Raw genomic sequence first — 144,179 nt, 5'->3', positions numbered from 1 at the left:
AGCCGCTGTCTATTCTATCCCAAAAGTCTCAAAGGTGAACTTGACAAGCAAGTTTTTAGCAGTTACCAGCGCGCAGGGAGGCTCGTCAAAGCCCCTTGCTCATGGGAGTGCATTTGTGCAAGCGGAGCAAAAATGCTCTGTTGCGAGGAGGCTTCTCTGCTCACTCTGTGAGCTTGTATCACATGCATGTGCCTGGTTTATATGTGCGCAGGATGAGACTAATTAAACGGCATACACGTGTACACGGTGGTGCACGGAAAGTGTATGTAGCGGCTTAAAACTTTACAAAACAATCCATTTAGCAGTTACTGTGCTCCAAAAATGAAGCTGTCTACAGCTGAATATTTTAAAAAGCTAAATGAGGAGAGAGAGGAGGAGGCTGGTGGGGAGGGAGAGACAACGTGAGGTTCAGACTCAAGTGACTGAGCCAGTGTCATTGATTAACACCAGTGGTGAAAGAAGAACTACAATCTTTTACTTGAGTTATAGTACTAATACCACTTTTTTTGTTAGAAGTAAAAGTCCTGTATTCAAAATCTTCCTCAAGATAAAGTATATAATAAAGAAAATGACTGTGCAGCCCAATGGGCTCGTTAGTTTTTACATTACTAGATCATTATTATTGATGCAGTTTAATGTTGAAGCTGGCTGCAATAAACTAGTTTTATTTATTCTCAATACAGGTGGGTGGTGTAATTCACTGTTTAAGAATGCATTGTATTTCATATACTCATAAATATATTTAGTGAAGTAAAAAGTACAATATTTCCCTCTGAAATGTAGCAGAGAGCAAAAAATAGCATCAAAATTGTCCTTAAGTGAAGTACTTGAGTAGATGTAGTTATTTTTCTTTCCATTACAAACTAATATCATGTTGTACCAAATCATGTGCTTGTGCGACAAACTGAGAAAGTTTGTAGCGCCGGTGCCAACGGAGGAAAGTTAGTCTGGAGCCCTGAAAGCAGTTGTGAATCTTTTCATTCTATAGCTTTGAACTGCAGGCCAGGTGGGAGTCGCTGGAATTCACAGTTGAACGAGTGGGAACAGCCTTTGAGAACAGACTGAGCCTTTCTTAGGAATGGAGATCTGTAAAGTGTCAGTAAGCCAAGTAGACTGTAACTGAAGTGAATGTGTTTCTTGATGTGTTTCAGATACATAGTTTTGTCCTTTCTTGCTGCACTACTGTGGGCTGGGAGGAACGGCATCTCCTTTCTCTATATGTATGTACATGTATGTATAAGTACATGACAAAATGACAAATTAAATCTGGAATCTAAAGGCTCTTCTGATCTGATTTAAAGCATTTCTAGTTTTGATGGGCAAGTTTCCAATCCATAAAGCGAGTGTCACGACTAGGCTTTGCCTCTGTGTTCTGTGTGTCTTTGTGTTACTCCACTCTACCTGTCAGTCACTCCCTCAGCCTAATTCCCTTCACCTGCCTCTGATCATTAATCAAGCACTTCCCCCTCATCAGCACAACTCTCTCTCACCTGTTCTTCCCTCTACATAAGCTCCTGCCCCTCAGTCACTCGTTGCCAGATCCTTGTAATGTCTACCTGCCCGGTCGGCTTGTCCTGTTCCCGGGTTTCCAGTCTGCCTTCCCTGTCTCATTCCTGCTGGATTTCCCCCCCTCGTCTCTTGTCTGTTCTGTGGATCCCCTGCCGAGTCCTGTAAAGTCTGCTGTTGGATTATTGTTCATTAAATGACCTTCTTCACGCTACTCTGCCTGGTCTGCGTTTGAGTCCTCCGTCATGCCCCGTGACAGCGAGAGGGGAAAAAAAACATCTCAGTTGCTCTGCTTGCTCCCTTTTTCTCCCCAAAGCTTTCCTCTAGCTTTGAATCCCAAGATGCTCCATGACCCCTCTAACATGTCACGGGTTTACCTCCCAGTATTCCACCAAATGGGCGTCCTCGCCAAGTATCTCCCCATCTCCACCGTTTCCTGTCGATGCACAGAAGTAGCTTGTTTTAGATAATAGTTCAGAATCAATGAGCTGCTTCACAGAGAGCGACTTCCACCGCCCTGAGGACAGTGTTGTGATCCTTACACATACCGCTACGTTTCACCAGCAGTCAGTCATCCCAGCTCAGTCATTCAGCGACACACATGACCAATCCATGACCCTTTCTGGAGACAATGCTGACCCTGCACTGAGCTCACAAAGTTTTCATTGTAAAACTTGAACAACAACTTCCTGAGATTCCCACAGCTTATCATAGTGGATGAGCTCTCCATATTGTCTGAAATAAAGCTAATACCTAACTAAAGCCTCTGCTAATATCAGAGGAAATTACTACAGGCTGTTTTTTAACCTGCTGTCTGGTCCTGTCTGTCTCTGGAACTCTGTGCAGGGATATCACAATATGAGATTATGATGTGACACAAAATATTGTTGTTTCACAGGCATGATTATTAATTAGGGAATTTATTATTAATCAATATATTTCTAATATAGCTAATGAACTAAATTATGTATTATTATTATCAACTGTATCCAGTTAGTTTTCATGATCTCAGTACCACTTAACAGGAATTTCTTGAAATTTGCCATAAACGTCCACCTGGACTCAAGGATGAACTGATACGACTTTGGTGTTCAATGGTCAAAGTTCACTGTGACCTCACAAAACAGGTCATATCTCAATTATTCATATGCTAATTTTGGCGATTTGACACAGATGTTCAGTAGGATATAATAAAGTGATGAAAGCTTGGAATGACATGGATGTAAACGGCAACGTGACTGGTTGGCAGAGGCATACAACCGCAAGGCGGTAAAAGTTTTACCTTAACTTGGGCATAAAGGGGTGGATGGTCATCTTGAAGATACTGGAACATGTTAATATTCCGAATTCTCTCATGTGGTACCTTAAGGTACAAATGTGCAGAAAATGGTACTACAATGTGCAAGGGTGTGTGCCTGAAGGATGCAGCCCTATAGTGGCAAACATTGCGCTCAAAAAGACACAATTTCACTCTCACCATGCACTTCACATCCACCACTACATCACCCGCTGGGATGTCCATACTTGTTTTTATTGTTATATGCTCAACTGATGCTTTGTGGCAGAGCAATCCTTCTATTGAGCTGTCATTTCTCAATACATGTCAGTTAGGCTGGCTTTAATTATGCAATATATTGTTAATAAACTACATTTCCCTAAAGCATGAACATGCAATTTGTTTGTCATGTAAGCCAGGAGCATGTTGATCAGTGTATGTGTGTGTGTGTGTGTGTGTGTGTGTGTGTGTGTGTGTGTGTGTGTGTGTGTGTGTGTGTGTGTGTGTGTGTGTGTGTGTGTGTGTGTGTGTGTGTGTGTGTGTGCTTCATTCTCTGTTCAGGTAGACATTACTCCACTATGTCTTCACATACACTATATTGCTTCCATATATTGCACCTTTAAGAAGTCCTTTAGTTGTGCGCTTGTGCAAAAATTAAATAGATTAGAAAAAATGACAATGATGACACAGTCAAAGAGGCACTTATAATGCTCTTTATCTTGCTCCTTTAACCCTTCTTATCAATATAACAGTATGTGAGCAGGAAAAATGAGGTTGAAACAGAAAAGAAAAAAGGCATTAAAAGAGATTTTGGAACTACAACTGTGTTTCTACTGTACCTCAGGGGAAACAATGACTTTGTTTTCAATCAGGAGAAAGCACCACATTGTCCTGCCTGGACTTCCTGTCCTTATGCCTCTCTATTCCTCTTGGTCACACACACACACACACAGAAGGAATAGTCTGTTTCTGGAGGGCAAGAAATCCTATTACTTTTGAAACTACCTCGGTGGCACCAAATGATAGTCCAGCTGGGTGCCTGATTGCTCTGACAACTGACACTGATATTGAGGCAGCTAGTCATTCTACTGTATGTGCTGTTGAAACTTTCCTTTGGGACTGAAGAGCGTGTTACTGCACGACCTCATGCAGTTTCTATCATGAGTTTGTTTTCTTTTCAAATTACTGATATTCAAAATTTGCCTTCCACGAAGCGGGATTTGGGGACATATCAAGCGCTAGCATTTGCAATCTATACACAAAGCAAGTCTGATTCAAACATTTATAATACAAACTACAACATGAATATGCATTGTGACAATATGTGACTGCTGTTACTCTCATAGATTAGATACATTTTTTGTTGGATCTCTTATTATATCACGTAAAACACATTTGTTTTCATTCAATTTCTCTAATGGATAGCAATATCTCAACAATAATAATTTAGACAGATTAATGCCCTCAGTTTAACAGCTAAAATAAAAATAACAAAATGTCTGAGCAGAACTTGAGTAGGCTTGTCACTTAAGGCTGAATAGCTCATTACCAATGTCCCCTAACACTGATATCCATTTCTCTCCTCCTTCCACTTTTCTATCCCTGTCTCCCTCCCTTTTCACCTTATTTCATTCTTTGTTCTGCCCTTGCTTTCCTGTCAGAACAATATTGTGGAGGTCCAGCTCAGCCATACTGAAGGCCAGGGGACTGTGTGGCCCCCTTGACAAAGTGCCTCTGTCCACTTCCTAATGAGTCCTCTGCCACTGGGAGACTCAAAGGGGGGAAAAGATGAGAAGGGAAGAGGAAGTGGAGAGGAAGCACCTGTAAGTTTGTTACACTGGACAGCGGATTCGGAAAAGAGTATGTAGTTGTTTCTTCCAAAGTCAATACGGGTAATCTGGCAAAGTATTGAAAAACTGAAGAGAGTCTCATTATTGAATCTGATACTGTTAGATAATGTAACATTTTCTGTCCTTTTCAGGCGCTTCTGTACTGGATTTCTCTCCCAATTTCTTTATATAGAAGCATCCGAGGACAGTAAAGTATGTAACTAGCACTATTCAATAGAATTTCCCCATTTGTGCTTTTACCTCCACAGTTTATTACTCAATGCCCATATAAATATGGGACAGAGATGTGAAACCTACACCTTCTCATGAAATGAGGCAATTCGGAAGCTTCAGGCGGCATCCTATTCATTCCATCCCATATAATAGCATTGATCGAGAATTAAGATCACCCCTAAGGAAGCCTTTCCCGCTCAATAGCATATGTACTTCCATCCCCAGTCTCCCCCAACATTTTGTCAATACTTCTCCAGTTCCTGCACTTTGTGAGAAGCTCCTTCTGCAGGCAATCTCCATGAGGATCAATTAGGGGTCAGCACACAGAATGGCAACTGTCACATGCAGTGAATTCTGACAGGTCTGTTACAGAGGCTGTGTGGTTGGTGGTCTTATCATGATGGAGCCTAGTAACAAGCCATGTCCATTCATTTCCCCTTGGCTGGTTTTAATTATTTAGGTGCCTCGTACTGAATACTGTCAATGCACATACACACTCACACACTGCCTGCAAATCCACAGCAGCTGGAAAATGATTTTCCCAATTAAACAGTTGTTTGCTGAGTAAACACATCCCAGTGCACCAAAGCCAAAGAGTTCCTCCTCGGCCTTGTTTGATATGCAAACTGGCCACCAATCTCCAATTTGCTACCACTGTAATTGTAAACATTAGCTGAGAGGAGTTTACATATGGTAAAACTCCTCCTTCCAGCTGCCATATGTCTCGTCGGGCAGATATTAAATCCATCCCTTTACTTGGTTGTCTATAACTTGGTTGCCTGAAATACTTTTCAATGACGCACCTTTGTCTCTCGCTTGGTCTAGGTTTGTATCATTTGATCATGACTGGGAGTATTCTCTCTTTGACTGCCTTTGTAAAAAGCACACTTTCTAATCCTAGTACCCGTTTCATTCAACAAATGGTACCCTAGGATACCCACCTCACACACAGGTTTCCACACTATTACACATAGGTTGTACAGGGGCTCAGTAAGTTCCCTCATCATCAAAGAGATAGTGTCTCTGCAGAGATCTGCAGGCATTAGGCCCCTGATCAAGGTGAGGTGTCCTGCTTCTCTATCTTTGTCTCGTTCCTGTCGACAAACTTTGATTTCTATTTTAAATTATTCACTTCAGTGCAGCTGATGAGCTGCACCTTACAGACATGGATCAAAGAGGAACACACAGCTGAAGCAGGAAGACTTTATTCACAACTGAGGATGAATCAGTTCAGCGGTCCTACTTGCGTGTTTTGCAAGGTGACTGTAAAGACAGTATATTTCTTTAATAAAAGGTACTTGGGCTGCCACTAACAACTAATTGTCGATTGAATAATCTATGGACTATTTGACCAACTCGTCAATTAATTCAAATGATTTATTTTCTTCCAAAAGAAATCAAATAAACCTTTTCAATGAACTAATTAATTGTATTGTGATAAACTGTGGGCTGTATCATTGTATAATGCAGCACAAAACAAAATGTAAACAAAGGTTTACATATTAAAGTGCAAAACTGGAGGAAGACATGTGCTCCCTATATTCCTATAGTAGGCAATACATGGAGTGAGTAGTGTGTAACAGAAAACGCTTCCTTATTGGGAGCATTATTTGATAGGGGATATTATTGAATATATTAGATATCAAAATATGCTACATCTGAAATCTTAAAAGATATTTTAATACAGTATAAAAATCTGCACGTACGTGTTTTTAATCAAAATATATAGACTGTAGCATTTGTTCGACAAATTGCCAGAACACCACAGCTGTGTCACTGCAGCATGGGCAGTAGCATACATGCAGATAAACAGCACCCTGCATCCCTCTATGCTGCAGCACAGAGCGCCCCCCCCCCCCCTCTCACAACACATGCCGGCTGTCACCTTTGCCGGTGTGTTGGCCTCAACATCAGCTTAGCTTGGACATTTCCGGGTGTAGGTTTACTGGTCTTGAGTAACGCTTTTTAATCAACCAAAATGGCTTTCCAGAGTGTTGCAGGAGAATTACATTGTCAAGTCAAACTGAGCTTATATGAGACACCACTGAGGAAATGCAACAAAATAAGGCAATAGCTGAGGCTGCTGCTTTCAGTCAGCAACAATGTTTGCCAGCTTAGACAAAAAAGCACTGAGCCACTGAAGAGCAGTATGGAAGTAGGTCAAAATTACCAAAATGACTCGTTGGTGTTTTGTTGGATTCAAAGCACTGTGCAGAGTGTCGGGCGGTCACGATAAGAAATTGTGACATCATGATTGTTGTCAGAAGAAATATCAGTTTCACGATTATTAATCATACATTTTCTGATAAGCCTATAGCCTAAAGCTAATGAACTAAAATATTTACTATAATCGTCACCTTTATAAGCTACTTGGAGTTAGCATCGGGAAGTTGAACAGGTCGTAATTCCATCTCTAATATATATTTGATGTTGCGGTAAAATCATCTCCTTCAAACAACTAGCTTCTAACATCTATTCACGATTTCTGTGCAACAACACACCCACACACACACACACACAGCCTACTCACAACTAATTTTAATTTAAGATATTAGAAAAATCTGATTTGGCAGGATAGACTTTTAAAAGATCAGAATTGGTCAAGAAACATGTATGTATCTCTTTTAGTTATTCCTTATGCTAACCTGAAACTGTTAAAAGAGAAAGTATTGTAAACACTCGCATTTTTGCAAAAACATCATGTATCACCAGATGCAGGGCAACATCTTTCAAAAAAGACTATATCAATCAGACTGGTACCCCTGTGGATCTGAAGGTTTGTTTTATTGTTTTAGCCGAATCATTTTTCAAACGTACCTGTCCACTACGCTCTGAAACAGCAAAAGCCATTGTTGGTAGTTGACAGAGATAATGTATCGAGTCTTTTTTCGCTCAAAAAGAAAGTGATGAGCCTGAGCTTCGTTCAGGGTGCCTTAGGGACCCCTTCAACGCAAGACAAGGGGTGTCAGTCATCTTAATGGGGCTCAGGTTTGCGAAAAGTATGAATAATGGGACAAAAGATGAGGAACTACAGAGAGGTCAGGGCGGACCATATATCATATGTCATCTAATTAACCTTAGCTGTCTGATTGTAGTTGTACAAGCATTTCAATCACGGGTCAGCACAAGGTCTGACTTCGAGGATACAGCCCTTCTCCAGAAAAACAAGTTTGGACTACATGTTTGATGTGTGGATTTTACTGTGTGCCATCTTTACATGCATATAAAATGATATATAACACAGGAGCTGTTCATTTCTCCCTCTTACTGTGAGTGTCACACTGCCGCACTAGTACTGAGATAAAGCTTTGTTCACACGCAGCAGCTGGATCAGGGTCTTCCGCCACACACTGGGGGAGTGAGTTATTGTTCTCCTGGGAAATAAAGTCTAATTGATAATTACAAAGAGAGCAGACAGGACTCGGAATCGGCCCACACATTCTTTCAAAGGAAATGTGCACAGCATGCTAAATACTTTAGCAATATTCATGCATATTGCAAAGGAAACGTCTGGTGGTGTATGCACCCAAATTACACTTCAATCCGTGGCAGATGGAAAACAATATTGGCAACATTTGCAAAACTATTATTGTGAGAGCCCTTGAAGAAATGAATGCTGCACGGTAATAAGGAGTTATTGTACTGTGTACTAAGAATAATGGGCTTCACACAGGGGGTTGATGGAGTTTTCAGGTTCACAGGTTTTTTTCCCCTCATGAAGTGGCCAGGCAGTTCCTTGTGGCTCTCTGCGGCCACATCTTTTCACTGATTGTTTGCCAGCGACCAGCTGCTTCACTGAAATGTGGCTCGCAGACTGCAGTGGTGGCACTCAAAGCCATTCAAGTAACAAGAGTATTATCAGGATCTATGCCAAACATTCAACTACTGCACACACACACACACACACACACACACACACACACACACACACACACACACACACACACACACACCACTGAGGTGCAATGTTTCTAAAAGACAACGTTGCTTCAAAACCTCCAAAAGCAGCTTCAACAAAGGGAGTGCTTATCAAACCAGCTGCTCGATAGTTTCTGAGAAATGACTGTGAATGGTAATACGAATAATATCTAACAATGATGTATGCTCTATAATCTCCCACACAAGAGATGGCACTAAATAAGTGACCTCGTAAAGATAACTCCCTTGGACGATGGTGCCAATTATGGATTTTTTTCCGAACAACATCAGTTTTCTATTTGGGCAAAAAAGGTGCGATAACAGTATGAAGGACAATTCTAAGAGTCAAGTATTTCTTTCTTTGCCTGATATTATGAGGGGCACTTCTAAGTATAACATTTGTAGAAACAAGACATGTCTTTATGTATGACATATAACACAAAGCGTAGGAACGGACAGAGAAAGACAAATAACTATCACTCATTCTCCAACATTATTCTCTCCAGCAACCAACTTGTTTACTTGGCTCTATTCCTACACAAGGTAATATATGTTATATGAGTATATTATAAATGAGTTTATTGGCAACAGTCCCCGATTTTATGTTAATGTAAATCGTACCTGGTTCCTATCAGCATCATCGAGCATGAACAGTCTCTACACAAACATCTCTCTCTCTCTCTCTCTCTCTCTCTCTCTCTGGAGTCGTCCGGTTTGTTCACATTTTAACCAGTAAAACATTACAATAACACAACATTACAGTAATACCCTGCACTTGTGGTTCGCTCGTCTCAAAGTCAATGGGTTTTTTTAATGTCTTTTTTGTTAGATGCCTGAAATAAGGTCTGTGGATAACACAGGCTTAAGAGATTTGAATGTGGTTAAATGAGACTATAAAACGCCATCACGCCTTTATCTTAGTGGTGGTGACGTGAAGTCATGCGACCAAAGGTGTTTATTAATGTTAGCTTTTTACTTTTGCTGATTGCATATACGGTTAGAAAACCATAAAAGTGGTCTTTATTTGTCAAGATTATCCCGCTGAACAAAGAGTGTAAGTATCATAAATGTTTGTTTGCCACAGAGCATATTTTCGGCAATAATACAAAAGCCAATGAAAGAATCCCATTTGCTTTTTTTCCTGTGGAACCAGCACGATGGGTTAATCAACCAAAATATGCATCCCTGCAGCAATTTACTGCAGGTGGTGTAACTATTCACATTCTCCGGGCTACTTTGTACTCTAGCCGTGCACTGGGACTGCAGTATGAACAACTTACCGACAGATGGTCAATACAGTTCGAAGCAGTGAAAGACTGGTCCCACTTAGGGCCTTTGCAGGGAGTCTGCAGCCATCAAATTAATTGTACTATTTGTTTTTCTGAGTAATAATTGTGTTGTTTGCATTTAGTGCACTACTTTGTTGGGTGAAACATACTCGTTCCTTGATAATAATAATTTATAGACAACGTGGCAGATTGGAAGCAGTGAGGGGAGTGTGTACAACACTGAAAAACTCTGGATATTAACTCAAGGTTGAAAATAAATGCAATGAAATTATCCAAGTCAAGTATGAGTCCTTCAAAACTGTGCTTAAATCAGGGGTGGCCAAACCTTTTTGATTGTAGGCCGTATACAGAAAGATATAAGCGGTCACAGGCTAAACAATAGTAAATGCATAGTTTCCAACCAGTTAAACTGCAAGAACATCTGTGTTTCTAGACCAGAAAAGCACATATGCCATATAAAATAAATCTATCAAATGATCTACGCAACAGTCCAAAACAATTTAACACTGGACATTACAGGGGTTTAGTGGTGTGCCCACATGTAACAACAAGTATTTCTGTATCTGCTGCTCTTACATTTAAATTAATTCTATACTTTTAAACTCTAAAAGCCTAAGTGCCCACCTAAAATGTTATGATGTTGTGTGTAAATCTGTTAAGTTAAAACAGGGAGAAATTCGCCAAATATTGGCCTAAGGGCCCACCTACAGATGTACATATGTAGGTCTGAAAGTATAATATTAAGATGTAACAAACAGAACAGGCAGGAATGGTTAAATATTGGTTTTTGTGCCAAGAAGTTAAGACGGACATCATTTCACTAAAATTGCATCTAATGTTTGAACTAGGATGTGCAATGTACATACACTGCAATTTATTAGAAATATGCTCAAGCCATATTCTACTTTATTTTGTTTTTTAAAATCACCATGGGCCAATTAAAAAACAGCAGCAGGCCGCAGTTGGCCAACGGGCCATAGTTTAGCCACACCAGACTTAAGTAAAGGACATCAGTAAATATATGTTTGTTTCTAGATCAAGACAAATGGAGACAGAATGTGAACGAGACAATAACCGGCAAAGTATTGTGCAGTAAATGCAGTCTTCTTTTCGACTCAAATATCTAAAAAACAACAATAGAACACCTCAGATGTCTTTGTTTTTGTTAATTCTAACATTAACAAAGATCATAATTAATGATGAAAACTAATGTAACAGAATAAATACCGTGATTTTGTACTTGAATAAATGTACAATTTAATGCTGAAAGGGAGGAAATAATCCTCACGCAGCTCATCTTGGTGGTTCCTTTCAAGCCTGGGTGGTCAGTATAGTTTTGGTTGAACCCTGAAGAACTCTCCAACTTTCTGCTTTGAAGGCGACAGCTCTGTGTGTTTCAAACCTTCGCTCTCCTTTGCTCTCTGACTGACTCACTGTGACACTGACAGGAGAATTTCTCATGAAAGAAAATGACTTAATCTCTAAGGGCTGTTGCAGCCCTTGAAGAGTAATTTCCACTGAGTTAGACATGTCAGTGCTGCAGACCACCTAGTGAGTTGAAAAGGAGGGTAAAAGCCCATTGGGTGCCATGCATCAAGGTGAGGACAGGGATAGGGATGTAGTGAGGCAACTGCAACAAACTATCCGACATTCCTCTGGAACCAGGACTCTTAACGTATGTGCCTGGGGCTGCTGTGGGAAACAGGGACTCAACATAGGGACTTACAAAAGGCCCCATGAAGGCTCCGCTGTGGCCAGGAGGAGAGTGGGGAGGAGGCCTGGAGCAGTCTCCAGGTACAAAATTAATTAATCCCTGCTGGGGAAGTATAACGTCGGAGCTGCTATGGAAGAAAACACTTTTTTTAAATGCCTGACAGGTGGGCAAGTCAGAGAGTGCCATTAAGAAAGAAAGAGAGAGAGACAAAGTAATGTAAGGTGGAACTCTATTATTAATCTATTAATGTAGCACTACTTGACTACATTAAAAATAACAATACCCCAATATCAAGGGTGCATTTGTACTTTTGACCCAAGTCTGAAATGTCTACACAGAATGGAGGTCCAATTAGAGGAGGACCTGTATACTAAACCTTCTAAAATACTCAAATCTGCGGTGGATGGATTCATTTTCACACTTTTTTATTTTATTTAGGGCCAGAGAGGGCCCTTCAGACATTCTAAATAAAACCAATCCAAAACGTGGTCAGCGCGCACGGTCCTAAATAGAGACAGAACATCAATGCTGACAGCTGCATAATGCAAAACCAGCTAATGGGAATCCACGGTCGAAAAGAGCAGTAATAAATGTAATTTTTCTCTGCACTTCACAGTTCCAAACCCTTATTTTACGTTAAGAAAAACATTTTTCAGTATTGACAGTGAGTCAGTTTGGACCAACTGGGGTATTAGAGACATTGACAAATAGACCCCAAGACCCGCAGTAATATCTCGGGACCCTCCCCTCCCCGATTAGACTGAATGTGATTTGGAACTGGCCCTACACAAGTCCTGGGTCAGGTCTCAATTATCAGGATCCAGCTCCAAAAAAGACCTCCCCACCAGACTCAACACATTAGAACAAAACATATGCTATGATGTGGCTATCCATCACATTTCTGGTGAATTTTAGGTATTTTTTGGAATAAAGTAATAACAGCAAACTCACATTTTGGTCCTGCCATTTATGCAGATTAACTCAGAGCACATTCGGGAACCATCTATTTCCATTTAATTTGATAAATTTCATCAAAACAGACTTGATCAAACTGGTCTAAACCCCAACTAGAAACCGGCATAGTATTTCCCACTCTCTTACTGTTCTCTACACTGTAAGTCTGGTGCATTGCCACATTTCATTTCACAGACTCGACTTAAGCTACCAATGCTAAAATTCTCTGCCTCAAGTTTTTTTTTTTTCACGGTAAGGCCATTGTCAGCCCCAGATTGATGTTGTGTGGGTGGCAACTGCAATGTACGTCTCTGATGGCCTGTAGTTCTCTTTCACACTTCAAGGGCCCGCATCAACACAAGCGTCCCTTGGGAGACTATCAAGGGCAACAGACACTGAAATATATTGCCCAGAGCACAAAAAGCCAGCTGTACGATGTTCTGTTGAAGTTTCAAATGACTTTTTTTGAAATAAACAAATATTTCTTTTAAATTCAACCACTTTATTTACAGTTGACCATTTCATTCTGCCCTCAGTTTTTCTTGAAACCTTGCATAAAACAAAGATCTTCTCATTCGCTTTTTGTAAATTTGCTAGGTAGTTTTCAGGTTATAAAAGCAAAGCTTTCTCATTGCTTTTAATACCCTCATTTAAAAAGCCCCATAAAAGTTTTTGATCTGCACTTTTAGTACATGGAGCCAAGGCTGCAGCTAAAAAAAAAACCTCTTCATTTGCAAATGCACAAAGTAGGATGCTTATTGACAGTACATTCAGAGGCATCTTGTACACTGTGAGAACAAGTGTGTTCTGTGCGTCTCATGCGTGTCTGTAAAAGCTCCACACATCATGTGTGGCAGGTGAAGTGGCAGATACTGAATGGAATCATTTTATAGCACTCTAACTTAGCACATGAGATCCCATCACGGCACAGACATGCGATGGTTTAGTCTTTCATGTCAAGACTATCTCAGAGCTAGAGTGATTCTCTTCAGAGGCTTTTATCTAGCTTCGGGGCACAACCGTTTCAGAGATATTACAGAAAGATGAAGAACCACGAAGCCACCGGTGGCATCAATAGCAAATAATACAAGTTTGGGACATGGCATGTAGAAATAAGAACAGGCTCCCAGATTGCAGGTATTTGGTGACACTACTGTACATCACAACCAGTACAAAACACATCAAACACTTGTCTGTGCATGTCAAGTTCATGGCTCATTTCCAGCACAACAGCAACATGGCAGAGCTGGGCAAATATGCCTAAAAACAATATCTCGATACATAAGTCTTGATGAAAACTCTTTCCTGAACTCTAACCCTTTTCTCATAGAAACAATAATTAAAGACAAGATAAGATAACAGTATCCTTTATTAGTCCCACTGCTGGGACATTTGCAGATTAGACTAACAAGTCTTTAATAAATGTCTTTTAGATTCACACCAACCTGCACAAACATTCTGTCATTTACCATTAAGCATTTCAAATTGTAATTATTTTGCCAAAAGATGATTAATATCAGATTGTAGAATCTATGCATTAAGGTTACTGGTAATCAGATCTTGACGCACCTTTTCTCACAGTCAGTGTAGTTCCTATTATGTTGTGTGTCTCACCCTGCTCCGTTTCTCTCATTCCTGTTATTAAACCGCTGCCACACGAGTGAAGTCGTTCTATTATACACCGACTCCTCCACAGCAGAGCCAGCAGCAACGTTACAATCACTCTCAGCAATGTGTGTTGCTGCTGTACCAGTATTATCATGAGTAATATGATACGATACATTCCTAGGCCTGCATGTACACTGAAGTCATTATAAAGGTTAATATCAAATCTAGCTTCTATATCATCAGAGCACTGCACGTCAGATTTACTATCAGCAGCCTTGACGTAGCAGAAATGGAGGTTGTAAAAAGGAAACCCTTTAAAAAAAACATAATTCTCTTGCAAGTAGGAGAGTACATTTGAAGTAACTCAGCCTGTGAGCTCATTTACATATAATTGCAATTAATAAGAACGCAGACTATAGTCTAACCAGGTTTAGTTAACCCTGTGGCGTTATTTTTAAGTCTTCTTGGGAGAAGACAGCAATGTGTCCACCTTTTTCAAGGACCTACAGTCTTCTATATCTGAGACATTGTACAATCATACAGTTAACACACAATTCTCTCTCCTTCATGAGCTTGATACATTATCTCAATCTCCTTGTGGTGCTGCACTATATTTTAAGGATTTTTGGAGCATTCAAAAACAATGAAGCAGCTGCTTGGGAGCAAGCTGTGAATCACAATAAACAGCTGAAAAGTCATTTGTAATTGCAGTAATTTCAAAGACGTCCTCGACAGACTGTGTTCTGTGTCTCTATGCTTGTTTTTTTCTTTACAGTATATATTGTCGATGCACAATGAGAGTAGTTCCAATGCTTTAAATCTTTACTTTTATTGATAATAGTAACAACAAATGTAAACAAATGTAAAAAAAGGAAGTTGGACGTGTCTATCAGTCTGCCCATCCGGCCAACACTTAAAGGTGGGGTCGGCAGTACATTCTTTGGCATTATTGAGCACAAATTCCATAATAACCTTTAGAATATTGTCATGCATGTGGTTTAAGGGAAAACTAGACTTCTGCACCTCCTCTTGGCGCTGTATTGAAGGTTTAGAAAATCCAACTCTTGGACGGGAGACGTTGGTCACTCACAGGTCATTTCAGACAGGAGGCATTCCTATTGGCTGTGATTTCTCCAGTGATATAAGTCTGTTAGTTCATACAAGGTTACACAATAACCATAGTATTTCTCTAAATGCTCATTACGGGACAAAATGTCCTAAAAATAAATGTAGATTTGAAACCAAATGTGAGGAGTAAAATGCATCGTAGTGCTCCATTCCTCCACCACGTTTGATAAAGTGAGCTAAAAAAAAAGAGTTGACGTTTTATTTTCAGCCTAACACTCCAATCTTTAAGTCTTGTTTCTGTGCAATACCACGTCATTACAAAGATGAGCCACGCCTCCATTACTGTGCCTTGCATTTAAAAGTCAGTGAGAAAAGCTCAAAATGTAAATAGTATCATTTGAATTTATTTTAGGAAGGCAGTCTCAGGCCGTGTTGTTACCTAAATCAAAAATAAAAGTATTCTCTATACAGTGGACATTTTAATACATCTCAGACTCAGTATGTAAGGCTGAGCTCCTGCATATCTTATTATATTACATTTTGTAAGTTTAATGGTGGATATACCACAACATTAAGTGTTGTTGTTTGCTGATTGCTGGTATTTACTATGTAGAAGATCATTTCAAATCATCCTCATATAGCTACCTGCAATTGACTTGAAGGACATAGATTTCTTAAACTACTTTATTTCCTGAAAGTTGTATTTAGTGAATCTAGTATTACCCCTTCCATTGCTACAAACCATGATGTATTTTTGTTCTTGTAATGGTTATTTTTTCCCAATTACAGCTCTCATTACACCCTTCACCACTCCTGAAGTCTCTTCTATTTTTCCCGTGATGTGTCCTCAAGTTTTTGTGATTTTTTTTGTCGTTGATATAAATCTGTTGTTTTTTTATGCTCTCGAAACATCTCTGCATGTCTATTTATTTTCGATGCGAAGTCGTACTAGTTGAGCTCTTTCATGCTATTTCTTCCCCCGGCTACCTGCGACACTTTTTAACACATCAGCTCATTTTGCCAGGGTTTTCTTTTTGCATTGTGTATGTTTTTCTGTCTCTATTGTCTCTTCTCTTTCAGCACATTTCGATTGTCACATCTGCATTCCCCCTTCCGCGTGCGTTTTGATATTTGCAGCGACTCTGGATTTGTCGGCCCTTTCCTAACTGTCTGTGCCACTACGCTCTCTGCGTTTTGATAATTGCAGAGTTTATGCATTTGGAGTGCATTTCCCAGAATATTTGTTTGTTCTTGAATCGTGGTTGTCCTTGGGGGCCATTATAAGATGGTGACAGGCTGCTGGCTGTCAGCTCGATTGAAAGCATTAGTTCATCATGTTTGCACACAGGCTAGGTTGGTTTAGTGGCGCAGAGTATTTCCCAGTGAATAAATGCTTTGATTAAAATGCAGCTGATCACACTGTATATACAGTATCTTCATCTGATAGCACTCGGAAAACAAGCTCATCAATCCACTGGGCTTCAAACTGTAGCATGATTGTCGCTGTATTTTTAGGCGCATTCATTGGTGTATTTTCTTTATATCTAAATCCTGCTTCATCATCTTGTTTATCTTCATCTAGAAGGGGGGTGTACAGCCAACAGGCTTGATACTTGCTGGCTAAATATTTAGATCACGAGGATACGTTTATTTCTTCACTTAAGCCGTGTTGTGATTAGCTCCATTGTTTTCTGTCTGGATTTGCTTGATTTTTAATCTGGACTCGAGCAAAGATCATTTTTTTTATCATTTTGAAGATGTTTTTGTATTCCTCACGGAATGTTTTCCATGCTTTATTGATGTATTTGGAGAGCATCCTCAAGAATCATTCATCTGCCAAATTCTACAACCATTTCTTGTTGTAAATTAAACAAAAATATGCATCAAATTAAGATTTATAGGTTTCCATTCAAAACTGAAAATCTATGATATGATGTTGGGATCATCTAGATTCAAGTGTAGAATTTTAGTCACCCTAGAAATACGGCTCTAGCGATGGAAATGACTTGTTTGTGGGTCGGTTAGTCGGCCCACCACTTATAGCGGATAGATTGTCGTAACATTTGGTACAAACATTCATGGTCCCCAGATAATGAAGCCTCCCGACTTTGGTGATCCACTGACTTTTACTCTAGTGCCACCAGAAGGTTGAGATTTCTTGGAATATATTGAGAACTACAAGATCGATTGGCATGAAATTTGGAACCGATATTCATGGTGCTCAGAGGATGAATCCCTCATGACTGTCTTGTTTGATGGGAAAATATTTTAGAGAGTATGCAACATAGTGTTGTATTGCATACTGCTTGATGTCTTAACATAGACCTCCGTAAAAGTCTAAAACATTTTCCTTTTAAGAATTGTGAAACTGACACTATGGTCACCGTTTACTGCTTAAACTGTCTCTCAAGCGACAAATCACTGCAGGGCAAAATGACAGCAGCCCTCCTCTAAGCACTGTAAAAACAGATGTTTTAATCACTCCTGCTTAAAGGGAGTTTATAAAGATGATGTTCCCCACAAGGCTAATGTGTCTCATTTAGCAGAATGGCATTTTTATGGGAGCCTGAGAATATTGTGGTGAAAGGAGAGATCTGCCGCTCCAAAACAAACAGTCGCTGTGGGTGGACCAGTGGTGTGTGATCTCAGACGACTGCAGCCCAAAAGCTCCCAGTCTTGATTGTTTTGTACCCTCATTTCCATCAAAACCCAACTCAAACTCACACACAAATGTTCACACAACATGTTTTTATTTGTTTCCGGGCTTGTCACCACCTAAAAGAGAAGGTGCCTTTCTCATACAGAACAGTCGCCGCAAATAGTTGTATCAATCTCAGTCACATGAGTTCTGCAAAACGGTGTCAGATGATTGATTTACTTATTGGAGGCGATGATGAAAAATAGAAAGGGCCTTTAACTTTACAGCAGATGAGATTTGGCCACAGTAATGTTGGCTATTTCTTTCTCTTTTGCTCTGTGTCTTTCTGACCAGCCCTTCATATTACAGCCTATAAGGAGGTTACTCAGCTGAGCTTTTCCACACTGATTAGGATTTATTTGTGACAAAGGCTAAACGTGTTTCATACCAATTAGGCAATTAGGCATTATTTTTGGCATTTTATGGACTAAATTATTTGACAATTAATAGAAAGATGCAACAGATAAATCAATCAAAAATATATGGTTTGTTTCAGCCCCATAAGTACACAATAAGTACACTAATGTAGTGGTGTATTTACACAGGTGTGTCAAATGCCACGTGTAGGGTTTACAATCGTACGGCTCCTACATTACATACTGTCTTCTTGACCCATCTATTGTATATGATTCACCCTGTGGCTCAGTTGTGATTAAGAGCTAGGTACATTGAAAACGTCATGTTATGGTCCTATGACCACATGAAGGCCATCTGAACATTAGGGGCGGGGCAAAAAACATTGATTCTTAGATGCATCGTGATTCTCTCTTGAAAGATTGTGACTCGATGCAGAAAGCTCAATAATCGGAAACTTAATACTTAATTCTTAATGTCATGATCATCTGTAACAAGTGATGCCGGGCTGTCCATTCCTTACCTCTGCCCCTGAACGCAACACGTGCATCTGGTTTACGTTCTATAGGCTAAATGCTAGCAGAGTTTCGGTGAGGGCGGCTAAATAATACAGCCGAATATGGACACAATCCGATCGGCACCCCCTGGCTGTGTATGGAATGTATGGAAGCATTTCTGCACACTTTATCACTGTATGTGTAGTTTTACCACATGTTCCAGAAAGTGTAATTTTTGTTCGAGACATGGCACTGAATGTTCATTGCCTATAACAGGAGGATCTGTTTGAAGATGAGTATATATTGTTTATTTGTGAATAAGGGCTTTTTATGTCAAATGATTCGGAACATGCTGAATTCTGTGTTTTTACTACGAGGATGCTGCTACAGGCCAAATTGTATTTCTTTTCTTGTTGGTAACGTAATACAAGTAAATTCATCTGTTTTTAGTTATGAATCCTAACAAATAGACAGTGTTATAAAATAGCAAATAGTCACAGTGAGAGAGAAAAAAAACATGTATAAAAGAATTTGAATGCATCAAGATGAATCGATAATTGTTTTATAATCGCATCGAAGCCCTCCGAATCGGAATAGTGGAGATTCCCACCACTACTGAGCATTAAATGCAAATTACAATGAGATTGCAGATACAGTTAAATATCCACTTTCTGCCAATGCTGACTGTGACTGGGTGGATTCAATTGTTGCCAATGCCAGTTATCAATACTGGGACAGAAAACAAAAACGAATACTCCAGAGATATTAAATAGCCCAAAGGAACTTACTGCTATTTACTATACCATTTATAATGTACAGTAGCTATGTATTATTTATAGTCATCTATAAGAACCCAATGACAAAGTAATTTAAATGCATCAATTATTAATGCGACTGAGAGCATGGTGGCATTGAGCTCTTGAGGGTGTGGACAGAAACTTTTTGAACAACAGATGTATTAACAGTTACAATGATATACGACAAAAGCATCTTTTTTTACATTTGAGGGACTGGATCCAGCGAACGTTTACCATTTTTTTTCTTGATAAATATTATGATATATTATAACATAGTATAATGAATTATCCAAATGTCAATGTTCTACTGTTTGACTAATTAATTAATTGACTGATCATCTATACTACAGACCAGTAATTTAAGCATCTAAAGTTAGAAACGTTTGGCCAGGTTGTAACTCAAAATGTATTTATTTTCAGTAGTTTCACTTTTACGATATATGAAGCCAAGATTTGTAAGAATGCAAGACCATATTTTTGCAGTATTAAACTTCAAGGAGACACAGCATTTCCTATTCTGACAATGCATTTCTTGTGCATGATTTGCAAACAAAGCCTAGGAGAGGGGTTGAAATCCCCCCCTTTAACCTCAAACTTCACGTGGTAGTTGGGAAGGCTGAGTGTAAGCTAATCAAACCATCTTCATTTGAAGAGCATCCTGACTTGCAAAGCTTTAATCCATGACGGCTTGCTCTGAACATTATCTAATAATTGGCACATTCCCCTGGTGAGAATGGGCCTGCAATCTCTTTCCCCACCATGACAGTGTAATGGATTGCTGTGCACATTTCACGTGGCTTTGAACTTATCTTCATTCCGCCCGTCCCTCCCAACTAAATTCTTAGTTGCCTCCCACCTCTCTCTGTACAGAAATGCGGTACAGCACATTATTTATCCCCCATTGCTTATTGCTTCGGGGTATGTACAATAAAGTTAAAGATTAATTTCATGGTCTAGTATTTACATGATGTTTACCCTAAAATAACACAGTAAAAAAGGGATCATTATAATATAAATTGTAGCATAAGTCTCACTAAGTACTTTTAATGCTAATTCATCTCTGTTGTGTTTCACTCATTATGCTGCACGTTTTGCTTTCATGAGCCTCATGGCAAATGATCAGACATTTTCCCAGTGACCTATAGCGCACACACTCAGGATACACACAACCTTAGCTTGCAGGCGGTGTGAGGAAATACATGCGCTCCTTGATCTCCTAATCTCACATACTGGGCTGCACTACAGCAGACCAGCAGATGGGCAATTCTGCACACTTTTTCAGGTCAGTGGGGAAACAGTAGACACAGCAGGTTACACAGAGCAGTGTTTGGGGCGTTAGGAGGTAAACATCAGCCTTTTTCCCTGCTTAGTAAACTAACAGCTCCAAGCATCAACAGTGCCTCAATAGCCTATGTTTGAGACCTGCTGATTGCAGGCACCACCACCGGCTCTCTTTAACAGATATTTTTTTCTACTTAATCATTTTTGCTTTTAGGCTTTGATGGTTTTTAAGCATTACACACTGTAAATAAAATCCTAGATTTCGAAATCCACTCTAAAATGTAATTATATTATTGTGAAAAGATATAAAAGCTTCAAAAAATTTTGCACATTTACAACTATTTTGCATTCTCTTAAAGCTAGGGTTGGTCATTTTTAGAAACTAGTAATATGTGTGCTAGATTTTAAAAATATCAAACTGAAAAACCCAGCCCAGTGTTGCAAACTCTTTTCAAAGGAAAGTAGATAGCAGCACTAACTCCAAAAGTTTCTAAATTTAGCAAAAAAGTCACAAAGTTGGCAACACTGACAGCCCGTCCCTTAACAGGCACCCTCCCAAAATTATAATGTTGAATGTAAACAACAATCAAAGCTGTTGAAACTCACAGATGTTAAGCTAGCAGCTTGTGGGAGACTCAGGTGACGATCAATGAGTGCACAGGCAGAATACGTGCAGGCAGGCAGGCAGCCCGTCCAATCATTACATTTGGGCTGAATGAAATGATTGAACGGACTTATTACAGTCCTGCGACAGCCACTAATACTGCATTTCTTTCTCTTGGTTTGTCAGAGCATTTGATTTAATGATTGCTGTCAGAATGTAACGAAAATTTAAACAAAATATATACATATCAAAAATGTTTTGAAGAAGATTACCAACCCTGCCTTTAACAATGGAGACGATTATTATGTGTAATGTGAAAGACATCATGGTGATGAACCCAGAGGGCATTCTCACAAGACTCAGCTGTACAGTATTAATATCTTTTGGCTCATTGTTTTAGTTTTGCAAAAAAAAACTTTATTGTTTTGGCTCACTCTAATCTCTCTCATTAGCATAATTTCCAGACACAGTGGGACATTTTTTTTGCGCGTTTCAGCAAAAAAAAAATGTATAGCTCCTATCTAGCACCAGATAGGAACAGAAAAAAAATCGAATAAACTGGTGAACACAGTGGAGCATTTAGCAGCTAAAACGTTCCCTTAAAAGTTGACAACTAAAAAGTGAATACTGAATGTGCTATTGTGAGGTTGATCCAAAACAGTACTTTAAATGAATGCTAATGTTGCTCCATTTATTTGTTAGGGTAAATAAGCATATCTACTTTCTAAAGGTAATATACTATAAAAGCCAATGAGGCGTTTACAGGTTGTTTCTGCAGCCACGAAGTAGCAATAAACAGAAAATACTTGATGTAGCTTTAAAAGACATCAGCAAACATGTTGGCAAACAAAAACAAACATATCTTAAGGTTTAAAAAAAGGTATTAATGCTAACATAAAAGCTTGTTATTGTGAATGCTTAATGTGACGCTTGAATAAAATGTAGCCATTGTCAAAAGGTATTAATGAAACTTGTGCTTTTCCTACTATCATGAGTCAAAATGTCTGCTATGAAAAAGACCCATCATCAATGTCTCTACGACATAAAGTGCCACTAAATCATCATAACCATCCACCAGCAAGAACAACCCCCTCATCTCATCAGGCCTCTTGGTTTAACTCTCACCGTTAATCTAACCAGCCAGATCTGGTACATCTTAATAAGTCATTTGAGGATATAATCGATCCGAGTGTCACCAGTACAGCTTTGTTTCACTCATCCAGGATTGGCCGGCTAATCCCCCTGGCGTGTACCACTCGTGATAAAGAGAAGTCCAAATCAGACCGAGGGAGTCAAGGAGCCCAGAAGACATCGGTTAGCCTGAGATAAGGCTTCTCCTCACTGTGCCCACTTTTAGCATTCCCACCTCCCTATGGGCACATACCCTCGTCTTGCCTCTAAATCAAACAGTGAGGCCTTTTATTAATAGCCTGTCAGCAGAGTTAACATTTATTTCATGTGTATTCATCTGAACAGGTTTTTACAAATGGCACGGTGCTTGTGAACCTGCTCTTGAAAAATTAGCCTTGTTTTTTCCCCCCTCTCCTCATGAATTTCAATGACTTAGTGAATGCATGGCTAAGGGTCTGCCTAGATGCTGTTCTCTGCCTTGGGATAAAAAAAAATAAAAAAAGACAAACCGCTATATTTAGAGTGCTCAGAAATATAACAGCATGTGCAGTTTGTTAAAAATGAGAGAAAATACCATGGGGTGCTGAGGCTGTTGCGACTGCTGAGAAGGAAATACTGAACCCCGGGTAAAACTGCAGATTATCAAAGAACCTCCAACAGTAACTATGACATATATGAAGAAACTATGCTTGAAATAGTTGCATTGTGTCTGAATTGATAATGCTATGTACAGCTGTTACCCACTGCCAGTTGTTTACTGTTGATGGACCACCAGAGACATGGAGGTTTGAAACAGAGGAATAAGAGGAGGGACGTCACACAGGAGCGTTGGCGCTACTATAGAAGATGCTATCAAGCGTTATCTAGTGGTGATCTCCCTAAACATAAGTGAAACAGACAGAGCCTCCCTACAGAATTTATGGTGGCCCATTATTTCATTTTGTGAATACCAAGAGTTCTCCCAGCATTGGCACTTCCAGAGAGAAACCTGGTGTGCTGACACAAATTGATTACGGGAGCAAGGAGACAATCTATTTCTTCCTCTAAACTGATAGCAAAGAACGACAGGATGAGAAAAGTGGGATGTACACGCACACTCACACACACACACACACACACACACACACACACACACACACACAGAGAGAAATAATGGGATGGTGAAAAGAAGTGGGAGAAGAAGTGGGAGAAAGGACGATGTGCAAAGTTATACAACAACTTCCCATTTTCAAAGACAAATATGCCAATGAAAGTGTTTTGCATTGCAGATCCATTCAGTGATAGTGCCGTCCTTGACAGAATTTCAATCATGAATACATCCCCACACACTTCTTTTTCTGGAACTGCTGGCATCCAAAAACAAAGCTGAGTTTATTAACTTAATTTTTTTAAACGTATATGTTCTCATTCTTACTATTAATGCTGTGACACAGTTACAGTTCATTTTCATTAGTGTGAAGAAGAATCCATATTCAACACCACATAAACGAATGCATCACGTTTGTATTATTGTGTCATGCGTACACCTACTTTACACCCATCCTGCGCTGGCTAACAAGACACTATAGATGAGTAAGAGCCAGATCCAGAATGCCACACATACATTTTCAAAAGAAAAAGATCTTCAAAGATTTTTCCGACCTTCATGTTGACAACAAAATTCATAAAACACTGAAAATATAATGTGCAACGAGAATACTGGAGAAATCTGAAGAAGCGGCAGTCCATCTTTGACTTCTCTTCCAGGCTTTTTAGCAAGCTTGACATAAAAATTGAAAACCACTCAAATATTTGAGGGAGAATATTTTCAGGGCTGTGTCAAGCCATTTCATGAAACATTGACCCACTTAAATCACTCATAGCAGTGTTCCCTACAAGAGTTTGTGAGACTTTGGTGGGGGGGGGGGGGGGGAATCTCGGACCCACTAGGGGAGTCCTGGGTCATGCACCCCCGGAAGAACATTTTGTACATTTCAAAGTTAAATGCATCTATCTGGTGCACTTTGTCAGCAAAATGAAGAGGCTACATCTATGAAGAACGCTGTGCCCTTGTACACTATTCTGCACAAAGGACCCCTCGACCTCCCTGAAAGTGTGTGTGTGTGTGTGTGTGTGTGTGTGTGTGTGTGTGTGTGTGTGTGTGTGTGTGTGTGTGTGTGTGTGTGTGTGTGTGAGAGAGAGAGAGAGAACAGAGGCGGCATTCAAAACCCTCTGCAGACTTGTTGCTCTCACTACCAGTATTAACGTCTCTGTTCCAACAACGGTAGACTTAAGAAAAGGTACATGCAGGCTGAAATTCAACTGTGGCGTTCTGTCGGGATATGCAATGACTTAAACGTAAGAGTAGAATAACTCTGTGCAGTAATTTATGCAGTGTAAAATGCCATAGGCTTAAGCTGATAGTAGCGACTCTGACCTATAAACTTTCGGTGCTCCAAAAAACTTTCATTTAGAGACTGAACTGAGTGTTTACGCAGGGATCAAAGCTCCGACCAGCAAGATACCGTTGACATCATCATCAAATACACTTAATTAATTTAGGTCACAAGACGTATACAAATGTCTTCACTGCATCACTGCCCTGGTTTCAGCGCCAACTGTCTTTTGGAGAGCACTAATCTCCGATCTCCATTTTTTATTCATATGACAGCACAGGTAAAGCTGCAGAGCCAATACATTTGTCCTTCAGTACATGACATCTTAGCCTTACTAATGAGCCATTTAACAGCACTGTGAAGGGAACAGCAGCTAAACGAAAAGGTCCCTAGTGGATTTGGTGGGAGTGTGTCAAGACTGGAAGAGACAGTAATACTTCACATTGACAGGAGGAAGAATGAATAATGAGTGGTTTCGCGGCCGTTTCAACATAAGGCTAATCTCTCAACGTTTTCCCATGTCCCATCTCTTCCTGGAGGGGTAGTGCTACTTGCACATCATGCTGCAAACTCAAATAATAGTTTCGTCCACCAGGACTCCGAAATATGCTTCACATTCTCTAAACTTACTGTTAAATGAATCCTGAATCTTGGCATCTATCGTTTGAATCGCTGAAAAACCAACAGTTTGTCAGACACAACCGACACATCATGCGGTCTCTAAAGAGTTTTTTGTGACGATAATAGACATTAATTGACACTCAATATTTAAATACACCCTAAAGCACATCTCTGCTTCCTACCCAAGCTATTTTTAACCGTTCCTCCAAGAAACACCTGGAGGTTTCTGAATCAGGGAACCCGTTTTGTGGTTTACTGCATTACCGCTTATGAGTATTCATGAGCAGGAGTAGGCAGTACTTCTCCAACGGGACTTAAGTCTGTGATCAACAAAAACTGTCTGTCAGTCATTGTCAATGAGAGCTGAGAGCTCAAGGGACATCGTTAGGTTCCCATTACAACACAAGACTTGCATTCAAGACTCCAACGACTCATCTCATAAGAGCCAAAGCATATGGAGAACTAACGGAAAAGCTCCCATTGCAATAGCACAGATGGCTGTCACAGATGTTGAAAGTCAGTTTGTCATTTCATCTCTGACAAATTCATGTGGCATCTTCTGTTTTCAAGTTTGAGATGGGGGGAGAAAGAAAAATCTAATTCCATCATAAATATTTCCCTCTGTCTCCAAAACTTATCAGTGACATAGGCTGCTCCATTTACCACAGAAACTGAACGCATGGAAAGTTGGAAAATAAAATACAACATTTAGCTGCTGGTTCTATTTAAATAGATTGTTGAAACAGGATTGATATTTTGTATCGTCAAATTGGATTTAACAATGTTCTCTGAAAGACCTCGTTTCAATAGTCTGTTTGCCGCTGAACTACAGCACAACAGAACCAGAGTTCAGCAAAGATTCATCCTTTTTAGCAAACACACTTCTGTATGCCCTCTTTTTATTATTCTTTCTTGTTTGGGCTTTCATCCTGATAATTCATTTGTATTTTATAAATTGATAAAGGGAACTACATAGGTACAGTCAGTCACATTAAGCTGGACACCAAATACCAGCATGTGTTCAGTTTCAATCGTGGTTTGAGAGTCACCATTTCAAAAGCAACATAATGTGCCATAAATAAACAAGCCAGAAATCACTGCCTGTACTGTTGGTGTGCATTAGGCATTATAGGCATTCTAAAAGTTGATGTTAAAAACACACACACAACAGCCTCAAAAACAGAGTTGAATCAATACATTTGAAAATCTCCACAAAGACCACACACTATGAGTTTCATCAATTACTTCGTTTGAAGTTTTGTCCACTAGCTGTGTGTTTGTAGATGTGCAGCAACACAGAGTTCAGCTTGGCTGTGAGATAAAAAAAACAACCTTTAAACATGCTGGGATATATGTGATTAAGAAAAGAGAAAAATAAGAATACAGAACAACATCAAAAACACAAGAGGGGCATAAAAAGAGAGTTAAGATACAAACTGAAAATGTTTTGTTGTATTTGCAAATCGTCACATTTTTTGGATTCCTGTTGTTTTATTTACACATTGCATTCATCATCTTGTAAATGTATTTCTGCTGTAATTTGAAATGTATTATGTGTTATCCATCTGTTTGTACGTAACTCACAGTGTTTCAGGATTTTGGGAGAATATGATGGTCGGACCTCGGGGGAGAAAATGTTCTACGTGTTTAATAAGTTAAATGCATCAATCTGGTGCTTTTTGAGAGCAAAATTAAGAGGCCAAATAAATGAAGCGCTCTGTGCTCTTGTAAATAATGTTATGTTCTAGCAGTGGTGGAATGCAATTAAGTACATTTAGGGTATTCAAGTGTTGTACTTCAGTACAATTTTGAGGTACTTTACTTCAGTATTTGCATTTTAAATAACATTATATTTCTATTCGTCTACATCTTAGAGGAAAATATTGTACTTTTAACTTCACCCCATCTATTTGACAATATTAGTTACTAGAAAGGCTACTTTGCAGATTATATACAATCTAAATCAACTAATAAACTATGATGTATTATCAAATAGTATATAGACTAATCATTCCGTACATAAAGTAGTTAAAAGCAGCTCCACCTTTACCAGATGCATTAATGCATCAATAATTATAATCCAATGAAATAAGCCTATACCGTAAATATGTTCAGGGGCTAAGTCACTCCCCCGCAAGGAGAGAGGGCACAGCAAGAACCAAGATCACGGCTCCGAGAAGCAGCGGGGGTCCAGGCGTGGGAGCAGCAAAGCTGACTGCCGGAGCAGTGAGCCACTTTCATTTTCTGAGCTGAACTGGAGCTTATTTGTCGCTCACTGCCTATATTATCATGAAGTACATGCTATTTATCTATCAGCCTCAAATTTAAAAGTGATAATACATACTGTATATTCAATTCAGAAATTATTAATATAATAAATCCTATCTCCAGTAATTAGGCCTCATCATGATGAAAAACGTTGATGTATAGCACATGCTATATGTTTAGTTTTATTAGCATGGGCTACTTGTCCCGTGACAGCAGTCCCATTTAAAGCGGAAAAATATAGGGACCACAGTCAGTCAACTGTAAATAATGCATATGGCACTCCCTAACTACTAGTAATTTATGTTGTACTCCCTGAGAGCCAAACATCAGGAAAATGTAGAAAGAAAGACGGCCTAAAATCAAATTAAGGAAGGAGAAGGCCTGGCAGTGTTGAAACTGACAGCCCGGCATGCAAATGAGCACATCTATCTTACTAGGGAACACTGAGTCTGCTTTATCTCATCTAGAAGGAGCAGTCCATCTTAGCTAGACAGCCGTTTGGATGCACTGCACTTAAAGAGCAAGGGCTCTAAATTGGATCTCAATTGTGCGACTGTACAAATGCTCACCTGAAATGGTCTCCTCTGCACTTATGAGCATGTGTGTCAGTGGTGTCCTGAACCTGAGCAGCACCGCTATGCTAGCTTCAGTTCATGTCACATGAAACCATTTACTTGAACAGACTGTATTTTAAAAGAACATGTAACTGTGTGTGTGTGTGTGTGCGGGTGGGTGAGTGGAACTTGTATTGTGGCGTAACAACGACTAAAATAATAACTATGGCGCTCTATTCTTCCCGAGTGCTTTTGGATGTTCAGTGGAAAGCAGGTTGGCAGTGAACATATTGGCTGAAAATGCTGAAACTAATTACACTCATCCGTTTGTAAAGGGCAGCAGATTGCATCAAATATGCTTCAAATGCACAGCCTTTGTTTGTGATTAGCCAAGAAACTATCCTTAAGCTCATCTGTTATATACTCACAAGGATTATATACCTACATATGCACAGATGGACGCGTGCATGTGTACAAATACACTGTACATGCTTACAGTAGGCAAACAGAAGAGGATCAGTCCATGCAGTCAATTTTCAACTTCACTCGACTTGTAGCTCTGTTTTTTTCTACTGTGAGGGAACCTCTTCATCGATTTCTTTCAAAACTTCTTCTGAATGTTTCACACACTCACTCTTTTTTTTTTTTTAGATAAAATACATCAACGCAATTTACTAATATTCCAACAATAGCACATGCATTATGTGGCTTTTTACGAAGCTTTTGATTTCTTACAGTGTAAGAAAAACTGATCATCAGCCATCTGTATATCAACTTATGTGCCTATTAAATAGCCGGCGGTCACATCCATAGTATTCAACTACTCACTGATGAAATATGAAACACCTCTCTAAAGTGACACTAGTTTAAATGTATTTGCTTGCACGCACACATTTTTAGATATGTTTGCAAATGATAAATGTGGCACGAACAGAATAGACAGAAACTACACTCAACTAATTCATCATAATTCTCAGCACAGCGTCTTACGCGTTATAAAAGAAAACCTAAGTCCCTTCTGTAAGCATCCCTGTCCATCCTCCGCATTCGTCTGTACACATACGGAAAGAGAACAGACGTATGGAGACAGCAGCAGCACAGCACAGCCAATAATGGTTGTGGAAAAGCTTCTGTGCAGCCTCTCTGTTTTGTTTACTGGAGCTTCATCAAGAGATGCAGCCATAGGCAGCTGTGTGAAGGTGGTGCATTAAATGGTTGCCTGGGAAGGTCCCAGGAGGGCAGTTTGGGGTCCAGACAGCACTAACAATGTGCTAATGCTGCAGCATAAAAAATTCAACGTAAAACATATGACAAAGTACTAAATAAGGAAGCATGACTGTGGCCATCAACTATAAACTGAACTAAAAATAAGAAATGTAATAGGATCTGGACAGCTCACCACCGCTAACCAATTTCCTGAGGGAAAACCCGGGCTTTACATTGAATAAAACAAAACCTCCCCTTGTAAACAAACTTGACATGAGCATGTACTCATTCCTTCACAAAACTGTGTACTATTTGCCAGAATGTCTTTCAAACAGATTTTGAAATCACACTGCGAGTTAAGAGATGCTAATGCGAGACTGCTGCAATGACTTACAGATGTTTGGCACGCAATGTAAAGATAGTTTCAGTGAAGCACTGTCAGCATAATTATGTTGCATTATAATGATGTGACTTTACTGCTGTTCTAATTTATACTTCTTATACTGTTTTCACTGTTTCCACTTTAGAGACATAGCGCAATAAACCTGTCCCGCCAGATGGTTTCTCACACAGCACCGTCTTCAGTGCCGTTCTTTCAATGAAGAAATACTTTCCAGTTCTGATACAAACGATGCTGTTGCAGCATCTACGTTAACCCGGCGCCACCCTCTTCAGGAGCCGCCATTGTTGTTTGTTCGTCTCGCACACACCTGAGCGCCGCTCGTGGCTCACTGGTTGTCTGCAGCGCTCTAAACATCATCTAAAAACATCAGATTTCAGCATGTCCAAGGATAATATTAGCACCCTCTGTCTACCAGGGGTGCATTTGATAACTAAAATGATGATGGGATAGGCCAAGTTAGCTGTACGCGAGCTAATGTTAGCTATGTGTGCGTAAGCTACTGTAGTTAGCAAAGGCACTTGCGAACATAATAGCCTACTGCAAAGCTTTCTGATGGGTCCACAATCCACTATAACACAAGTTGCATACTTTCAAAATCATTTTGCTTAACTTGCAGAAATATAGTTAGCCTAAACTGACATTTGGACAAAATGCTTGCTGCACACGTAGCGTTAGGCATACTGAGTGTCAGGATCCCACAGTTTCCCCATTCTTCCCGCTATTGCCTCTCAGTTTTTCCCTTTATAAAAACAATGTTCTTGGTTCTTTACCACTTTGATAGTGCATCCTATAATATGCCAGCTGTTATGTGACAAGGAGGCACCTTCACGCAATACAAAGTAAATGGAATTAATGGTATTAAAACATTTAGTGCGAAAAACCCAGCAAAGGAGTTTAATTTTGTCCTTAATTAATTCTTTTGCAAACAAATATAGTTGGAACTAATTAATTCATGAAAAACACATTTAAGAAAAACAGCATGAATGCACTTCTGCTGAGACATCACTAAGGAGTAAACTGCATTTCAATGCTAATTGGTGCCTTTTATTTTATTGCTGAAATACTACAAAACTCCATTTGCCCAAGGTGAATACTGCAGATTAACAGCCATAAAAGAAACCTTTGGATTGAGAAGAATACTGCATCAAATCGCTCACTTCTCTCAAATCGACTTTATTCTTGCATTTCTATTACTCCTCTCTGTGCCATACTGCTAAACGTAAACCGTATCAGATCAGCTGTTTGTGAAAAGCTGCATGATTCTTCATTAAAAACCCACAGACTGTTACATTATTAGTAGAGCATGTGGACAAAAGTGTCATGTTACCCACTCTGCATTAGCGCAGATGCAGCTGTGCTTCAGGCCCATGTCAACAAAGAAAACTGAACACCTAAGCACCATTTTCCAAATGGAAAGCTTTCGAGGTAAACATAGCATCAGTCCCGCTTCTCTTCCCTCTGTTCCTAAAAATCAGCATCATTGTCACCGACAACTGGAGAGTGTCCAATTCTAAAAAAAGGCATTTCCCCATGCCAAGCGAAGAATACAGAAAAGGTATCCCTACGCATATTCCTGCTTTGATGTTTCACTGCTTTTCGTTTTGGCCAAGTGTTAAACTGCTTTTGTTGTGGGAGCCTATAACTTGAAGATGTATATTGTTATTTGCACACTATAAAGTAATGTAGCCCTTTCCTTCATCCCCCTCTCTCTTATTCTGCCAACATGAAATGGCTGGATATTAAATAGAAGCCTGAATGAAATGTTCATGTGAATGGATTTGCATGCACGCACAGATACACTCATATACATAGAAGCCTTCACTGAGAACGTGCTGTGTAAAATACCATGTAAAACAACAACATGCACATATTATGCATGAATTTCAGGACCGATAACTACAACCAATTCTGTTTGTTGGTCGACATGATAACCAATAATATTACTCTTGCAATTACAAAAATACGAAGAAAAGAACATTTACCAGTTCATTTCCCAAATGTCAACACAGTGTTTGTTAGCAAATGAGTTGTTGTCAAAAATAAAATTAAACAGCAACTACGACAATAACTGATAAATAATTTCAGTCATTGTTGATGCTTTTTTTTTAACATACGACAGTAAATACATACATGAAGAAATCAAATATCTGCTGCAGTCCCTCGCTGTTTTTATTGCTAATTTAATCCGTGTTCAGATGTGATATTATTCACTGTCAACTTCTATTTGGCTCTTCATATAATATTGAATCATTTCCTTCATTAGGCAACAGTTCTCCAAGGATACGACAAAAGAGCTCCTCCTCCACTCTGAGTTAACTTCATTCAAAGTGCCATATCTTCACTTGTTTTGAATTTAGCACCTTAGCACAAGGAAATCAGTTTCCTCTGAGCAGATGTTTTTACAGCTGCATCACAAAGTAGCTGGAGCGCCGCTTGCTAACACCACCTGCGAGAATCACATTGCTAATTTGCAGTTGTGAGCAAAGATATAAATCAATGGTTAATGTATGTGGCTCATGATTTTTAAATGATTTTTGTTTGTTTTTAGGCTCCTTGATCTAATCATTGATCAAACGGCGTCTATAGACAAAAATGTGATTCTGATGCACTTAACTGATGGCTGATAATAGAATCCCACTTTTTCTCTTGATTAGAGCTGCCAATAATGATTATTAGCATCATCAATTAATCTGCCAATTATTTTCTTGATTCATTAATCATTCATTAGCAGACAAATATTGAGAAATACCAATTATAACATCCACAAGCCAAAGGTGAGATCTTCAAATTGTTTGTTTTTTCTGACCACATATTCATTCAACTATCAAATAAGACAAAGAAAAGCTGAAAATCATCACACACTCAATACTTGAAACAAAGAATGCTCGGCATTGTTGCTTAAGAAATGACTTAAACGACTAATGAATTATCTAAACAGTTGCCAAACAACTAATTGATCAATCAACAAATTGTTTCAAATCAACTCCGGTTCCCAATTCTGATACCTAAACTCATGGCAGTGGCCCATACAGAGTATCAATAGGCATTTTTAAATCAGTTGTGTTATTTATAACTTCAACGATGGCTCCAATTATTCAAGTAAGCCGCTAAATGGAATTTGGCCATCTTTAATTTTAATATTATTCACACCTAATAATCCGACAGACACATGTCAAAATGTCTTCTGCGAAAAAGCCCATCAGACACTAGTGTCTCTAGTAACACTGATATTTTTGTGAGGCAGCATTTGGGTACATATTTTTTGATTTATAGTGTCAACATGGAGCATATCCAGCCAGCATAGAGACTTAACATAAGGTTTAGGGTCACAGCCCATTTATCACATGCAACAAGATCTGTACAAAGTTCAAAGACAGTTTGAAGTCAGTTTATCAGCCCCTACCACATTTCGTGACAATGAACTCTAATATCTAATCTAACCCCGTTCTGACCTGCACTCTGCAACTCTGAACACAAAATGTAATAAAGTGCACGGCAGGAGGTCAAACGCAGTTGTTATACGAGGCCTTTTTTTTCCTCGTCAGTGTGCCATAGTGATGAGTAAAACTAATCTCCAAATGGGAGTCCAATGCTTAATCTGTATTGGAAAAAACTGAAAAGAAGAAATCTGATGCACAAAGTCCAGTGAAGGCGAAGATATTCTATATAGCTTAAATACAATGGGCACACAATTGTTCATTTGTATATACTTTTTCAAGGCTAGAAAAATCAATACTGCTATATCTTTGTGTCCACTTCGTGCCTGTCCGTTGACTGCAGTCTAGAGCTAGACAAAGTAGTGTCTTTCATTTTGACCTGGGCTATTCCTCTTGTACATTCGTGGTGGGGGTGGAAGGTATAAAAGGTGTAGAAAGTACCCCGGTAGGAATTTGCCCTACGGTAGTAATTTTGACTATACTGTGCTGACCGGTACTAGCGATGCACCTATTGATCAGCTGTCGATCGAAATGGATGGTTTGCAGCTGATTTGCCATCACCGGTCGATCACTTTCAGATTTCAGGTTTTTTGCCAGTTGCATTTACACGCGTGTGCAACTCACCGACAACATGTGTCGGTGAGTGACGAAGAAATAAAGTTCACAATTTGTCAGAACTTCAAGTCTAAAATAAGCCGTGGAGGAACAATCTTAAAACCATCTGAAACAACCAACTTAATCAGACACTAATTAAAGTGTAATACATTTCCCTGCATGCTGCTCAGAGTAATCACAGTGACCGGCTCGTCTTCGCTCAAATGTAATCTTGTAAAATGTAGTTTTGGCCGAGAAACTTGAATAAATACAGTTGTTTAAAGTTTTTCACAGCAGAATAAAATAGACATTAGGGAGGGAGATATGTCTAACTTCCTAACACTAATACTTCAAATGATATCAGTTACAGCCATGTCTGATATAACTAATACTGCAAGACATAGCATGAAATTCTGTGAATGTCCTGGCAGCTCAGCTGTGAACAAGATTAATATCTGAACTCAAAAAGGCGGATAATTACTCCTATGGGAGGCAAAACGATGTCAAGAAACTGTTGATTGTGAAACTATTCAAGAAGACAGCAAATTCCATAGATTAATTTGATTTTAAGCAGAGGAACGCTATAATAAAGTCAGCACTGCATTCATCTCTTATTTGTGCGAATCAAATATGGCATTGAGGAAGAAGAACGTGCGGCGCAGATAGTCTTGACAATGGAAACCGATTGAAAAGGGGACAAAACTGTCAAGCTATCACTATGCATCAAAACCTGCTCGCTGCCTCGATGGGCTCTTATAGCTTATCAGAGCCCCTTTCGATGGCAAACGTAGCCTAGTCTCAGAGTGAATTGTTGATTCTCGGTAAACTTTTGACAAGGCCTATTACACAGATGGATAGCTGTTTTCACTGGGAAAACACAGACCAGCCAAACTGAGCTGTGTTTTCTGTCAAGTGCCCCTCAACAGCAAGCCAGTTAAAAACACTTCAGGCAACTCATTCCTGATGAGGTGTTTTGCTTTTTCAACAGCCACTGCCATCTCGCAAAGTGCTGTTACCTAATCACGGCTCCAATGATCTACAATACATAACTATTGTGGTTTGGAGTTGCAGTGAAATACAGCTTCAAAACTCATTATAGACAGCATCTTACAAGACGAGCAGTTCTAAGGCTGTGCTCAACATACGTACAGCTTATTCAGAGTAGAGGTCGACCGATAATGGATTCTTAAAGGCCAATATAATAATAATAATTTGAAGCAGGAATAAGGTGATAGCCAATTAAATCGGTCGATAACCCCATCACGGGGATAAGGAAACAATCAACCGAAGTGAACAATTTTTGACTCTATTACAGACTGTACACACTGGATAACTGCTGAACTGAACATCTAAGTAAAAAAATATGGATTAATGGACATTAAACTCAAAGTAATAAATACCTAAATAAATAGCCTATATACAGAAACTGATACATCTGGAAGTGAACATCAAGCTCATAGGAATAAAAAGTAGGGATGGTCACAAAAGTCCCATTTATGCAACTATTGTCTTGTTTTAAAAATATGATATCACTGTTGCAAGCGCAGCCTAGTAGTAACGTTACAACTGTGTGTGTGTGTGTGTGTGTGTGTGTGTGTGTGTGTGTGTGTGTGTGTGCACCCCCTAGTTTCAGCTGAGAAATGTGTTCAAGCGGCAGAGCATTGTAAAACACACTTCATTCAAACTCAACAGAAATAAAATAAAACTCACCAAAAACTTTCCACCATTGGGTCAAAATAAACCCTTAATTCATCAGAGTGGAAAATGTGCGGCTCTACGCACATTCTCCCTCTCTCTCCCCACGGAGCTTCTGTTGCGCATCCCGTTACATTGTTGAATGCTACTCTGACAAACGATTGTGCGTTTGTTCTTATTCCTGAGGGAAAGAGGATCCTAAAGTGTGCGATTTACCACGAATGGCTGGATTATTTGGAAGAGAGAATGCCAAATTGGTAGGTAAGTTAAAGTAACAGCATTATTTCTGTTCTTCCCCGTCTGCCTTTTGTGTATCGTGAACAAAGAGCTGATAGTGTTGCGTTTATATATTTGAGAGAAAACTTTTGTGGAAATAAACTGAAAACGAGTCAGATGTGACATGAATACCTCAAAAACCAGCTGTTCACCTGACCCGTAAAAGGTGTAGCCCACATGTTCTAACCCTAACGCCAGAAAGAAAAGAGAGGTTGTAGGTTTTTGGAGTTTTTCTATATTGGAGAATTGCTTTCTGAAAAAAATATTTCTGATGTAGAAAAATGCAATTCAAAGTCTGTCAAGCATTTATGACATTTATGGATGAGTCACATACATTTTTCCTTCACTATGTTGAAGTTAAGTTTCTTGGGTACTTATATTCAACAAGTCTTACGAACAAGGATTTTTAAAAACATATACACATATACATGTATATATATATATATATATATTAATATATATATATATATATTCCCTGATTTAAGATTGTTCCTGACAATAGTGTGACACAATCCCCGCTGACACTCTGTCAGACTACCAAGCTCCAAGCTGCTGTGTAAGACAACCAGCTCCACAGATGAAGAGCTGACACACCACAAAGCAAAAAGTGAAGACAGAGGCAGAACACATATCCAGATACATCCAAGAGCAGACTCAAGGAGCCAATCTATATTTGAGTCAAGGGACTCCTACAGCGTGCACTCTGGAGGCAGAATGTGCCATGCCGTCTTTAGGCAGCTGCAAAATCAATGATTGATATCTCCGTATGCACAACTGATATCCACTTCTCCCCGGCAATTAATACTGCACTAACATTAACTTCTCATCTAGGCGGGAGATCTCTGCGTCATCTTTAAGAAGCAGATAATCTACAATGCTGACTGACTAATCCTATTCATAAATCACTTAACTGTTGGGCAACATTATGTCCTTTAGTGCATGGAAAGATTGATGTTATCCGAAGCATAATAGTGCTCTATCAGCAGGGGTAAACTTTGTATTATCTTCAGGCAAATTCTTTAAGCTATTAAAAATGAATAGAGCCTCGTTACATAGTATAAATATAGTATCTGGAGCAATAGAGTTGTGCTTTTATATCCTAGGTAATATAATAATCATCAGCTTAGTTAATGGACCTGTGCAAATGTGTAATAAATGCAGTGAAACTGTGGAGTGGAAAAATGACGCAAATCATAAGCTGAATTACAAGTCCCCCTAGAATGCTGCTTTTCTAAATACGATAACCACTTTTTTTCAATACAGTAATGGTTTCACTGCTCCAAACCTCAGCTGATGACATTGCAGTCACACACAAAAACTCAATCCTCGAGCCCTCGCGAAATCTGATTAGTGCCAGCTTTGGTGACAGTGAGGAAGCGGGAGAGAGGGTTTGGAAATCACTCACTTTTTTTTCCTCCTCTGGACCGTTGCCAGGATGTAGGATCCACAGTGTAATGTCAAAGACGGGGCAAACGCAGGCAGGTGAGGCCAAGCTATCGCTGAGTGGTAGCGACTCGCCGCGGGAGAGGAGTTGCTTTGATCTAGAAATATACAGAAAACACAACAATAGAAAACTTGCTTTTTTTTCCCCCTCATGTACAATGAAAGGATGGACAACTGAGTATGCAGATGTACACAGCCCTCTACTTTACAAGTTTCACAAAGAGTCATGCACAAAAAAAAATATCCATCTTTCTCTCTACTTTATTCTGTTTAACCACAGGTGTTTTTTCATAATGTCTACCTCGATCGATTTTACAACTGTGCTTTGGGAAAGTAAGTGTCGAGAGGACATTGCTGTACATCCAACTTAAGAGCGGGACAAGGAGGAGAAATTGATTTTGTCAGGATACAGAACAAAAAAGAAAAATGGTGTATCTGGACTCACTGAGCGCTGATGCTTTGTTGTGAGTCCTTTTAAGATTCAGTCCAGCATTGGCTCTGCCTTAATGTGATTAGAGGTTTGAAAGAGAGGAAGGAGGAAAAGCTGGAGAGGTAGTGAGAGGAGGAAAAGTGGACGGATAGATGGCATGCCGGCGAGATGAGAGGTTGACTGGGCGGGTTGAGGCTTAAGAGAATGACAGACTGGCTGCCAGAATTGGAAGATGAGGAAGGGCGACAGATGCGGTAAACAGAACTAAAGATGACTCAATACAGGGCTACCAGGAAGTACTGTAATGAGATGCATTTGATCAGAAGTACATCCAAGATGCAGAATGTTCATTCAGATGGAAAGAAGGTAAGTAGAGTGGAGTACAGTCAAACTGAAATATTGCCAGAATAAAAAAGAGAACTAAATATGTACTGGCCAACTGTGTAACATCCGCCAAATTAAACAAGACCGGCAGAAAGAACCCGCCAAAAAGATAAGGTTAAATATTGGAAAATATTATTTCTAGGATAACGGTTACGTGGTCTAGTCTTGCGGGGGCTGAGATGATCTCACTTTGTGATGAAAATACACACCAGGAAACAACCAGATGCTAACACACCAATAAATTGCACAACCTGCCCCTAAACTAGGGCTGCACAACCAATTAACATTTTATCAAAATCCCAATATGGCCTACTGAAATTTTCACATTGCAGGAGGAACAACATTTGTTACGGGCAAAATGTGTCTAATATCTAATGTGTTTAAATAAAATATTGTCGTGCTGCTAAGATGCCAAAATATTCGCAATTAGATATATTTTTAAATCGTTATAACCCGAATAACCCTTAAGCAACAACTTGCCTCCATCAATTCTTCACAAGCCAAAATGTATCCACATGCGATGTATTAATGCAACTAAGGCTGAGATTAACGGCTGGTTTTGGCTTATCACAGATATATTGGTATCAGTGTATACACTCCCTAGTTATTAGGTACACCACGATAAAAATAAAGTAATCTAATATGACAGCCACCTAATACATCCTGCATTAAGTAATGTTAAGCTTTAGTTGAAACTGTTTTAGTTGTGGTGGTGGTACTGTTGAATTGTACTGCTTTTCGTTAGTGTTTCTAATATGTAGTCCACCCTCATTGACGTTAATGGGGCGGACAAAATATAAATAATACTTCTCAGAGTAGCCGAATGCATTATAATTCATAAGCAACACAAGCTGCAGCCTTCAGACTAAAGATACATTTGAATGAACACAAAATAAGCAAAAACTGAACATTATAGCCTCTGTGAAGGTAAGATTTTATTGCAGGGCCGTAATTAGTTTTAGCTAGGTGTACCTAATAAACTGGCAACTACATGTAGTAGTGCTGCAACAGCATAATCAAATCAAGTCAAAACATTTTCTTGCTTTCTTTAGTCTTCCACAAATGTCAAACTAGCATCTCATTGGGCTTTAGACTGTTTGGTCACATAAAACAAGACATCTGAAGACGTCACCTTGGGCTTTCCTGAATTGCGATGAGCATTTTTTTTTTATCATTTGACAATTTATAGACCAAACCATTAATCAAGCAAGTAGTTGACAGAATAATCAACATTAAACTGTTTTAGCCCTAAATAAGTGTTTGTCAGCCAAAAGGTAAGACGGAATTGCAGTGCAGATATCCCAAAGATATGTCTGAGGTCATTTACAAACTGTCATGTTGCAATTACATTCCCCCCGTTTCCTCACACAGTACAAATACCTTAAGCACAATTCTTTAATTGTCATGCTTATCAAAAAATGTGTCGTTATATGTGATCAAATTAATACCGTTTAATCTATCATTATCACAGTTTTTAAAACTCTCAAATATCGATATTGGTATCGGTTGCACTCTAGTTGGTGCAACCAGCAGGGGACACATGCAGCTGCCTCAACCCCATCAATTAACCGCTCTGCCAGCCCAAGGATGCCTCTACTAAAGGCGAACATGTCTCTTGAGGAATGTTCCTTTTTCACACTTGTGTTGTGTTCCCCATTAATATGACACGCATCTGCATAATTCACTGAAGTCTATAGCGCTGACTTTTCACTCACACTAATGAAGTTAATTAACCAGGCATGTTGTTAGCCGGATTCTGTTGACAAGAGCACATTGCATGTTGTTCAAATCACCTCGACCACACTTTCCACATTTGGAAATGTTGTATGTGGTTAACTATGTCGTAGTTCTCACACACATTTAGGCCAAAAACACACCACATTTGTCCCTTAATGTGTTGCTGTGTAACTGGCCCCACAGGACCGCACACCAGGCCACCTGACACACAGCTCCCATCAGTCCAGGCAGAGGTCCAGGCTAGGCCCAATACAGCTCACAAGCTCCCCGCTGCGCTGGAAACAGCCTCTCAGATTGCCTCATAATTATTCTGTTGGTCCTGTTAAGAGACTCTCTCCCTGCTCCATTACTCGCACACTGCCAAAGACACTGCAAAGAGGCTCCCCCAGGCTGCACCACTACACAGCTGCGACTGTGTAGGCAGAGGCCCGCGTGTAAACAAACAGAGCCGACTCAAGGTGTGCTTTAACTTCAAACATTGCCTCATTACGGCACACAGACAGTGATTAAGATGCGTTTCTCACAACACCTTAAAGCTTTTAACCGGTGGAAGGATAAAATGATTCATGTGCTGTAAAGCATTTGCATAATGCTTAACAATATCTAAATACAAAGGATGAACCGTTTGTATCTTGTCCATTTTGATCAAATATGAAAAAGTGAGCCGAGAACGTGTTTAACGATGGCTAAGAAACAGTTTAGCTTTATACACGCAGCCTTGAAAACAAGTTCACAGATGAGGATATGTTCTTCAGGTCCCCAAGGTCAAACATGATTAAAAAAAAAAATAACACCGGCATAACCTTAGATGATGACATTACCAGTAATCTAGTTCTCACACATCAAACGTGCAAGCCAGCAACTCTCATGAGCACTGAAGAAGTAGCAAATTAAAAAGGAAAATGAGCTCAAACCTGCCATGTGTTAACCTGTCATCCCATCAGCCATGCCTGACAGCAACATGAAAACCTTCTAAATTCCATTTCAACAAAGGATGAAGCCACCTGATGGCAACAGTTTACAATCTGCTGGATGTCATGGTAGCAAACATAATCCGAGAGGCTGGGCGATAAAAGGTTACGCACAGCCAGTGCAATGAAAGGCAAACTTATGCAGGATGAGGTATATGCTATCTCATGATGTGGAGTCCGACAAATTTATGGGATTAAATGTGACTGTGAAGCCAGCCAGCCCATATGTTGCATTTGATTAAACTAGAGGCCTGTACTGAATCCATAAATATATGATAATTAGCTGGCTGAGCTATTTAGATCAGTGGACATACATCATCAAAAGGTAAAATGGGGCCGACCTTGTACAGAATACAACGCTACAATAAGACTGTGCACACATGCATGCGCATGCAAACCTGTAAAGGTCCTTGGACATTTCCATGCTGTACAACCTCAAGAGATGCAAAGGGCTTCTTTGTGATCCATTATACAAATTATTGTTGATTTAGTCTTTTTTTTTAATACAGTTGCTGCTCTCAAAACCCCTATTTATCTCTCAACAAAGAGAACAATATGGGACATTTAGTGGGAAAAACTGTATCTGAAGGACTGCAGCACATTGTGTCACAAAATGTGTGCTGAAATGTAGTGCTTTATAACGCACCATTAGTGGATTTGTGGGCCTTCATAAAAAATAAATGTGTACAAATCGGAAGGTAATACAATCTTGAAACACTAAATAATAACCTGGTGGTGGCCCCTTGAAGAAACTCTGTAAGCATGCTTCCAGTGTACAGACCTTGGTCTTACACTCTGTATGCTAGCAAAACACTATTGAATTAACTAAGATCACTGTACATACTGCATTGAAAACTGAGCAAAAAAAACACGCACACATCTTAACATGAAACTACAAACCTGTGGATTTCAAAGGGCCTTTGTGGTCATTGCAGTAACCCAAGGAGAACAGCACCTTGGCCTGTGAAGCACATGGTGAAGAAATTGTAAATGTGATTTAGTCTGCCACAACGCTGCAGAGCCTCAGACGGGAGGACGTCAAGAGAAGTGACTGCACTGAAAGGGGTGTGTGCAAAGGAGAGCCATAATATAGTTCATCAAACAACAGCTCCATCTAGTGGGCAGCTCAGTAAAGCTGGAAATTGGAAATGACAGTGATTTGGGTTTCTGTGCAAGGTGACCCATGCTTTAAATTGCTATTCTGGCCTTAGGACGCTGCGGCAAGAGACGCTTGCTACAAGCAAATTCTCCTTTTGAGCAGATTTAATACAACTTGGATGAAAAGTTCTTTTGACACTAAAGCAGTAGCTACATATTTAACATTGGATGGACACTGACAACATTACACCTGCACAGTTTACTATAAACACAGCTTTCTAGATAAAGTTGATGTTTTGTTGTAATGTCACCTCTCACTGTGGTGGGATTTAGGATGTTAGGTCTCTAACCTTCCCAAAAGAATTGTCCTTCCATTGTGCTTTCCTAACATTGTAAATGAATAAGTCATTTGAAAAATGACCGAACGAGACTCCAATGATGGCGATTCAGTTACTGTCTCTTGTTTTACATTAGAGACTTCAATATTAACGTTGGCTAACTTACGTTTTGAGTCAAGTAGTGAGTTACCACGACTTACCTCTGTTATGAAGACATTTCATGAAGTTTCAGTGCAAGAAGAAACACAAAAATAATCCCATCGCTGATTTAAGTAACTCAACTGTAAAGAGTATAATTAAACACGCTTTGGAAATTAGGAGTTGGCCCCTTTTCCTTTTAGTGAAAAAAGATAAAGATAGCAACCGAAGGTGACATAAAAACGCCTTGTACTCTACGATCTTGTAACGTATTTAAAATGAATTACTAAATCTACCTGAATTAAGTTTACAAAGTACTATATTTAGCAAATTTGCCTTCATTTTATATTTCCATATCATATCTAAAACCTATTTGGCTTGCCTTGTGCAAAAGGATTATGGATCACTTCCATGCTGACATCAAAAACGTAACTTGCAAATAAAATACGTATTTCTCAGTTGTCAGAGTACTTTGTTTGGTTCAAGCTGGATATACATTTTTACGGAAACTAGAAATGCACAAATTGAAGATTTATTAGGTGATTGAACAAATAAGAATTTTGATGATATGGTCATAGTTGCAGGCTGTAATTTCTCAGAATGTCTAGGAAATTGTCTCTATATACTTTTCAATTCGTAGCGATGTAGTTACAAGCTTGTGAACATGTGGAGCGGTATTATTGATTTTGCAACATGAATGTGATTGAAAAGACACCCAAACTAAATGAACACTCACCATGCACAGGACATTAACGTTGGATTTCTATTTCTTCAAATTCTCTTTTCCATTTTGACTTTCTCATCATCGTGGAAATCATACCGAAGAAAGACAACAGATGCATAAGAGGTTGGATTTTATTTAGTCCACTTTCAAAATTTACATTTTCTGTCGAGATTCATTAAAAAAGTTAAAGCATCATCAGCTTTGCAGCCCGTATCACAAAAAGACTGCAATAAGGAAAGAGTGAAGTAGAATGAAGATGACTTAGTAGGCACATTTTTCAAATGATACATGTTAATCTAATTCATGGCAAAATATGTACAGCAATGATTTTATCTTGTGGTAGCACATGCTTGGGACTTCTGAGTCAGAGTTCACAGGTTAGTAAAGCACAGATTTATAAAAGATGTCTCAAGTTGACTACATGAGGCAGTCGATTTCCCAAAACTGTATGCCAGTTCAATTTGAAATAAATTAAACCTTAGATAAGAGAGGAATGAGGAATATCAATGAACTTGTGAAACTAATTGACCGGCGCTTGTCAAACTAAGCATTTTAACAGACTTTAGCAAATGAATCAAGAATACTGAGCTAAAAGTGGACACGACATCCACCTGATGAAATAACTTGAGAAATAAATTAGAAATGGTTAGTTGTATTTATAAGTACCTGATTTTCTCTCTCGCTCTCTCTCTCTAGCCTAAGTTTGATACCTTTGCATAACTTATAGAAAACCTGTCACTTTCTTTTAAAAACTCACAGTAATTCATTCATTTATCACAAGTCCTGATACCACCTAAGACCGGCACAGGATTCTACCCTGCAGAATCCACATACCCTCGAGTTAAACACGCTGGATATTCCATACAAATAAAGGACACTTTTTCCTGTTTATATACATAACACTTTTGTACAGTCTTTGCACTTCCATTATAACAGATTGAAGCATCTCCACGTACAAAGTAAATGGAAAATCAAATCATGTTCAGTGGATAAAACCTTGAGTGAATCCAAAGCTTAAATTGAGCACTTGGTTACATGTAAAATGAACGAGTTCAACTGCCTTTGCATTAAAAGAAAAAAAAAAAAGAAAAGAAAAAGTAATAAAACGATGAAATTCTGTCGTACTGGGTTATCTTGGGGATCCGGTTTGAAGTTTGCCATAAACACAGTTCAGGGTGAGTTTCAGTCATCCACACGAACTTGGTAAAAAAAAATAATAATTTGTGAAACTGACCCGTGACCAGTGCCCATGGAAACTTCACTCCACTCAAAACAGGAGAAACTGAAAAATCAACTCTGTTAACCAGCTATGCTAAGTAGTAGAGTGTTGCATTGATAACGTATTTTGATCAGGTTATCAAGTGATTCAACTTTTTCTTCAAAACATTAAACAGCATTATAATATAAAGGAAATGTTAACTGTGGATCCGCCCACCAGCCATCGAAAGGTGAACAGAACCAAAAAAAAAACTCCAATCCAATATAGGAGGCAGTGAATGTTCAAAGTTTGTGGGTCTGCTTAAGTCAAACCCTGAAGACAAGTCCAGTCATTCCACCTGCTTTCATACCGCATACAGCTTATTCCTGGCTCATACCACTTCCTACGACTGTACACACACACACAGTGCTGTCCTAGGCCTAACAGCAGCGTAAACTAAACAGTTGAGTGGCTATGAAGCTCCACGACACATTAAGGATCTTGCTGAGGTGGAGGGTGACGGCTGGACCGTCCCAAAGCACACACCAGAGCCTACACTAGTGTAAAAGGCCCAGCAGTTTGGGGGTTTGGAGGGTGGGTTGGCGGTTGGGACAACAGGGTCACTTGGGTCCCTTGGAAGGGGTGTCTGTCTCCGTGGATTGGCGGCCGTCGTTCCAGGCCTCCCGTGTGCTCTTAAGGGCCTGCGTCCGTTGCTGGTCCACAACCACGTAGTCAACGCGCTCATCTGAAACTGCCATTCCCGTTCCATTGCTTTTAACCTGAGTAAAGAAAAAAACACAAAAAAAGGTCGGTCTTGAAGTTCCTTTAAAATGACTTGTGAACACACGGCTCGGGACGAGAGGGCTGATTCATTCCTACCTTCCTAGGTGGGGTAGACTTGCCGGAGTCAAGATCCAAATCCAGGTACTCCACCTGTTTGTCTCCCTTCTGAATCATCATAGGGCTGCTCCCACCATCCGCAGTCATGGGGGCACCAAGCTTCATGAACTACATAAGCCAGAAAAGGACGCTTTTATTGACTGAATAGGAACACTGAGTCAGTGTCAGTGAAGCAAACTCATACTTCAGCACAATCTGGCATTGTCACAATACCCAATATTGGTTTGCTAAGATTGCAAGAGATTGACTGATTTGATTTCCCAAAAAAGTTGGTACTTTCACAAAGCATGTCCTGCGAGCCCAAACTACATTCAAGCCCAACTTGATGGTTTGTGGACTGGAACATTTAAAAAAAAAGGATGAAAAGATGGACATCAATATACAATTACCCCAAAATGTGTCTGTAAAATTAGTCAATATAATCAGTCCATGTACTAATTGTCAAAATTGGAGCAGTGAATAGCAGCACTACATCTATGAAGTTGATCGTTGTTTCAGTCTAAGAATAGATTTGTTTAATCAGTGAACATCTTTTCATCTCGCTGGTCCGATCAAACAGGCACCAGACCGTCAAAGTGTGTCCGCTGAAGCGCGGACACATCGTTCCGCTGATACAGCCAACAAATGGGCAGCAGACCGACATGCCAAAACTCCAGTTGCTTCAAAGCTGTCCAATGAAATACAAATGACTGAGCAAAGCATCTCAGAATTTAACATTTGAACTTCAATTCTGCAAAAGGCGTTGCACTTTGTTCAGACTGCAGAGTTTACGTTGTCCTTTAGTTCATTATGTTTTCCCTATTTTACATTGAATAAAGTAGTGGTGGGTCAGTGACATCACTTTGTGTTTACAGCTAATTCCAGAAAAGGAGAAAGCGCTTTAGTGTCCGTTATGGTATTGTGACAACACTAAGATACACGTTGGACCTATAGGTAAGTGTTAATTTCTAACTACAAGTTGGGGTGGTGTTATTAGAACTAAGATGGTGACAAAGCTAGTGCATTCCAAGTGTAATGAAAGTGATGGTATTTCACATCTATAAATCACTGCACTGCAAACTGTGTATCCAAGCCACAGCTCCTGGCTGGTGTTGGGGAGTGATGACAGCACAGCAAAGTATGCACTATGAACTTGCTGAACGTCTGATCAAATGATGACACCGTAAACTGGTAAACCCCCTGGTGTTCTGACAGAGCAGGCCATGCACGTCTAACCTGGCAACCCTGCTCACCTCCTCTATGATGTCAAGTTCCTCCACCTCCCTCTTTACAGGGGTGATGGGGACTGTGCAGTAGAAGGACTCCTCTCTACACAGAGTGAGAAGGAAGCAGCGACAAAGGAAAAAAGAAACAGCAGATGGTCAAGAACAAAATGCGGGGGAAAAAGAAAATGAATGAAGCCAGAGCCTGGTGAAGCCAAAGAAATGAAGAACTAGGGAGAAAGAAATGAACATGAGTGATGAAAGAACAGGAAGTCAGCAGACAATATCAAAGCAAATGTTGGAAAAAGTTAAATTGTTACAGCAAGAAAAACAGGAAGATTATTCACCTAATACCCAAACTGTAAGAGAAAGAAACCCCAATGACGGAAATGTCATCCTATCAATGTATGGCTAATGTGCCCCGATATTAGTATGGCTACCTAAGCCAAGCCGTTTCCGCAGAAAAGACATCTCGTTTTGATGCCATTAAAGCACATGCCCAGGGAACAAAAAGCGATCTCTTAATTCAAGAACACAATACCTGAAAAGCAGAAGAACAAAATAGAGAATAAAGAAAGCTGAGCTGCAGAACAAGAAGAAATTGCAAAGAAAAGAGTTGAAGTGTCGAGGAGTCCATCTGCAGCAACCAGTTATTTGTCCGCACTAATGTATTCCTTAGAGGAGCGAGAACTGGAAATGGGCTTTCTCATATCGTCTGTGCAACAATCACAGCTTAAAATTCTAGGTTGCTCAACCCTGACAACTTTGCCTGCCTCATACATACTCTCTGCTGTATTCGTGGCGCAGCTGTAGTGAAAACTGTCTTTGTAAATTTCATATAGAACAATTAATTCAAATAGCTTCAACAAACCACAGAAACACATATCACAATATAAATCAAATAAGACATTTAGCACATTTTTCTATAGCTGTGATTATCTGCGATTTGAGATTAGAAAACAATAAATCATGCAACTTCTTATATCAGAGGATAGTTGTGTGTTACATACTGGTTCATCTGTGGACTTATTAGAGACCATGGCTACATAATTCTCATCACAGTCTTCGGAGTCAGTGCTGGAGGCCGTACTATGCACTGACGCGGGTCTCGTTGGCATTGGAAACCTAGAAAGACTGAGCAGCATTCACAATGTTTACACACCGACTTCCAGACAAGTGAAGTCTCTGGTGAGCACAGAATATAACACAGACATAACAGCCACAGCCATAACCCACTGCAGCCAGAGGAGTCCCTGCAGCACAAAGCAACAGGAATAGACCTAATACAGGACAATAAACTGCATTCAGTGTAATGTAGCTCTGAGGCTAAATCCCAGACCAGTGTGCATGAGCAGTGCTACTTTGGTCACAAGGTGACGACAGTAATGCATGAAGTGTTAGTGTCTACTCATTTAGTTAATTGTATCCACTACAAAAAGGGAATGTTCACGCCAAATAAAATTTTTACTTAAAAAAATAACTGTATTTTGTGTTGGTAATGTAAAAACAGTCAATGCACACTGTTTCCGTCACATCGGCTGCTTAAGTTCAGTCCCTTGGTGGAGAAGCGCAGCAATATATTTTTATTCACCCTAGATTTTTTATTTTTTTTTAAAGCACGACTGATAAGAAGGGAAGCTTTATTTGTATTTTTTTAAACGGGCTAAGGAAACAGTGGTGTGAACATGCCCTTAGTTAGCAAAATGCAGAACTATGAAAAATGCTGCAGATCATTTTAGATACTTACTCCCGAGCGAATGAGCGTGTGACGGGCGAGCGGACGGGCGTAGAGGGCTCCTCCCACTCTGGCAGTGGTTTGATCTCAAGTGGAGCTGGTCTTCCTGAAGCAAAGTACACACAACAGTCAGCTTCTGCTTAAGAAACATACTTTAAACTACACTTATGTACGGCTGAGAAAGGTCAACGACTGGAATGTTGTAAATACTGTGAAATAAAGCAACCGGTGTGTTCCTAGTTATACATTTTAATAGTTTTAAAACATGAAATTCAGAACAATTACAAACAGCTAAAAATCTGATTTAAAAAACAACCAAAAATGTAAAAAAATTGGGATGAAAATCTAAATGTATGCAATTTAAATAGCAATTCTCTCTGGTATAATTTATTGCTCTACAAATTACAAATAAATAAATAAATTCTATTCAGCAGCATTTCCCGCCCATTTATTCCTTAAATCCCTATCACCCAAAGTTCTCATCACAAGTGGATCATGTCTGCTACAAACTGTGGTGAAACCTTTGTAACAAGAAAACAACAATTGTTGCAAGTGTGAGGACATCAAATGTGTGAAACATAGTTAGAACCAATTTCCTCCCTTTAAGAAGGTGAAAAACAAGACAAACTGAAAACAATTGAGCAATTGTACAATGCAAAATCGTGTGCAATGTTGTGTGCAAGGAGTCGGACTATAAACATTGTAAACTACATACTTGCTAGTACAAGCTGCATGTACACAAGCAGAAGAGATCGTCTATCCGAGTCTCTCTTTTATTAGATGATATCATCGTTTCATTTCCTCTTGAAGAGCCTTCGACTACTTTCCAGAGCCACGTGACTGTTCTTGTGACAATAATCTGAATGTGTGCTTTGGAAGGACAATATATTAAATAAAAGACACAAAAATAAATGTTTTGTAAGAGAATTGTTAGTCGGTCGTTTGTCTGACTGCATGCAAGTAGTCACATCAGAGGGAGAAGATAGTCAGTGTACGGTGGTAGTAACAGTGTATTCTGAGAGGCATGCTGTGACTCCAATCCACCGTGTATGAAGTGCACACTCAGTCCCTTCCTGCTGGGATTTAAAATAAGACTGGATTAGTGCAACAGCTCTGACACCCGTGTTTTATTCTTAAACCTATTTGGGCAGCTCTGGATGGATGTGCTCATCGCAGCCAGCAAATATTAAAAAAGGTACGGTTTAATCGAGTCTGGTTTGCACACAGTTTCTTACAAGAGACATCCAACAGAACACGACATGCAAAAGAGTCGGGATGGAGTAGAGTGTGAGAGAGGTCAAGGAATGGAAAGTTTTCACATACACAATGGCAGTTCAGTGTGGAGTACCTACCCTTGCGTCGTCCCCTCGGGAATTCACCTACGGTTTGAGAGTCGGTTCGCTCTAAACCGACACCTTTTGCTCTTATTATTTTAGGACTCTGACCTGATTGGTGAAAGAAGACTTTGCTGATTATAAAATCTTTGGTGATTACAACAGTTAAGCCCTACTGTAACAAGCGTCCCGGCATGCAAAGCAAAAGACGAGACTTTTGCCGAACAACAAAACGACACCCTCGCATACATTTTAAAATCACTTTTTTTTTTTTTTTTTGTGCAGCACAGTTTTCAAGAGGATGATTGTCATGACAACAGCGGGACCCATACGGCCCAACATGCACCTCTCACTCCATGCACCACGGCTTCCCACACAAAGACTGACATCACAGCTGTGCATGCACTGACGAGCTGTGTACAAGCACGGGGAAATGATGTCACGGTAAGAAGACACATACTGGAGCTCCTTTTACATTAGCACACTCATCACAACATCGCTCTGCAGTGCTGACAAGAGCAAACGAAAAAAAAAAAAAAAACGTGCCACAATCTCAAAGTGAGACAATTCATTTTAGTTGAACATATCATACATAGTGTTAATAAAGTAAAAGCCGTATTGCTGGTCTTGACCACAGATGTCAAAGCCCTCGCAACATACGGCTGAGACAAACCGAAGCAGAGAGAGAAGCGCACACAAGATGAACATGGCTGCTGGTGAGTTGAGTTAGTCCACAGTACAGAGGAATGTCGTACGGCTCACGGTAAATAAAGACATGAATAATATCAAAAGGTCAAATGTTTTTACTCTCTACTTTAAACACAGAGTTTAGAGAATAGATATCTAAATAGTGGTGTTACTCACTATGGTTTACTTTTCTTCAGTTTCAGTCTGAATGTCACACTTTAAATACTCAAAAAAACATCTGGCAAATAGATTTGTGTACATTGAATGATCCGTGCTGAATTCTCGTCCATGTGCCGTTTCTAAAACGAAACACAGCTGCGAGCCGATCCAAGTTTCCTAAATCCGAGATCCACAGAGCCGAACATTTTGTACTGGGAGCGGTTGGGACTGGGGGTTACATCTAAACCGTAATAAAAATCTTGTTTCGTAACTTACAAATGATCAACTGCAAAGTGCTTTCCATAAAAAAATGGTAATATGAGGGTTCTAAGAGGGTTTTTGAGATGTTTTTAACACTGAACAAAAAATAGCAGGAGATACACTTCTGTCTCTTAGCTCTCCTAATAACACCCAAAAAACCATGGTGGAGTCAGTCAAATAAGATGAATAGTGGTAGAAGCACATTTAATTGTCAACAAAGAAAAAGGAAAAATCTTGGTTGCTTGACAATAGCAATGAGAGGAAGTGATGGACACCTTTCTGGAAATTATGGATCAACTACAGGCCTAAATATGAATTATACTGATATCCCCCAGAATTCTGTACCAACAGTTAAACATTTCTAAAGACTGAATGTAATATGTGAGTCGATTGAGCAAAATGTCCCTCCGCTAACTAGAGTTTACACACTCTGCATAACTAGTGCCAAAACCATCACAAATTAACAATGTAGTATTACTGTTTGGCAACGTTTATCCATGTTTCATGAGCACTGAAGATTTACAGTTGTGATTCGGAGAAATTAAAATATTTGTATAACTTTTAGTCATGGTAGTCCAGCAATGATGCGTGCCAAATTTGGAGCCGCCTGATTCAGAGGTCAGAGGAAAAAGGATTCCCCACTGGGGAACTGTAAACCTCGACAACGCGTCCTATTCGTCTTCAGCGACATTGACAGCCATGGCTTTTGGTTTGCCTACGTGATGACTCCCCGTCTCCCTGACGTCCCTCTGTTCCCTTTCTCTCTTTGCCCATTACTCTGCCTTTCAATCTGCCCAGATTGTAAGTCCCCTTGCTATTAGGTCTTTCATCAAAGAGCTCCATTCAGATGAAGGGAACAAAGGGGATTGAGGTGACCACTCCGGGCTTCGGTCACTCCATGGCACAGGGACCGACCCCCCCCCCCCCCCTCCCCCTCCAAAACGGTCTACAGGCCTCTTGAGCTCCGGACAAAAGTGCTTTTGACAAGGAGCTTACTGTGTTGGATGCAAGAGGATGTAGCAGGCACTAAACTAATTTATCAAGAGGTGAAATAAGCTGGTCAAGGACAGGCACAGAAGAAGACGATGGTATTTAACACACCAGCCAAACAGAGAGAGACTAAATTAATAGACAAATTTGTCCACAATGGCAACTGAAGTACGATGAACAAAGACATCGTGTTGAGGACGGTTGGAAATGATAAAATGCTGTGCAGATGGCTCTATGAGCGTGAGCCAGCACCGTGACAATAGCAGCAGAGTGCGAGACATGGTCAGTTGTTGCATTAGTGAATACTGAACATACTGAAGCAACAATACACTCCTGCACACAGCAACCCCCTCAGCAAGAATTTCTACACAAAAAAACCAGCTACACGTGCATGCACACCCGTTGTCCTCTCACCTTTGCGATCAGGTTTGAGATTTCGGTCCACAGGCGGGGGCTGGCAGTCGCTGAGCATTGGCCTGCGCGGCGGGGTCTTGGGACTGGAGCGGAAGCCCATGTGGGCGGGCGGGGGGACCTGTTTTCCCAGGGAGGAGAACTCCATGGTGCTCGGGGTCATGGGCACATAGTTCGGTTCGTGCATCGGCTCCGACAAACTGCCCGAGTGATGGTGTGACGGCGAGTTGGCACTCATGGGGACGTAGTTCTGGTCGACCTCTTCTGTGGACTGGCTGCCCACTGGCATCATTCCTTTATTTTTCTGAGGGGGACAAGGCACACAAACGTGTTCACAAACAAAAGGAGGCGCATACCAGCTATGATGCTGGTATGCGCCTCTAAACAGTAATGATATTCAACTTTATTTTTAGACAAAACCCTGAGCAGTCATCTGTACACACACATACTCAAACTAGTTTTATTTCAGACAAAAGCAATCTGGGATCAACTCAAAGAAATACTAAAACCATACAGGTTGGTGTTTTTTTCTTTATACTAGTCAGCATACTTTACATTACACCACCAAGATATAGAGAAATGAATGCAGCAGCAGGTAACACCGGCTCTATCATGAAGCAAGACCGCTTGCGGGATTGCTAAAGACTTACCATCAGCTAAGTCACAACAGAAAGAGAAATAATGAACAAACGTCAATACACACATGGTCAGTGTTGTCGACTGCTATTATGTTAAATTCAATGAACGTCTTTGTAGAACATTAGCAGTCTAATTAGAAACTGCTACAGTACGTCTGGTATCTCTTTTACACGTTATGTTACTTCAATCCTTGATAAAGTGATTAAAAACATCACAGCTGGGACTAACGGAGCCAATTAATCACTTAATTATTTTGATTATTCTCCATCACACCAGACTGGAGCCATTGTTTCACCTCCATACAATAATGTATGAATGCCAAAAAAAAGAAAAGTTAGCAGTGACTTATGAACTGCCTTTAGCAGGCTTGCTTATGAAGTAGGGCAGCATCCTATTGGGCAGCAATGAAGGAAAACACAAAACCGTCATGTCGACAGCTTCCTTTAACACATTAGGACTAATCTCTGCCCCACAATGCAGAATAGCATCATGGGAGCAGAGATAGGAATGCAGCATTTGGAGTATGAACGGCTGAGAGAAGTCCAAACTTTATTGTGAGCAGAAAAGTTGCATTTTCTCACGTCTACGTCTCTAATAACAATTACGATGAAGATTGTAAAAACAGCCAAATTCATAACTCAAAAACGTATCTTTAAGTTGGCAACCGCTACTTGAAAGCACACGTTTGTGAGTTGATGAACCGGTGAACCTTGGAACAACACTTACAAAGTAGCTGTTGAAGCTTTCATTGAAGTCAAACGAACAGCTTTTCTCAGAGGGGAATGATCGAGGAATGTCGTAGCAGTCCTGGGATCCAAAATCTGAAAAAAAACAAATAAAATGACCAAATATATACACGCCCATTCAATATACTGTAACTACATCAAATTCGATATTTAACCGTCAATGGTTTTATCAGTACATGAAGAGCACTGCGCATGTTTCCCCATATCAAAGCCAAATGCTGAATTTCAAGCCCTTTTATGCTAGAGCATAATCCCAACGCCACACACAGCAGAGGCCTTATTAAAATACAGAACGTGTTTCCACTGGAAAGACTGTTTTGTTCAGCGGGACAGAGCTCAGTAGCTATACAGTATGTAATGACTCTACTGTGTAGCACAGAATTATTGCTTTTTGCATTCTCATTAGGCGCTAATGCAGAGTCGCTAATGCATTTCACTTACGGCCACAAGAACCGCAGCAGTGCTAGGAACAGCTTGTGAGGCAAATGTCAGTTTAGTGTGTGTGTGTGTGTGTGTGTGTGTGTGTGTGTGTGTGTGTGTGGGGTGGGGGGGGGATGTTACAATGACAAATGTCATTTCTTTGAAATATTGTAATTGCCCCCAAATAAGAAAAATGTAAAGTTACAAATTGGTCAGATGAAATCCTGTTTACAATATAAATAATTCAACGACTCAATGGTCCTTCACAGTGTATTTGCACCCTGGCCTGTGTATTTGTCATCAGGATGCAGAGCAGAATTAAACCCTTCAGCCCAGTCTCGTGTTGGGGTGAAATATTCTCAACAGCCTCAACTCCATTCAACGTGAACTCACACAACACCTCCTCTGATGAGCCTGGGATGTCCACAGCTTTTACAAGCGATTCGCGCAGGTTAGGCTGATAACAGAGTTTCACCAAAGAAACAGCGTCTCTTGGGTTTTTGTAAACAATTATTTTGCCACTAATACTTCTGTAATGACACGTGTCACCACAAGAGGGAGGAGTGAGTGGAAGGATATATTATGTTGTGTCCATACTTCATAAGTTTCTCTCTTCTTGTCAGACACTTGTGTTCTATCTATTTTAAGCCTTTCTACAAAGGATGCTGTGCTATAAATGTAACATTTTATTGTTAGATTTGCTTTTTTTTTCTAAACATACTCAACTTTCATTATAAAATGCATCTATTGTCTACACAGAATATCTCATTTGTCTGATTTTAGTAGAATCTTCTCTTGATTTGATACACAGTGGAAGTGATGATGGCGCAACAAAAATTGCTGTTTCAGTGATGCAACAGAGGCATATGAAGATAATTCCTAATGTACATTGCCTGCATTTTAATGTTTGAGCTGAGTATCATAACCAATATATATATATATATATTTTCTGCACAAACCAAGGTCTTTAATCGTCACGACATCTGCAGAAAGCTCTCTGCTCTGTGTTCAGGTCTGATAAGCTCTTGATAATTTGAATGCATTGTGAACAGAGGAGTGAGGGCCAAAATAGGGATTGAAGGTAGAAGAAAACCTGCCAAGAGCTCCGGTGGTGTCATCCATCAACAGAACGTAAAAAGAATACCAAATGCCCACATAAAGGTTGGGCAAAAGCCATATACGGTTGATACAACTGATCACTGCACTAAAAGGTCAAGAAGTTATGGAGGAAAGTGGCTTTGTCAATGTGTGTGTCCTATCGAACAGACCATTTAATTTAAGTATTTTAAGACCATAAAGCATTATTTCTACTTTCATAGTGGTTTTCCAAAAGCATGGGAAATCTCTCCCCGACACAAACCTTTGCGGAGGCGCGAACAGTCCACAGTGCCAATAGTGTTGCTGCGTAAAGCCTTATTCCCAGCGCTAGTAGGCACACAGTAGTTTCCGTCCGTCTCGGACGCTGAGCGAGGCACGAAATAGGTGTCCGTAGGTGAGCGCTCAGCTGGGGGTGGCGGGGGTCCTGAGGTGGAACTGAGCGAAGGCTTGGGTGGTCTGGGAGGGGGTACTGCATCTCCCCCGCCCTCTGAACCTCCCACACCTGTCGACGCTGACAAAGTGCGGGGCACCTGGTAGGTACAGTTTGCGCCAGGTGTAGGTGGAATATCGTAACTGATGGAAAGGTTGCGTATCTGCGACTCCATCGAGGGCTTCCGTGACGGCGTGTTGAAGACGTACAGCTCGGAGGCATCCCCGCCGTCCGGGTGGGCCACGGGGGAGGAGGCGGACTTTGGGAGCAGCACAGTGTCCTGGGAGTAGCTGCGAGGGAGGTGGTACAGGCCCGCGTCTGTCGACAGAGAGGCACAACGGGATGGAGGCGAGTCGTAGATGGAAGAGGCGGAGGCGGGGGCCGGGTGCTGTGGGAAGAAGCCGTTGTGCGAGGTGTGTTTAGCTGAGGAGGTGGAGGAGGTGGGCGTGCGGTGAGAGGGGAGGTTGTCATTCAGGTCCGTCTCTGAAGAGGTCGACTTGGAACACTCAGCATGAGCTCTAAAGGAGACAATATACAAATACACCAGAGAATTAAATACCCACTATTGATTTTGGCAAGCAAAGAAATCCACTCAGTCAAGGTAAGCCTTCACGGCACTGTCTGCAAGCCACGGTTAGTAACACAACGTTATAAACAGACATCTAGTCACTAATCTCAGCACCTCCAGCTACATTAGCATCTCGTTTCTCAGAAGATGTCGGGTGAATGCTGTTTTCAACATGCAGACAACGAAAAGTGTTAGGTGGAGGACAACTCTCAGTCTGTTCTGATCTACAAGGATCAGACAAATCCAGCTCTAACATTCATCTACAGAAGCCATGTAAATCTACAGCTATGACGTTTTTTGGAGTGTCGCTGTTGATCCGTCTTGTTTTAATACACGTGTAGCACTCCACACACAAGCAGGCAGTTCCAGCTGGATGGCTGGCCACTCACAGACAAGCCTGAAGAGGAAGAGTCTTGCTCTCACACTCCTCCAGGAGCAAATACTGCTGGTCTCCCTCCAATGGAGAGTGACGCTGCACTGAGCTACACGCCACACAGCAGAGACAAGGACGAGAGTGGCAGTGGGTTGGAAAGATATACAGCGAGAAGCTTATGCCACAGTGGAGCACTCCGGCAAAGTGAATACGGAGACTCGTATACGTACGATAAGCGCACGTTGAGGCAAAACAAACTCACCTGTTGGGTTCGGGCTTTTTGCTCTCGCAGTTGACGAGCCACAGGTAGTCCTGGGGCTCCTCTGAACTGGACTGAGAGTCCAGGTGTCGCACGCTGACCGGCTGGTATGGAGGGGGCACACTGGTCAGCATCGCTGGTGGACCGGCGATATGTGCCGGGTGTGGTGGCGTGTCCACCACCAGGCCTCCGATGGCTGACTGGTGAGCAGCTTTTGCTGCCTCTGCAGGAAAAAAACAAGAAGGCTGTTTACGTATTATCTTCTTTAGTACAGCAAATACACCGTTTTTTTTGACAGATGACTATAGAGGAGGTCGGGCCACTGCCACTGAATTAACGATCACGTGCACTAAAAACAGAAGAACTTAATACACTTGAATGAAATGAAGCCTTGACCTACAGGGGTGCTATTTTGTACAACAAAGGCCACTAATTAATGAATTGGACCGTAATCAAGTGATTACATTGATGCCAAAAGATGAGATGCCATCCAGATCTGTCTATGAATGGCTGTTTAGGCTTACATGTTGTTCAGTGGCTTTGCGGTTTTTAATGAGGGCAGCACACGGCACACATTAGAATATCACATTCATTTGAAGTCTGAAGGATCCATCAGTTCTTTTATTTACTTTAGCTGGACTTTCTTTGGATGTATTTCAATAAATCCAGCGGTCATATTGGACTCATTTCAGTGGGCTGATATATTTCACAGACATCCAATACCGAATTTACTACATTTGTATTGATCGTATTATAAGCATAATGCTGGATAATAAGCACATTGTTGCATTTTTTGTGAACCTATGGCTCCAACTGAACCCTCAGTCGTCCATGAAGCCGGGCCCAGCTCCTACTGCGGATCTGTAAAGCCCACTGAGTCGGTGCGGGCGATGTTGACGACTGATGATATTAAGCAGAGAGTAAACAGTAAGCTGTGTTTGCCGATGTCAACCGGCTGAGTAAACTTGGACCCAAGCTGTTTCCTAGCAACCCAATTCCACACCGACACCACATCAACTTTACACCTCTATAACATCTGAACCTGAGCGGCCGATGTGTGGAGACTCAACAACTCGAGGACAGATCTCAGATAGCTCTTTAGAATAGCTCAACCGAAAATCAATAAGCCAAGAGAATCCAAAAACCTCACTTCAAGCAATCAAACCTTTTCAAAATAAAGCGCGCTGTCCAACTTTAGAGGGACATGATATAGATGTGACATGCGTGATATTTGTGTGAGAAGATTCCCTAAATAACACCGTCACTGACCGCTAACGTCAAGTTAAAGCACACTCCAGTCACCGCTGGGAATGTACGTAAAAAACCCATCATGAATTAGTATTTTCATCCTTCTTTTCACGTCCCGACACACACATATACGCATGAAACCCACTTAGAAGCACCACTTGTCCGCGAACAGCCTGAATACGGTGTTTGCCTTCAGAATCCCACACACTCCTTCTCAGACAGCATTTCCTCAAGGTCTCTGCTTTGTCACACAAATACCAGAGTCCTTTTCAAACCCTTCTGCTCGAGCTGATTGTTGCACTGCACGGAGAGCCAAGATGGCTGATGCGTATGCTCGGCGAAATAGTATATCTGTATTCATTCCGCATCTTTCTACTCTTTTCACAGTTCTCCTCCCACTCTCTTCTATAACCGACATGTTTTCTCTTACACAAGGAAGGTCCCCCCTTTCTCTTCTTTAAAAAGTTTACTTCTCTCATCAAAGTGCATCATTTGCTCCTCCGCTGTCTCTCCCCTCCCCCATGTTTGTTTGTTGAAGCTGTAAAGTGCTGATTCATACAGGAAAAGGGGAAAATCCCCTCTGCTCATACTCATCTTTACCTCCTCCACGGTCTCTCAGAGCACTCCTAATGTTCCCTCCTCTAATATCAGGCCGGCCATGAAGCACTCTAGCGTGGCCACACACACGACAGAACGCCAAGTCGGGTCTCACACGCAGAGGAGTGAGAGCCAGCGCCAAAGGGAGAGCCAAGGACATTCTTTTGTAACAAGAACTGTGAGGAGGGCTATCTGCGAGGAGTTTTGTCTTTAGACCCGCTTTCTCCTTGAATGGGCTCACTGTTTGTTTGCACATTAGGGTTTCAATAACTGCCAGTTTCAATAACTGTGTTGAAGAGTGTTGTCGGGCTCGCCCTGCGACACTAGCCGTGGAACAGACGTGGGGGCATAGTCGCAACGCTTGTGGAGAAGATGACCTCGGAGGAGCATAATCAGTGACTCGGTTGCCAGGTTTGAAATCCCAGGTGGCGTGATATGTCAGACAGAGAATTAGTTCTCGTCACATTCAAATGCTGATATGTTTAGTTGAGGAGGAAAAGGGGGGGGGGGGGGGGGGGGGGGGGGGGGGCAAAGCTTGCAACTAGGCTCAAAGACAGAGGACAGAGAGGGAAACAAGAGAACGCAAAACGAGAGACAATGAGAACCAGATAAGAGGGAGCGAACCAAAGAGGGGCAGTGAGACCGAGAGGCACACAATGATTTGATTATACAGTATTGGGGACGAGGGTAACGTGAGATTCAACACAACACATGGATCAACACATGGATCATTAGACCTCTGCTGAGAACTATGCTGAATAGAGGCCTTCTGGCACATTCAGCTAGTTCGCCTAACTCCTTCAGAGAGAGAGAGAGAGAGAGAGAGAGAGAGAGAGAGAGAGAGAGAGAGAGAGAGAGAGAGAGAGAGAGAGAGAGAGAGGGGCAGATATTTAAGAGGTAAATCAGTGGCATGAAATAAGAGAGACCAATCAAATGTACAGTAATTGACTGGTGAGCTCATATGGTTTTGTTCAAGTCTAGAAATATACTTGCTGACTGCTGGTGATGAAGCTGCTACACAGCAATTCAGCTTTTCCTCTATTTATGCAGATACATTATACACAGTGTTAATGCATGAGAAGAGCAATACTGTATTAAAAACACACAATCCTTACTGTGGAGTGAGGTCAATAATATAACTTTTAAGTTTAAGTTGTTGTTTTTTCCCATATGGTAATATCATAGTGCTGGTTACTGTCATCGTGACATCATCAGGTGGTTATACGTTTGACGGATTGCTCTGAGGATCTCAGAGGATGGACGTTTACCGGTTTCCTTTCATCATTTTAGCAATAAATTAGTCAACAACAAAATGAACTATCTAATGCCAATGCTTACCCTCATCGGTGGGGTTAAAACCACAGATGTCGCAGATGCAGCGAACCCACTTATTCATCTCTTCTTCGGTGTCAGCCACCAGGTAGAAGACACGGTCGATGGTCTTGATGTCGAATATGAAGCTGTTCTCCAGGTCCTTCTTGTTGAACGTCAGCCCAGCGTCCACCTGGAGCGGTAACAAACAAGTCGTAGTTTAATATGACATCAGTCAGGATCAAACATATGAACAGATATATAAGTAATGATTTACAGCCAATGAAACATGTATAGATAAATATTAGAGCTGGAATAAATAGCCCTTCCAAACTCAGTGTAAACCGTCAAATATTCAAAATGTTAGTATTTTACATTGTTATTGACATATTTACCAGTTATTTTCATAAAAACAAATGATTCAAATTAGGAAATAAATGATTGTATTTTTATTTAAATACATGGGAAGTTAAACAGGTCATAATTCCCTCTCAAATATCTATTTTATATTGCTGTGAAAACATCTGATTAAGTTGGGTGTTTTAAATATTTGTAAGGTTTTTATTCACGCCGTATTTTAGACCTGCAGTTGTGACTAATTGTGAGCTTTATGAAATATGAGGCTGACCGGCACAGTCACCGGTCATGGCCGAACTGCTGAAAACCGTCCGGTTGAAAAATGTTTTAAAAATTCACCAGTCCCTCCCTATGACGTAAAGTAAAACCGCCTAACGTCACGATGACATGACGGGCATAAACTGTGGTCAAAATTGGACTACATTTAAGTAAAGAATGAATCATACACTCAGACTTTGGAGACTGCAGGCTGACAGTATAGAGGAACCATACCTGCTCACACAAGTTGAGATCAATCACGCGGATGGGCTTCTTGGCATGGTCATTCTTGTAGTACTCCAATACGTCTGGGTCGCCCGTCAGACGGCCACTGCGAAGAACAAACCACCGCTTCTTCCATGCCTGCAGAGAGAGAAACGAGGCCAGAGGTTATATGTGTGTTCTCACAATGACTGCTCCATTCTTGCCCGACCGCTAGCAAAATGCTTTTTCCAGTTTAGCCAGTGTGTCCGAGCATAGCTTGTGTCTCTGTGTGCATTCTCCACCAGCTGCACTGCCCTCGCTGGAGAACTCTCAAGGCCAGAGGAAAGAGGCCCGCAACCAGAAATATGTGTCTGGGATGACCAGAACAAAAGACACATAGTTTGGCCTCGCACCATGATTGGGGTGAATAGCCAAAACAGAAACAGGCTATTGGGTATTTTCTTTCAAATGGGATTTGCTGTCTGTGAGGAAAAAGACACCACAAAGCAGGAAAAGAGAGTTGAAATTCAGGCAAAGCAATCAGGTGAGATCTATGATTTAATTTTGGGTACATAAATAAAGGACAGTTTAATAATAAAATCCTTATCCTAAAGTGCATTAAAGAGACAGACAATAAGACCCTTCTTATCTGGGACAATTTATTAAATCAGTGATTCATTACTGAATCATTTTTGAAATTCAAAATACAGAGCTAATTCAATCATGACAGAAAAAACAAACCATAAAGCTTGAGAACTTGTTTACATCTCACACATAGCAGTCATGTCATGTGTTGTTGTTGTTGTTGTTGTTGTTGTTGTTGTTTAAAAGATGTAGGTCAGTGAGAGTGAGAAGCCTCTTCAGCCCTTCGAAAGCAAATACGACGTCACATTGTTCTGTTTCTAGATTGTGTTTTCCACCTCATGGTGCTTGTAGTTATATTTAGAAAACATACCCAGCAGTGATTCATATAAATGCAGACTCAAGAGGGTCATGAACTCTCGATTTTGCCGAGTCATTGTAGTCAGGCTGCATGTTTTGTTTTTACGGCTCAAAACGATGCTCTCCACAAAATACTGGCAAAAGTTGTCTGAGCATATTTGCTGGATTTTATCATAAGATAAGCAAGTCATCCAAAAATGATTCACTCCCCTTTGTTGCTTAAGCTAGGGGAAGTATGTATGGACACTTTGTCTAACCGAATACTGCAATATTCCACCAGGAATCAAATAACTGATCGAATACCAGAAACTTTTCCAGTGCCGTTTGAAATGTTAGTAAATGATAGACAAAGAACACAAACAAGCAGCACAGAGATCAGACAGATCAGGAAGCAGTCCAACCGAGTGTGAGGAATGCGAACTCAAGCTTTTCTGTTATTGTTTTGGGGTACGATTTTGTCCGTATTAACAATGCCGTGCATGTGGGGTTTTTTTTCATCCCGTAGCTGTTTTTCCAACCACAGGGTGTCCTTTGTTAGAGGGCCAAGCCCCTGACTGAGACAGCATGATGAGCATCAGACTGTTCCCTCCACAAACAGGATGAAGAAACAACTTGAGGATCTGAAAAAGAGCCTGGCTTTTAAACTGCAGGCACACGGATATACAGGAATCACAGGGACAAAAACATGAAACGCACGCGCACACACACAAAAAGAAAACACAACTCACATCCCACACTGACATATTGCACACACACACACGTGCAGCACATGTTTCAGACAGTGTAGTTCAAAAGGACAGCGTTATATAATCGCAAACACACCCACATAGTCCGAATGAGGCTTAAACCTATTAACCTGCACGCTTTGAGGCAGGCCTCCTTAAATACCAAATTTAACCGTAAAAGCTGAAGTGAACGTGCTAAAACAACAGTGATGTGTCTGCGTTGGGTTGGTCGCACAAAGGCGGTGGGTGTGGAGAGGGAACCTCTCTCTCTCTGGCACATGACAAAGCAATCTTGGGTCAAGTTACCCTGTGGGGAACAGAAGGACTGAGAGCTTGGGTTACAGCGAGGCCGGGCCCGCCCAGGGTGAGAAGTTTGACAACTGGGGAAGTTATGCTGAAGACAAGAGGCAAGTGAGACCTGTTTAATCAGACTGCCTCGCAGTCATCGAGGAGGAGTTCCTTGTAAAATTCATGAGAAAACAACCAGTTACTTACAGCTAAGCGACATGAACCAAACAGAGGCCGACATAAGATACACACACTGTGCTGATACCTCCCAGTACATTTAATATTTAGATATCTGAGAAATGCTGAATGTATTGCTTGGTCTGCTCTTTGACATTGACTTGGTGGCTGCAGTTTCTGCACAACAAAAACTGAAACGGCTTTAAGAACAGCACTTGACAATACTGATCGATCATAAAAATGTGCAACTATAAAAAAAAAAGGAGGGGGGGGGGAGCTATAACAGGAAGAATATCGAATGAAAAACATCAAAACATTTCATCACGTACAACAAAGAAGAGATTAATATAGCAAGACAAAAGATAAATATACCAAATTAATAATTAAGTATAAAAGATGTAATGGGCCAAAAATAGTACAGCCAGGAAATAATCAAAGAAGATGTGTCTACAGCCGTTCACTGCTGGGGCAAGACAGTCAAAATGCATTAATCTCAAAATAAATGAGATTAAGTTATAATGTAAAATAAAGAAAAGAATGTAACTAAAATGTTATAAGCAGCGGTCTTCGATTCAAAGAAGAGAAGAGAATCTGCAGCCACTGTTTCTGAAGTGCCACATTAGCGCGGTTACAGAGACGAGTGGTTCTGGGATGACAAGCTGTGTGCTAGCTTGAGCATCTCTCCTCCATCTGTGGACTTTCACACAGCTCTGCTCGTGCACAATTATGCACACTTGCACCACTTGATTTGTACCACCCATTCAGCACCAGAAAACATGCATTAAAAACAAAAACGTATGTAATGATGCAAAAAATGAATAACGTATCCCAGAGTCAGAAACATCCATACTTGACATGCATATGGACACGGGGCTTCATTTATATGCAGGAAAGTGGAAGAAATCAGGTTAAGACAGGAAGTCAGACAACACATTTACATGCAGTGCAATAACTCAGTTACTGTAAAATCCACATTTGCGTGCAGCTGGTCAGTAATTTGATTTCTCCTCTGCCGTCCACCATGTTTTTGAACCAATGCGGGCAGATTTTAAGTGCGTTAGTGATATGCACTGCAGCCTGAAGTGTTCTTTTTCTCTTTTTTTCTTTTTTTACTAAAAGCGTTTGGGCTGAGAGCGCAGTGGGAGATCAAGCACTTGTAGTGAGACAACACACAGGTTTTTTTCCCCTCATGTGCGAATGTGTCTGCATTTAAATAAGACAGTTCAGCTGAGGAAACTTAAAAAAAACAGTAATTTATCTTAGAATTTGTTTCACTTGTAGTTGGACTTTATTTATATAAGATGCAAGGATGCACCACTACGAGTAACCATCTTGCCTTTCATCCCTATGATTTGTCATGCATGCACACTCTTGTGGCAGACTTGTTGAAAACCTGCTCGTGTGGTCAAAACTCTTTCCCTTGTTTCTCACGACTAGATTTAGTCAATTTGACGCAGAATCCCGACAATAAATGAGCCGATAGAAAGACATCGACTGCGCCAATTTCCACCACAAGTGTCTTATTTTTGCTGTCAACAAAAATGCCAACAGAATAATTTGACGTATGATATAATTACATAGAAAGTCACATCTCTTCGTGTGTGTGTGGGTGTAAACACACTGAATATCAACATGACCACACTAGAGTACTTTGAACCCAATGCCACAAACAAACAGTGAAATAGTGTCAACACATACTGAGTAGTTGTCCACCATTACATACCTCCTGTCAAGGCTCGTGAAGAGCACGATGAGGCATCTAGTCCTGCTTTTCTTTTGTGTATTCCATTGTGTCCGGTGTAAAATTAATGGCTAAATCCCACCTGGTCCGAGCCAGGGTCAAGTTAATGACTGACGGAAACATACACATCCATTAGAGTCTTCCTTAATCCACCGAAATGATTGTGAACCGTTCGGCTCACTCAACAATCGCAGAGCCCACTTCGGCTCGTAGGAGTCTAGTGTTCACGGGCCCCAGGGTTGGGAATGGGACGGCATGGGACGATACCGGACTGGGATGGTGGGGGCTTCCCTAGCATGGCAGCTGTCCCCGCCAACCCCTCTCTACCCCCCACCTCCCCCCTCGTTTCTCCAAGCGTTCCTACTGTCTTTTGATAGGGTGAGACACAGGAAGACACCCTCTATTCGCCCACCCAGGACCTACAGCCTATGGGGCCAGACAGAGAGGGCATTGAGGGTCTGACTAAGAAGATGACCGGGGAAGGAAGGGTGGGAGGGTTGAGGGGAGATGCCAACTGAGTGGAGTCATGCTGCCGTCAGAGGCCTTCTGACCCGACATCACTGGAGCATGACAGAGGCAAAGATGGAGAGAGAAGTAGGTTAAGTGCGTAAGCAGGGAGAAAATACGCACAAATAGAAGATTTAATATAGCATTATGAGCTTATTTGCTTACTTAATGAGCAGTTGATATCCCCCTCATGGGGCACTGGCTGGCATCAATAGAGACATTATCGCCAAAGCCATGTGACTATTCTTAGAAATGTCTTAACTATTGCAGCTCCATAGCTGTAACGTGTTCAGCGTCTTCTCCCCGTTGCCGGACGTAAAAGAATGAAATGAGCCATAGCATTCCCACATCAGACTGTCCTACTTGGTAACACGCCATGCCAAAATCCAAACCAGGAGAAGCAAAGACATGAATGAGACAATATGGCAGCGCTGCATGTTGATTAAAGACTTGGCAAGACTCCTAAGTGCAGTAAGATGTGAACAAAAAGACAGTGGAACTGAGCTCTTATGTTTTAGCCTGCAGCTGCTAAAAATAAGTGTGTGGCCAAATACAAGAGTTTGATCTGATCTATTAGTCTAAATGTAAGAAACTAGTTTCTGGTGAACCATCCTGCAAACACCACTCAAGCTCCACCAACTCCGCTTTTACTGCGCTTAAAAGGCTAATTGTGCTTCATGGTTTCGATAGATTAATGCGGCCTAAAAAGCCTTTAAGTGCACTAATTGCTAATGTGAATGTACTGTCATCACAGGCTGTTAAACTACACACTTAAACTCATCCTCCATATCTCTAATGGTACTGAGACAGGCCTGTGGGTTACTGCGTTTCTGCAGTAGCAGCAGTTGGGACATTAGACTGCGTCTTCAGGATGTGGACAGGTCTCCCCTGACACTGCTGTTGGGACAATAAGTCACAATGACAACGGCGTCATTTGTGTTTCAACTGATTCATGTGTGCCAGTCAGCGTTTAATGCAGGCAAACACGTGCCCGCTTTGCACATTACATTCAATGAACCAAAGACGATTGTAGGGCATTTAAAAAAAGGACACTTAATAGATTGCCAACACTAAATCTTAAGCTTTGCACTCCCACATGTACTCTCACTGTGAAACAGTGACGCTTTTATGTTTACTGCAGAGGCAAGTTTACAAGCTAGCCTGGGTAACCTATGACTTCATAGATTGAAATGTTTCTGGTATATGTGCTGCTGCAGCTGCAGCATGTGCACTCACTCAACACAACTGCACAGACAACATCCAAACACGCCTCCAATCTACGGACGTTTTTTTTGGAATAGGAGGTTAACGGAGAACACAGAACACATTCTAGTCCTAGAAAGCATACAACCAAATAAACATGGCTAAGGGAAGTGCGCAGCAAATATGCCACATCAGAAATCCTAATATATAGGCACTCAGGGTTCCATGCTTCTTTTAAAAAAGGCCAGCATCCATGTCTCAGTATTCAGTTGAGATACACGGTCCTTGCACCGATAGAGAAAACAAAACGGCAAGATAAAAAATGTGTGTTATGATATAAATCAAAAGCGTTGTCTCACTCTGGGAGGAGAATCTGTGCGTGGTTGTCCTATAGTGCCGTCAGAATTGCATCTGAGGGGGGGGGGGGGGGTCATCACAGCCAATAAAAGGTGCTAAATTTGAAATTCATGACATATCTAGTACAATACAATACAACACAATACAAAGGAATTTGTATTATTTGTATAGTCTCTGCTGATTTCACTTGGGAATGCACTTAGTGTCATTATTGTGCGTTCCCGAGTGAAATCAGCAGCACAAGCCACTCAAAAGAAAAAAGGCCCTGGTGCATGATTCATCTCTATCTACAGTAAATCAGTGGTTTGAGAGCATTATCTGAGCCTTCTCCAGTTCTCACCCAGGATGATGTGTTAGCATTAGCTTAGCTCACAGAATCTGGGTGCAGAGTTAGCACTTAGCAGCATGCGAGCGGCCGGGCCATCTGTCCCGTCTGAGTGGGCTGTGGGTAAATGACCTGCACCCCAGCTGCACTGACTCATCCCGACTGGGACAGCTTCTCCGTTTGTCCCTCAGAAAAACACAAGAGGAAGGGACGGAGCGAGGGAGAGACGGGGCGCAGATAAGAGCGCAGGGTGAAGACGAGGGAAGGAGGGTCAAGATTTTGGTTGATAGCCGAACAAATTAGTACGTGGTATTGTTTAATCTGCCAGAAATCACAACCAGACCACATTTTATGGCCACGCAGAAAACAAGACCACCTATTTACGGTCAGTTTTGTCACTGGCTCACTTATGCTCACACAGTCTCTCTATCTCTCTCTCTCTCTCTCTCTCTCTCTCGCAGGAAATTAAACATACAACAGTGTGTCAATATCTGTGTACTCTTCGGGGAAGTCCAATTAGAAGGAATGAGGACGCTTAGAGCGAGCTGAGAAAATGGGATGGAAACATCAGGTGCTGTGATCTTTCTCAGCGTTCAAGTGGGGGAAAAATATAAACATGACATTCATTACTTATCGCTATATCAGAAAGCAATTCATTTTATTTCCTTTGTCTTCAAGAGTCAATATGTTTAAAGGAAATGTTTCATAATTAAGGAGGAGTCCGTGAAATGTTACACAAATCAAGGACTGGCTTTCAGAGAGTGCGTGTGACATTTTCAATAATCTTATAGCAGACACCTGGATATTCAATCACCGCATTTGCTGGTGAAGAAAAGTAACAGAACTACAAAATATTTCCATGACACTGCAATCTGACCCAAATGCAATAAACAAATACGCAATCTTGTAGACCGCAGTGCTTCCCTTAGCCTCACTATCGGGACCGTAGGACTGTGCTGAACAAAGGCTGTTTCTAAGAGAGGAGTGTCAAGAGCGTCAGAGGTTTTGGCGCTCACAGTGTTGGTGACGAGGTCTGGAGCAGGAGAAGGAGGAGGAGGGGGGGGGGGACAAAAGCTCCTCTATGCTTAGTGCCGCAACTTGTATAAATCAGTCTTTGTTCGCGAGACGTGACTGGGATTCTTGCTAAACAGCTATTTTTACATCCTTGAGCACCAGAGAGGGCAGTTAACGTACAAGTAAGAGTGCACGGCCTTTTGGCTCAGTGAGGCCGCTCAGGTCCAACGTCATCGGCCCTCCGCCTGCTGGAAGGAGAGGGGACTTCCATGAAACATGTACTTGCCTGAGCAGTGGGCGGTTAACAGTCAGCCGACCAGCCAGCTTCTGACACTCCTGATGGAGACTTGTTAGATAAACCCAACGGGCACTGCTCGACCTGACATGAACAACATCCACAGCAGGTGGGAAGCTCAGTATCTGATTCACAACAGATGAAGTGAAGAACCGTCTGGCAAACACCACCTTAACCAATCCCCCCCCATATGCATCCAAACCGTGTTCTCGATCACTCATCTATACACCAATAAAGATTAGGATCCAGCATGTAAATGTTAAGCTTAGACAGGCTATAGATATCTCTGAAGGTTTTGACAACTCCATACTTAATTATCTCCATTTAGTCCATTTCAGGCATCAAGCACTGTGTGCTATTTTTGAACGCATGCGGTTAGTTCACATTTAAAGTCAAAGTAAACTAAACCCAAGCAGTCACAATTGAACCGGTAACACTGGCTATTTATAGATATAATGCTCTGCTTTGTTTTGTGTTTAAAAAAAAAAAAACAATTGTGTAACTGGATCCAAAATAGAATGGAAATTGATAACACACGCTCTAAACAATCTTTGGTGAACTAATAAGCACTTTGTCCTGATCCCACAGCATCGGTACCAACCGTCATGTCCAAACACTAACCGCCATCACCAAGACTGAGCGCCACAAAAATAGAAAAAAAAGACTTCAATATTCCCATAAATGTTGAGACTCCTGTTGAAGAACGTGAGTGAATAACAGTGACCCTACCTTGCGAGCTGTATGTCCATGGGAGCTGTTTACTTCTGAGTCTCGTTTCTGTTACTGAAAGTGAGTGGAAGCGATTGCTGCGTGTTGTTTGTTGTTGTTGTTTTTGCGCCTTCTGACTTTATCATGTGCAGCCGTGTGTGTGTGAGGGTCTAGTGTTCAAGACCTCTCCCTCCTCTGAACTTCCTGTTCTATGTAATCAGGTTGTCCCAGACCCTCTTAACTGCCACTGCTCTATCAGAGGGGGGGGGGGGGGGGGGGAGGAGACCAAAGAGCGTGCGCTAAGTTGACAAAAATGAGGTGAGAGTGCACCCCAATAAATAACAGTGAAATGTTTCATTTTAACAATGAAGTTACAATTTGGCTCTTCTTTTCTTATAATTCTGGCCACCCAATGCAGGTTTTTAACAAGTCCAGTTTCACCAAAGTACACACTAAATGAGCGTTAAGTCTGTACGGCACACGACGCCCTCTACTCTCAGACCTGCGATTATTGCGGCACGGTAAACAGCCAGAGACTACCTGGACTGTCCAACTGCCTTTGTCTCCCTAAATGACATTGATTTAGAATGATCTTTCACTGTGTTATGCCATTCCTGACATCCTGCTTCAAGAGGAAACGCATCACATTAAGGAAGTAAAGACAGCGTTTCATGGGGGCTTTAAAGCCCGTCTCCTCTTACCACTCGTGTTGCATGTCTTAATGGTTCTAATGCATCCCCGTCCCCAGATAAAACATTCCTTTCTTCATTCCCTTTGCTAATCAAAAAGGTCTATGCAGCTCAGAGCTATTGACAAATCACTTTCCTTGTTTTTCTCTTCCCAGTGTTGCATCTGAAGGCTCCATCCTCGTCTCTGGATCGGAGCCTTCCTCTGCTTCCTGTAGAGACTTTATGATTCTGTTCCCCATCTGCACTCTCAATGAAAAAAAGGTCAGAGATGCCACAGCATGGACAGCTTCCTCTACATGCCTGCTTCACAAAAGCTCTCCCCTGGCAGCCGGGGACACTTCTACTAATGCTGCAAAGACAGCTAGTCAGTGACTGGAGGTCTTTTTAAAGTGAGGAGATAACAAGGGCTTACAGAGCGCAGGGAAATGTAAGAAAGCTCTCACCCAGATTTCCGTCCAATATGAAAGTCACTGATTTGCGATCCTGTCCTCTGCCTTTGTGTTCTCTCGCAGTGCGCATGTTTGATGGCCGCTTTTTTCACCATTTCAGTGGCAATAATGTGCTTTTTATTATGTTGTTCTAACACAGTGCAGCACAAAAACAAGTGATGTTGCCGGGCAGCCTGAAGGAAGCTAAGTCATGCATGAAAGCCTTGCAGACTGCACCTTTCTGCATAAACAGAAGTACTTTTAACCCTAAACATAGCAGCCTTAAGCCCTCAACAACAGAGGTGTAGAATTAGTATTATTACTCAGCCATGATTTGAATATTTCCACATTGAATTTCAATTGAATATTGAATAACACTAACAAACTATTGTAAAAGTAGTCCTGTATAGATAAAATGGAAACAATTGACAAAAATTGATAAATAGGAAATATTAAAGTCTCTTTTCCTTGCACCCATAGTAGGATTGAGGCCGAAGACAGCAGAGGAAATACACAAAGAGAAATAGAGTGAGGACAAGCTAAAGATAGGACCACCCAGGCAAACAGCAACACTAGCTTAGGTGTGACTGTGTGTGTCCGACTGAACCCGCACATGTCCATCTGACAAACACCCACAGAGGCAAAATTGTAACTCCCCACTGTATCTGAACTTATCAATTATCATGCGTATCCACCCCATAGCGCTGCTCCCATGTGAGAGTCAACCTCTTCATTTCTCTCTCTCTCTCCAAGAGAAAACAAGAACAAATCTTTGTTAAACTGAAACATCACATCCTCGCTTTGTGTGCAAGCGCCCCATCTTCCCACACAGGTCAGAGACACAACAGTGAGAATCTCAAGTCTCGATTCTTCCAGAAGAACCGAAGCTCAAGATCCAGGGTTCCTAAGAAACGAGACATCCATTTTGAATGGACTGCAAAATGACTAACCTCGCATAACACAAGGCCGTATACGCTGTAGGTGCTCCTAATTATCCGTGTTCTAGTTTTGCCTTAATCGTCACAAGAGAGACGATCGAGAGTGGACGAAATGACGAGTGACAAGAAACACAAATGTAGCTACGGATGTTAAAAGGACCGTAAGAATCAATGATTTACAACGACTTTGATACTTCCTCATTCTGTGGCTGCACATTAAGTCAGCACACAGCTGGGAGATGTAAATGTAAACTAAAATGGTTTATGATCCATCTGGTTGACCAACATGGACAAAATGAATCGAGCAATTTCTTTGTTTCTTCTTGCTGTGCTTGAAATCTTGTGGAAATATTCCACTTGTTATCATGCATTTAGACAACAGTTGTGAATCACAAGCATTTCCTCCAAAAATGCGATTATATGAAACAACTATGAATAATACTATTGAATTATTCCATAACCAGATAGCAAGTTAATGGGCTTCTTTACAAACACCGCTGCAGCGGGCTACAAGGCCAAACAAGTTAGCTCCATACCATAAAACAGAGCAGTCGTTTTATGCAGCTGGGCTGTGAAGGTAACGCTGGTCTTGCTAAAAAACTGACATCTGCCATGTAAAGTAAAGACGGTGTTCATATGTTTTTATGTGTGATAATGTTATTACCGAATGCTTCAAAGTCAGAACGTGAGATATACTTTTCCTAACACCAACTTTGAGCAGCTGTGTCTACAAAAGCAGCTCCTCACTGAGAGTGTAGGTTACATCAGCATGCTGGCATGCTTATATGCAGGCTCATCAACCGCGTATTGATCCATAAAGGAGCACCCCATGATCAAAACGTGTCGGTTTTCTCTCCCTTCTCCGTCAACACAACCCCCTTGCTCTCTCTCCCTCGATTTGCCATCCCACAGTCGCTCTCTTTCATCTGCAGCTGTGAAATTCTCACCCAGTCAGGCGCCATCTGACCCCAGCCCCAACGATCTACGGTAACCGTCCAAAGAACACAGACCGTGGTAGTCATACTGCTATCTCTGCAAACAGCGCACACAAAGACCAACATTTTCATGAAAGACTGTCTGAAAGGCGAACAGGTGTTCCTAATTTATGGGCTTTTCACATGTGACCCGATAACAAGTCGATGTCGAGGTTTTTCCAAAACTATCTTACAAGAAAAAAAACTATTACTACCCACAAGTACTCAGACTGAGACCCTGTCTTTACAAAGAGGCCCATTGTGGAATCATTTAACAAGGTTTAAACCGTGATCAAACTTTGGCTCTTTCCACAAAACGTTTGACAAAAACTATCTGCAGAGGAAATAGAGACACTTACCAAAGTTGTCAACAGCAGGTATTCTATTCTCTGCTTTGTTGGAAAGGTATCTCACCGGCTAATTCTATGGTCTTTTGCACCTTTTCCATACATCCCAGGACCACCGTGCCGCTGTTACTCCAGTGTGTTGGATAGGCAAATGTGTAATCGCTGTCGTTGCCGTACACTTTCTCCTAGGGCGGGACAGGATCTCTCAGTCAAGTAATAATTCCGTATCATTCATTAGAGTATCCACAGACTGGGGGAGGGATGGACCAAGAGAGAGGGTGAGTGAGCGGCAGAAGGTGGGGAAGACGTAGCAGAGGAGAGCGCGACGAAACGAGGGACTGATCGGTAGTCTTGTGCTGTGGCGGGTCTCGTTCTCCTTCGGGATGATTCAATCAATTTTCTACCAACCGCATTTGACATCTGCCACCTCCCAATAACAATAAGCCCCACCCCCCCCCCACCCCCCTCCCCCCCCGACAAACACAGCTACCCCCTGGCCTCTCTACGCAGCTTTCAGACAGGTTAGGTTCAGACTTAAACCCTGCAGGCGGGGTGAAGCATTAACTCAGTGGAGAGCAGGTTTAAACATTAACACAACCTCACACCATGTATGACTGGGGGAGCGTAGAAGCGTCGGTAATCACATATAATGAAGGAAACTGTTCAGCAGTCACGGTGTTAGCCTTCTTCTTCAAAACTAAACCAGCTACCGCTCACTGTGTTTTCCAGGAAACGTGGGGCTTTGTGAAACACAGAAGTGGAGAAAAAAAGAAGAAAAAAAAAAAACACACACAAGGCAAAATAACATCCCTTGGTGGAAGTTTCCACTTTGTTAGCGCTTTTTATCTTCCTGGTCATCTGTTCTCGACACACACACACTCTGGACAAAAAAGATTTCCGGTTTTGCCTCCTTTTGTCACTGTGGTTGTGTTTGGGGGGTCGGTCGGGAGCTAACTTTAGAACCTCTTCTATATTAACATTTATCTAATGCTGCAACAGCTCATGTCTCGTATGTTCAAATACTGTTGCTATATAAGCAGAGAGCAAATCACATCTGTACTGTGAAAACCTCAATAACCAGATTTGATGATTTGCTCACATTAGACGGCAGGTTTCTTTTCTTACAAAATGTCTGACCTGTGTTGGAGGAAGTGGTACGGAAATGTGACGTTAGTTGTGAGTGAGATGATCCTCTTTATTCTAAAATGACACTGAGCAACTAACTGCATACGGTGTACGTGCTGCAGCATTACTCTACCTCCACTAAAAACAACAATCAAACATATATGTGTATGTTTATACATTTCACAGATGGACAAAGGTACTGATGAAATATTTGCTTGACTTCATGCGATGCCTGTCTGTGAACATCCCGTACAAATTGGTGACATTCTGATCATTTCCAGAAAGACATGTGATAAAAGGCAGAAGCCTACAATTTCATCATTTTCAGTTTTGAAAATAAGCAGTTTTGGGGAGGATCCACTCATCAACCAAGAAACACATTTTGCAGCAACATATTTGTATTCCAACCATACTTTGTTGTACCTCAAAAAACTAAAGCCTTTTGGGGGATTTGCTCCTCTACTGATGTCCTGGTTTGTAGCTGTTACCCTCTATAAGAAGAGTCAAAGGAGAAGGATATAAATAGAGCAATCAACCTATTTTATAACTAAAGACACGTACCTCGCGGGGCCACAATTTCTGGCTACCCACGTGCACATACACTGCAAATCGTGTTAATTGGAAAGACTGACCGAGCCATAGATACCACTGCACGGGTCTACAGTGAGGGGCCCTGCCATCACAATATGTATTTATACATTGCACAGCCCACCCTCGTGCTTACCTGCAGGTCATAAAACTCACGTAGGAATCCGTGTCTAATTTTGTAATATTCATGTTGTTGTTTTTAACGTTAATGTTAAAGTGCAACAGAGTGGAGCAAATTATGTGGCACTCAAATGGCTGTTTAAGAGCCGTTGACATGCCGGTAAAGGGCTTTGAATGTCTTGACAAGAAATAATGAATATCTCCACACTGTCAGGTGTTGGGAATGTTACAATAATCAATCAAATACATTGGCACAACAACACAGCACTGAGCCTGCCAGTAACCATAAAAAACCAAGTGTCACCTGATTGCGGAACAAAGGCTTGGAGAGAAGACGAAGTAATCACAGAATGAACTTTGCTCATTCTTTCAGGTCGCTGAGGCCTTAAGACTTTTTTTTTTTAAATGCAATGTTGCAAACATTTCAACGTTCTCACGCCAGAGCTGTCACCGCACTCGCACTCATGGCCATGCATGGGCAAGGCTCTCACTTATCTTTATAGGATTTATTATACATATTTATTATTATTATTAACACTAAGGGTCACTCATACACTGCATTGTAACCATTTGGTTTAATGCCGATTGCATTTCTCTATGATTCCCTTCAGGATTCATCTGTTCAGCTGTAACATCGGATCAATGCTTTTGACAGCTCGATGCCCCCAAACACAGCATTACGGTGGTATTGAGGTTCTGCGTCATCAAATTTCCGCCCACTTCCTGTCTTCCATATTTTCGCCCCAAACACTCCACGCTGATGTTAAAGAAGAATCGGTTTGACAGTTAAGTCCGTATCTAACCTTCAGCTGAGAGAAACGAGCTAACGTTTGTAAAACCCCGACAGCGACAGTTTTCAAATGAAGATTCTAAAACGACAAGCTTGCCAATTATCGAAATGCAATTCGTGGCTCTTTTACCTGGTTCTGAAGAGTCCAAGCTTTGCACGGATAAAAACGAGGAACATTGCGATAGAAGCAAGGTAAGCAAGCTGCTGACCGGCCACTGTTGTCGAGTGAGTATGGCCACTTTCCTGCCTACCCTGCTGACTTCCCTTCCCTCCTCTTTACTCCGTCAAGTCTGCAACACCCTGCTCCAATAACCCCTGACCTGCAGGAAATAGACACAATGGACTGAAAATAACACACACACACACACACACACACACACCACCTCCCCTGGCAACAACTGCCCACCCCTACCCCCTACTACACACCACTTCTCCACTACAGCACACCGGCCCAGCATAGGTGGGTAGAACCAAAAATACCAGTCACCACTCAACGAGCTGTGCCCACAAGCTAAAAAAAAGAAAAAAAAGAAAAGAAAGGTGCACCATCCCACGTTGAATTCGCGTAGTGGCTTTTGATTCACTCCTGCACATGCACAAGTCAGGTCCATCCATATTATTATAAATAGGTTCCTTCTGAGATATTTTAACATCAAATGCTTCAATACGAGCCTGCAGCTCTCGGTGAAGCAGAAGGTTTCACACTACAGCCGGTTGTGGGTTGAGCGCAGACTCATGATGGTTCCCACTGCTTCCTGTAGGGGAACACACTGCAAAGGTGAGATGGATGACTTCTCCGCGGTCGGGCATGAAAAGCATCTGTGGGTGAGTGTGTGGATTTACGTGTGTTTATGTGTGAGTGTTTGGATTATATCTTTAATGAGGATGTGTTCAAATCAATTTTCTTAGCATGCATTACACGGCAATTAAGCAACAGAAAGTGTGGTTTGTATATTCTAAGGCTTTCTGATTGATTACAATTCAATAAGATTTTTTTAAAAAGCTTAGTAGTTGGTATACCTTGTTAATATTGTGTTAGTCCACTCTGTGTGTGTGTGTGTGTGTGTCTAACCCAATCGTTATCCATGCAGGGAGCAGCAGCAGTCTAATCCAATCAGTCCAATGAAAATTATTCCAAATTGCATTTAGTGGCCAGTGAGAGGTTGCCTTAGACATGATCTAATTAGCCCCTCTCCGGCTACAGTCTATCCACTAGGAAATGGACTGAGATGCCATAGGAGAGATAAGGAAATGGACTCTGATACGCACTTCTGTGTTGCATTCAAAGAAGTGGCCCCTGGTTACTCAGCAAAACAGGAGATGAAACAGTACACTTTAGGTTATTCCATCCAATGAAAATTGGAAATGATCTAATTAACAGGGAAATGAGTGAATTTCATTAATTCAGGTGCTGCTTTAAATGATATTTGACTATTTTGTTTTAAATGTATGATCAGAAACACAACACGCTTCTTCTTAGTACTTTCCTTTGACCGAGTTTGGTGTCCTGTTCTACGAGCTGAGCTGCTGAGCATGCCGAGGCTTGTTGAGTCAAAGAAGACACACCTCCGTTTTCCGGCAGTCCCCAGAAACCGGTACACACCTCCACTCTCTGTTGTCGCATTCAGATGATACCGCTTCACTTTCAGCTGAAAGTGAATGTGCGTGGTGAGAGCACATACCTCAGAGGCTGTGCGCTGCATGTGTGTTCATGTGATTCCCGCACAGTGATTCACATTCAGGGAAGAATGTGTGGAATCCCTCGTGCACATTCACTTTAAGCCAGCAAGGGTAACGATGCAAAATATTTTTCCAACTAAGTCATTACGCAAACGGACCAAAAACGATGTCAGCATTTTAAAAACATTTTCCCTCTTCTTTTTTTTTAGCTGTGGGTTGGCTTCTGTGGGTGTGTGCCTGCATGTTTGGAGGTTTGTTCTAACAGCTTGCACTCACCATCTCTCATTGTATCAAAAGGTTTCATTTTCTAACCTTTTCAGTGTCTGAACTATTGTGTTACTCAACCAATTCAGCAATGTTTAATGAACACATTTATACATTTGTGCATTTTACGTTTGATGGATAATGCATGCTATGTTGCCAACAGAGAGGCCGGTTTTGGAACCACTGTTGACACAATATCCATAAACCATAAACTGCTTTTAAGGATGTATCTACTTTAAATGAAACAACCTACAAGACCAAACACAAATCCCAAACTAACGAGCCTTCACCACAGCATTCCTCAAAAAGCTCAAGAGCACACAAAAAACGAGCCACCAAAGACGGAGTGATATGTGAACCTAAAGCTGCAATATTCAACTTCAAATGTTCAATGATGCAAGGAAAGACTACATAATCGATAATCTGCTGAACAAACTATTAAAAAAAAGGTCCATTACGTTACAGTCCATTTTCAAAACTCATACATGTTAATCCTATGGTCTAAGAGAGTTCAAATATATTAGTAAACTTGAACAATTGTCTACCAAATCCAAAAACTAGAATGCTAAAACTCATGTGATGTCATCACAAATAAAGTCTGGAGCTGCTCCATAGATAATGAACGGGAGACTGACAGATATGTTGTTCCTTTATACCCAAATGAACATTTCATTGTCGTGTTCTCAGTTCTGAAACAGAAAATGTACCGGTATACTTTACTACATATATAGTATACATATACTCACAACATTCATCTGGGTGCTCTTAGTACCAATTCATTGTCTATGGAGCAGTTCCACACTTTATACTTGATGACATAACAAATTTGAGCTTTAACACTCTAGTTTTTGACTTTTGAGATATACTTCTCTGGTTTCTGGCTTTGAGAGATAGTAGCTCATATTCACAAACACTGATTGAACTTTCTCGGGCCAATTAAATAACATATTCGACTTCTAAGGTGGTGTTCCCCTTTAAAGTGCAGCTCTCGAAGACTTTCATTTAAACAAATGTCTGTTAAGTCACTATCTATTGGTGAAATATATTTGAAGGAAACTTTTCTCCATTTAACACACACACACACCAAAAATGGACCTGTGCACCCAATCCTGAAAAGTAATGTGATAGAAATGTTTGATGCAGCCCAGGACTCTGAGCTCAAAAGGAGTGTCACTTTAAGTGTTTGTATGACCTCCTTCACACTAAAAGATATGTTTCCAAATGGTCCAGTATATTCCCACCAAGTTACATGACGTATTCTAAAGCTTTTAATCCGATTATTGGGGGAATAAAAGACGGTATAAACCCTGCTAGTGATAAGGATTGCAATTATACAGCAATACAATACAAATCAGATTCTAATAAGTCTTCATGACGAGCATACAAATGCAGTCCGCACACAAGAAAGATCACCCAAAGCACAAATCGTGGCGAGGCAACATTTGCTCCATATCCCTTAAGTATCTTTCTCACTTTCTTGTAATTCATAGTTATTGCTCCTCCGGCATGGTGAGAATGCACTCACACTGGCTTGTGGTGGCAAGGGTAAAATCCAGGTCACCAATCAATACCTATTACCCTGCAGAGTCGGAAACAGCATTAAGCTAAAGACGTGGAGACATGGAGGGTGAGCATTCATTATGCACATTGTGCTTAAACCACCAGGCACAGCTTTTGTTCATTTTGTAAAAACACAGATAAAAGTCAAAACATAAACAAAAGCATTTCTCTTTCAACTCTGTAAAGACAGTTTTCTTGCCTACTTCACGGAAGGATCAGATGACAGTCTCGTCACACCGATGCATGAAAATGACAAAATAACTGATCCTTTTGATTTCTTGGTCAAATGACACCAGCTGCTCGTGACTGTGTGTACATTTAACTCCTCTAACAAAGAAATGCCCAGACAGAAACTCAAGTGTTACTCCCTGACTAATGCGTTAACGCCAACATTGCCTCGACTCCTTTATAGAAGAAGAAGCTTTGCTGAAAATGTCCCAGACTGGATGCAGCGCCCGATTCAATCTGCATACTCAGAGGACAGCCCGCTCTCAGCCATGAGAACCAAAGCTGGACGAGAGATAAAGACTCTAAAGCCTCATCCGACTCTCCCCAAAACACAACTTTATCACATTCCCACAGAATCTCCTTGTCGTTTTTTCAGTTTTAATATTGTTTCTTTTTTCCCCCCAGATAAGCAGGAGGTCAAAATGTTGCAGGCGTTGCTCCTCCACAACCTTGACACTTTCATCCATTGCGTTCTTTCTTGCGGTTACCTGCGCTCTCTCTCTCTCTCTCTCGCGCTCTCTCTCTCTCTCTCTGCCCTATCGGCTTCTCCTGCCCTCGCCAATCTGAGCTCTTGCTCTTGAGTCACATGCTCTTGTCAAAGCAGCATCATTAGAATTCAACACATTCCTTTGGAATGGCAGACTTGGTTCACATGATCACGCTGTTCCTTGACCGCTGACGAGAGGGGGCTCAAACAATTCTCCTTTCAGCCCCTGTATACGCGGGCAAACAGTGCAGTCCAGACAAATGTGTACACAATAGTTCAGAAGTAAGCAGTCACAGTAGAACGTAGACTGTGGCACATAATCAGATGCAAAAACAAAAAAAAAGGTTCTGATTTAAGATGTGGTCTGGGACTTAAAATATTTAATACACAAGCAAGAGCAACAACACCACTACTGAGCAGCTAGTGCAACTTGTGTTATTCAGCAAGTTTTAGGCTAAATGTAACACATGCTGCAAAAGCTATAATTCCTGAAGTTGTCCCTTGAATCTTTGCTACACTAAATGTGTCTGTTACACTGAACACTGACCACCTGTGACTAATCCTGCTGATCATAAAAGGGTTATGCTGGAAGTTCCCTTTACAACTTCATTCAGTGTTGGGCAGGACTTCACAACACAGAAGGATTTCATTTGCAGACTGTCATGTTTTCTACAATTGTGAATTTAGAAATTCATATTTCCTCGTATTTACCAATACGACCTGTATTCCTACCTCAAAAAAAACAATTGGTATATTATAATATTGCCAAATTGTGATTCAAAGTCAAGTCAAAACAAATTACCAACCTTGAGTTCTGCTTGGATTCCAAACAGCTCGTAGTTGATTATCCGAATGCCATATGGGCACGAGCTGAGACAAAGATGGTCGAGGTATTCCACAGGTTTTTTAGACACACCAGCAAGAAGTGTAAAGAGAAGAGCAGAGTGCCAGGGAAAGTTCAGACAACAGCCAGGAAAGGACGTGGACAAGTGGAGGAGGTCCTCCACACTCTGAGCTTCCAATCGGACTAGAAACGAATACTCTCTGAGAGCGGGGGTCTGCTGCATCTGTGTCTCTCTCATAGTCTGTGTGTGTGTGTGTACATGTTTAACCACGTCCTCTGGCTTGAGGCCAGGCCGAAGATATCGGACAGCACCATAGTAACTGTAATGTAATCAGGGATGGTGGCCAGAACAGGACCGATGGTGAGCAGCAGAGAGCCCTCCGTCTTTCTCGGAATATTTATTTATTCTGAGGACGCTGAAGCTGATTTGTAAAAATGTTATTAGATGATTGAATTCCAAATAAAAATGATAATTAATTACAATTAGACAAGTACAGCTTTTTTTCTTGTTTTATTGAAGGCCTGTCTGAGTCACAGTAACTTGGGAAATTACACAGGTCAGTAGCAATATTTCACATCTAGTCTCCAGGCAGACACCCCCCCCCCCCCCCGCACTAACTCAGCCGGTTCCTCATGCCGGGACAAACATGCGCACGTATTGGTGCACCGCACCGCACGGAGCCAAAGGACGAGGGGCAAAAACTACCATGACAGCAGTGGGCTATATTAAGGGGCTGCAGACACAGCGGCTGGGGTCAGATCACACAGCACCACATGACTAGAGTGCCAGCTGCGTGTGTGTGTGTGTGTGTGTGTGTGTGTGTGTGTGTGTGTGTGTGTGTGTGTGTGTGTGTGTGTGTGTGTGTGTGTGTGTGTGTGTGTGTGTGTGTGTGTGTGTGGGAAATGACAGGTGAGCCTTTGGAGTTAAATGTGAACAGATAGTGTCGCACATATTTCTACCTTCAAAGGCTTCCCTCAAACGTGATCGCTCTGATCGTCCAACATTCTGGAGAACTGCACTTCTCCAAAGAAAACAACAGCAGTTCCCTAAGACAGACTCGTAAAAATTATATCATCTGTACAACCTTTTGGGAAGCATTTGATGCCCTGCCTCTTCAATTAGTCGTATTGACACAGTGGAACTTTTCTCTTTTGACAAACAAAATGAATCCCAGCTAACAAGTAGATTACCCCACAAACAGGACGTTTCTTTAAAGAAACTAGGTCACAAGACATCTGAGAGAAATGTCTTCTCTTTGTCAGACTAACTTCGGATCATAAACATCACATTCCTCAATCATTTTCCAAGTGTACACTGATTACATCATTCAAAATGTAACTTGTGATGTCAAGTGTCACTGCTGTTCAATTCAATAAAGCTTTACCGATGCATGTCATTTTAGAGCTGAAGCCAGTACTCAACTATTGTAATTCCTTGTTTTCTTACTTGTGATAGTACACTTAATATATCTTAAATTTAAATAAAATATAATAATGTACAATATCTTTTTACAATCTTCTAACAGAGATCAGACAATTCATGGATAAATAAAGAATAAAAGCTTAATTAGTAGCTCGGATTTAATGAGGCAACAGTAGCAAATAATTGCCCTTTTTTTTTTCACCTCAAAGCCAAACTTCACCTCAAAGTGTTCTTCCGAGATAAGATGATTAAATGCGGATCTTACGGGACAAAGATGCAATTCCATATTAGGATGCAATATATCTAATGTCTCTTTAAAACTAGTTGAGGGAGAGCACAAACAGGTCAACCTCCAAACGAGGCAATTAGAGCTAATTGTTAAGTCATTCGTGACCATGTATGCACCCTCGAGACTCCGCTGAGGAGGTGATAGTGGTCTCTGAGTTTAGAGGGCCTCCTGTTGGTGAGAAGCAGGCTTTCAGAGATGACACAACTGGCCACCGAGCTCAGTGCTCATGACTTCTTTGCTGAAGCCCATCGAGCACCACATGCAGCCCTCAGCTCCTGCGCAACAGGTGCACACTTCTGTGGTGATTGCAGCCACAGCGACGATAAAGCTTAATGTTAAAATGTTACACTTAAAGAGTGTATGCGTCACAAATGGGCTTTTAAAGTATACAATTCTCCAGTGAGTCACCGATCATAAAGTGAGTCATCGTTTAGTGTCTGTAAGGGTATGTAACACCGAGAGAAACGGTACTTAGTATGTAGCCTGGAGGCCGGCAAACATCAGGTTCACCATCACTCTCCCTTTCATCCTCATTCATTCAGAGAACAGTTAGCTGCTGCAGCAAAAAGCGGGGAGAGAAAGATAAAGATGAGGTGAAGAAGAAACAACAGTAGAGGATACAAGCACAGAAAAGAACAATACAAAGGAAGGAAGGATAAAAGGAGAGAAGGCAGGAGTACAGGACCCCCTCCTCCTCCTCTCTTCACCCGCCATCTGGTAGCCATCAGCGCCTTACACAGGAAGGGGCGGCCATGCCTTGCTGGGGCGCCAGGGAGCGGCTCCTCTTCCCTCCCGTTGCTGCAGAATCAACAATCGGCCAGTGCATTGCATTGCATTGCAGTGCAGTCAAACCCATGCTCGCCCGAGTTGAACGACCAGCAGCCCGGGACCAGGCGCTCACAGCCCAGCGAGACCGGCAGAGAGGAGCAACAGAGCAGCCTCACATTCCTGCCGTCTGCGGCTGCCAAGAAGCTCTGGGAACGGAAAGAAAGAGGGAGAGAACAGAGCGCGGCTGCACCGAGAAGGCACTGCGGTCGTCCTCATCCCGCTTGCTTTCTCCTCACCGTCCACAACAGTGACGGCGAGGTCATCGACTGCCATTGTGCTACACGTCACAGCCTGCATGTCCCTGCATACATATCTATAGGCATGCAACAGTAGTCCTGAAGAAGTTTCCCCCTGCTTTCCAAGAATTCGGGGAATGCACATTATCATAATTCTGTTTGTCCTTTTTCTCAAATCGACACGCATGCACACACACACACACACACACACACAAATCTGATGGGAACAGAGATCCCTGCAGCCTCTCTGTCTGGTTAGTGTAGACCATCTTTGGCCATCTGTGTTCTCCTACCAGCCCTGTTTTATGTCCAGAACAGACTACAACTCTACTCTGGAAATAGAAAGCAGCCTTATGACACACTATTTTTAACTGCCTGGTGTCATTAGCTGTAACAGTTGAAACATGAGACAATGTAAAGCAAGTATGTGAGACATTTGATTAAAGAAAATACACTCTTTAAATTGAATCTGTTTCACATCAATGTGTATGAAAACCGTCCTGATCAATCACAAATTGAAAACCCCCCCCAAAAAAAACACATGATCATGTGTACAATTAACCTCGCCAAATAGTTGATAGCTTTCCGTCATTTGCATTTAATAATAGCCGCGCTTCAAACTGTTCGACTTGGCACGGCGACAAGCGGCACAAAGGGATCATTTTACAACTCAGCAGAATCATATTCCAACAGAAACAAGTCGGTTCCCAAGATTCAAACAGGAAAAACAGAGTCTGCATGAGAACCAGTTCTCTGCAGCCACACCACGAGCTGCCGGCGCACAGCAGAGTAAACAGCTGCACCCGGCAAAGAGAGACGCATCTGTTTACAAAATGCTCCATATCGGCTCTGGCCTACCGAGTCCATCCAACAATCTCAGAGCGCCACTAAGGAGACAACCTAAGTGTAAAGAAGGATACGATAACAACAACAACGTAATTCAAACGTCGTTTATGGAATTGTGCATAATCTGCTCATAGCACCTGAAACCCTTTGTTATGATGTACCAGTACAGATGCAAATGTGTTTCAACCAATAACATACTTATGATACGATAGAAGTATCCAAGTATCTAGTTTACATGACAAACAAGTGACGATCTGCTGTGAAAGGAACCGTACACGTGAGTGAAAGTGACCAAACTACCTGCATTGTTCTGATGCAGATGCTAATTACAACTGGTGATCATGTGGCAAAGGAGACAACAGGGAGACAAAACACCACAGGATTGATGCATAAAACAATAAAAGCTGTGCGTGCGCCTAATTCTGTTTCATACAGCTCGATCATTTGTGCGCGTGCATGAGCCCTATTTCCACTCCCACGGGCGGCCAGTAATTGACGTAGAAACGCCCTGAGTCACTTGTGTGTCACGGGGGAAAGAGTGGCACCAAAGTAAATATGAAGAATGATAAGAACGCACCACTCTTAAAGTTATCTAAAATGAAGCTTGTAAATGTTGCAGATTTCTGTGACGCAATCAGGGAAATTGGCAAAGAAACGAACACGTTTTACTACAAGACTACGTCTCTCACCTTGGTGTCTCTTTATCGCCGAGCTCCTCTTATCATTTCACGCCTGGTCTGAAGTATGCGAGGAGCGCACATTCTCACCACAGACGATTCTTTTATAAATAACTGCGTTTGTGGGAATTAGCGAACGCATGGTATTTGCGCATATGCATCCTTTTATACATAGATTTGTGGGACTCGGAAACAACGCTGCAAGGACCACAGAGAGACAATGAGCTATCCAAAATACACACATATGGTCGCTCATTCTTTACTTGATTGGAGTGACGTGTGTGATTCATGTTTTCAAGACTCTCACAACTGCTGTCACATAAAGATGGATGACACACACATATAATAATGAAAACTGTGTAAAATAAAAGACACAATCGAACATAATCTCACTAATGTGAAGCTGCAAAACACTGGTGACATGTTGATCATGCGCCAACTGTCAGAGGGCTTTGCTCTCACTGGCTGTGTTGTTTTTGTGGCCGCGTTGCTCTTTGTGATGCAACAACATGATTTCAGGCTCACCGCCCTCTATAAATATCCAGAAGAAGACGGAGACATAATCATTTTCACTTCTATTGTGTTTGGAAACAAAGACCTAAACACCAGTTTGGTTCATAAAAGCTTTTCAACTGAAAAGAAAACGTACCCGGTGGGTTCAATCAAAGCTCGGCCGGATTACAATGAGACTCGAAACGGCTTTCACCTCGTTTGTGAGTCCTTACAGCGTAACTTTTAAGCTATTCGGCTACGTTGCAACTGATACGCCTACGTCGAACACAATGGTGATAGTCTGTGTCTGGGACAAAAGTGGGGCCGGTAAGGATAACTATTGTAGTAGCACAGATATGAATATTTAATGGATATTTGTTTGTAATGGACATTAAATAATTAATGGCACATGCAATCCATTTTCAAGCTGTGGCAGATCACACAACAGCAGTGCAGAGCCGAGTCGCTGTGGCAGCCAGGACACAGTCCAGTCATTTTTCAGTGTTTAGCCTGAGAGGCTAATGCTGCACAAGTAGCCCTCTGTTGCATCCTGTTCCACTTGCTTGTTTTGTTTGTTTCTTCAAGCATGTGGGGAGGGGGGGGGGGGGTAAGAGAAAGTGAGTGTTTGTTCTCGGTTCCACTTGCTAAGCAGATTTAATGAATCCTCTACTTAATCAAAGAGCTATGCCTCCGTTTTAATTTGCCTGCCCCGTCACATTAGTTGCATAAACATTTCTCTTCACTTTGCAAGTGACAATTGCGTCCAATCAGACAGACGGATGTGAAGGCTCATGGCCACAAGTATTGTATGCTGTGAATGCATTTTCCCCTCAGCCGACCGAGAGGGTTCATCCTCAATCTCCCTTTACAGCCATCAGATGAGGACCTCCAGGGTTCAATATTTTCCTTCTTCCGGTCTACGCAGCAGCCGTGTACCGCAGCGCTGAGGCCCTATTAAGGGCTGGACGAATACAACATAATCCTTATCTGCTTCTAGTGGGTGCATGCCAATGGACTGCAGGGATTAGAGTGGTCCATCCATATAGCCATGTGCAACGGGAGGAAAGAACCGAGGAGCTGCCCAGCAAAATTAGGGATAGGAAATATAATTTGACATCTTCATCGCAGTTGTGATGAACTGAAAATATATATACAGGGTTCCCACATTTTACAGGACTTTTCCAGGACATTTTCAGTGATGATCTAGCTGGTATGACAGACAGGTATCGTGGCATACACTAATATGTTCCCCTCTGTGGCAGTCTGATTCAAAAGACATGTGGGAACCCTGATATATATACAGTATATATATATACAGTATATATATATATATATATGAATGGATAGATGGACGGATAGACAGATATATTTGTCTTTATATAATCTTACCATGTGGCGATGGACTGTCACACTTAACAGAGTGATGCTGACAACAACCTTGGAACGTCCTCTCTGACACCAGCCTCTAAGCTGCTCTTTTGACGGGTTGTTTTTGACAAATGGACACGGGCAAAAAAATAATTCACAGATCGAAAGGTACGAGAAATGAAAGAGGAACCGGAGAACCAGATGGAAAATGCAGTGTCAATGAAATGGAGAACCGCAACGGACAGTTATGACAAACTCTGGCTGGGAAAAGTCCTACAAAAGCTATTTTTTGGTTAGATACCATCATGCCATGCTGTCCCCGAATGAGACATTAATGGACAGGAAGTGTCGACTCTTTCCCAGACAACTTGGACCGAAACAACAAATTAATCAATTTCCAAGGCTGTGTCGTACATGCTGCATACATGACTTAGTTGTTTCAGAGACGGAAGAAAAACATGCGATTTCAATCCTCTTCAATAAAACCTCACCCGATTGGTCAACATCAGGTTAAAGTGACGTTTAAGAGGTTTTAAATATTGCCTCCTCTCACCTACTAGATCGGTTACAAATAGAGAGGCAGCATTTTCTAGCTTGTGTTGAGCCCCAGATGGTTGAGGCTGCTCAGACACAGGCAGGCCTGCTGAACTGCTTTCACCTTTGAGCTCCACCAATCAGCAGCAGAGCCTCGGGGGCAAACTTTGCCCTGAGTGGTAAATCAGGTAAGCAGGGGCCCCCCAGCTTCTAGTCTACTGCTGCTCAGTCTGGAGACTTATGAAAGAGAGCTGAAAGGGGTTCATCAGGTTGAAAACAGTTGACCGACTGCAATCCGATTACCAGGAAAGGATTATTCAGCTTGTCAATCAAATTCTTCATCAATTAATTCATCGGCATCTCTGTGAGAAACAAGTGCATAAAACGTTGACTGCACAATTAGAGGCATTTGGTTGGCAATGTAGATTCTGCAGTAACTGATCATCATTTCAAACCGGTCTGATATGTGTAGGAAGTGTAATGAGCACTGAATATGTGTTGGGTGACAAATCAAGTAGAGCAAACATCTGGAATGGAGATCAACGACTTACATTCAAATACCGAAAACAGTTCCTAGATTCCGCCCTACAGGTAGAGCCCACTGATCCTTTCCAGCCTGAAATCACAGCGCTTCACTGCCGGCTGCATGACTTCTAGTTTAGAAAAGAATAAACTTCTCCGTGTATTTTGGGCATCGACTCAAAACAGCTGGTGGCTACATAGGTAACGTTTGAGCCCTTTGTCATACGCCAAAAAAAGAATCGTCAGCACTTCTGTGGATTACACAGCCTCATGTGACAAACCAGTACGACCGTTCACAGGATGGGGAACCTGGTCCCAACACCCATGGTTTGGTTAATCAGTATTTTTAGATTTAATTCTATTCTAGGCCGCTCGTCGGATTGCCAAAATAAGGACTTTTGAAATTTGAATATTCGTTTGTGAATTCACTTCTGCTTTACAAGGTACTAAAGGCAACAAATAATGTACATGTTCACCATGTGTGAAATATTATACTACTAAATACAATGATACAACGGCCAGTATTCATTTCCCTTACACAACCCATAACATAACTCTAAAAAGAAATGGTTCCCTTGAATTGTTTTTTTTTTTAAACAATTGTGACCAATAGATTTACTGGGAGGACATATCTGCAATGAGATAATATGGGCCGATATATGGACCGGTGCAGCCAACTCTTTCTTAATATGTGTGTCACTACCGGTTATGATAAACCTAATAACAAACGGGAAGGAGCTGAGGTATCTAAAACCCCCAACAAGTAGAAAGTGGTGTCCCGTGTTTTAACGTATTTGTCATTATAGATATCGCACGGTTTTCAGAGATTTTCTCAAGTGATGCAGAAGTTCTCATCCTGAACAGCAATGTCACCGCTGACACAAAACAAATGGAAGAAAGAAATAAAGAAAGAATCAGCTGTGTGGGATAACCACCGATAAAAGGCATACACTAAAACTAGAAGGATGCACACAATTAGTACGTGAACCAGGATTTGGACTTCCTCCTCATCTAATCAGACTTTAAGCTGTTATAAATGCGAGAAAACCCTGAGAAAATCCTGCCTTACGGGCTAGATTTCAGCTTTACTACTTTCAGAAAAAAACGACTGCATTTGGACCTGTGGTTTCTGCAGAAACATCCCTCCGCTCAAGTTGCGGGCCTTGTAATTGAAATATCAATAACAGAGATATCCACTGATCTACAGGGAGAGCATGTAGACTCGACAGCTAACGTGTGGTACTGAAGCTATAACATTTCCCCCCCCCCCCAAAGTGCACAACAAGAGAGCAGAAAGAATCCCACTCTAAACAGCGGTAACCCACTGCCAGCGTGGAAAATTAATGTCAGAGAAAGAGACGCGTTTTGTCCCCAGTAATTATGTATTACTTACTATTACTACTCATTCAGTGTCACTGCAAGCTGTTAACACTGAATGTGTGTGAAAGTGTATGAAGGGTCAGTCAGTTCTGGGACAGTAAACATACATAATGATTATATAAGCGCTGACAAACAACTTCACTATGCATGTGACAACTTTTCACAAACACTGTTTGAAAGAAAGAGCTCATTGGAAGTATCCGCAGTTGTTTTGTAAATCATTTACTCCTTGGTGTGACCGTGTACCACAGACTTACGGCCCGCGGGCATTAGGGTGCCGGGTGGCCCGCCAAACACTTTCTAATCCAACAAGGAAACTGATCTGATTCACAATGCAATCTTCTGAGTGCAGACAATGCATCAAAATAAACTAATAGAACTTGTTTATACTTAAGACATGCCAGGGGGAGGATCTGGTCCGGGCTGTGTCTTGAGTGATTGCATGATGGAAGAAGTTCCATCTGCGCTTGACGTGACATAAAGTCTTTCGAATGTAACCAAAGCATTTACGACTAAATTGCAGTCGCAGCTGTTAAAATGCAGTAAAATATCTAATGTATCCTTCATATAGGCCGAGTGTCAATCCTTGAGTTAATTGAGTCAGTTAAATTGAAAAGAAAAGAAAAGAAAGATTGGTTGGTTCTGGACCTCTGATGAATACTGTTTGTTTACTAACCTGGCCATTAGTCAGTATCCCTGGTCTCCCACCTCTGACACAGGAAGTACTGACTGTGTGGGCACAAGCACTGCTTCACCAAGTTAATCTGTGAATAGTGTTATTGGGCCAAGAAAAATCTAATCCTCAGAGGTAATGCTGTGAGATTGGAGCGCTGTGTGGTAGCATGAACTAGCTAATAAAGAGAAAAGGCCTCGGGTTTGACCCTAAACAACAACAATAGCGATAGTACGTTGTAATGGTAAAGCCGCACTGATTGTCAAGGGAAAAACATGGAAAACTGTGTTTGGAGAAGTCACGACCCCCTTTCAGGTTCAGAAAATACCCAAACTTTTTTTGTTAAAATGCACACAAGACGAGGCCTACACACGTCCGTCACAGCCGTGCACGCGAAAAGCGTCCAGGGGAAGAGCTGGCACGTTTCGTGTGATAAAAGGTTATTCTGCCACAATGTAACAAATAGGATATAAAGCGCACTTACGTAACGTCTCAACTTTTTTTCAGGAGGAGACTTTCTCAGCCACCCCGAACACACCACATCTCCCCCACTCATATCGGCTCCCTTCAGATTGCCGTTTGGCTTCGTTTGTTCCTGGGAGTGTCTTCTTGTACCTGGAAGAAGAAGAAGAAAAAACACGTTGGCACAAAGCTCAAACGGTGAAAATTAATATATAAAAAGTTCCGAGTGAAGTATTTTTGTGGGGGGTTTTTTTTTGGGGGGGGGGCGATAAATACCGTCACTCCTTCGAAAGTCGACTCGCCGACCAGGCAGTTCTCTGAAATGCACAGACCAGATTTTCCACGAGTTGGGAGTCAAAAACACGGGTATATCCAGGGCTCGGGTTTAATATAAACCTCCGCGGCACCGCCTTTTGAACAAATATCAACGGTGACTTGTGTATTTTGTTCAAACTGGAACGCTGTGAGGGCAGAGAGAGAAAAAAAAGAAGGCACGAGCAACTGGAAGTCGCTAAGTTTGTTGTTGTTATATGTAACGTCTCATGCTAATTCCCGTCAAAGTGGAGCGATTCCCAGTTGGCGAGATCAGATGTGAATGTCCCACAGTGTACCGGTGCATAGTGGTCGTTTCTGCGCAAATGAAAACAATCTTCACCGTAAACACTGTGGTTCCGCCGAGCTTCCTCACCAGTTTACTCCCATGGTTCCTTAATTGTGATTGACAGTGTAGCTCCGTCTTTCCCTAAACTCACCCTCCTCTGAAACATGGCAGTGTCAAGCTCACGGGCCTAACGGCAACAGAGCGGGTGTTCATGGATTCCTTCAAAATAAATGTTTTGTCTTGTCCAGAACGTTAGTTTGAAGGGCTCCATCGTACCGATGTTAACTTACTAAACTGAGATTTTACATGTACATTTTCCATGTTGTCTTTGTTAATTGATATTTGGCTGTCACAGTTATATATGCTCATTTGTCTAAACTTTCAGCGTCGTGGCTAGTTATTATATTTGGTAAAAGCAGCAGTTTAAATGAGACCAAATTAATTTTCACGCGTGGATCATGATCTTCATTCAAGGTAATGTCCATATTTAGAAAGCAAAACCACGCAAATCACATTCCTTCAACGTCGTCCCTCAACGTTGGGAGATTTGTTTTGAAAGTTACTACCGGATGTCACATTTTTGTAGCTCTGCTCGCTTAATTACTGTAGAGGACGAAATGGGGAGGCGGTGGCGTGCAATGAAAACTATAAACCTTCAAACATGGGACATGTAGTTCAACAATCGTTTGTGTTCCGTCCCAAAACACAACAAATGACTGTAGGGCGGTTTGAAAGATGCAACATGGTGTAACAGAGCCACGTGCACCTCTGGGTGATTACAAAAAGTGGACTCAGACAATTGCAGAGAAGACAAAGAAAGGACCCACCTGCAGTCTGAACCGAAATGTCCCAAGGAATCATTGCACGTCTAAACTACATTATCCATAATGCGTGAAAAACTCCTCATCATGTAATGTTAGTAGGATAGAAGGAAGGAAGACAGTGCACTCAAGGTGTCATATTATGGCATTTATCTTCTGTGGTATGAAGTCTCATTGTTGTACATAGAGTACAACAGTTTACATATCAGATATTTAGTCTTTTTTTACTTATTAACAATGCCTTGAAGCTACAACTTATATCAGAGATATCTTTTGTCAGCATGTGATTAGTTTTTGAACTGAATTCTAAGATAGATAGATCAGTTGTTTTATAAACTACTGTCAAACACCACAATGGTAGATAAAGGTATTGTAAAGTGTAATATTGATCTGGTTTACCATATCTGATCAACATACCGGACACAGCACTCACAACTCGTCTACTTCACAACAGCAAAGCCGTGGTCCCTGTAGACTCACAATGGTATCCGAGGAATCGTATTGGAATGCCATTGTAATGGTGAACACTTCCCCCCAAAGGATGTTTCTTCTTAGTCTATGATTAATGACTTTGCCATTGCACATTACCTCTTTCAACAGCTGTGGTATTGATGCAGAAATAGGGAGCAATTACAGGATGTTGACACAATACACCAATTCCTGAATTATTTTTCATGACAGCCCACCATATATTTAGCACTATACAGTCGTTGGTACAACATTAATTAGCGTGTGTGCAACATTCTGTCTAGAAGGCTGTGCATTTGTGTCTGTGAAGCTGTCTTTAATATTGCGTCTTGTTGCTTTACAGGTGCATAAATCTTCAGTGTTTTTGTGTGCAGTGCAAAACTGATTTGTAATGACACCAGATAAACAGACCGGGCTTGCTGTCAGTACATGCCAAATGAATACGCGTACTGTATGCAATGTATGACACTACAAAACCTATAACAAATTTAAAAATGATAAAATCCTAATATGACATTAAATTGAACAGAAGATAGATCATCGCATGAATGGTTTTCAGCAAATGTGAGGTGAAACGTGTAATGCTTTGGTTGATTAATAGTTGAGAATCAGTGATTTCTTTCTCCACATGCCCGTAGAGACTTTGTGCTACTATACAGTTGTTTCCCATATCAATTAGTAGTAAATGGCACCTATGTAAATCCTTTGCTGTTGCTTCATTACAATTGTCGTTTGTTATAAGCTCATGGGAACAGTGTGATTGATTACCCAGTTCCTTTTTCAGACACTGCTTTGTATACTCACTTCCGTTTATGCAAAAAGATTTTGCAGTCGAAGCAAAAAGATGATACATGTGATTGTTTTGATGAATTATGCAACAATGTACACTCCTGGTTTTTTAAATCAACAAAGTAGCTTGCACCATAAAAAGCTGCATGCTTTGGAGTGGGATTATTGAGGTTAGTAGTGTCAATAACATACTGAATTTAACATTTAACCTTTTCTATTTTGAAGCATCGATTTAATAAAAATGTATTATTTGAAAATCCATCTTGTCACACTTGGATCTAGAAGAAAGGCATTAGGCATTAGTGTTGAAAAGTCTGTACATACTTTAAGAAAGAATATAAATGATGTACAGTGGGTGATCATCCCATAAAAAACAAGATGTAGTACTAGAGATGGCTCCTTGTGGTTAATATATTATATGCAGTGGAAATTGTGGTCATGCAGACATTGAGATATGCTTGAGCATAACACTCATCATTTTGGTGTTTTTCTTCACATTTCCAGATAAATTAGTCATGTCAGCTCAATTGAGTATTTAATAATTGCCTTTCATCTTCATAATTAATTTTTAACATGTCTATTGTCATGTTAGCCATTACATTTATAGTTAAATCCCCAACATCTTTAAATAACTTTACCTTAAATAACCCGCCTGGTTAAGTAAGACAATACAACTTTAACGGGTTTGTTTTTACTGTAGGGACAGGTGAAGCCAATATGAATATTAACACAGTACAGCTGAGGTGTACGTCAGTATTCTGACAAATTCCTCTTAAAAAATCTGCATTAAATATATCAAAAAGGCACATAAAATCAGCATGAACACCAAAGTCTCCCTGAATGATCAACTCAAGAGGAACACATTAAAATATGCCGTCAAACAGTTAACTGTTGTCAAATATGTTCAAAACACCACCCATTAGTCAGCATTAAATATTCATGTTGAAAACGCCTTTATCGGGCAGATTACCCAAATGTAGTATTCAATTGTCCACACACAGTTTTGTATTCCATGACTATGATATTTTTCAGTCATATGTACATTTATTGCATGGGATATGAAACCTGTAAAACACAGCAAAGCACACATCAAAAAAGATCCAACTATCATGAAAATCAGAAAACAGCTCGTGAAGAAAAGCTGCATGCAAATCAGAAAAATACACAAAGTTTGTGAGCTGTATGATCAGAACTATGACAAATCAAAAAAAAGTCTGTTTATCTTACAGTTTTCTTCTGTACTGTGCACTGCACATGCATGTATTTGCATACATTTGTGTGTGTGCGCGTGTGTGTGAGGTAATATAAACACCGCAACAAGCCAGATAACATGAGCATGTTCTAGACTCAACCAGTATCACATATTCATCAATGTATGCTATCGATTATTATTACCGTCATTGTTTAATATAAGGGAGAGAACACATTTGCACCAATAAAGTATCATCTATCTCATGTTTTGAAATTTGGAAGTTTAATGAAAGATTACAATGTTGAGATCACAAAAAAAAACCAATCTAAATAAATAAAATACAATCAAATAATAAGAGTGAAACAGTGGTGTAGAAAATATTTTAGTAAGAACAAAAACAACTGTACTATCAGAATCAGCACAGACGCTGTGTGTGTGTGTGTGTGTTAGATTTCAGTGCTCTTTTCAGGGGGTTATATGCACATCTATGGTATGATCAGTTCTCGACTCTTTCAGTGCCAGTTCGTCTGGTTTCCTGCAGCAGATTTTCCTTCAGAAGACCAGTCGACTAATGGTATTGAAGCCCCCTCCCCCTCCTCCTCCACCAGATGGGCCGCAGCTCCCTGGTGGGTTATTGTCATCTGAACCGTTGGGCCTGAATGAGCAGGAGGATGACGGCGCCTGGAGAGCCTGGGTCCGAGCACTGAGCTCCTGCTCCTATTGACAGAGGAAAAAGAAAAGTGGTCAAATACATATGTATAATACGTATGCCAAAGAGCTAATTTGGCACCGCTGTAGTTCAATTTGACAGCACTGTCACTTAACATTATTACAGCACCCTCTAGAGGTGATTTACTTTACTCACTTATACGAGTGCACTAGAAAGTCAACTCTACACAACACAGTTCAATGACTCGTGAAATTGCACCTCATGTCTTGTAACGGGACAGTTCAGAATGGGCTTCAAGTTCAGTCCAAAAACAATCCGATACTCTCTTAGTCTTCTGTAAAAGTAGGGTCTGTTTTCACTCAGCCTCTCTCTCCACCTGAGAGAGTCTTGTACAGCCCTCGACTTTCATAACAACGTCACGCTTCGAGGGGTTAGTGGTAATGATGTTACGCGTCAAACGCAGGCGAAGCATGATAAATATGCACAGTGGTTTCACCCAAAATATCCAATGAACCTCTTAGCAGCAGATTAAATACTTGCTCTAATGCTAATCACGTCACACTTGGCTAGCATTAATTGGTATAATTCATAGGGAGCGACACAATGCCTGTATGTGGGAGAAGTATGGTTTGTTTTTTTGTTGGTTCACCCCCACATACCTGTAAATACAGCTTGTTGTCCTTGATTATAGCGTCCAGTAGTTCTTTCTGCAGGGGAGGCTCAACGCTCAATCTCATTCCATTTGCCATCAGTCCCCCATTTATGTTCTGCCCCGGTAGCTCCTGCTTCCTGTACATGAGCACATACGCCGTGTCCTTGGGGAAGCGATTTGTAATGTTCTGCACCGACTGGAACGACGTGAATGTCACTCTGCTGTCGTTGAACAGCAGCCAATCCCTTGCCTCCTGGCCACTATTAGGCAGCGCGGCTCCTTGTTCAGGTGGAATTGAGAGAGCGGAGCAAGTGGAGAGGCTACACTCAGGGTCGTCATTCCCCAAATCCTCCTTGAGGGCAAAGTGGCTGGCTGGATGCTGTGCTCCATCTGCTCCATTAATGTTGTGACCGTAAGAGTAGTAGTGGCCACTCTCAGACGATATCCCAGAATGCATCACCACCGAGCTGAGGACATAGGGCACCGACTGGAGTGACATCTCGCCACCTCTATTTATTATCTGCTCTGCTCCAGCTATTCTCTCCGTCTCCTCTTCCTCCTCGTCCCTTTGAGACGGTTTGAGCTTCTTTGCCAGATTCTCACTGCTCTCGGGCGAATCCACTTGCAGAGGAGAAGAGGTACAAGAGGAACATTGTGTAGGCATTAAAGGGGCGTGTACAGGAAGTCTCATGAGTGGCGGGATGGTGACGTTGTCCAATATCTTCCTCCGGACGTGGCATTTGGCATCATACGAGAATCGCAGCAGGGTGAGGATCAAGTATTCAGGTGCTGACACCACTTTCATGGTCCTCTCTGCCCGCTGGAGGGAGCTACACTTCTCACAGAAATAGGCATTCTCTTCGTCCAGGATCTCTGGAGCCAAGAAATAGTTCACCAAGTCAGGCACGGACAGGGGAGGCTCATTAGTCACGGGCACAAAATGGACATTGCTAGCTGGTGCTTTGGCCGAGCCCGGCTCAGGAACTTCACTGCCGCCATTGACGGATCCCTGACAGAGAACCTTGGGTTCCTCAGAGGGCCCCTCGGGCTGAGGGCCGCCCTGAGAGGCAGAAGGACAGAAGGCCAAAGAGAGGTCTGTGAAAGGCTCTTCTTTCTCGGAGATGCCGTTGCACTGCATGCAGCGAATACCTGTGATCAGCTTCCCCCCAAACGCCCGTTCTATCAAAGTCCTCCCGTCATCCTCGGGTTTGATTTCCGCTGGAGCCAAAGATGACTCGTCGCCGTTCTCTGGAGAAGTCGGACCCGCTGGGTCTTTGCTGCTCGTGTCAACGGGGGGGGCAACCTTTGGCTTGACCGATTCCAGGACTTGAAGTGTTTTCTCCTCTTCGTGCAACCTTGGGATCAGGAGACAAGGGGGCGCTCAACATTAGAGGAGGAAATACAACTGCAATATTAATTTTAATGTGTGCCACTGCTCATGTCCATTAGTTCTAAAGAAAACCATCAGAAAACCACAGTCATGCTCACTCAACACTCTAAACCCTTTATGCGTTCTTAATAGCAAAAGCTTTTTTCCAGTTTGCATTTAGTGACTCAAAAATATTGCACTAACGTTGCACAGTTTTGCCTCGTGTCATTCATCAAGGGGAACGATAAAGGAAAAAGACATTTTGTACACACACTAACTTGACATAATCCAAACTATGATTCACCTAATGTGCTTGGAGAGCGACCGTACCTGTCCAGAAGAAACCGGAGGTACTCGGAACAGTCCTGCTGAGAGCCAGCATTGAACCAGGGAGGCCGAGATACTTCCAAGAAGTTTTTGGGAGCGTATGCTGCCCTCTGCAGGAAACAGACAGGCACCACAGAGTTCGTTGTGTCATCAACCGTTGTTGTCATTAATAATAAAAACTCTCTCTCTCTATATATATATATTACACAGGACAACACTAACCTGAGTGTGTGCAAGGAAAGCAAAGAGCAGCTGGAGCTTTTTCATTAGCGTGTTGGAACCATTTAGATGTAATGATAAAACATGCCGCCTGAAACTGTGAAAAAAAACAAAAAGGTTAACTACACTCAGACTGTCCGTAATGTATGTTTCAATATACAAATATAAAAATGCAACAAGTGTGCGTGTGTTTCTTTGCACAGACACAACTCACTCTGTGGCCATGAAGAGGGTCTGGATGATGCTGTTCAGGAAGCAGGTGTTCCCTAGGTTGACCAGGCCAGTCTTGCCGGTCTCAGACTTTCCAAGTTGCCTCAGAGGACCTGAGGCGAATGAGTTGGATTGGGACGTCCAGGCACTTTGATTCAACACCAGCTTGATCTTCTCCTCTCCGGGTTTTGGGAGATCCTGAGAAGAGACATTTAAAATATTAGATTGAGAGCACACTTAAGAAGTTGACAATTAAACTCTTAAAAGCTTTTGATTATTCATTATTTATGCAATGTAACAAATCACCTTCTAAGTTAACTGGTTAGCAGTTTTTACCTTGATGGCCTCTAGTATGTGGTCATAGAGGTCAGGGAAGCCAGAGTACTGGTACATCATGCAGTGTATGAGCTCGGTGAACTGCAGCAAGAACGCTTTGCTGGTGGTGAGACCATCTGTCCTCAGAGACTGGACCAGATGCACCACATGTGGAACAACCTGGGACAAAGGATAAAGATAAGACACAAAACGTTGAGGACACCGCGGTGCTGGAAAGTGCCGCTAATATTAATCACAGAAACATGCAGCACGGTCAGCCAGAGGGTAGTTGCCCATCGGGAACCCCACAGAGGGTTCAGCCTCATTTGCTGAGTATTTTGGAGAATATATAAGTTTTTAGATACTAATGAAATTGTCCAGCTCAAGGGCCATTGCCTGACGTTTAAGTGCTTCACACATCATTAGGGGGGGGGGGGGGGGGAGAGCGCTGCAGAGTCTGGGGTTCTGGGAAAAGAAGTCTATGCGGCTTTGAAGTCATTTAAGCCAGAAGAGAAGAAAATGAGAAAACCAATCGAGTGGCCGTATGAGAGGGAAATGGGCTGTGATGAGGCAGGGGATCCCGTACCAAATGGAAGGCTTCAGGAGAGTGCTGGAAACTCAGCAGCATGTGGGAGAGCACAGCCAGCGCTCCCTGCCGCACAATGGGGTACCACAGACGACTGAATACCTATGGGTTCAAAAAAAAAATGATGTCATTAATACATTTATACAGCCCTGGGAAATATATCTTATTATAATTATTACTGCAGTTTAACATCTGCGTAGCTTTTTTTTTTTTTTGCAATTTATGACTGGCTTCTTCCAGACGTCCATAACAAATCAAAATGACGAGTTCCCACTACAAACCAGCTCGATTTTAAGCAGAGTGACGTCTATGAGGATAGTGAACTTCTGAACTGCAGCCAGTCCCTTCAGTAGAGCGATGACCCAGGTATCAACATGTTGGGCCAGAGGCCAAGAAAGCCAGTCAATCATCCTGTAGATAGAGAGAAGCACACGGAGTGAGAACAATGTGCGCAAACACGCGGTTAAGTTATGGCGACGTCGATCTCGGATGATTAAATGCGAGAGGTAACCTGCAGAGTGCTTTCGTCATGCTTGCGTCTTTGACATTGTGGTCCGTGGTGAGACTCTTGATGAGCACGGTGATCATCTGGACGGGGATGTGCTGCACCAGGCTGGCCAGAGCAATGGAAGGGTCAAAGGAGGGGTCTGCAGGAGATCAATCACAGTAGAGGTGGTACATCACTACACAGCATCTGTTATTTTTGCAACACCACCACAAACGAAGGCCTTATATTTAAGCTCTTCCTGTTGTTTTGTCCATCTCCTGTGACTTGGGATGAAATCAAGTTTTTAGCCCCCCCCAGAACTCCAAGTTTTTTAATATTGGGTACTTTGTACATAATTCAGCTGCACAGAGCACACTTAAACTAAAGTAGGCCTGAATAAAATATCTAAATTGCTCTGCAGGTGAATAGCTCTGCATTAACAAAATATATCTTGCATCACAGCTTTCCTTTGATGGTTTCCTGTAGTATTTGGATATAGTTCCACAGTGTTTGTGTAACATCTGGGAAGAGGAGTGTGGATCTGTTGATTTGTTAGTGGGACAGGATTTTGACACCAGCATTTTGGAAGCACAGCTCGCCTGAAAAATGGAACTGAAAACGAGGCGGTGGCTTTTTAACCCAAAGCGGCTCTGCTTGCATCGCTCACTGAAGCAGGCCGCCTGCTGTTTGTTATCTTGTGCTGCTCACTATATTAGTATTCTGAACTCCACCACAACTTCACAGCTACTGCTTCAATATTTGACCGTGACGAAAATGCCCACCTTGTGGATTTGAAGGTGTATTTTTTTTTTTGCTCCAGGGATTGCTGCAAGCAAGTGTAAAGTGAGGCCATTACCTCGAAAATGAAAATAATCAGCGCGGCAATAATACTGAGTGGCTGAACATCAGCCAACCTATTCAAATGAGAGAACTAAAGGATCAAAGTCAGCTTTTGGCAGGGCCCTGAAAAAAAAACTAAATCAAACAAGGTAACTGTTCCTTCCTAGGTGTTCCATCATGTGCTAACAACCCTGGTATTACTGCCAAGATTTATGGAGGGAGAGTCATAAGTCGTGGTCCCATGCTGCCAAATGCAAAGACAGACATTTATAAATCTATGAATAAATCCATAAGCCTCTTTAGAACATCTGTACCTAATTCCAGGTGTCCCTAAACTTACCCAAGAGAAAAGTAATGGCTGTTTTTGCTCTATGTATTATAGACATTTTGGAAGGAAGAAAGAAAAAGGAAGGAAGGACAGAAGGAGTCTTACCTGTGGAAGAGATAATAGCAAAGACTTCCTGCAGTGAGGGAAGCAGCGTGGCTGGATCAGCCTTCCAGATGTTTTGCAGCAGGGTGCTAACCTTCGTCACCTGGCCTACATACTCTCTCAGCTCCCGTTCTTGGCTGGCGAAGCAGTGGAAGTAACTGATGGTCCTCACCAGCTGCTGGCAGAACAAAACGCCCGACTTATCCCTCGGGATGCACTGCACGAAGTCGGACAGCAAAGTGCTCAGGTGGGCGCAAAGAGCTGGCTGGGGACGCTCACACACCATCCTCAAAACCTCCACCTGAACCACGGTGAAGATGTCAAGCACAGAGGGGCAGCTGATGAGCAGCCGCAGGCAGCAGTGAATGTAGTCTATTATGGCTGGGTCTTTGCGGTCCAGCTGGACATAGCCCTGCTGGAGGAGACCGAGGACAAAGTCTTTACTGAAGAAACGCTCAAACTCTGGGCGGTGGTAGCGCGCGTAGGCTTCCAAAACCTGGAAGCCGATCTGCCTCTGAAAGGCATCTTCACCGAGCAAGATGAGGCGGGTGGTGAGGGTAAACAACGCCTGACACTGCTCCTCCGTCACCTCTTTCTCTGCCGCTTCCACTACCTTCTTCACAATGGCCCTCTTCACCGGAACGGAGTGATCGGAGCTCACGAGGCCCTCCAAAATCTTGTCCATGATGACGGTCTGCAGAAGGCAAATGAGGAAATAATTAGCTGACACTTGAAAAGATCACATTAATTATATTAATTAATATCACAGTTTGCACTGTCATTCTAATGACTTCACATTCCCCCATAGGTCCTTTTTCACAGAGGATATTTTAACACGTCACACGGCTGAATTCCATTTAGCTGCTTCAGTTTCAGAGTCCTGGTATTGTAGATGCAGGCTCACTGTCACGGCTTACAGGGGTATTAGATTGGTATTATTATGTAAGTGCATAGGGTCCTTTCTACCAGTCTGGAGTCCACACATTGTCCGCATTCATTGAGTGCACAGACTGTGAGCATTGAAAAGGTAGACAATGTGTAGTCAGCGTTAATGTGCTGCAACTGAAATGTAGAGCCAGTAGACTTTACTGGGATGTGACTATTGAGGCGAAAAATGTTGTTTTATATCATGTGACACGATTTTAAAGTATCACACAATGTAATTACAGGTGTTTGCGCACAGCTATGCTGCAACTAATTTGGACTACTACATTTAAGCAAATAATAAGAAACTAAAAGATTATTTTCATTTTGTTTTCAAATCAATTTTACACACACAAAAAAATAGAAGGAAATGGTCAACATAGTATTCCAAGTAATAGTGTGTAGTGTTTTTTATTTATCCATCACACACACAATACAATAAATATAGCCAATATACAATATGACTGACATATATATATATATATGCCTATTTTACATTCTTATCAATTAAGCTACCCTCAAGAATATAAAATATAAAAAAATTGAAATAAATATATTTTATTCACACTTGTAACCCTCAAAAATAGCGTGATAAACAATCGTTTTGAAAAACAAAAATGAGTTACACATTCTTACATTATGTTAATTTAACCCCAACAATAGAAAAACAACTCCTTTTAATCCCTATTTAGCTTTGTGTACAGTAAAATTATAAACATCTCTCAAATCATATTTACACTTATCGTATTGAATAAAACATTTGTACACAGTCTGGCAGTGACTTTCTTTTAGCTCTGAACATTGTTTGCTTTGTTTTATAATATACCAAATCATTACATTTTATAACATGAGATTTTACAAACAATGGATTTGTGTGATCATAGTAACTAGCCCTATTCATAATACGTATAGCTTGTTTTTGTAACGAGAGGGTTGACCCCCATACCTCCACACACTAATGTGAAAGATTAACGTAATAACGTTAGTTTCCTCTAACTAACAGTCCACAACCTAAATAGAATGACTCTACAATCATAGAAAATCCTTACAACTGAGAAGCCAGAGACAGAAAATGTTCAACAGGTTTGCTTGAAAAATTACTTTGACAATTAACTGATTTTAGAAATTGTTCATTTTGTCTTGTCATCACACATTTTTTTCAAATGAAAAAAAGCTAAATAGGTTGTTAATTACAGAGTCATCATATTTTATATATATATATAAATAAATAACCTACAAACAGGATAAGTTGTATAACAATTGCCTTACTTGAAAAACTTATATATTTCCAAAATATGCTAAAGTGAACAGATCTAAGGGGGGGGGGGGGGGGGGGTTGACGGATCGGTAGGTTAGCGTACAATATGTTGTTTTTGTATTTTTCCTTTCTTTTTTATGTCCTCAGTCCACAATCCATTAGCTATACGCCGTACCACATAAACCATTAACGTTAGACAACACGTATCAAACATAAAATTGCTTCACATCGGATGTTTCCCCAGTTATCTCGCCGCTATTTGTGCTTCTGTGTGGATACAGGCGGCTAGCTTGCTAACGCTAGCTGTAACGTTAACAGTTATTTCTTTGCACCCGGCAGTTAAAACATGGCTTTAATAATTACAAGTAAAAAGCTGGAGCCCGTTCCACTCCTCCAAAGCAACAATTGTTGTTAAAATCCTTCGACAACAACAAAAAAACGAACAAAGCAACCAAACAGGCCTACACGTTTGCTGGGTAACGTTAGGTTCCTCTGACTTAGCATAAATACGGTCGTGTATTTGCGCAATACAGAAGCTTTACGAGCTGTGCTTACCCAAATAAAGCATGTCAACAATGTCCAAACCGAATATCTTCAGTTGTCGGTAGATGTTAACCGTCTTTAGACAGAAAAAACTATTTTATTTTGGTTCATTTGATCGCTCAAAATCAGCTGATTACCCTTCCGACGACGTCATTCCTATGGACAGAGAAGTTGGTAGGACCCTTGTGTGAAGTGATTTTCGTCTTAACACTGCCTGTGCCGCAGTTTGTAAATTTTAGTGATAAAATAAAATCATTAGTGGTTCTCCGTAAACAATGTTTTTGAACATGTTGAATCACAGAATATATTTTTTTGTCGAATTGTCTTTTAGATATGAGGGTATTTCTGAGCCGTTTCTGTACAGTTGACATGCTGCCTTCAAATACCCCTCGTTAACCTCCATCTTTGCACTGTTTACTTAGTTAATTTAATATTATTCTATTTCATTGATTGTGTATATTGTGTATTTATATATCTAATATGTTTACTCTTTTATTCTTATTGTATATATTGTGCATTTGATATTTGTATTTTGTATTTTATATTTTTACTCTGTTATTATTTAATAATGTAACATTGATCTCCCGCTTCAACATAATTTGTTTGGTGTTTCTTTTGGCTTAGTTGTTAGTGAAATAGCCATCATTTCTATATAAGTGTGTGTATGTGCACTGCCTGAAGTAGTTGTTACAATTATAGAATTATAGAATCAATATGGTGCTTATATGATACTGCATGTAAATATGTTGGCTTGAAAGACTTGATGCAGAGTACATACATTGTATTCAGAGAAGTACATGACCAAAAAGAGGTGTTTTGGATAACATAATAATAAAGGAATATGACATTTCATTGGGCCAAGTTTATCTCAGCTTTTATGAAAGCCATGCTGAATATCCCTCCTCTTTAAAGATAAATATATCAACCTGACAATCACACATTTTTTACAGAATGGATGGAGAATACCTATGTTAAATACACTCATCGTAAGTCCCTTTGGATAAAAGCGTCTGCTAAATGACTGTAATGTAATGTAATGAGAAGATTAATGAACATCTTTCAATAATTAAAGCAGTGTTAATTATTATTATATTTAAAGGGTTTTCTACTTGTATCTATTTTATATCATTGTAGATTAATTATATTTAGGTTGTGGACTGTTAGTTGGAGGAAACTAACTATTTGAAGATACCACTTAATTTAGGAAAAATATCTGACGATGAAACTGAAAGACTTTTTGAGACAAAATTCCCCAGGGTTATCGATCATAAAATAACATGGAGACAACATATTAACTACATTAATGGTACAATTTCAAATTCTATAGCAATACTGTATACATCTAGAGCTGCATTAACTTATAAGGCCTTGCATATCATTTCAATAAATAAATAAGGTAATCATAAGGGTACAAAAAGGGATTCACTCCTTTCGGGTATGAGTCAATATACTGTAGCAAATTACTTTGTATGGACAGGAAACATATCTTTTAGTCTACTTGCTGTAGATTGTACAGTAAAGACAGACAGTAAATTGGGTAACTACACATGGTCATTATCAAAATCAGCTGTAAAGAAATCAACTGATCAAAAAATATTTTTTACAGGGCACTGAATGCATCATGACCAAGTCTCGCGATAGCTCGGACACAGCAGGGTTGGCGCTGTGTGAACGCGACTAACATCTTGCTAGCGGGAACGTGCTGCCTGTGACCAACCGGTGCGTCTTTCATATAAACAACAAGATAGTTCTTATTTACTGCGAGAAAGTTCGGGAAATCGTCAACGTCTCTTATAACGCGATCATCTAAGGCACAAATTACGATATTTCCCAATCGAAGTGGAAATTCGAAATGTCCGAAATCCTAAGCTGCGTGGAACAGCGGGAAGAAGAGCAGCCTGAAGTTGAAGAAGCCGGAGGAGTAGTGGAGGTAAGATGGTTTTAAAATGGGTAACGTTAACGCTATTGTCTCCTCAGCACGGTGGACACCTTTCACGGACGCGCAGCACAAGTCTTAAACTCTTTAACCCCTCCGTTTTTTTGCCCACTTATTCGTCAAAGTAGGCTGTTTTAACTTTCACTTTGTTAATGGTACTGCGGGCTGTTTGAGCTAACTGGTTAGCTAGTTAGCTAGCCGCGGCGCTACCATTAGCTCACGACAACAACAGCTCGGTCCCATTCACTCGGGATTGAAGCTAACGTTACAGCAACAAGGCCAGCCTGTTTTATAAACGCTCACACTGCTAGCTCAGCTAGCAACCCTTCGATCATGACGTTAAAAAGTCCCAGCGTGTTTATTTTATTTACTCCCAGTCCAGATTCACTCATCGAGTTGCTTGTGATTAAAACAAACCTCGTGAAATGAACCCCGCTCAGCTGTCCTGTCTTTGTTTTCAGTAGGACAGTGGAGCAGCAACGGCTTTTGTAACCGAGGGATGCTGCTGTATGCCCGCAACGTGCTCTCCGCTGCACTTTGTGTTGATTAAAGTCCTTAAAAATCAATAGCTTTTTCAGGGTTGCGTTACAGCATTTAAAATACGATCAAATAAAACGAACTGTATTGATCCCACGCAGGGAAACTGCGTGTCACAGCAATTGAAGTACAGGAACAGACGCGTGGTATAAATAATTGACAGTAACAATAACTACATTACATTATGAGCACCTATCATACAAAACAGATAACGTCAATCGAGGGCAGTAAACACTATATTTAGCATTAATAGTAAATGCAAGGTGTATTGAGACAAATAATAAATTAAATACAAAAATTGCTCTGAGCGAATCAAATTGTGTGTTGGGCGAAGTGTCTTTTTTTCTTGGCAAATAGAATAACTGAAATGTGTGTAATAAAAAGGCCGCATTTCACAGCAGAAGGTTGACCAATGTGAGTGACCTGCAGTCCAGTTTGTGCTCCTCTCAGAGCAATGTTAACGGCAGCGAGGACAAAAGACTTTTTAGACGGTTTTGTGTAGGGGAGGTTGGGAGTCCATGATAGCGAGGAGTTTTTCCATAAGGTGTCTCTCTGTGGGGTCCACAGAGCATCCCAGAACAGAGCAGGCAGTTTGTCTCGTCTGTTGTTGTTGTTTAACAAATCTGAAGATTGCCGGTAAACAAGACTGGTGTTTACTTTTTTTTCTGCTCAGGAGAAGTCTGATTCTTCAGATGCTGGAAAAGAGTCCTCTTCGGATGCAGGGGCCGATGCACAAGATGCTTCGTCGTCCACGACTGTTCCGGGTTACGAGGAGAAAGTGGTACGGCACCTTTTAACGACAGCTTTCACTACATGGCTCACCACTCTGTTGTTAGATAAGTTAACAAGACTGTCTTCCTGTGTTTCTAGCTAACAGACCGGACCAACAGATTTGAGTACCTGTTGAAGCAAACAGAGTTGTTTGCTCATTTCATCCAACCAGCCGCACAGAAGACCCCCACCTCCCCTCTGAAGATGAAGCCGGGGCGTCCTCGCATCAAGAATGACGAGAAACAGAACCTGCTGTCTGTCGCAGAGTGAGTACACGTCCGCACATGTTTTTTTTTTCATTTCAGGAAGGTTACTCCCATTGTGATCATGAATCATCGTTTCTTTTCTGTGCTTTAACAGCAACCGACATCGCCGCACAGAGCAAGAGGAGGATGAAGAGCTTCTGAACGAGAGCACCAAGACTACTAATGTCTGCACTCGCTTTGATGCCTCTCCCTCCTGTAAGCAATGGCCTGTTTTCATTTTTGGCTTGAGAGAAAGGTGTATTGCAAATGTATATGTTGAGCAGAAGTAATGATAATGCGTTTTCTTGTCTCTCATTTAGACGTCAAAGCTGGAAAAATGCGAGACTATCAGGTCCGTGGACTGAACTGGCTCATCTCTTTGTATGAGAATGGCATCAACGGCATCCTTGCTGATGAGATGGTCAGTACTTTCTCACAGTCAAAGCAGTTTACCGCTACATTTAAAACGGAGTGACAAATATATATTTACACGCTCTGCTGCTTCTTAGGGTTTGGGGAAGACTCTGCAGACTATTTCCCTGCTGGGTTATATGAAGCACTACAGAAACATCCCCGGTCCCCACATGGTGCTGGTGCCCAAGTCCACCCTCTACAACTGGATGAATGAGTTTAAGAGATGGGTGCCTTCACTCCGTGCGGTCTGCCTGATCGGAGACAGAGAAGAGAGGGTAGGCAGAGTCACAATATTATTATTGTCTGAAAAGCCCAATGTAACTGGAAATACTCACCATAACGTGATATTTTACTCTGTAATGCTTCCTTTTTGATTGATTTTAACGTGTTTTTGCAGTTATATTTATTCCAAGTTACACCTGCTTAACTTTTAGCATTATTTATAGACAAGTTAAATCATTTCATTGGTTTCCCTGATGGGATATAGTCGTGATATTGCTGACTGTGTGTGTTATTAACAGTGTGCACAAGATTCTTTCTTTTTTCTTGAGTAGGAAATCTGTCACTGAGGGCTACGGCCAACTTTAGCTTCACTAATAGAAAACAACTCAAATCTACAATTCTAAAAGGCTGAATGATTTGTGCATGGCTTTCAGAATGCCCTGGTCAGAGATGTGCTGCTGCCTGGGGAATGGGACGTGTGCGTCACATCCTACGAGATACTCATCATTGAGAAGGCAGTGTTCAAGAAGTTCAACTGGCGCTACCTGGTCATTGACGAAGCTCACAGAATCAAGAATGAGAAATCAAAGGTCAGACAGCCACTGAAACAAACGGGACATTTACATATGTCGGAGCCACTTTCACAAGATTTCCTAACAAAGCAATTTATTTCCCATAGCTATCGGAGATTGTGCGAGAATTTAAGACCACCAATCGTCTGTTGCTGACTGGAACGCCCCTGCAAAACAACCTTCACGAGCTGTGGGCTCTGCTGAACTTCCTGCTGCCTGATGTCTTTAACTCAGCCGAGGTAAGCGTCGCCTCGACATGAACAAGTTCAACGGGGACTTTCACTAGAAGATGAAGGCTCTTTCAAGCTGGAATCCCTAGTTGCACTGATGTGGTTGTGGTCTGTTATTTAGAAGAAAACTGCTCTGTACTAATTTAATTTCTTTTCCCCCCAAAGGACTTTGATTCCTGGTTTGACACAAACAACTGCTTGGGTGACACAAAGTTGGTCGAACGTCTTCACACTGTAAGTATTGAATTTTCCTCATGTCAACTTCCAACTAATCTCTGTACATTTCCAGATGTGTTCCTCTTCTTTGGGTGAAAGCACTCCCTTTGACCGGCCTTTTTTTTTTGTATAGGTCCTGCGTCCTTTCTTGCTTCGTCGTATAAAAGCCGACGTAGAGAAGACTCTGCTTCCGAAAAAAGAGATCAAGATGTATGTGGGCCTGAGTAAGATGCAGCGAGAGTGGTAAGCATCCCGAGTCGAGCTTTAATTTGTCCTAAGCTTCTTTGTTCGTACCGATATTAAATTGTTGCACACTATTATGTAATATTACCTCGTGTCACAAACCATCAGGTACACAAAGATCCTGATGAAGGACATAGACATTCTGAACTCGGCGGGTAAGACAGACAAGATGCGTCTCCTGAACGTTCTCATGCAGCTGAGGAAATGCTGCAACCATCCGTACCTTTTCGACGGAGCCGAGCCGGGTCCCCCATACACAACGGACCTTCACCTGGCGGTGAACAGTGGCAAGATGGTGGTGCTGGACAAGCTGCTTCCCAAGATGAAGGCTCAGGGTATGTAGATGGCCATGCTGTCATTTCAGCAGAATTTATTGTTATTATCTTTAGATGAAGTATTTCTATTACAGAATCCTGAAATTTAGATACAAACGGAACAACACCTGCGTTAACTATTCATAAGTGGTGCAAGTAGTACTCAGTTTAAATGTACAAATACCATAAATTACTCCATTCAACACGTCAAGAAAAATCCTACTGTATTCAAATATATATTTATTTTTTGGCCTCTTCTCTAACCTTTGCTCTTGTTCTGAAATATAATAATTATGTACTTACTTTCCACCACTATCATACACCCAACACAGTCAAACTCAAGTGTCTCATCTGTTACATAGCTTAGATCAGACCGAATGGAGGAACCACATCTCCAGTACATGCAGCACATTCCCAGAATAGATCATTTCAAAAGGACTGCTGTTGTTCCTACATTACGTTGACTGATTGTACCGTCTTTCCTTCTCTCCAGGTTCTCGTGTGCTCATCTTCAGTCAGATGACCAGAGTGCTGGACATCTTGGAGGACTACTGCATGTGGAGGAACTATTGCTACTGCCGCCTGGATGGCCAGACGCCGCACGAGGAGAGACAGGTGTGGTGCTTGGGTCTTGTCTTTTTCTCAGTCAACTATAAGATGCGTTTTTTTAATAAAAATCCATATCATTTTCATGTGTCTTTGTGTGTTTTCAGATCTCTATCAACGCATACAATGAGCCCAACAGTTCCAAGTTCATCTTCATGTTGAGCACCAGAGCTGGAGGACTGGGTATCAACCTGGCTACAGCAGATGTGGTCATCCTGTACGACTCCGACTGGAACCCCCAAGTTGACCTCCAGGCCATGGTTAGTGCTGAACAGTAGCGAGGAGTAACGGGATCAGGTTTCCTTTTCCCTGAAAATAAGCGCGGACGCTGTAGAACTTTGATTTCAGATGCACTGGACATGACCAGTTTTATGTTTTTTAATCTCAGGACCGAGCTCACAGGATTGGTCAGCAGAAACAGGTGCGCGTCTTTCGCTTCATCACGGAAAACACGGTGGAGGAGAGGATTGTGGAGAGGGCCGAGATGAAACTGCGCCTGGACTCCATTGTCATCCAGCAAGGTAACTCCTTTTCCCCCCGTCTTGTTAGCACAGAAAAGTTCTCTGAGAAGTTGTTACAGTACACAACATACCAATAGGAGAGACACTAAGCTGTCATCTATTTGTTTAACAGGAAGACTAGTTGACCCAAGTGCAAACAAGCTGGGCAAAGATGAGATGCTGTCCATCATCCGCCACGGAGCCACGCACGTGTTTGCTTCCAGAGAGAGCGAGATCACAGATGATGACATTGATGCGATCCTGGAGAGAGGTGAAAGGAAGGTGAGTCTGGATGCAGTAGAGGAAGATTTTTTTTTTTTGTTGTTTTGTTTGTTTCTAAGTTTTTGAACTTGCCATAAAATGAACACTCTGATATTGTCATTTGCTAGACTATCGAGATGAAGGAGAAGCTGTCTAATCTGGGTGAGAGCACTCTGAGGAACTTCAGCATGGACACAGAGAACAGCAGTGTGTACAAATTTGAAGGAGAAGATTATAGAGAGAAGAAAAAGGTAAAAAAAAAAACATCAGTATTCAGTCTTTAACTCCAACAAAAAGATCCTTTTGAGTCTTTACATTGTTTCCTCTCTTGCTTCTTCATTCAGGTCATTACCAACTGGATCGAACCACCGAAGAGAGAAAGGAAAGCCAACTACGCTGTGGACGCCTACTTCAGAGAGGCTCTGCGAGTCAGTGAGCCTAAAGCGCCCAAGGTAGGGAGGGATCACTTTAGAAACACACTTAGGATTCAAGGCATTAATGCAACAGATTAAACTTATCCTGGTTGAGGCATAACATTAGTTTGACTCCATTTCCCAGGCTCCTCGTCCTCCCAAGCAGCCAAATGTCCAGGACTTCCAGTTCTTCCCGCCACGTCTTTTTGAGCTTCTAGAAAAGGAGATTCTGTTTTACAGGAAAACGATCGGCTACAAGGTACAGAGATGTTTTTTCTGATGAGAATTAGATCATTTGTACACGTGTAGAAATGTCTCTAATTCAGTCTGTGGCTGTGTCTCTTTTAGGTTCCTCGTAATCCAGAAATGCCGAATTCGGCCCAGCTCCAGAAAGAAGAGCAGACTAAGATCGATGAGGCCGAGGCTCTCACAGAGGAGGAACTCGAGGAGAAGGAGAACCTGCTGCAACAGGTACTGATTATTCTCCCCAAATACAATCGATTTCAAGGATAATATGCCCCAAGTCCTAATTAAGTGTTTTGTGTCCCAGGGTTCTAGATTGTGCATATTTTTTATCAACTGTTCCTTCATTGCAGGGATTTACTATTTGGAACAAACGCGACTTCAACCAGTTCATCAAAGCCAACGAGAAGTGGGGAAGAGACGATATTGAGAACATTGCCCGAGAGGTTGAGGGTAAAACGCCAGAGGAAGTCATGGAATATTCAGGTAATGACAACGTGTTTTTTTTTTTTTAATCCACTATGTATCTCACAGGATAACTTCAGAGTTCTTTGCATACCAAATGAATTTGTGCTCGTTTGATCCTTCAGCCGTATTCTGGGAGCGCTGCAATGAGCTGCAGGATATCGAGAAGATCATGGCCCAGATCGAGAGAGGAGAAGCCAGGATCCAGAGAAGGATTAGCATCAAGAAAGCCCTGGACTCAAAGGTAGCTGACTGCCAACCATGTGGCTCATCATTCGTCGCTCAAACTACCTAATTAGCTTAATCTCATTAAGCGTCGTGTTAAAACACTTTAACTCTTAATCTCTTTGCCCAGATTGGTCGCTACAAGGCTCCCTTCCATCAGCTCCGTATCTCCTATGGCACCAACAAAGGCAAGAACTACACGGAGGAGGAGGACCGCTTCCTCATCTGTATGCTGCACAAGCTGGGCTTCGACAAGGAGAGCGTGTACGACGAGCTGCGTCAATGCATCCGCAACTCGCCTCAGTTCCGCTTCGACTGGTTCCTCAAATCCAGGACTGCCATGGTAAACGTTGGCTTATTTTTTGTTTTTTAAACTATTTCACTTTTGTTGTTATGAATGTTTTTAAAAATGTTGCTTGTGATGTTCTGTGCTGCGTTTAGGAGCTACAGAGGCGATGCAACACCCTGATTACACTGATAGAGAGAGAGAACATGGAGCTGGAGGAGAGGGAGAAGGCTGAGAAGAAGAAACGCGGCCCAAAGAATGTCTCAGTAAGTTTCAAATCCATCTCGTGTTGAAGGAAGCAAGCCACTTGATTATTGATGCCAAATAAGTGTTGAGGTTTGCTTGCCGGCCCTCTTACTCTGGATGGTCGTTGACTTTAATGTCACGACTCGTGAAATCTCACTTAATAATCTTCTCCTCCCATCCAGGCCCAGAAACGGAAGTCGGAGGCAACCCCAGACGGTCGTGGACGCAGGAAAAAGCTCAAGTTGTGAAGCTGAACTTAAATCTACTGAGTACAGTGTCAGAATTCGAGGGCGACAGCCAGCTCCGGTATCATTAGTCCTAGTGTCTGTGTTTGTTTGGCAGGCTGTGATAATGTACTGTGTAAAACCCAGATGGACTGACCTCGTTGTGTTAGGTTTTAGGAAGTGCTCCATCACAAGCCTACCTTGTCACTTGCCTAAAACACCGCAGCTGGGCTGGTTTAGTTTTTTGTTTGCTAGATTTTTTTTTTTTTTTACTAGTACTTAATTGAAAAAAAAATGTATTTATGCCTGTTGGTTGTACCACATTCCATTGCTTGAGGCGATATGTACCCTTTTTATTTTTAAGAAAACATTTGTTCCTTTTATCTTCCTATGTGAAGTAGAAAATGTCTTTTTTGAACGTAATAAACTTCCCGTTTTTTACAAATGTGTGTATTCTGGTAAATAAGACACTGATTCAAAAAAAGGACATTTATATTTGGCAGTTGAAGTGTACATACATCCAAACTCAAATAAATCAATAAGCCATAGAAGTCTGCTAACTGGCACATTGAAATATATATGGTCACCTGTAGAAGAATAATTCAAACTTTTAAACTGCACTTACAATTTTCAGGACTTGATCGACAAACCAGAGTAATTTTTCAAGTTTCACCAGGGTGTAGTAATACCTTTTTTCATAGTCCTACATTGATATGTACACCGATAGTTTTGCATCTGAATTCAGCCACATTGACCTGAATAAATGTAAAAACAAAAAACATTTACAATCCCTTTCAATGACACCGTATTGGTTCTCAGCAGTGGGCAGGTATACTGCAGGCCTTAAAGCACAACAGTTAAATACCAATACTAAAAATCATTTATCACATCATTCATTAAGGTCAGCTTCAACTAACATTCAGTCCATTTTGCTCTACTCTCCACAAAACAAACAAGGTGAATAATAAAAATAAAAACTCGATAAACTAATTATTTTTAAAGGAGGAACATGGAAAACCATTTGCCTTTTACTCGTGAAATAACTGCATTTACTAAATTGGGATTTTCATGCATTTGCAAACACTGGATAAATGGGATATTTTACAATTTAGCAACCAATGAAGCAGGGGGGGTGGGGGGCTCTTCGTACATCCATGATTCAAAATAGGCTGCAGTACATCACAGCAAGAACTAAACATCAGAGATCAATAAGTCCCTGAAAACTCATTCTGCGTTGTAAGCCCCAATCACTGACTTGTTGTGCTGTCCCTCAGGTTGTATTGGGCTCTATTCAGTGCTACAAGAGTTGGGCTGTAAAGGCACAATGGTGGAGGAGACTATCATAGTCTTTTTAATAAGGGGCAGGTGTTTGAGGTGGAACAGGTCCACATCTAGACCTCAGAGTTGTCTGAGCTGCTCCACGTGCCCGCTGGGCGTTGGCTGTAGCCATTGTAGGCAGAAGAAGAGGAGGTGGTGTAAGGAGGGAACTGGGTCTTCTTCTCACTCTTCTTGCGCCGCAGCAACAGAATGACAACGGTGGCGATGAGGCAGATGAGAAGGATCAGACCTGCGAGGCCCAGTAACATTGGCAGGGTGGAAGTGTCAGCCAGTTCTCTGCCAGAACTTTCCGGCAGGGGGCGCTCCAGTAGGGGCTCACGGTTAGGGGCCCAGGGCTGGCGCTGGCTGACCACCACGCGGTCCGCTCGGTCCAGAGCGATGTGCTGGATGTTGGTGCCTCGGTTGTTGTCAACGCCGATGTCCTGGGCCACGCCAGTGTCAGATAAAGCAGGGGCGGCACGGCGGTGGCGGGGGCTGGCCAGGTCGGAGGTCTCAGGACCCTCAACAGAGGACATGCTGTGATGCAGGTACTCCACACTGCGCTTGCCAATGTTGCGGTTGGCATTTTCTCGGGAGCGGACTGTGTAAATCGTGTGGATGAACCATTCTCGACCAGCAGCCACCTGCAGAAGAAACTCATGTTTCAATCCATATCTGTGTGCGTGTTGATACAATGCATGAATATAATGTATTTTGAGAGCTATACAGACCTGGAAAAGTGGAGACGAGGAGAGTGTGAAGCCATCTGATCCTGGCTGTCTGGCCAAAGGCAGACCTCCAGCTGTGTCTTGAGCCAGTGTGGCCTTAAAAGCAACGTCACCAAATGCTGAAGCTTGAGTCTCTGGCTGGGCCTTGTCCTGCAGAACAACACACACAGAAAAAAGACATGACCTCTGCTTCTCCACAACTCCCTAAAGTATTGTCCTTGTGGTGTCATTGCATCTTACCAGGATCTTGAATCTGTAAAGCAGAGAGGGAGCGTCTGCCAGGCAGCCGTACTCCTTGTCGGTGGGGTTGTACTTGGGAACGTAGCCGTCTGCTCCAGTGCAGAGGAAGACTTTTTCAATGCTGCAGGAGAAGGAGTCCCCCAGGTTCTGGACTGGGTCCACCATCACACGGCCGTATATCATGGAACCTGAATCAAAGAACAGATGAAATTGAAGGTGGGACTATAACATGGGGTTCTCAGAGGGTTAATGGTGCTCAGCTGTAATGTTTACTAAAATACACTAGGCTGCAGTGTTGTAGTACCGTCTGAAAAAGCAGCGTCAGTCCCTTCTCCAAAGCCCATGGAGCCGTCAGACAACCACAACTCCCTCTTGGACAGCAGGAACATCTGAGTGTTGAGGCTGAACTCAGCTGCGACTGGGTCACTCACCTGGAGCCCAAAAACAGATTCTCAGTGTGATTGAAACCATCTTAACAAGACATTTTGGAGTAAATGCCGTTAACTTTTCTGGACAAATTGAACTACCTAGGAAACTATTAAAAGTCCTTAAAATCTAAATGATTGTTAAGATGGTCTTTTTGTAGTGTTATCTTAAAAAACATCAGTGTTCCTACTTTGGACCTGACTGTAATAAATCCACAACTAAGTAATGCTGGGCTATTTTTGTCGGGATATCAAGGCGAACCTGCTGGAAGCGAATGTCCATGTCGAACGTAAGTGGCTCTCTTGGGTGGCAGACAGGAGGGATGCTGAACTCCCCGTTGGGTGATGCAATGCAGGCGGTCAACTTCACTGTGTAAGTCCCGGAGTAGTCTCGCACCTAGAGGGGACGCAGAAACACAGAAGCAATCTTAAAAGACTGTCTGTGACTGTTTATTTCACCACAGCTGGCAAGTTTTGATTGCATATCGACTCACAGCAAAGTCTGAGACAAAACTCCACTGCTGCATGGGCTGGTTGTAAGTAGGCTCAGTCCTGACCAGGGCGAGAGTGAATGTCAGCCCAGGGTGGTCAGCACACATCACCATGGATGACACGCTGGTTCCTGAAAACAAACACGTAGACAGTCATAACTCTTTTTCGTCCAAAATACAATTAGCAGCAGTGTCTGTTTTTTTTTTTTTTATTTAAAGAGTGACCTTCTACATTGTTTGTGTCACTTGCTTCCTAACTGTAAATGCTGAAGGGCCATTTTGACATTTGCTGAAATGACCCCTGACACTTTTGCACAGGAAGGACCCCCCATGTGGAACTTCATAAATAGATGAAGAGAGGATGTCGGACACAGGGTAATCCAATAGGAGGTTACTGTATAGAATGACCACACTGGATGGTTTTAGGGTGTGTGTTTGTGTGTGTGTGTGGCTGCCACTCTCTTACCTGGATGAGACATAACAAACTGTCCCCTGAAGCGAGCCTCTGTCTTGAAGTTAACCACCAGACGTCCCTCCTCATTTATACGCATGCTGGTTGGGTACATGGCTCCTATGAGAACAGAGAACAGGGTTTTACAGCGCATCACACATGGACCAGCAGCACCAGCAGGGAGCAGCATCGCTCTGAGAACATACCTTGTAGCTCAGCCTCAGGCGGGCTGCCGATGCCGTCCTGCCACAGAATAGCTGTGTCGTACACAAAGGTGAGTTTGAGCTCCGACTGCAGGTCAAAGTGCTGCCAGCCTCCCACAGCCACCGGAGAGTGGAAGACGTAGGACACAAACAGAGGGACACGCAGGGTGACGTAGGACTGGACCAGGTTCAGCACCTAAGTAAGAGATAACTCAGTCATTATCAGGGATGATGTAGGAAGTATCTCTGCGTGAGTTTGAAGGCCTGGTCACACCTGAAAGTGGCACAGTGAAATTTATCCGCCCATCCTCACAAAATATGTGAATCTACAAGCTTGGTGACTGACGAATTTGTACAGTTGGTGCTTGTCCTAAAACTTGTCTGCAAGCATTCATTTTGTGGAGCTGTTTATACACCAACAGAGGAGGTAAAATATATGTGAATGATGCAACACAGCTAACAAGCTACAATAGTTCCTCTCACTGTCAAGACTGTGATCGGTCAATGCCGCACATTTGCTTGTCAAACTTGCCATAAATAATTAGCATGGATATACTTTGACCCAGGAAGTGAATCCACCGGTCCTTAAAAATGTTTGATTGTAGTTGTTTTCCTTTATGCGTGTCCTACCTGTCCATCAGTGCCTATGGAGCCTCCACAGTCATTCAGCAGCTCTGACATGTCGTAGTAGCTGGTGAACTCCCAGAGGCAGGCCTCCAAGTTGAGGTTCCTGTAGAAGCGCAGAGAGTTGGCAGAGCGCATGAGCGGGCTGTACTGGTATGGTGAAGTCTCGCCAATGATTTCCGGGTTCTTTGTTGCATCGGTGATGAAGCCGTAGCCTGTTTGTATCTCATTGAAGTCCAGCAAGTTGGAGCAGCGGTGGTTTCCCACACGTGTGCCGTCTGGACTCAGGGTGAGCTCAAAGTTGGACAGAGGTCTTGTGGAGATCACTGGCAACATGCCTGTCGATATTGAAAAGCTTGTTACCATTCTGGGTCTTTGTCGAGATTCCTAAACAATAAAGACTATGTATCAATGCTTGAAACAAATGTTCACTGCTCACCATCCATGTGAGGCATGTTGATAGTGAGTTTAATGAGGTTGGGGAAGTCAGGGTCATCGGGACCGGTGTAGCGGATCTTAGCAGAGAAAGGTTCAGCTCCAACAGTGCCTTGGACACGAGGCTGACACATACCTGCAACGATTTAGAAGTCAGTTAAAACAAGGAAGTCTTTACTGAGTATATATATTTGCATCTGTCCAATCAGTGTTTCACTCACCCTCCTCCTTGCTGATCACAGCAATGGGGCTGGACAGCTCCAGACCGGCGTCCCCATTGGCATTGAAGGCTCTTGCTGCACATTGAACCCGTGAGCCGGTCTGGAAGTAGATCGAATCCAAAGTGACGGACTTGGTGTTGGTGAAGAAAGTGTTAGTGTCCACCTCCCTCATGGGGCTGGTCACTCCATCTGACCCGGTGGGGGCGCTGACCAGCCAGCGATACTGAGTGAGAGTGTCGTTGATGTTCTCCGCAGAGCAGATCGAGCCGGTTTTGTCGAAGTCGTGGTACTTAGGGTTGCAAGCCTGCAAGGGATGACAAGACATATGGCAACTGAAAAATTAAAGAAACCTGGAAGTATGTGTGGCTGTCAAAAGCAGCAGAAGCATTTGCACTCACCGTCACGCACACAACAGGGTATCCATTGGGTGGGTAGGGCTTGTCTTTGGTTTTAGCTGTGTCATCATACATGAGCAGGGAAACCACTTGGGGCACGGCGGGGAAGGTAACATCCGCCACACTGTCCATCTCCTCGATGTACACAATGGCCTTGTTCATCTAGCAAGAAGAGGAAAAGCATCGTTAGCTGGTTGTCAACTTTAAAATCTAGCCAATCTCAACTTTCAATCATGACTTCTGCCAAAGTATAGCATCCTTTCACCATTCCTCCAACACATTTCGTCCTATCTTGCTCAAGTCAAGGTACGTAACATATCTGAATTCGTGACGTGAGCGGTGCATGCCTGATGTAGAGTATATGGGTAGAATGTCGCAGTTCTGTTTATAGGTTTAGCCTACTGTTTGGCTCTGCTGGGACATTCCCCTCAGCATCTCATTCCAGAGGGAAAAGCTTTTTATAAGACTCTGTGGTTCAGGCGCGCTGACAGCAATGCCAGCTGCTGCCTGGCTATTTTAACACAGGCTGACATGACAGAGGCGCATGCTCACGTGTGTAGATTTGCAGCACTGTACGTGGGCACATGTAGGACTTGCAGGACTACTGGTTTATATTTGTTTGTTTGTGTGTGTGTGTGTGTGTGTGCTGTGTAACCTTTGTGTCACCTGTATTTCAGCCACCATGTTGTCATCAGGCTTCATGTGTACAGTGAAGGCCTCTCTCATCTCTCTCTGACCGTCAAACAGGATCTCAATCTCCACAAAATGTTCCTTTTCGCCCTCCTTGAACTCAACATCTTAGACAGAGACACAGCGAAGTGAGCACTGACTAAAAGACATAAATTCATATGAAGAGGCACTGTGCAAGCTACCGCGTCACTTTGCAGCCAATAAACCATGTCCTTACCCTCTGACAGTGGGTTGTAGTCTTCTCCGGAGGTTGCAGAGCCGTCCTTGGTGTGCACTCTCACCACTGACAACTTTGAGGTGTCTCCAACACGCAGGATGGGAATTTTCACTACAGCCACGTCACCTTTGACCTGAGGTTCACGCACACTGTACTTGATCTCAGAGAAACGGATGATGGGCTCTAGAACGGGAAGAAAATCACAATGATCAGAATTATTATTATTATGAGCCAAAACTACACAGTCATATTTCTTATCTCAAACAAATAAATAAATAATAATTTAATCATTTTAAAAGAAATATCTGTGGCCTGTTTTGGCAACAGAAAAGACAATGCCGTATTTTCCGATGGAGTAAAATATTTAACTTATTCAGTTTATATTTATTTGCAGCAACATCCATCCTTCATATTTGTAGCATGCCTGGTACAAAACATTCTCCACAGTTAGAAGTGAAGTGCTTCTCATCAATAGTTCTTTAGGGAGGTGAGACCACTGTATCTACTACACCCACTTTGTATTCATCCCATTGTTTTCATCTATATGCTACCTACAGAATATTTTGCCTTTTTTTATTTCAATATTTCTTTATTGTTTTATGTTGGAAGTAAAGTACGTACTATCTTTCCCATCCGTGACTGTGACCAGCGCCTCCTTCTGCTCCCCAATAGAAGCTCCATACGGTGACTTGCTCTTGGGAGTTCCCAGGACGAGGCGGAACTCCTTATCCTCTTCATGGACGGAGTCGTCCATCAGGCTGACCACACACGGCTTTTCTGTTTCACCTGGAGAAAAACGGTCAATGTACTCAGGTAACTGCTGAAGGACGTAGAGGAACAGAGAGATTAGGAAGGAGAGGGGAGGTCTCACCTGGTAGGAAAGTGATGACGGACGCGTCAGTATTGGGTCTTTCACTGTAGTCCATCATGACCTGAGCAGAGCCTTGGCGGGTGTAACAGCGCACCGTGGACCTGAGACTGATGTCTCCACTGCGGTACACTATGGCTGTTACCTCCCCATCAGACTCATCCACCTGGTAGCTTCCTTCCTTAAACTGAACCTTCGGCACTGTGGAGACAGTAATCGACTTGTTACGAGAGAGTCGCACTGCGTTTGAGTGAAGCTAAATGTGCACTAAATGTTATGTTTGAAAATATAATTGTTAAAAGCAAAAATATAAATTATTTTAACAGTTATGGATACATTTACCAAAGCAACTTCAGACTCATACCATGACATAATTCTACCTACAAAGGATTTGTACATTGGTACAATCACTTAATAAATGCTTATATTTTAAATCAATACATATTGGCATATCAAATTATCCTTATCTCCTCTAAAAACTACATTATAGTTTCAAACCATTAACTAATTGTTCATATACTTATATTGGATATACATGCTAAATAGGGGGATAAAAGGAAAGTGTTTTTGGCACTCACCATCGGTGATTGTATCATTGATGGTTATGGTGGTCCTGCTCGGTTCTCCCAGCACAGCGTTCATGGGCATCCGTAACACGAGGTCAAAGGTCTCAGGTCCCTCCAGCTCCGGCTGACCCAGATCATCCAGGATGGTCACTCTGAATGTCTGCATTGTCACTCCGGGAGCAAAGTCTAGGTTGCGACTGATGCCGACGTAGTCTAGTCCAGCTGGCCAGATAGAGGGGAAACCATGAACTGACAATGTAATGCAACATCATGACCAAAACGCTGAGTCGAACTGCTGATTTTACCTTCTGCAGAGACAGGCTCACTCTTCCTGGAGCGGACGGTGACAGTTGCCGTCTTGGACAGGTCGGTCCCTGTCCTCCAGACCTTCACCTCAACGTAGCCGGAACTCTCTTCCGCGACATACTCGGGTTCCCCGAAATACAGCGAGGGCTCTGTGAGGTTTGGGAATCATAGGAAAGTGCAATGGTTAATGATTAAGACATAATATTGTATTTTCATCAGTTCTGCTGTTTGTTGGAACAAGATCTTCTTGTTAGAGAGAGATAGCAACATAAGCTTTTAATCGAGCCGCGTTCAGGGACAAATTGGCATGAATAGCTGAGCAAACTCACATTTCTGACTCAGCAGAGGAAGAGAGCTGTCATCCCTCTTATTGTGTTATCCTTCAAACTTCCTCCCCTACTTATCTAAACCCAGACAGCTCTGTCTGAACTCAACGCCAAAGAGCCGAGGATACACCTGAAGAAGAAGGCGTGTGCTTGTGTGTGCACGACTGAAGGGATGTTCCCAGTTTCTGATGATAGAGCAGCTGATAAGCGGTATGATGAAGGTTTAGCAGAGACAGAGAGGCAACCGTTCACTTTGCAAAGGCAGAGGGCAAGAATTCAGAACCCATTGTCAATTCATCTCTCCTCACTTCTATATAAAGCATGTTTTCATCACACTCTGTCCAGCCCGAGCACTTAGAGATCAACTGATAGAGGCTCAAACTCAGGTCTTAGGATTTTTTACCAACAAGGAAAGACAAAACTTCAGTGCAAATTATGGTGCAAATTTTAAATAAATTACTCAACAAACAATGTACACCAAGGGTCGTGATGATTACTGGAAGCAGACTTAAAATAAAGGGTTTGTGAGGCTTCATTATTTCTGAGTAAATAATCTACAAATGCTTTATAGGTCAGCCATAAGCCATCAACAAGAACATTTGGTGGGCCAGGTTGTGAAAAATCTCTTTATTTTTTAAAATAATAATAAGGATTAAATGATGGTAGTCTATTAATCAATGCTCAGGATTTCTAATCCTGATGAATCCCGTTATTAAAGCCATTAATTACAATTTATAAACCCTTTCAAGGTGCTAACAGGAACGCAGTCATGAATTAAAAAGTCCAGCATCTCTTTATGAAGTTAACAGAAGTGAAGAAATAAAACATTCTTCCTCTTACAAATGAAAAGTTGAATTCATAAGCAATAAAATGTATCCTTGGCAAAGTCAAACTACCCAGGGTTTTTGTTGCTACAGCCTCATTTACTCTGGTAGAATGAACAGTAGCTTATTCAGCTATAAGATATTGTTGGGTGTCTGACGGTACTGTATCATTTTGCTGACACTATGGATCTTCTTTACTTGTTATAATGCAAAACTATGCTTTAGCGTTTACTGTTATATCAAATCACTTGTGGCCGGAGTGGCTACCACTTAAACAATGAAGCCTTTTGGCCCATGGCCTTTTTCAGGGTCAATAAACAAAACAAAAAAAACATATCAAATCCAACGTGGCAGTGGGGTAATAACACATACATAGATCACATGTAGTGTTGTTTGATGACCATAGGCTAAACCCATCAGTTTTCACAAGATAGTTGCTCTAAGTTATTGGTGGGCAAATCTTATTTAGAATTTGACGGATGCTGCAACAGACAACTGATGCTGAAGGAAGGATTTTTTTGGCAGACATTAAATGCCTCTCAGCCTCCGAGACAGCCATTTAGTGCCAGGGAGGATGAGAAGGGGGGTTGTATGGGGGAATGAGTGCCAACATGGCAACCTTAAATATCAGTGGGAGGAAGAGACAGACAAATACAGCAACAATGGAGACTCGATGTTGGCAAGAATCCCAACCACAAGTTTACTCAGACAGGCAGTTGGTTTTACACACACACACACACACACACACACACACACACACACACACACACACACACACACACACACACACACACACACACACACACACACAGACACACACACACACAAACACACATACTTTAAACCAGATTTATGATGGGGTGTTAGTTTAGGACCCACCAAGAAGTAGAACCACAATAAAGGTTTACACTGACTAGTCTTCTCTTGTCTGGGAATGCATACTGATTATTTCTACATGAAGTTCAATTGCACTTCTGTTCCAAATTGGTTAGGAGGGATGCTCTCTCTGTGAGCACATCTGTCGCTACAACAAGCAAGTCCAGGAATCAGCTTTTGTGAAAGGTTGGAGAAATAGAGGAGAAATGTGAGGAAGACAAATTGACTCGGGTTAGTACTGGTTGCAAAAGAGAGACAAGACTGGACTCACTATTTGTAAAATCTGTTAAGACATCTTCTTTGAGGGATCAAATGAAACCAATCATGTATCTGTGATTTATATCTTTAAAAACTGCATTCCTTCTGCTGAATTCCATCAAACAGGGGGAAGAGTAAAAACATGCCAGTCATTTGGACTCCCTGCACAATAGTCCCTCTCTCTCCACCACCTGCCGGTCCTTTGCAGACAAAGGGATCCCCTCTGTTTCCCCTGAGCTACCCTGAATGTCAATGAGGACTGGGGGTCGCTCGAGGAGCACGGTCAGGTTTAAAGCCCTTTTATCTGTCAGACAGGCTATAGGGTAGCATAACATCCACTGAGGACGCCATTCACCCTCTCAACACCTGTCTATTGTTATCTGGTTTCTAAGACACACAGACAGACACGGGCAGACAGAATACGGTGGATAAATGAGTCAGAGAGTGGAAAGAAAGCTGTTAGACCTAGACAAAGGAAGGGTAATGGACCTGAATATACTTTAAAGCTATTAAGGCAAGTACAGTATCCAGGGCTTTTACGACTGTAGTTATTGTGACGCCTGGGCACTTTTGGTGGATTAATAGTGTCCAGATACCGAAATGGCGAAATAGAGCATCAAAGGGGCAATGAGCAACAGGATCACCCACAGCTGCCACCATGATGCCATTATACTGTAAACGCGGCACATGATGCCATTCTACCTCGACCTTTAGCAAAGCATTGGGTTTCGGGCTCCTTGCTCATCGTCAGGCAGGTTTTGCGATATTTCTCTGTGAGGGATTTTGTTAATTTCTTTATCACTTTCAAGTATCAATATATCTTTTCTCTTTTGCAGCAAACTATTTTGGGGTTGTAAGCTATAAATCAGAATCATAGCCAGATCAGTATCGCAAGACTAATATTCAAAGTCCCAGAGATTGGAAATCAAGTTCCAATGTTGCATATGTGATGCTTAAATCTGACCTTAAATCAGCTCATTTCTCACATTCAGGGTCTGCTTGGCGCCCTTATAGCCTGCTGCACCGGCAAATATTAAGACACGATGCAGTTCTTTGACTTGTAAATCTGAAAATGTATATGAATAATATGTATCCATCCATCCATCCGCTGAAATGTGAAAAGCGTCAGCGTTACGAAAGAATAAGCCCTTCCAACTCCGACGCTTTACTCACCATCATCGCTGTCAGCCAAGATGGTGATCTTGGTGGTTGGGAAGTTGGCGCCCACCTGGCCGCCCATGGCCATGCTGAGGCTGACGTTGAAGCTCTCTTCCTCCTCATACAGGGAGTCATCGATGATGATGATGCGGCAGAGTTTCTCTCGCTCATCCTTGTCAAACCGCAGCACACTGGTGTGGTCCTCTGGTCGGGTGATGTAGTCAGAGTAGGACAGCACAGAGCTGGGTATGGTGCCAGTGGCCGTGGCTAAAGAATAATTGGGACATTAAACCAAATTAAAATGTTGGTTGCTGGCAGCATGAAGTCATAGGATTCAAAAGAGAAAAGGCAACTACACACATATAGGATCTTACTGTAATATAATAGCTAAGAAATTAAAGAAAATTATAATAAAGGCAATGGAGTACAACAGCACAACTGTTTCAGTATGTCACAATAATCAGACAATGAAATATGGACAAAAGTAGGTTACTATGCGCACAAATGTATTTACTATGTTACCTACATTTTAATTACCATTCACTCAAAGTCTCATTATTTACATGTAATCTTGGAACTTTCGATATGTCGTACTTATTTTGTCATCATTTCCATTCAGCTAATTTTACGTAAAAATACTCCGAAAAATACTTCGAAAGACACTAATTACAAGTAAAGTTAACGTTTAAAAGCCCAAACAAGCAGCAGGTTAACCGCACCTTGCTGAGTGAAACAAACAACCATGAGTTCCTGGCTGGCATCTCCTGATCGCCGCACCGGCACTAACAGCTCTCCAACATCCTCCTCAATCTTGAACTCTGCTTGAGGAATATAGACAGTCGATTCTGTTTAGGAAGAGAAACACAGATGATGAGTATAAGAACTGATTTCATTCAATAATACATCTATATAAGTCTTTTAATTTATAATGCAGCATTTATGGTGGTAAGGCTTTGTTCAAATTAATCGATTATTAGATTCCTACCATCTCCAGGATCCACAATCTCGACTGTTGCGGTGATTGGATACTCCAGCACAGCCATGACGGGGTCTGACAGCTGTATCTGGAAAGTCTCTGAGGTCTCAAACTCCTGGTCTGTGAAGATCTTCACCTTCCAGGTCGCCGTAGTCTGACCGGGGTTGAACTGGACCTGCTTCTGGGATTTGCCACGGAAGTCTTTGTCCTTCTCAGCTGTTCCATCCTTGGTGTCAATACCTGAGGGGGAGGGATGTACATGTTTTGAGCTTTAAGTGAAATGAGATTCATTTGTTGTTTGGATTCTGTCTGATGTCAAAAACCAAAGAAGTCAATGTCAATGTCTATTATTCTGCGCTTATAAAATTTGCGTCTGTAATGTTATTTATGGGTGTGTTTGTTGCAGGCAAACAGACCAGCATGTTGACATTTCCTTGTGACCTTTACTCGTAAAGGATATACTGTGTGTGCTTTCAATCAGACCTCTTTAACACAAGAGAGGAAATGGAGCACCAGTCAAACAAAAGCACAATAGATTTACACCTTTAGGGACAAAACGTTGTTATTAGTGTTGAAGTGTTGGGATGAACTGAATACATCCTGCAGCTCAACACGAATCTGCAGAGATTTTAAATGCTTATGTTTTATAGCAGGACTGGCCCTTTAAATGGCACATCAACGATGTAATACATTCTATCAGAGGCAATACTTCTTTAAAACAAAATAATTCTTTGTTAAATTGTTAAATTGGTTTGATTGGAAATGCTACTTAAATTCTATGCTGATTCTTAACAGGAAACAAAAGTGAAAAGTAAGAAGCAGCAAACATAAAGACTGTCCACACTTACTGACGAAGGAGGTTTCTCCCAGGTAGCCTCTGCGTTTGAGTGTCACCTCCAGGAATTTTGCGTCCTCATCCACTAAATAGTGTTCTCTCTCCAGAGAGATCCAGGCCCAGTTGAGCCTGAATGGCTGAGGCTTTAGTTTGTTTCCACCTAAAGACAGAAAGAAAAGCTTACTGCACTAATACTTCATTTGAAAGACCTCCTTCACAGCAAAGTACAATGAAGAAACAATCTATTTTGTTCATGTTAGAAAACCAGTGAGGCATATAAACTGCAATCTGCTCTGGGCTCAAGGCTAAAAGGAATCAAGGGGGCATTTTAATTTTGGAAAGGGAAACATGATAACTTAATACCAGGGTTTCCCTAAACCTCCCTTCGCTTGGCCTCAAGAAGAGTTGCCTTACTTCTCATTTCCTCTGATTCTCATCCACCTCTACATAATGCTTTTTCGTATTCTTGATCCTAAACGGCTCAAGTACAATGGAAGAATTGTATGGAACAATTCTGTCATAGTTTAATTTCTTTAATGAGCTGGCCTCTTGTAAATCTGTGTCGCCGCATCATGTCCACCACTGCTCTCCCTCTTCAACAAGGTGAAGTTTAAGTGGGAGGAGTGAGAATTCTTTTTGCTCTAATAGTGTCCGCAAAGACATACTTCTGGTTTTGCCAAAAAAAACCCAATTTGATCCAACACTTTTTGACCTTGATTTAGTGCCTCTTTATCATGTGAAAGAAGCTGTGCTCATAAAAGACAAATCTCATCAAAACACTCGAAGCAAAGAGTCACCTGCCGCTGATCCACCAACTTTGGACCCAATCCTTAATCCATACTATCTCATGACTCATGTAATCCCTCAAACTGTCAACTCAGTTTTGTCTGCTATATAATCGGAATGTTTTTTTAGCAGCAGCAAAAGGCCCTAATGGCTTATACTTCAGTGAGAAGAGCCTGGTGACCTGTGACTTTTGATGTGAAATGGGTGAAGCTCAGTGGGTTCTTTGGATCAGGGAGGTTAGAGCGGGCTGTCTCTCTTTAGTCTTGCACGGCTGGTCACACTGGCAGCAGCCCTGCTGACCCAACCCTGCTTAAGATGCTTAAAAGAGTTAGGGAACTCCACTTGGTCATAAGAAACATTCAGCAGTTTGGTGGAACAGCGTTCTATGTTAAAAAACAAACAGTTTGTTATCCAATGTGATGAACCTCTCAGAAATGATAAAACAAACGGTGAACAGAACATCGTTCCAGCTTGAATAAAAAGTAAACAGAGAACAATGGGAAGGAGCTCCTGCCTGTCCACACAATAAAGCAGCATTGAGCTCAGTTTTGCCTGAGTGACGAAGAAAGAGGCTGCCGTTTTTTATGCTATGTGGCTGGGGACAATGAAAAAACAGCGGGTTGAGAGCGGGGTTTTCAGGATGGTACGGGGGCCACTTCCTTCCACCCTGATGCCAAACCAGGCCGAGTCACAACACGGGCCAAACCACACTCAATCACAGAAGCATGTTCAGATGATCCTGAGAGCAACAAGTGGATTTACTGGGACAATGACAGTACTCCATCACATCTCTATTGACATGAATAGACTAAAGACGACTGTAAGATTAATTAAATAACGTTAAGGGATAGGGTAGCGACAACAGACATGCTACACAGATATTCAGATTTTTGTTGTAGCCAGAGCATTCATTTAGGCAGTTTAACTGATATTACGCAATCGGTGTACGGATAAGTATAGGTGTCCATTATCAAGAATAAATAAACACCCTGCAGCCAATCAGAATCGAGTATTCGCCGACCTACTTATTCTGCCATCTTCCACACACAGACGGTCACACGAATGCATGAGCTCCACTGGTGACGCCCACGCCCGGTAAGGGCAGGCAACATTGAGCAGCTAGCCCAGTGGGCACGGCTACCAGCCACCAGGCTTCATGCTCAAGTTTCCAACAGTCACGGCTAAAAATACAGGAAACACGGATCATGTCTCCCCAGATTCTTAAGTTGTTTATACAGTGCATGCATAAAATAATAAATTGAAAAAACATTCATTCTGACTTTGTAGTCTTCTGTGCAGAAACAACTGTACACATTAACTGTACAATTTATGCTCAATGTGCACTGCTTCACATGTTCTGAACCTGTTAAACCAAGAAGAAATCAAATCCTCATCTCAATTAGAAAACTCCTTGGAACTGATGTACAGTTCCAAACCGAAAAAGAATAAAGTCTTTGACAAACTTCAATTATCAGATTGTTTCAGTGCCGGAGAAAGTTTGTCCTGGCACCCGGCCCTATGTGGAGCTGATATGAGGAGAAGCTTAGTCAGTGGCTATCAACGAGGATTATCAAATGAACACGGCGGAGACAAAAAGTTGCCTCTGTTTTGGCATCAAGCAATCAGGCGGCTTTAGGTTTCTGCATCGCTACAAAGAGTACAAATGGAGTTTTTATGAATGAGAACAGAACACCGTATTTGCACTCGTATTTCATGGACTATATTGTGCTGAATAACAGACTCCTATAAGAGCACACATAAATAGTGGATTTTAAGAGATTCAGAATACTGTCGCACTCGTTTCTCATTGTCCTCCTATATCTAGATATCTTACTATTTTTAGTTTAGTTACTTTTATTATAAAGAGTCAAAAATATTGTGAAGAATAATATGAACACTGACCAGATTGACTGTAAAAAGTGCTACCTGATATGTGAACTAGAGGCACAGCTGTAACATGACATATGTGAAATGCCGCAAAGGGATTGCACAAATGGCCATCGTACGACACATTCTTGACGTTTAATTGCCTATAATTTATTTGTAATAAAGACAGAAGACAAGTTATGAGCACAGGATCTCTTACTGGAAATGTTCCTGAGCTTTTAGCCACATCTACAATCTCAAATATTGTTTCCTGTTTTTGTTAATACGCGAATAATCTTCAGAACTGAGTGAATGCCTACGCCACATTTTAGCCAACAAGACTGAGGAGACAAGTGAATAAGTGACATCTACTCAGTGGGGTTATTACACTGTGTGGTCAACAGGTGCTGTTTCTTCGCTGTACAAGCGCTACAGGTGGTTATTATTGTCCAGAATAAACAAAACAAACAAACAAAGTCACACGGTAACAGAAACTCAGATGGAGCCAAAAGCACTTGAGCAGTTTTACGGCTGAAGCGGAGATCTCGCTCTGTCTCCCTGTCTTTGTCCGTCTATCTATCTCTCTCCTCCTTCCCGCCAGACTCCCAGATTATGTAGAGCAGAGTGACAGCTGTACTCCACAAACCTCCTCCCCCCTCCATCTTCCCCTTCCTCCCTGTGTCGGCTTTGTTCGCTGAGGGGACGGACAACGGAGCGGGACAGCAGGCCACAGTCTGGGTGGGCCAGATCTACCACCATGGCATGCCTCCCTGCCTGCTTCCACATTGTTCACACCAGTGTTTGAGAGGGGAAGCTCCCTTTCTCTGACTTCTTTTGTAAATGCTGTCAGACACTGAGGCTGGAGCTGGCATGAGTCTCAAGAATATCAAGAAATATCCAAGAAGCCAGACTTCCCAGTAGAGTTATCCTTTGACAACTAGAGCACCCAGACAGAGTGCTTCTGACAGAAATGAACACGGTTTCAACGTTCTCAAAATAGATGAGTTAAAAGCCTGCAAAATATAGTTATAAAAGTCAATCAGATTTTGGACATGATGGATGGTCTGATTTATGACATTTTTTATGGCACATTCTATATTAGACTGGCTATCAAATCCAATACATACAGTAGCTGCCTGGCACAGCTCACATTTCCATTAGCTTTTCAAACTGACAATCAACATCATTTCTGCTGGGATGTAAAGTTTTATAGGCCACACGTGTTTCTAAATGTCCCTGTTGGCAGCTATTTCATAAATTTGTTTACGTGTGATTGATGCTATCCACTGACTGACCCTAACCCTGACAGGTAATGAATATTAAAAGCTGCTTGACTTATTTCAGTGCAGTATGTCACAGAGTGGCCTGCTACAATGTGGCACATGTAGGTGTTTTGGTGCAGTATTTAACTAAAAGTCTAAAAGTCAGTGTCAGACAACACAAAGCTGTACAATTGTGAAATATTTTGGATGTAGCGTGGCAGAATGACTCAGCGAAAGAGTGTTCTTCATAAAATTTCAAGTATCCAATATCCTGCCTCAGCAATAAAACTAAATATCAAGTCATACACAGGACATTATAGCCTGAGATTTGCCCTGCACCTGTGTCCTTTGACAGCACATTCTTCATCAGCTCATATTTACACAGCGATGTTGTGTGCACCATACATAGATGCAGTGGGATAGTCGGACAGGCCTGAGATATAACTGGAGGGGAAGGTCAATATGAGGCTTTAACGTTCACCAGCATGATGCAAGGAGGAGCAACCTTCTAAGAATATCCTCATCAGGTGACAACCATCGCCATTATTACATTTCCTCATTAATCATCCTGTTGATATAAATACTGCAGAGGTTCCAGTCAGCTATGCTGCGTATTTAAATGTCACTGTCTTTATAAGTATACTGTTTATTCGATCATGGAGATGGATTCAGATGAATGCTTCTTTATTTAGATTCTTTAACGTCTTAATAAATGTAGAAGAAGACATTTTTCAAATAGTGAAAGCTGTAGCTTCCTCTCTGCTTTCCAAGGAATCCACGTTAGGAATGCTGCATGATTATATGTATTAATAACTCTTATCATTCCTTCTGTTCCGCAATATGTACTGTAAATCGACACATCACAGTGGCTCCATTGCTGCTTCGTTTCATGACAGTGAATTTATCTTCTCAGGATGTTACAAATCATAATTTGACAGGGCCTGAGAGTCACACCTTTGATCGTTGCTTGCCATATACTTGACATGGTGACACAGATGCTTGCAACATCTAATCACATAACAGCTGTTGTACTGGGAATATACAGCTTCTGTCAAACTATTATGTGCAGAATGATAAACAACGACGCAAGAAAAGCAGCTTTGGGCTAAACGTCAGCATTTTAACATGCTCCTATTGACAATACTAACATGCTGACGTTAGCAAGTGTTATGTTTATCATGTTCCCCATCTTAGTATAGCGTGTTAGCACCTATAGTACCTATAGCTGATGCTGATGGAAAAGTCTTTAGTTCTGGGTGTATTGGGTCATAATCCCGAGTTATTGAAGTTTAAATTTACACCTACTGGCACTATATGAAAATGTAAGAAATGACCAAAGATACTAGAATTCAACAATCCATCAAATAGTTGTCGAAGGCATTTCAGTAAAAAACAAATGTCAACCTCATGGTGGCGCAAGACGAAGGGTCATGGTATCACCAAAATCAGAGAGCTACGTCCTCTGGTCAACATGGATGTCTGTACAAAATCTAATCCAAAAGTGACGAACTGGCAGACAATCTGACAGAACGACATTGCCATCCCTAGAGCCACGCCGCTAGCATAGCTAAAAAGAAAAGGACAAGGAAAGGCGTGCGAGTCAACGACAGCTTGGCTAGGGGCAGCGACAGCGTCGCCATATGAGAGCAGATAAGAATAACCGCAGTAGCCATAGATCATAACTCTCCACCATTCCAGCCCCCCAAGCACCATAAATCAAGGCTGAAGAAAAAGGACAAAAAGAGAAAGAAAAGCAGTGAACAAGGTGATACTATGGCTCATTGAAAGGGATATTGGGGGAAAGAAAGGGGAAAGAAATAGAGAAGAAGTCAAAAAGATGAACACGATATAGAAAAAGAATAGTAAAACCATGAAGGGGTCTCAGAGGAGGGGAAGGAGGGAGAGTGACAACAGAGTGGGGTGTGTTGGAGGGCGGCTTCTAGTCTCAGGGGGCCTTGACTGTGGCACCATTAGCCAATAAATCTCCTGGTGACTGTTGACACGGGTGACATGTAAGATCCCAAAACACAGTTAGGAAGTAGGGGTGCATGCAGTCCTTCTGTATAACAGAGTACACCAACTGCACTGAAGAAAATTCACCAGACAAACATACGCACATTTTCTAGCTTTTTTTTCATTCATTTTTCGGTCATTTTTCCTTCCCCTCTGGGGGAAGTGCCCCACCAGATCAGGCACCTCTGCAGTGGAAGTCTGTAGGTTATCGGGCTATCTGAGATTGGGTTGGATTTCTGCGGAGCTGAGAGTGGGGTGACGGAGGGCTTTGAAAGGGGATCCCCCTGTAGCCTTCCCTCTCACACACACACCTGTCTGCTCGGGATACCACTTCACTTCCAGGCCTTGCTCTGTCTGTGGCCCTGGAGTCTGGAGTCTCCAAGGAAGTGCATTCCTCTCCCGGCCCTGAATGATCACATAACACTCAACCCACTCGGGTCTATGATTTCTCTCCAGAGCTGGAAGACTATATTGTTGTTATTGGAATAAGCACAGAGGAGAGGCAGAGTCAACTTATCTGAATGTAGAGGCTCTGTTCTCCCTTTATTCTCGTCTGTTAATCTGTTGAGTTTGATTAGTACTGCTATGAAATCTGAGGCGATCTTGTACCTATAAGATTGGCAAGCAGAGGCAGTGTTTCTGAAGACCGAAGACAAAGTCTAAAGATCTGACATAAATATTATGCTAGTCCTTAGACTAAGAAATGAACAGAAACCTACCAACGTCTCAACACGTCTGACGGTAAATAAGAGTTTCTTCTCTTAGCCTGTGGCTCACTGGGCCCATGTGTGATGGACAAGGATAAATGTGAGCTGAGTACCACTTGTAAAAGCAAGTATTTATTGCCTCAGTGTCCCACACTTTTGAATGGCCGTAGGGAGTTTCTGACCTGCTCACTTGCGTGTAGGTTATTGCCTTTCTCATAGAAATTCCCGGCAGACAGAAAGAATGACCCAAGTTGAACTACAGTTTGTATTTGAGCTCACTGCCACAGGACAAGACAGTTAGATTTGTTTTCAGAACTGTTTTTAGAGAATCACTTAAATCACATCTACGGTCAAATGAAGGCAACACAACAACAAGATCTGCTTTACAGGATGAAGCAACCCCCCCCCCCCCCCTCCGTTCAGCCCATTAATCAGCTTTCACATAGAAGCTGTTTGAGTTCTGCTGAGATGTGGGTCATTGGGTCATTACATGTATAAGATTCTTAAGAAATTATAAAATGCTGCTAAAATGATGGACTTTACATAGAAGGTTGCATAATAAGTTATGATACAATAAATATATTTAACGATTTATCAAATAAGCATCTGTGAATGCAGTGCACAATGAGAGGATATGTTTGACACTTAATTCACTCATTTAGACACACACAACCCACAAATATGTGCGCAAACACCGCAATCCGCATTGCAGCTTACTTTTCTCACGTGAATGATTTATGCACCTCCGACACATTTCTGCAAAGAGGTGATAGGCCAGAAAGCCCTCTTGATTTGTCCTGACTCGATAAGAATACACAGACTTTCTCCTCAGAGTGTGGAATTTAACCGCTGACTAGCAGGTCTCTTGATGCGACACTGAATGCCCACTCCTGACCTTTCACTAAGACACACTTTAGTTGTGCATGGCCACACACACACACACACACACACAAACTATTGCTACTTCAGACACAGCACTTTCAAGCCTCTAAGACTAAGATCTTGATGTATCTGCACATACATAGACACAGTTGCAGAAACAGACACGTAACATGCAACATTTGAGCCTTATAAGGTATGCCAATCTGCTGCACTACTCCATGAGGATGTGTTAATGATCGGGACTGTGTTTATTTGTGTGTGTATTCTTGTCTTGTGAAGAAGCATCAGTGCAGTGCATGTAGTGGCAGGTACCTTTTAAAGGCTGCTAAGACCCTTAAGCAGCTGCCATATCAGTGCCTCCGAGGGTTATTTCTTAAAGCGAGGTCACACTCAAACTGTGTTCAACATAAGAACTTACTTAGCTGGATAGTTTTGAAAATTCTAAATGTCAAGGAAACAGAATGATTATGCAATTCAAGGTAAAACATGACTGTGTATGGGGAGGTTTACATCCCATAAAATCATTTTGGACAATTTGGATAAAGCACAAGTTTACTCTTCTGTCTCTCTTTGTCAAACTAATCACTGAGTGTGTTTCCAAAAAGATCCTGAACAATGGAGAAATTGATTGAAGATTTTTTGGGATTAATTCCAAACGTTTGAATTATGAATTGTAATCTTTTTATGGTGTTTGAGCAAACATTTCTTTTCAACTTTGAAAAATGAGTAATTTAGTTCCATTCAAATGTTAAGATTAGCAATGGGAGTGCGGACAGGGACCAGTTTCAGGGGATTATCTTGGGTGCAAATCTCTAATGACCGGGCGGTTTGCTTCCCACACAAACAGCTCACCTACTTAGATTTATGAGCAGATAGGTTGACCATCAGTGTGCTCTCCACCTTCATGTCCCTACATGTCCAAGATAACGCCACGTCCCCCAGGAGTCGCCCCCTCAACACTTCACATTAGTGATTCACCGGTTGGCTTGAATCGCTTTTATCTGTTATTTGATCTTTTTCCGGGTGTGCCTGTGTATTTGTATGTGCGTGGAGGTGAGTGTGCAGCTGAGCACATGATAACTATGTTTATCTTTTATGTGGAATTATATATGTGTATGCTATTAATTACATGAACATTGTGGCGTGAGCTGTCTGTGGCCTTTACATGTGAACCGTGGTCATGCAGAAACACGGTTTTGTTTTATGTCACAGCCTGCACTGCTGCACCTGGTTCAGCTGAGTTGGCTGGAAGCTTAAATAATGTATGAAAGCAAACTGGACTGTTGAGCTAATTGAAGACTTTGCGTTTCCTTCCTGTGGTTAAACCTCCACTTAAAACAGAAAAGCTAACCAGCTTTGCTTCAGGCAGATTAATAGCTCCAAAATGAGTATAGAGAAACATTGGTGAACAGTTTGGAACAAAGAATAATAATGGCTGTGTTATCTATTTAAATCAATGTCAGAGCTGCTGACCCTGATTCAAAATAAATGATCACCTTCTTCACTTAAAGTCTTGGGGAAAAAGTTAATTACTGGGAACCAGTTGAGGCTAATAAGAGGCTTCAATTTGCTGACAAAAAGACAGTAATTTGACAAAAAGAAACATCCTCCCAGTCCGGCCTTCTCAATGGCCCTGATGGTGATGGTGGTATTATCCCCAACACGGCTCTCAATCCAGCATAATTATAGACTAAACTTTCCCTGCTGCATTGATTACGTTTCCAAATCTTGTTTTGTATTTCATAGCTGATACTTAACGCAAAAGCCACCTGTTGCATTTTTATTGCTTTGCATTTTCTAAATTTATAATGCTGTTCATGTAAATCTATGTACAAGTTAGAGGTGACAGGCCACAGAGGCTATACAGTATATCGTCATGTCTGTTCCATGTATATTTAGTTTATTTAAGAGAATTCTGGGGGTTAAACAGGATGAGAACATGTTCACAGATGTGTTAAATGAGAAGACAACTAGACTGTCATGTTATACCTGTAGACATTAATAATATTCTAAAAATAAGGCTCATATAACTGGGGGCTATAAGGAAATATAATATTTGGGTAATACAAGAGTTAATGAAAACCCCAGTGTATGACTGGAGAGTAAGATGAGCAATGGAATTTGAAATGTAATAGAATGTTGTTGGCTTGTAAAGCAAAAAATAGAGACTAGAAATCATAATCTCTTCATTTAAATTATATTAAATGCATTGAAGGGATTACACAGACATTTCCAGTATTCCTACACTCGTAACATACACAAAATATTATTGCTTTTAAAATGTTTTTGAAACCATTCACACACACTACTGTGTGGTACGTGTTCGAGGCCAAACTGAAACAGACTAATTCCAGGAAGAAAGTCTAAACTGAAAAGCTCATCATGCATACCTTTACACATTTCACAGTGTCACTGCAAGAACAGGATGAAAGGGGGTGATTTGAAAACTAAGAAACGTGCCCTGGGGAAAAGGATCCCATTGTTCGATAACAATCAAGTTTAGAGCATGAGGTAGTCCCACCTCTTTCACTTTTACCAACCCACAGTCAGTGGTCCTTTAAACCTGCTACCCATTTCCAGTGAGGCTCACAGAGATGGCGGCACTATACCGAGTGTCAGTCATGGCCAACTGCCTTAAGTCTTTGTGATGCAAACAGTTGGGAGATTGACAGAGAGCAGGAAGTATCAATTTTAAGAAGCTATTAAAAGACAGATAAAGTCTGAGGACAGCCTTCGAGCAAACGGTTCCTCAGTAATCGGCCCCAATTTGGTGTCAGTGCACACAAGTATGAAATATCAAAAGATTCCTACCGTTGTCTTCAACAGTGAAGTAGAAGATATCACTTGTGGCGTTGCTCCCATCCAACAGCACGTAACAGATCTTCATGTCATCAATATCAGCTGTTGGTATGACAATAGTGTTAGCTAAAAACGTTAGGTAAGATAACTGTGACAACTAAGCCATTTTTACAAGGTTTTACTTTAGGCTGCAATTAAAGTCATATGGGCCACAGGAGACATGGTTTTAATCAAAATCTAAATATCTTATTAGTTAGAAATATCTATTACAAAAATACAATATACAGTTATTATTATGATTATGATTATTACCATTATTTATTTTAGTCGTATTAGTATCATTATTAGTAGTAGTATTACAATCATACAATCCGTTGTTATTTTGTTTTATTACAATATCTTCACTTATGTATTGCTACATAGTTATCTATAATTTACACTTTTTTAGAAAAACCTTATATTGTTCATCAATAATTCATTATTTTGTATTATGACAGAAAAAGATTACTCCATATTAGGGTTACATGATACATGATACATGTTACATGATAATGAACAATATTAAATTATTAACATTGACATTATAACCTAATATAGTGTTTCAGTCCAATATTCCCTCTCTTTATAGCTCTGTTTTGGTTTCCACCAACTCCTGAAGGAAATATCTGACTCTTTAGCTGCTAAATGCTAAATGCTAGATTATGTTATGAGCTTTACTAAAGCTCTAATTGCTGAATACAGCTGGAAATGAGCTGAGAGAAGTAAGAGTGAACCAAAACAGTGGGCCATGAAACCAAAATATTGAGTGAACATTTTTAAAATGCTTCGTAGAACTGAGAGTTACTGCAGAGTCAGGTCGTAATGGAACTCTTTAATATTACATAGGGTAATTTAATCCATTGAATATTGCATATTTTAAAACTCTGAGATGAAATAGTGTTACAATGTCTTACCTTGTGAGAAGGTCTTGATGCTGTCGTTGCCCAGGGCAGTGTTCATGATGAAGCCATGCAGAGGAGCCTCAGCCACAATGTATTTCAGGACCTTCTGTGAACTATCACGATCCTCTGATCGAAGGGCCTTGCTGGTGAAAACGAAGCCCAGGTGGCTTGTTTGGAGGACCTTCAGTGAGGCAGCAGCTTTGTTAACTACAATCTGGGGCACACCGTTGTCCACAGTGTTGATGTGAATGGTCATCATCTGAGGCTTTCGTGTCTCATATACAGTGTCAGGAAAGACATAAAAGTCAGTATGAGTGCCATCTGTGACAGTGAAGGAGAAGCTGTCTTCGTTGGACTCAGTGCCATCGTGCTTATAGCTGATAAGGTTGTCATTTAGGTCCTGCTTGGAAAAGACTGTGATTGGTTTGGTATTGTTGAAAAGCAGCTGCCCGTGCACTGGCACCTGGGTGACTATGAATCGCAATAGCTTATCTGGGGTGTCCCGATCCTCAGCTGTCAACTCAAACGGTGTGATGAGCTTGGTTTCTCCCTCTTCTACAACCAGTTTGCTAATAGTCAAGACAGGCTTCTTATTATCTACATCAGTGATGGACACTCTGAAGGTACGGAAGACAGGATTGAAACCATCTGTCACCTCAAATTCAAAGCTGTCCATTTTCATCTCATCATCAGAGGTGTGGATGTAGTAGATCTTGTTGCCAGCAAGCTGCAGTTGGTTGAAGGTAGAAATGGGAACACCTGGGTGGTCAGTGTTCTCTAAGTGGCCTCTACTAGGTGCTCTTGTGATGCTAAAGCTGAGGAATTCATCAGGACTGTTAATGTCAGTAGTGCTGAGGAGGTCAGTGGTAAGAGTTACTCTTCCTCCTTCTTTGAGAGTAACACCTTTGTTGATAACATCTGGAAAGACCATGTCAATGCTTCCGATGTTGATGTAAAAGTAACGGTCAATAAGGGGATTGATGCCATCTGTGACGTCAAACTTCAGCAGGTCACGGATTCCTTCCTGGCCCGTGTGTACATACTGGATGAGCTGTTTGTCAATTTCGTCTTGTGTGAAGTTCATCCCGAGGGTGATATTACCTAAAACATTACCAAACTTACTGATACGCTGAAGGTAGCCCTGGCCTGGGCCGTAACGCACAACATATGTTAGCTCTTTATCTTCAGAGTCAAGATCTGTGGCTTTCAAAATTCGGTTGCTGATGACTTTTGTCTCTCCAATCTCAACATCAAGGCCATCATTTATAGCCATCCTTGGTGTCTCATCATCAACAGGAATAACCATGATAAGAACTGTTTTCTCCACTGTATGTTTCCCATCTGAGAGTCTGATCTCAAAGCTGTCCTCTTTGGTCTCTGAGTCATCGTGTTCATAGACAATGTTGGATGCCTCTTTGATCTGTTCCAAGTTGAATGTTTCCACGGGGATGGTGCCAGTGCTGAGCTGCTGAACTATCGTACCGTGTTTGGGGTTTTTGATGATCTCAAAGTGCAGCTCATCCCCAGGGATGTCAGCATCAGCTGCGTTCAGAATCGGCGTGTCAATGATCAGACTCATGCCCTCCATTACCAAAAACTCGCGGATGAAAATCTCCGGCTTCTCGTCATTGGCTGGAATAATGACTATAGGGAAGAAGTGGCGTTCAGAGAAGTTAATACCGTCCGAACAACGGAAGGTGAAACGATCTTCCACAGGTTCAACTCCTTTATGGATGCTTTGGACATAGAAGATATGGCCGAGGGCAACGTCTTTAATGCTAAAGGCAGTGATGGCTGTCCCAGCCCTGGATTTTTCAGAGCCTGCAGCTGGGGAGATGTTCTCGACATACCCAGATGTTGGTTGGACAATGATGGTGCAAAGGATATCATCATTGTCAGTGTCGATATCCTCAGTTTGGATGTGGTCCAGAGTAATGACATTCTTCTCCCCTTCCAGTCCAACAAACTGCTCTCCAACACTGACAATAGGTGGAATGCTGTCAACAGGAAGGATGGTGACGTGAACTGTCACTCCTTGGACCTTGTTGCCGCCAACAACCCACTGCTCTGACAAATCAGATAGAGTAAGATTGAAGGTGTCGTATTCTTTGACTGGTCCGATTTCACCGGATGTGTGTGCATACACCACTGCCCCATTGATGATATCTTCCTGGGTGAATCTCTCGGCGGGAGAACCGTTAACTAGGATTTCCCCCAGCCTGGGAGGCTCCTCAACAATGAAAGTGAGGACGAGGTCATCTGTGTCTTCATCACGGCCTTGAATGACATTACTTGTAATCTCTGTTGCTCCGTTCTCTAGTACATCAATGGCTGCCCCGAGCAGACCGGCTGGGAGCATGAACGTGGGGGTCTCGTCATCAACTGGCTCAACAGTGATTTTAATGGTGATGGGTACCTCATGAAAACCGTCACTGACATCAATCTTGATGACATCATTGAGGGATTCCTCTCCACCGTGGATGTAAGTTAGGTGACCATTTGCAATGTCTTCGAGTACAAATGTTTCTTCGTTTGCCATGTCGATCCCCAGATACTGCAGCAGCCCGTACCGAGGAATCTGGGTCACAGTGAATATGATATTTTCATCATCTGTATCTGTGTCTGTGGCGTGCAGCTCTTTCCTAGTGATGATATATGTGCTTCTTTCCATAACAGTGAACCCTGTGTTGGTGATAAGTGGAGGTTTGTTGTCCACTGGCTGTAGGAATATGGTGAATAGTCCATCTAATGTGTTACCAGCAGTGTCTTCCACAATGAAGGTGAACTGAGCCACTTTTGGAGTAATGCCCAGCTCCTGGTCTGGGGGCTTGTAAGCTACTTTGTGGTGATTAACCTGGGCCTGTGTGAACTCTGTAATTACAGTGTCTGGGCTGTCAGTCAGTACAATTTCACCTAAAGAGGCTGGATTGTTCTCATCTGTGTCAGTTGGGGGCTTACTGATGGTGTACTTCAGGTCCCTGTCATCTGAATCTAGATCAGTGTAACACAAGAACTTCTTCTTGAAGTGTGTTATTTCGTACTCCTGGACTGTCATGTGAAGGATGGTGCCTGGACAAAGCTCTGGGGCAAGGTCATCAACAGGATGGATTTTGATGGTAAACATATGTTCCCCAGATTGATTGGGAGGGTCATTGTCATCTTGGACCCGGAACACAAACTGATCAATCACAGTGGTAATGCTATGGGGACCGACGTGACGGTAGAACAGTTTTCCATCCATAATATCCTGCTGAAACCATTCAGTTACCACCTGCTCAAACATCTCATCTGTCTCGCTGAACTTCCAGAGAGACGGGTCAGAGGGAGGCTCCGCTTGCCTCAGCAGGAGCTCCCCTACAGTTGAGTAGGGCGCCTCCAAGATAAACCTAATGGTGGAGTCTTCTGAATCAATATCTGTGGCGCTCAGGATGAAGGGAGAGATCTGCATGACTTCATTCTTGAATAGTACCAGACCGGTGTTAGCATTGATAATAGGCGGCTCATCATCAGTGGGAGCAATAGTGATAGGGAACAAAAACTCCACATCATTACTGCCATCAGTCATTCTAAAAATAATGTTGTCGCTATAGGTATCGCTGCCGTCATGCTGGTACACCACAATGCCGACGTCTAGATCGGCAGGTGTAAAGAATTTCCTGCGAGCTCCGAGCACGGTTAGGTCTCCATGCTTTAAGCCATCAACAACAGTTATTCTCACATCTTCCAGGTTGTCCTCATCACTAATCTCTAAATTCTGGGAGCTGGAGAGAGCTCTGGACTGCCCTTCAAACAATAGCTGCCCTGTATTTTTGGTCGCCACAGGAGCCAAGGTGTTCATAGGCTTCACCACAATCATAAAAGCAAATGTATCAGACACAGCACCATCAGTGTCTATAATTTCAAACTCTAGCTGGAAAATCCTCTCTACCTCTGAGTCATCTGAGGGTGGCTTATATGCTATTTTAAGATCTTTGATGTCTCTCTGATAGAAAGAGGTGATAGGCAGGTTCTGATCATCTGTGCTGATGATATAGCCCTGCTGAGGGCTCAGCGGTGTAGTAATGTTAAAGATTAAATCATCCGGGTCAGATTCAACATCTTCAGCAGCCAGCATGTCATTTGTAATAGCTGTCATCACAAACTGATCAACTTCCATCATCATCATGGCTACAAAGCTCGGTTTAGGAGCAGTATTCTCTGCACCCTCTCTGATTCTAACCATCATTTGGAAATGCTCTTGCATTATGGTGTTGCCTTCATTATCCTGCAGCTCTACCATCATTGGAATATAGTCTCTGTTTGGTGAGTTTGTTTTAGCTGTGTGCTTGTAGCGAATGCCTTGTTTCACAAACTCATCACAGTCAACCATTTGTCCATTTGAGGGGTTATTTAAAAGAGTGCCATACCTGGGAAGACCTCCAGCTCCAACCAGAGTGGCCATCTTACACTGTGTGACACCGTCCTCAAAGGAAAACTCCAGACCCTTTTTGTCAATGGGGTTGCTGTCACCACTGAGCTTTTCAACATTAAGGGGCATGTTCCTGGTGAGGATCTCAAGCTGCTGGAAAACCACTTCCACTTCCAGCATGAAAGGAATGATAACTGTGTCCGTATGGGAGTCATAACGAAGCTGCATCTTCACACGATCCTTGCTGGGGCTCCGAGATCCGAAATGAGTGTATTTCACTTCATCTGGTCCGAATGAACAGGGGAACTTCTTAGGGGTCAGCATCCCAGGTTTCTGGGCCAATGGGTCATTGTCCAAAACTGTTATGTGGCAGCGGTCACCAGGCTGCACTTCTGTTACCAGGTCACTCACAGGGTCCAGAAACACGGACTTCCCCAAAGGCACCCTGATCCCATTGTTAGCGATAATGATGTTGTCTTCATTAGGTCCAGATCTGTGGTGATAAAGGTGAGCTGGGTCAAACGGCTCTGCGTCTACTGAGGCGAAACAGAAGCTGAGAGAAAATGCCACAAGCAGGCATCTTAAAACTGCCCCCTTTTGACAAAGTGGGGAACTTTGCAGACAACCAGCCATATCCACAGCTAGTTGCCTTGCAATGTATCTTACAAGTCAGCAGTAGCAGGCTGTCCCAAGTGGGGAAAAAGCATAAAAAAAGAAAACTCTCTGCGTTGGTTTGGGCCTCTGAGTGTGTCCTCTGTGTCTCTCTCTGTTCCTATGTGGCCACACAGAGACACAAGTGTGGTGAATGCTGCAAGGCTGTGCAGGTAATAATGAAACAGTAGACAGTGACAGGCGCAGGCCCCTCCTTCTGTCAGCGCAGGGAGGGAGCCTCCTGCCCCCATGGCTAATTTAAGAAAGACCATTGGACAAGCTGTGAAAGTGCTCCCCCCAACCAACACCCACCCTTCTCCCCTTCTCTCATCGAAAAAGGTGGGGGATAAAATCCAGTGCAAAAACTAAACTAATTCAGTGGAGTCTGTGTGATCAAATACATTGTCACAAGTTTTAACAAATTTGACAATTTATATTTATGTTCATGTTTATTTGTTTTTGTGGTATTTTCCTATTCTCCTCCTTCTTCATTTCTAAATAAATCAAAACTAAAAAAATATGTCAACAGAGTTGATCAAGTTCCTTGATTTTTTTAAGGTTACCTTTGAAAATTATTGTTTACATTAGAATTTAATTGTAAAGAAAACTTATGTTGGATTTTTTGGGAATGCATAGGGCCTGTGCCCTCTAATGGGTAAATGCTATGCACTTAGGATTAATAAATTAAGCAATAAACTGTGGTATAAAATCCACTTTGAAGTCTGCTATGCTCTGATGTATCATCATTGACCTGTGTGATTCCACACACTTCAGAGGGCGATGAAGGGAATGGGAACTATGTGAATGAAGTGAGCAATCACTACTTGCAGTAACATCAAAGTCTCTATGTCAAGTTTAAATCTGGCAACCGAGCACTATTTATGTATACTGGGGAATCATTCTGCAGGGCATAACTAAACCTCTCTCAACTTGTAATTTAACTATTGGGGATGATTTATCTTGTTTTTTTCTATATTTTAAAGAAGTTTGAATATAAATAATGCAATATAATGTGTATTTAACTTATTACCTAGGCTTTGATAAAGAAAATAAATTAACGTTTATGATCAGCATCAGCGTAATCTAAAAAATGCACATGACCTGTGTGAAATGATCCTCCAAAGGTTTTTGTGTTCTTCTCACGAGTGCCTCCGAGGTCGAGTCGGTGGGACACCTCGGCACCGGAGTGGTCATTAGTCCCACACAGAGGGACAATAACCTGACATCAGCTGGCAGGACAGGTGTGTAGACACTGTTGGGTCTCACACACACAGAGAGAGGACAACACAGCTCAAAATACTGCTCAGATACTTGAGGTATATGAGTTCTCTATCAACAAGTCCACGTTGGTCCCTGGTAGTAAGGCCATCACTTAATATAAGACCTAAACCATGCAGTGTCCAATGTCGGATATCCCAGAAATTACATCAAATAGGATTGTACCGCAGCGATACTGACAGCACAGTATGGAGAAATCAAGCAGTCATACTGGATGCAGTGAGAATGTGAGAATGTGTACTCAATACGGTGCACAAGGTCATGTTAAGATAAAAATACCTAGTAGCCTTTTATGGATCATCTTTTGAGTTGGGCCTGACACTTGATGAAGTGATCCGTGTGCATTGCTCAACATTTCCTTCAACTATGATGGTTGAATTTTTTTGAAAACTTTTGAAAGTTTTATCGTCACTTATGTCAGTGATGATATAATACTGCATAGCAGGATAAATCTTATATGCAGTTACGTTTTATAATGGATGAATATGTTTAGCACAGTGTTGATCAATTAATCTCTAAACACAAGAATGCAAGATTGAAAATCTTTAGGACACCTTTAATTACACAATGAATAAAAGAAGTCTAATTTGATAGTTACTTTAACGATTTGAATCATTATACTGTGAAAGTTCCTCTGTTTATTGGATGTGGACATAATGCTTTGAGGACAACACTGTGAACACTCAGCAACCATCCCTGAAGCGTGGGCCAAATAGCAGAGATGCCATATGCATCCAGGCATTCTGTATCACACTTTTCATTGCATCCCCTAAATAAATCTTGCCCTCCTCACTTGACCTGCCAAGAATAAAAAGAGGGACACACACACTGCAGTGTGTAACTATAGAAACAAACACACCAAGCTTTTTTATACCCTGTTACCCTGTGATTTCACTCACATTCTTCCAATATTGAAGAAGTGCGTTGCAAAATAAAATAAAGACCCGTGGATTTAAATATTCAGATATCGATCTTGAATAAAAAATCTCTTTTAAAAGAGAAAATGCAAATATTAATTCCTGAACGTATGAGAAATGAAACTGTCTCCTCAGCAGTAGGTGATCGTTGATATGGAAAAGAAAACAGCTACTAAATGCATCTGTTCTCGAGCTGCAGCTCGGCATTCATTAAGCCATGAGTTTGACTTTGTGCAGTTTAGATATCAAGGAGACGACATGCCGTTAATGAGCGTCAAAGGTAAACAGAGAGTGAAGTTGGGTCGAAGCCAAACCCCGCTGCCCTAGGATCAACTCTTCATCCAGGGGGCAGCCAATGATGACAGGAGGATGTAACAACCTCATGATAGATGGAAAACAAAAAAAAAAGTGGATCCCATCCCCGTATTCCTTCACAGCCACCCAGGGAGAGGACAGGATT

The 144,179-nt window shown here is 41.7% G+C and overlaps 4 protein-coding genes across 5 annotated transcripts; 1 reads left to right on the top strand and 3 right to left on the bottom strand.

The window, feature by feature from the left end:
* Nucleotides 1-43,565: 43,565 nt before the first annotated feature.
* Nucleotides 43,566-90,611, bottom strand: gab1 (GRB2-associated binding protein 1). Of its 2 annotated transcripts, XM_079159618.1 has the most exons (13): nucleotides 90,186-90,611; nucleotides 89,932-90,062; nucleotides 60,866-60,994; nucleotides 60,044-60,209; nucleotides 56,864-57,083; nucleotides 55,493-56,178; nucleotides 53,693-53,787; nucleotides 52,331-52,631; nucleotides 49,838-49,930; nucleotides 48,498-48,591; nucleotides 47,761-47,884; nucleotides 45,528-45,656; nucleotides 43,566-45,427 (listed from the first exon to the last, which is right to left on the bottom strand). In XM_079159618.1, exons 2-13 carry the CDS (start codon nucleotides 90,001-90,003, stop codon nucleotides 45,269-45,271), a joined length of 2,268 nt encoding a protein of 755 aa, XP_079015744.1. In that variant the 5' UTR covers nucleotides 90,004-90,062; nucleotides 90,186-90,611; the 3' UTR covers nucleotides 43,566-45,268. The 2 variants fall into 2 exon arrangements, with proteins under 2 accessions (XP_079015744.1, XP_079015745.1); XM_079159619.1 differs by lacking the exon at nucleotides 49,838-49,930.
* A 2,857-nt stretch (nucleotides 90,612-93,468) lies between these two features.
* On the bottom strand, nucleotides 93,469-102,757 carry usp38 (ubiquitin specific peptidase 38). Its single transcript, XM_079158773.1, has 11 exons — nucleotides 102,623-102,757; nucleotides 99,889-100,579; nucleotides 98,640-98,775; nucleotides 98,410-98,539; nucleotides 98,129-98,230; nucleotides 97,564-97,722; nucleotides 97,232-97,425; nucleotides 97,021-97,114; nucleotides 96,802-96,908; nucleotides 95,110-96,457; nucleotides 93,469-94,497 (listed from the first exon to the last, which is right to left on the bottom strand). Exons 2-11 carry the CDS (start codon nucleotides 100,568-100,570, stop codon nucleotides 94,333-94,335), a joined length of 3,117 nt encoding a protein of 1,038 aa, XP_079014899.1. The 5' UTR covers nucleotides 100,571-100,579; nucleotides 102,623-102,757; the 3' UTR covers nucleotides 93,469-94,332.
* A 1,566-nt stretch (nucleotides 102,758-104,323) lies between these two features.
* On the top strand, nucleotides 104,324-112,208 carry smarca5 (SNF2 related chromatin remodeling ATPase 5). Its single transcript, XM_079160442.1, has 24 exons — nucleotides 104,324-104,540; nucleotides 105,757-105,864; nucleotides 105,954-106,120; nucleotides 106,215-106,315; nucleotides 106,420-106,520; nucleotides 106,609-106,788; nucleotides 107,170-107,325; nucleotides 107,415-107,546; nucleotides 107,703-107,771; nucleotides 107,887-107,996; nucleotides 108,105-108,331; nucleotides 108,804-108,925; nucleotides 109,024-109,176; nucleotides 109,305-109,437; nucleotides 109,550-109,698; nucleotides 109,806-109,928; nucleotides 110,022-110,129; nucleotides 110,236-110,349; nucleotides 110,439-110,561; nucleotides 110,687-110,819; nucleotides 110,924-111,042; nucleotides 111,154-111,366; nucleotides 111,465-111,575; nucleotides 111,738-112,208. Exons 1-24 carry the CDS (start codon nucleotides 104,463-104,465, stop codon nucleotides 111,801-111,803), a joined length of 3,096 nt encoding a protein of 1,031 aa, XP_079016568.1. The 5' UTR covers nucleotides 104,324-104,462; the 3' UTR covers nucleotides 111,804-112,208.
* Nucleotides 112,209-112,330: 122 nt separating this feature from the next.
* frem3 (Fras1 related extracellular matrix 3) lies at nucleotides 112,331-141,595 on the bottom strand. The gene is made up of 24 exons (XM_079159799.1): nucleotides 136,478-141,595; nucleotides 135,537-135,626; nucleotides 125,223-125,369; nucleotides 124,384-124,614; nucleotides 124,118-124,243; nucleotides 123,414-123,665; nucleotides 119,956-120,105; nucleotides 119,663-119,872; nucleotides 119,088-119,285; nucleotides 118,838-119,002; nucleotides 118,217-118,399; nucleotides 117,976-118,106; nucleotides 117,313-117,471; nucleotides 116,915-117,218; nucleotides 116,698-116,829; nucleotides 116,265-116,596; nucleotides 115,638-115,830; nucleotides 115,447-115,551; nucleotides 114,984-115,111; nucleotides 114,752-114,886; nucleotides 114,369-114,495; nucleotides 114,065-114,252; nucleotides 113,828-113,974; nucleotides 112,331-113,740 (listed from the first exon to the last, which is right to left on the bottom strand). The coding sequence occupies exons 1-24, from the start codon at nucleotides 141,504-141,506 to the stop codon at nucleotides 113,171-113,173; spliced, it is 9,432 nt and encodes a 3,143-aa protein (XP_079015925.1). The 5' UTR covers nucleotides 141,507-141,595; the 3' UTR covers nucleotides 112,331-113,170.
* Between the last annotated feature and the right edge of the window lie 2,584 nt (nucleotides 141,596-144,179).

Source organism: Pholis gunnellus, assembly GCF_910591455.1.
Source record: "Pholis gunnellus genome assembly, chromosome: 5".
Classification (NCBI taxonomy): Eukaryota; Metazoa; Chordata; class Actinopteri; order Perciformes; family Pholidae; genus Pholis; species Pholis gunnellus.
The sequence above is the reverse complement of the archived record's forward strand: the minus strand, read 5'-3'. Positions and strand labels throughout refer to the sequence as shown.

Coding starts and splice junctions, on each gene's coding strand:
- usp38 (XM_079158773.1), bottom strand. CDS start 100,570: ATGGACAAGATTTTGGAGGGCCTCGTGAGCTCCGATCACTCCGTTCCG. Junction 98,231..98,409: donor CTCTGCTTAAAATCGAGCTG/GTTTGTAGTGGG, acceptor TTGAACCCATAG/GTATTCAGTCGTCTGTGGTA. Junction 96,458..96,801: donor CTCCGGTTTCTTCTGGACAG/GTACGGTCGCTC, acceptor CCTGATCCCAAG/GTTGCACGAAGAGGAGAAAA.
- smarca5 (XM_079160442.1), top strand. CDS start 104,463: ATGTCCGAAATCCTAAGCTGCGTGGAACAGCGGGAAGAAGAGCAGCCT. Junction 106,789..107,169: donor TCGGAGACAGAGAAGAGAGG/GTAGGCAGAGTC, acceptor CATGGCTTTCAG/AATGCCCTGGTCAGAGATGT. Junction 107,547..107,702: donor ATGTCTTTAACTCAGCCGAG/GTAAGCGTCGCC, acceptor TTCCCCCCAAAG/GACTTTGATTCCTGGTTTGA.
- frem3 (XM_079159799.1), bottom strand. CDS start 141,506: ATGGCTGGTTGTCTGCAAAGTTCCCCACTTTGTCAAAAGGGGGCAGTT. Junction 125,370..135,536: donor CTTCACTGTTGAAGACAACG/GTAGGAATCTTT, acceptor TTCTGTCTTTAG/GTGGAAACAAACTAAAGCCT. Junction 119,003..119,087: donor CGTCATCACTTTCCTACCAG/GTGAGACCTCCC, acceptor GTTTTTCTCCAG/GTGAAACAGAAAAGCCGTGT.
- gab1 (XM_079159618.1), bottom strand. CDS start 90,003: ATGAGTGGGGGAGATGTGGTGTGTTCGGGGTGGCTGAGAAAGTCTCCT. Junction 53,788..55,492: donor CTGTTCGCGCCTCCGCAAAG/GTTTGTGTCGGG, acceptor GTTTTTTTTCAG/ATTTTGGATCCCAGGACTGC. Junction 45,657..47,760: donor ATAAGTCCACAGATGAACCA/GTATGTAACACA, acceptor TGGCTTATGTAG/TTCATGAAGCTTGGTGCCCC.